This window comes from Capricornis sumatraensis, chromosome 20 (genome assembly GCF_032405125.1).
Source record: "Capricornis sumatraensis isolate serow.1 chromosome 20, serow.2, whole genome shotgun sequence".
NCBI classification, from domain to species: domain Eukaryota; kingdom Metazoa; phylum Chordata; class Mammalia; order Artiodactyla; family Bovidae; genus Capricornis; species Capricornis sumatraensis.
In genome coordinates this window covers 12,571,084-12,715,262 of record NC_091088.1, presented here as the reverse complement: position 1 = coordinate 12,715,262, position 144,179 = coordinate 12,571,084, and positions in this window count along the sequence as shown.

Here is a 144,179-nt window from a genome sequence, read left to right as displayed (position 1 = left end):
TTTGTGCCCCTGTCATCTAGTAGGTGGAGACCAGGGATGCCATGCTAAACACCCAGTGATGCACAGCACGGCCTTCCCATCCCCAGCAAAAAATTATCCAGCCTGAGTGTCAACAACGCCAAGGTTAACAAACCCTGTTTCTGCCTTTCTAAATGGTACACAGAAGCAAGTATCACTTGCAGTGACTAGAAACTCTGCAAAAACCAAACAAGACTGAAGATTCTCTCTAGAAGCTGCTGCTTGCCACGGCTAAGAATCTTGGGATCTCTCTTTTTGTTGAAAAAGTGATTAGCAAACTGTTAGAGGGAAGGTAAAGGCTAGCACCCTACAGAGACTTTCTCCTTGATATAATCAGAGGATTCTAAGAAACTTAAATTGGAATGGAACCTCCTCATGTATTTCTAAGTTATTTATACCACGTCTGTGTACCTGTCAAATCATGCCACAGTCCCCTGGCACATCGGCTGTCTTGGGAAATGTGAGCTAGTGGGCAAACTGTGCTTCTCCAGCTCATCACCTGTTTTGTAGGTGAAGTTTTACTGGAGTATAGTCACATTCATTCGGAGAAGGCAATGGCACCCCACTCCAGTACTCTTGCCTGGAAAATCCCATGGACGGAGGAGCCTGGAAGGCTGCAGTCCCTGGGGTCACTAAGAGTTGGACACGACTGAGCGTCTTTACTTTCACTTTTCACTTTCATGCATTGGAGAAGGAAATGGCAACCTACTCCAGTGTTCTTGCCTGGAGAATCCCGGGGACGGGGGAGCCTGGTGGGCTGCCGTCTCTGGCGTTGAACAGAGTCAGACAGGACTGAAGCGACTTAGCAGCAGCAGCAGCAGTCACACTCATTCATTTATGTATTGTGTATGGCTGCTTTTGTGCTACGAAAAAGGATGGCTTAATGGCTGGGGAGGCATTTGGCCTTCAAAGCCTAAAATATTTCCTCTCGGACCATTGACAGGAAAACCTTGCGGCCCTGCCTAGAACTATGCTTGATTCATAGTAGGCGCTCAGTAAATACTTGCCTCATCAGTCAAGCCCAGGGAGACACCATCTGGGGCTAAAATCCTCTTTCTCCATTTCTCTTTCCTCCCTTTCCAACAGCATTTCCCTTCATTATCTGTTAGTTTGTTTATTTCTTTTTGCATTTCCATGTTACTCATCACAAACGACAGCTCCATTCTTTAGAACAAACACTTTGTAGCTGAAACCGCGAGCTGCTCCATTGTAGGGCTCAGAGATATAAATGGGTCTTCCTCGGAGGCGATGGTGATGGATCACCGCTTCTAGGAGTCTGAGCCCTTCCATTCTCCTTGTAGCTGTTGGCATTCACCGCACTCTCTCAGCTCCAGCGCTAAGGGATATATAATAGACACGGGAAGACCTATAAAAGTAACATCTGAAACTGCCGCAGAGCTGAGTATTGATTTATTCATTACTATAAATTTTTTGTCATTACTATGCAATTGCTCTATCTCAGGAAGAATTGATAGATGTGGTTGGAAGCTGCAACCCACTGTGCAAAAACTTTTCCCCCCTTCTATAATTTCCCGTAACTCTTCTAAAGAATCATTATTCCTTATTACATGGCTCTGGCATGCCACCTATTTAGATAAATGTGTGAACAAGTGTGCAGTAAATATTCATAGTGGGCCATGTGTCAACGATATATGTCACTAATTAGATAATTTAGTGGTTCAAATAAATAAATAAGAAAATAGAAGCACACCCAGGAAAATAGTGAAATAAAACACAGACTCCTTGTAGGAATCTGGGAAAAAAGGACACCTTTTGGGGCTATAGTATCATCTTCTGTGCTGGAGGCCAGTCAAAAGGCCACAGAAGGATTGAATGAGTCTCTTTACACATGGGAGAAAGCCAGACCCACAAGGGCATAATCTGGTTGGGTCTTGTCAGCAAGTCACATACTCGTTACCTAGACTTGTCCACCCTGGAAGGTCTCAGGGGGTTCAGTGGCCCTTTGTCTCTTCCATCCTGTTTGTTCTGTTGAGTCTGCTACTAATGATTCCATTAATACAAAGAGAACTAGTCTCAGAGTCTGAAGATGATGAGTTCAAGTCTGACTCTAATGGGAAGTGGGTAAGTTCCTTATTCAACTCAGGCCTCAGTGTTCTTATCTGTAGAATGGGGATACTTATAATTTTTATGATAATAACAATGATGGTGATGCACAAATGAGGTAATGGATGTGAAAGCCCTTTGCAGAGTTCAGAGTTTCAAACAGACCTCAAAACAGGTTTTGTTTTAAGTAAATTATCTCAAAGAAAGTGGAGCAGGCAGGACGAGCAGCTATTCAGGGACTCAGGAAACGAGCTACTGCTTATTGGGGCCTCTTTGTATCAGGCATTGAACTAGACTCCTTCTATGGGTTATCAACTAAAATCCAATTCTGTAAAGTAATGGATGTTTTTCACATTTTGCAGATGGGAAAACTGAGGATGAGGGACATTCCACGTACTTTGCCCAGGACCACAGACCTGGTAAGTGATCCCTGACGCAAGTCTGTATCTCTCCGTCTTTCTCCCCATGTCCTCTACACTGCTACTAATGACATGCTGAAGACCTACAAGACCTCTTAGAACTAACACCCAAAAAAGATGTCCTTTTCATTATAGGGGACTGGAATGGAAAAGTAGGAAGTCAAGAAACCCCTGGAGTAACAGGCAAATTTGGCCTTGGAATACGGAATGAAGCAGGGCAAAGACTAATAGAGTTTTGCCGAGAAAATGCACTGGTCATAGCAAACACCCTCTTCCAGCAACACAAGAGAAGACCCTACACATGGACATCACCAGATGGTCAACACCGAAATCAGATTGATTATATTGTTTGCAGCCAAAGATGGAGAAGCTCTATACAATCAACAAAAACAAAACCAGGAGCTGACTGTGGCTCAGATCAGGAACACTTTATTGCCAAATTCAGACTTAAATTGAAGACAGTAGGGAAAACCACTTGACCATTTAGGTATGACCTAAAACAAATCCCTTATGATTATACAGTGGAAGTGAGAAATAGATTTAAGGGATTAGATCTGATAGATAGAGTGCCTGATGAACTATGGATGGAGGTTCATGCCATTGTACAGGAGACAGGGATCAAGACCATCCCCATGGAAAAGAAATGCAAAAAAGCAAAATGGCTATCTGAGGAGGCCTTACAAATAGAGGTGAAAAGCAGAGGAGAAAAGGAAAGATATAAGCATCTGAATGCAGAGTTCCAAAGAATAGCAAGAAGAGATAAGAAAGCCTTCCTCAGTGATCAGTGCGAAGAAATAGAGGCAAACAACAGAATGGGAAAGACTAGAGACCTCTTCAAGAAAATTAGAGATACCAAGGGAACATTTCATGCAAAGATGGGCTCGATAATGAACAGTAATGGTATGGACCTAACAGAAGCAGAAGATATTAAGAAGAGGTGGCAAGAATACACAGAAGAACTGTACAAAAAAGATCCTCATGACCCAGATAATCACGATGGTGTGATCACTCACCTAGAGCCAGACATCCTGGAATGTGAAGTCGAGTGGGCCTTAGAAAGCATCACTATGAACAAAGCTAGTGGAGGTGATAGAATTCCAGTTGAGCTATTTCAAATCTTGAAAGATGATACTGTGAAAGGGCTGCACTCAATATGCCAGCAGTGGCCACAGGAGTGGAAAAGGTCAGTCTTCATTCCAATCCCAAAGAAAGGCAATGCCAAAGAATGCTCAAACTACCACACAATTGCAGTCATCTCACACGCTAGTAAAGTAATGCTTAAAATTCTCCAAGCCAGGCTTCAGTAATACATGAACCGTGAACTTCCAGATGTTCAAGCTGGTTTTAGAAAAGGCAGAGGAACCAGAGATCAAATTCCCAACATCCACTGGATCATCGAAAAAGCAAGAGAGTTCCAGAAAAACATCTATTTCTGCTTTCTTGACTATGCCAAAGCCTTTGACTGTGTGGATAACAATAAACTGTGGAAAATTCTGAAAGAGATGGGAATACCAGACCACCTGACCTGCATCTTGAGAAACCTATATGCAGGTCAGGAAGCAACAGTTAGAACTGGACATGGAACAACAGACTGCTTCCAAATAGGAAAAGGAGTATGTCAAGGCTGTATATTGTCACCCTGCTTATTTAACTTATATGCAGAGTACATCATGAGAAATGCTGGACTGGAAGAAACACAAGCTGGATTCAAGATTGCCAGGAGAAATATCAATAACCTCAGATATGCAGATGACACCACCCTTATGGCAGGAAGTGAAGAGGAACTAAAAAGCCTCTTGATGAAAGTGAAAGAGGAGAGTGAAAAAGTTGGCTTAAAGCTCAACATTCAGAAAAATGAAGATCATGGCATCTGGTCCCATCACTTCATGGGAAATAGATGGGGAAAGAGTGGAAACAGTGTCAGACTTTATTTTTTTGGGCTCCAAAATCACTGCAGATGGTGACTGCAGCCATGAAATTAAAAGACGCTTACTCCTTGGAAGAAAAGTTATGACCAACCTAGATAGCATATTCAAAAGCAGAGATGTCACTTTGCCAACAAAGGTCCATCTAGTCAAGGCTATGGTTTTCCCAGTGGTCATGTATGGATGTGAGAGTTGGACTATAAAGAAAGCTGAGCACCAAAGAATTGCTGCTTTTGAACTGTGGTGTTGGAGAAGACTCTTGAGAGTCCCTTGGACTGCAAGGAGATCCAACCAGTCCATTCTGAAGGAGATCAGCCCTGGGATTTCTTTGCAGGGAATGAAGCTGAAGCTGAAACTCCAGTACTTTGGCCACCTCATGTGAAGAGTTGACTCATTGGAAAAGACTCTGATGCTGGGAGGGATCGGGGGCAGGAGGAGAAGGGGACGACAGAGGATGAGATGGCTGGATGGCAGCACTGACTCGATGGATGTGAGTCTGAGTGATCTCCGGGAGTTGGTGATGGACAGGGAGGCCTGGCGTGCTGCGATTCGTGGGGCTGCAAAGAGTCAGACACGACTGAGCGACTGAACTGAACTGAATGACATGCTGTGTTGCCTCCAGGTTCAAATTTAAATGACTTATTTTTTTTTAGAAATCAAAGACAAGGCTCTAATCTATGTTGTTCAGATAGCATGACTGTCTTGACCAAACTCAAAGAGTGATCTTCCCCAGCTGAACATTTGTGTACTGCTATACAAATGCAGTTACCCCAAACAGTCAGTTTGATTAAGGGCTTCTATGGAGACCTCATGAGGTGGTGTTAAACAAAAGTAATTGCATCTACTGAATTCTGCAGTCTGGCTGACTAGCTTCTAACCCATGAATCTAGCCTCAGCCCTTTCTAGTGGGGTGTTAGAATCTGAGGGAGAAGGAGTCACTCCATGAAACAGCTACAGCCAAGTCTTGCAGACATGTCTGAACTAGTCATGGCCTTGTCTGGGCATAGTAATTACTTACATGTAGATAGGATGAATCTTGCACACTGCCATTAAGCAATCACACAGAAAGTGAACGTACTCATCTCAGCCCTAGGGCTGGCCAGATTATCTGATCAAGGGGCCACCTTTCTGGTCTGGGTTTTTCTAGTCATAACTGAGAACACTCATTCATTTAGCAAATATTTAATTTGCACTTGCTGTGTGTTAGCAGCTGTGGAAGAGACTGGGAATGCAAGGATGAATTTAACTTATGTGATTATACCTACTCATGAAACGCTGGTTAAGAGCCCCTGCTGTAATTGTTGAACAATAAAAATGTAGGCGAATGGATGGGTAAGTGGAAGTGTCTTAATCATCTTGGCATTTTAAAGCTTCCTTCTGACCCTCAAGAAGGTTCTGAACCGGTTATTAATATGACTCTGACTGACTGTAGTACCGGAAGCGGTCTCCAATTCCAGACTCTTGTCTCTTGTTGACTTTCTGTCTTGGAGCCAAGTCCTTCCTAACTGTTATTTTGGTTGCATTGTATGCATGGAATGGAATCAGGGTTCATCTCTACTTGACTTTTTGAACCTCCTTGGGATCCACCCAAGGGCGCCCACAGGGATGGAATTCTACAAGTTGGATAAATGAATAAATGGGAGACTGGTGAGTGGATAGGGGAACAGGAATCATATTGCTCATCCTTGTTCTTCTAACATCAAAATCATACCTGATATATAATAGGTTATTATAGGTTTAAAATATTATAGGTTTATAATGAGAAGGGGGCTTCCCTGCTGGCTCAGAGGGTAAAGTGTTTGCCTGCAATGTGAGAAACCTGGGTTCTATCCCCAGGTCGGGAAGATCCCCTGGAGAAGGAGATGAGAGGGTGGTTAGGTGATTGAATAAACAAGCACTTGGGTGACTGAGGACGTGATGCATGGAGGGAGGCACCTATGCCTGGATAAATGGTTACCTTACTGGATTGGTTATTGGGTCAATGGGTGCATAAATGGAGGAACTGATACATAGTTGAGTGATTAAAACAGGGAGTATGGGTGGATGCCTGCATCAGTAAATGAGTGGGCGAGGGATGAAGAGCTGAATGGATGAGTGACTATATGGACGTGTAGTTGCCCGGATGCAACTCGGGAGGATCAGGGAGTAAGTGTGAATGAAAACATGGATGGTGGGATGAATGCCTGGATTACAGCATTAAAGCCTGTTGGGTGCTGAGAGAGGACAGGGTGATACTTAAACTCTGTCCTGATTATGGCCAAAGTAAACAATCCGCCTGGTTTAGGGGAATGAGGATGCTGGCTTTGGGAGGATTAAGGGCATCACACACAAGGGCATGGAAAGTCTGACTGGCTGGGCAGAAGAGTGATAATGACTCGTGGTTTCCAAGCACTGTTTATAAAACAACCAAAGAGGCAATGAGTGTGTTTCTTGGGTTCCTTGAGGCCACAGTGAGGAGGGAGGTAACCTCAGCAGGGACAGCCTCATGTGAAAGGCTGGCCAGCACAGAGTGCATGACCGCCAGCCTGGAGGCTGCAGGCCCGCCGTGGCCACATGGCCTCCTTGTTACCTGCCTGCCTTTTTCTTTCTCGCTTCCTTTCTCTTTCTCCTTCCTCTTTCTCCCTCCCTCCCTCCTTCTTTCCTTTCTTCCTTTCCTGTTTCTTTGCTTTCTCATTACCAGACATGGATGACGAAGGGCCAGGAAGAGCCTTTTGGAAACTGCCCCATGCTTTGCCTTGAAGTGTGGAACTTCACCCAGGAGGCCCATCTAGACTTCTGGTTGAGCCAGCTGGACGCTTTCCCTGCTCAGGGTGATTTACCTCATTTGTGTTCAGATTGACTGAGAGGAACTGTGCTGCAGGAGGGTGAGGAAAGAGCTTGGAGCCAAACAGAAATTATTGTCTAGTGACCTTGGAGAGTTTTCTAAACTCTCTGCCTCTGCTTTATCTGATAAACACAATGGAGAAAGAGCGTAAAACTAAAAACACTTGCCTCATATGATTATTATATAAAAGGGATAATATGAAAAAACAGTACTTGATTGACACATTCTAGGTTAGGGTTATAAAAGTTATCAATTCTTTTTTGTTGTTAATTGCTTGATCTCTTTTCTATAGTTAGGGCACACCTGCCCCCTATGGGACCTGGGTATAGGTGGGCTCACTCATCTGATCTCTTGAAGACTTACAGAAAACAGTCTGGCAGCTTCTCAAAAAGTTAAACATGGAATTACCATATGATTCAGCAATTCACGCTTAGGTATATCCCCCAAAAGAGCTGGAAGCCAGGACTCAAGCAGAAACTTTTACACCAGTGTTTTATAGCAGTGTTGTTCACACTAGCAAAGAGGTGGAAATAGCACAAATGTCCGTGAACGGATGAATGAATAAACAGAACATGGCCTATCCAGATGATGGAATATTACTCAGCCTTAAAAAGTCGCGGGATTCTGGGTGAGCTCCCTGTGTCCCACAGCAAATTCCCGCTGGCTCTCTATTTTACATATGGAAGCGAGTGTGCCCCCCTGCAGCTCCCTCAGGCGCGCCACCCTCTCCTTCCCACACTGTGCGCCCAGGTCTGTTCCCTAAGAGGGAGGCGACGTGAATACGTGAGGCTGATCGATGCTAATGTATGGCAGAAACCAGTACAATGTTATAAAGCAATTATCCTCCAATGAAATTTTTTTTAAGTAGTGAAATTCTGATAACACTATACAACATAGTTGAACCTTGGAAATAGTAGCCTAAATGAAGTCAGCCAGGCGCCAAAGGACGATTACTGGTGATGCACTTATATGTGGTGAACTGGTAGACAGAAAGTAGACTAGAGGTTCCCCAGGACTAGAGGTTCCCCGGGGAGGGAGGAGTTACCGTCAGGGGTGCCCAAGCTCTGTCTGGGATCATGAAACGTTTTGGCAATGGATAGTGGTGTGGGCTGCACACATTGTGAGTGCAAGTATACAACTGTATACTTAAAAATCATGAAAATGGCCGATTTTGTTGTGTATATTTTAATCTAATTAAAAATCACCCCCCACCCCCACCCAAGAAAATCCTAAAAAAAGAAAGCAACAACCATACCTGTGCCCGTGAGCTACAAAGGTGAAGACTCTGGTGCACCTCCATTCATGGGTCAGAGACCCAGCTAAGGTGGATAATCTCAAAATATAGTTAAGCTGTTCTAGCACAGGTTGGCTTTCCAGGATGGTAGGCAGGGGTGACCAGCCTTAGTGGTCCTTCTTCTCATGTTCCTATAGGCACTGCTGTCTTATCTTTCATCTCACTGGCTTCAATGAGATAATTAATTATTAGCTGTCCCTCGGACCACCAAGCCTATCAAGGGCAGGATCCTGCCAGGTCCCAAGATGGAGACGTGTTCCAGTTATGTTCCAAGCTTTGCCTCGCACAGCACTTGCGTGTTGTGTAGTAACTGCTTGTGCAGTGTCTCTCCCCCGTAGACATCACCGTCTGTAAGGAAAGTTGGCGTGTCGACTCGGTCACTGTTGAATGCCAGTAGCACACACATAGGAGAGACTCCAGATAAAATGTTTAAGAAAATGAATGCTAAACTTGGTCTTATTTTAAAAGAAAGTCCAGAGAGAGGTTTTGTTCACCATTCAATCCCCAGCTGCTAACACGATCTCTGGAAGGAGAGGATTTAGTTGGGGTTCTTTGATTGTAAGCAACGGAAGCCAACTCTGATGATCTGAAGCATAAAATGTGAGATGTGTTGAAAGACACTGGGCCGGTCACAGATTACCGGGAAGAGATGGACCACCAAGACTTGGAAAGGCCAGTGGCCTCGAATTTATAACCAGGCTCTTTAGCACAGACACTGGAAATGATTTAGCTGCCTTTGCTTTTGGGCTGAGTGAGTGTGCTCAAGGCTTACATTTCTGGAAGTGAAAGAATGGCTTCACTAAGGTCTTAGCAGAAGGAGAATGGGCTCTGGACAGACACGGTGGGAGGCACAACCCGTGGCCAGGAGACTGCCGAGGAAAGAGAGTGCAAAGACCAAACTGGGAAATGTCCCGTCCAGTGACGATGGAAGGGGTCATGTTAGGACTCTCCTCACCCCCGCCCCCCGCCATCATCTCTGAGAAGCCTTGAAGACCGCCTTACCCCATCACCCTTCCTGTTCCCAGATACTTAGGAGCTTTGAAAAAGTGCCTGCGTCAGGCTGAGGAGGCCACAGTTGAACGAAGCAAGACTTTTCTGGCCCAAACATAGAATGGCATACGTGGAAACCCGAGCCCTGCTGGAATCCTGTTGCAATATGCGAAGAGCCAGAGCCTCAATTACGGGTACTCTGAGGGCAGAATTTCAGACTTTGCTCTGGCTTTTGTCAGCTTAAGACTCTTAAGGTAGTTTACACAGAGATTTGTATGTCTGAATTTTTCCCTGGCAGGTTCTCATTATAACCTAGATAACACAAACCCCAAATATTTGTGGTTGGCAACAATGAGGAATGTTCGAGTTGTCTGACATCTTCTAACCATGCAGATCACCTCCCAGGATCAGCAGTCAGCCCTGAAACAAAGAGGCAGAAGGATGGTGGGAAATTTTTCCAGGGTTTGTGCAGAGTCTGAGTTTAAACTCCTCTAACACCTTTGATCTCTCTCTCTCTCATCTAAGCCACACATACACACACACACACACACACACACACACACACACACACACCCCATACACCCCAAACCTTTTTGCCCTCCAAGGGGTTCTCTCAGAGCTAAGAAAGGACAATGTTGCTGTCCAATCACCTAACCTCACATCGCTAACTAATGGCTTCCAACACTACCGAAGAGGGACGGGCCATTTCAGTTTGCTTTTTGCATTTTCTTTCCTTGGCAGTCTCCAGGCCATGGGTTATACCCTTTGCTTCCACAGCAAGCTGGTTTCAGATCTTCCTGAGTCGAGCAGAGCCACCAGACCACGTTGGTAAACAGAAGACTGTTTACATAAAAAATATAGATTTCCTTTAAGCACTTGGCTTAAGCCTTTAGTCAGTCGTATTTATGTTATTATTGTTTATGTTCCCAGAAGTCAGCAGGAGGATGGCCTTGCTGCAGTTTATGCGGTTTCATGATTCACACTTGATGAGGCAGCTATCTTGCAGGGCGGGGATGAGGCGGGGGTTGGGGCAGAGTCAGGGAAGCACAGAGAAGATCAGAACAAGCTCACTTGTGGGATCCATGGCCTTAACGTGATGGTCCAGCCAAGGGCCCGGGGATTTCTGAGTCGGTCTTTCAAATTCCCAGACGTGTTTATCAGTGTTGAGTTTCAAAACGGGCCCACCCAGAATACAGCTCTGTTTGCACCTGATGTTTCCTCTTGGCTGCATTTCGGGGGATTCTCCCTGATTTCCAAGCTCCTTCCCCAGCTGTCAGCCCGACCATGTGCTCGGCTCCTCCACTGTCTCCTGCGTCCTGTAAGCACCCGGCAGTGACCTGCGGGGCCAGCCTGCAGGTGGCCGCTGGCTGAGCGCCTTCTCCGCACAAGAACTGCCCATCCTGCCGTGTCTCTGGACTTCGGTGGGGGCGGGTATGGGCGCCTGATCCCCAGGGCCATAGGTGTGCCAGCATGGAAACTTGGTGGGTCATCCCCATGAGCTTTCACCCATGGCATGTCCAGCTCAGGGCCGCCTTAACGAGTTCAGAGCCAGATTTCCAAGACGGATGAGCCCTAGTAAGAAAGAGGGCACACTTTCTTTTACGGGCTTTGAACCAAGTGGACAAGAACCTGCATTTTGGAGACATTCAGATCTTTTTTGTTTGCTTGATTCTTTGTTGTTTCGTTTGTTTTTAAGACCTCACTCTGCTTCTTGTTAGCCCTGTGGCTTTGGGGAAATTTCTTAACCTCTTTGTGCCTTGATTTCCTCGTCTGTAATTGAGAGGGACTCCGTACCTCATAGGCTTCTGAGAGGATTAGATGAGATGATGAGTGGAAAGCACTTGGCATAGCTAGTGGTGAAGAGTAAACTCATAATGCCTAGTAGCAAGAGAGAAAAAGTATTTTTATTACTTAAGGCAGCTAGCAGGAAAACAGAGAGAACAGAGAGGCTTCTGAATATAGGGGGAGAATAAGCCAGGAGGAATTTCCTGGGCCATGTTGCCCATGGAGGCATGTGTGTGTGTGTGTGTGTGTGTGGGTGGGTGTGTGGGTGTGTGGGTGTTGTTTATTGCTTTTGTGCGAGATTCTGGGAATATTTCAAGGAACTTCAAATTGCCAACTCTCCTAGGAGCGGTTTGAGAACCAGAATGCTTAGGGTATATGTCCAATTATGGATGCCTTGTCCTCTCAGAACCATCCTTTAATCAGTTCTTCTGGGTCTCACATGCCCTAGACCCTTGATATTTTGACTTGGAAGCTTCCTCTGATTAAATCTCTGGTCAGATGTGGCCACTAGATTTGAATTCGTGTTTGGGGGCAAAGTCTATTATCAAAGTTGGCTAACTATAACCACCAGATCTCTCCTCTGAAGCTAAACCATTTGTTCCATGATTCCTTTCTTACAAATATTTGTTGAGTACCTACTAAGCACCAGGCTTCATACTTAGTGCTGAGGATGTTACAGTGAGTAAAACACACAAAACTTTATCATCATGAACATAGATTCTAGTAAGGGAGACAATTATAAATGATCATAAAAAGAAATACAGAGTCTAGCTTGTTGTCAGCGCTATGAGGAAAAGTATTTGTTTCTATGAGAACATGTGGGAAGGCACCTCAGCATCTGGGGTGAGGGTTGTCAGGAAGGTTTCTCTGTGGGAAGAATGTTTGAGTTGGAAAATGAGAAGGAATTAGCAAGGTTAAATGGGCCGGAGGGAGACTGAGAAGAGCCCAAGGGTGTTCCGGCTGCCTCCTGCTGTGTGAGAAATCACCCCGAGATGGCAGTGGCTTCTCACAGCATGTCATGGTCGCCTCCCGCAGTGCTGTGGTTGGCTGGGCTCAGCTGGGCGGAAGTTTGCTCGGGTCGCACCCGGGTGTTGCCTGGGACTGGACTGGACATCCGAGGCAGCTGCTCAGGTAAGTGGCAACTGATGGTGGCTGTGGGTTAGAAGCTCACCTAGGCTTGTTGACTAGAGTATCTCCATGCGGTCTCTGGGCTTCCCAGAGCATGGTGTCTGGGATCAGAGGGGGAGCATCCCGTGAGAGGTATCTGAGGGGTCTAGGTAGAACCTGCAAGACTCTGTATGACCTGGCCTCAGTAATTCCAGAATGCTACTCCTCTATCATTCTGAGGCAGTTCAAGAGAGTTGCCAAAGCCAGTCCAAACTCACGGACAAAAGGGGATCAGATTATACTTCCTGGTGGCAGGAAGGCATCAACATACAGGGAGGAAGGAACTCCCTGGAGCCGTCTTGGGAACAAGTTCTCACATGTGGCTTTTGCCCTTGCTGTTTGTTCTCTCTGAAACGATCCTTCCCAAATATCCACATGATCTGCCTTGTTTATATCTCAGTTCAAAATATCTCCTCATTTGAAAATAGCTGCTTTTGAAAAAGGGCTTCACTGACCTTTGTATCCAGTCACTTTCTCTACCATGACCCTGTTTAATTATTTTCATAGTACTTATATGGCAAAATTATACCTTCGTTGGGTCATTTGCTTCAGTCTTCTCACAGTGAGCCTTATCCTCATATACCCATGAAGCATAAGCTCCATGAGGTCACAGTTGCCAGAGTGTCCCCTGCCAAAGTGCCTGACACTTTGCTCTATTAAGTGAAGGATGAGGACCCAAAGCAAAAAGAAACGACCCATTCAGAGATTCTGAGGCAGAAAGGAAGCACGTGATCCAAGGCAACAGATAAAGCCACACACGTTGGCACACAGCGGCGAACAAGCTGCCACTTGTCAAGGGGCTCAGAGCAGGTCTTGCTTGTCCACATCCAGACTGATTCAGTCCTAACCCTGGCCATGATTTCTGAAATGCAAAAAGGTGTACTTGCTTTCTGATATGTAAGCACTCCCGTGTGAATGTATCTGTGTGGCCAAAATTATTTATTCCATGGATACTTGGAACCCACTGAATTTGGGCTGTTTCTTACTCTTTCCAGATAAAACCAAAAGAACAAAACAAAAACCAGACAACTGAGTGACAGCCTGCCTATGTTTTGAAAAGTTTTGTCCTTTTCCAGGTAGATACCAGGACTTTGTTTCGGTTGTTTCTTGCAACATGTCTATGAGGCTCATGTTTTAAACCCCTCATTTTAGTGCAAAAGATGACCCTAAGAACCCAGGAAATTTGCTCGAGGTGCTCCAGCCTGATCCTGGTAGAAGCCGGGTTCAAACAGAGGTCTGCTTTATGTCAGAGCCCTGCAAAGTTTTGGGTAATGGCCCAAGATGGAAGGAGAAAGAAATCAGGGAGATGAATGTCTAAACCAAACCCCAGAATGATATATCTCCCTGTGGCATTGAATTAACTTGCTGAGCCCCGTGAGGAGTGGCCAGCTCTGATTATAAGGCAAGGATCTGATCCCTGCCTCAGTTATGACTGAAAGACCACTAGTTAGGAATCATGGAAAGGTCCAGATGAAGGTCTGGGATGAGCAGAAGGCTGCTGGCTGCCAGAGACGGAGGCAGAGGCCATTAGAAGTGACGGCACTTCAGTCAAACCCAAACCAAAGCCACCAGAACATCATGCAGACAGCCAGGGCGAGGGGAGGGGAAGTGTGCTTGGGAAGCATGTTGGCGATCCATCTGCTGTGCACAGGCATCCCTCTTGGTGAACAGAAGTGGACATGTAAGTCACACTGGAGGGCTTCCAGCTGGTTGTCACTTACTCTCCAGCTCCAGGGCCCTCCCTACTAAACCTGTCGGAACCATGGTCATTTCCATAATCTTGTGTGCTCGAATAGCCTCTCATTTGATATCTCAGTCCGTTCTTGAGCTATTTTTCTCTTTATTTTTGCTCCATATAGGGAAAACTTAAATACATTTTTAAAAAAGGAGACGGCTATAAAAACTTTCCTTAAGCCAGACCATCTGTGTTGGTGGAAACTTTAGCCTTTTGTCTGGGAAAGGAAATTTCTTTTTCTTCTTTTCTCCTGTTCTTTGGGAAATCCATGGAATGGAAAAAAAAAATACCTGCAAAGGAGAAAAAAAATTTCAAAGGAGTTCTGGAAACAAGAGAAATTAAGATACCTAATGAACATTTCAACTCAAATATAAAGGGGGATACATTGAAGAATTCATATTGGGCTTGGAGACTCACTTCTTACATAGGTCGTGTGTGGCTAAAGCCAAGATCAACTTCTCAGAATAAATTATAGGTAAATTTGGAAATTGAGAAGAAAAGAGAAAAGTGGTGAGTGGGATGAGAGGGGAGAATGGATTCAGCTAATGCTGCCCATCATCGAAACTGGTCTTCTTGGCCTCCGTCTTTTACTGCGATGCCCTTCGAGGTAAGTGTGACCTCAGCTGAACCCCCACCTGACAGATGATACTCAGAGCCTTTAACCCCAATTCCTGCCGGCCCCAGATCCTCCTCTGGCTCTTTCTTGTTCCCATCTTTGGCACTAAGGCTCACTCTGAATGAATCTACTAAGAATGGACTGCTGAGGTAACAAGAACCTCCCCACGCATGGGCCCGACGAGTCAACAGCTGACGAAAGTCCAGTGGCTGCTCTCAGCGGTGACACTTTTGAACTCAGGCATGGATGGGGATTGAAGTGTCTTATTTTCTCACATCTGTTTAAAGCAAGCTATGGGTGGGCTTCTCAGGTATGCTAGTGGTGAGAAACCCGCCTTCAAATGTGGAAGACTTAAGAGGCACAGGTTCAATCCCCGGGTCAGGAAGATCCCCTGGCGGAGGGCATGGGAACACACTCCAGTATTCTTTCCTGGAGAACCCCATGGACAGAGGAGCCTGGCGGGTTATGGCCCACAGGGTCACAAAAAGTGGGAAATGACTGAAGCAACTTGGCATGTGACTTGGCACGGACGCATGGGCAAGGTGCAGTGATATGATGCCTGTTTTATAGAAGAGAAAATTGAGACTCAGGTGTCTAAGGCCACCCGGTCCTTAAGTGGAAATGTGATTCTAGTCAAGGCCTCTCTGACTTCAGGGACTGAGTCCGTCAGTCACTTAAAATTGACCATAATGAACATCTAGCTGGAGGGAAGATATAACTTCACTCATTCATTCATCCATTCACTGTGTACTTATTTGAGAATTGCCCGCGAGGCTCACCAGCTGACTTCCAGGCCCCAGGCTGCAGAAATAACAGAATGATAACAGAAAATAAAAATAATAACAAATAACAAATAATAACCTGTACCCTCGTGGAACTCGTGGTCCACCTGAGTCTGCCACTCAAACAGTGGTCCACAGATCTTCATCCCTGAGTGCTTTTTAGAAATGTGAGGTCTCAGACCTCACCCCAGAGTCCATAATTAGAATGTTCTTTTTTAAGCCTGTCTGCAGGCCATTTGAGAATTCTAAAATTTGAGAAGATGAATAAAACCTAACAGCAAGGCAGCTGGAGCGGTAGAAAATGGAAAGTGGCCATCCAGGCAGTGGGAAGGCTGTGGGCAAAGCATGAGCCGTCTGAACACGGTCAGGAAAAGTGGGTGATAAACCAGAGCAGGACAAGAGGAGCAGGGGGAGAACTATCTGAATCCAGGCCAGACAGCTTGGGTATGTGGGCACGCCTGCCTCTCACTGGCTGCCAGACCTCATCCAGCCTCAGTTTCCTCAACTGTAAAATGGGGATAATAATCTGTTTCACAAAGTTGTAGCAAAGAATGTGCCAGTCTCTGTAAAGTGTGTCGTGGAGAACTTGGCATATGGAAAGTCCTAGGTGTATTGCTTATTGTTGTCATTATTATTCCTGTAAACTGGCTGCTCTGAGGACTTCCTAGGTGGGGCACCCTGCCCCCTCGAGGACTCTGCAGCCGAGTAAAAGATGAAACAAGCACGTTAGCTGTACTGTTGAGACTGAAGGCAAACACCCAGGGTACTTTCTAAACTGTGCTCAGAAAGGAGCCCAAGCATTACCTCCTCTTAAAACATTCCATGTATTTATTTTTACATTTTTATCAGTGTTAACAACGTCACATCTAATTACATAATTAACTATAGGTAATGTCAGGAAAGAGAAGAGCCGGTGTTTACTGCACGTCTATTACGTGCACACATGTACTGTGTAAAGCCCTTTGTGTACTCATTCACTCAGTCATGTCCGACTCTTTGAGACCCCACGGACTGTTACCACTCAGGCTCCTCTGTCCATGGAGTTCTCCAGGCAAGAATCCTGGAATGGGTTGCTATTTCCTACTTCAGGGGATCTTCCAACCCAGGGATCAAATCTGCATCTCTTGCACTTTCTGCATTGGCAGACAGGTTCTTTAGCACTAGCATCACCTGGGAAGCCCACCTCAATTTAATTCTCTCAAATCTCTATGAATAATCTTACCTCCAGTTTCACAAATGGGGAAATTGAGACTTGGCAGATAGACAGGAAATCCATCTGTTGATGTTGTCATATGGTGGAGGCACAGGCAGGGTGCTACAGGGGCAAACATAGCAGAGGGCTGTCAAAAGCACAGCCCCTCCCCAACTTCTCTCCACCCGCATCCCAGCTGCCTGTCACCTCCTGTGCACAGTTTTCTCTCTGTAGTAAACCAGGTTCTAAAGATGTCCCCTGCGAAAGATTCTCACCCCTGATCATTTACTAAAATGCTAATGTAGGAACTGCTGTGAAGAGGTTTTGCAGATATAATTAGAGTCCCAAGTCACCTTAACATAGGGAGATTATCCACTTGGGCCTGACCCCATCAGATGAGCCCTTTGAAAGCAGAGAGTTTTCTCTGGCTATCGGCAGAAGGGGAACCAAAAAGGTTTAAAGCACCAGGAGGACTTGGCATGCCGTAACAGGCTTTGAAGATGAAAGAGGCCACGTGATGAAGATCCTGAGAGGCTTCCAGAAGCTGAGAGTGGTCCTTCTAACGGCCAGGAAGGAAGCTACCCCTTAGTCCTGCCACAGAGAAGAACTGAATTCCGCCAATAAACTGAGCGAATTTGGAAGGAGACTCCTCCCCTAAACCTCAGCGCCCCACTGGCTGACTCTCGCCTTGTGCAACACTAAGCAGGAACTCCATTGAGCCCACCTGGACGTCTCGCCAGTGGACACTGCCAGGTGCTAAGGTGTCATTTTAAGTGGCTGAATTTGGGGGCGTTTGTGACAGCCACCGCAGATGAGCGCAGCCCCCATCCATGAGCACATCTCAGAAGACCACACCGTTGGGTTTCCACTCCGCAGCTCTTTCGGCTGCGAAGTCAGAGGCCATTGTCCCACTTTCCTCTCAAACAAGTAAACGTAAAAGTGATCGAAGCATGTTTCTTGAAAGAAAGACTGGGTGTGGGTATAGGTTTTTCTTCTTTTGACATCATGCTTCCCTGGCTCAAAGTTCAAATTCTTCCCTTAGTAGTTGTCTGACCTTGAGTTTTTTGATCAGTCTCTCCAGGCCTCACTGTTTCATCCATAGCACTGGGACTCATAGAGTTGTTAGGAGGATTAAGTGATTTAATGCTCATAAAGTGTTTGATTCACTGCCTAGCACACAGTGATCACTGGATAAGTGTTATCTGTACATGGGATCTTTACCTGGGTGGGTTAATGAATGAATACATCCACGAAGAAGGAGATAAGGCCATTAACATCATCACCATTAATACAGCTCTCAAGTTTTGCAATCCAGGCCATGTTTTGTACTAGGTCAGATCAACACATATTCCCGGATCTGTAAACCTGATGGATGAGTCTCACAACAGATCCTGGAATACAGAGCCAGATCCTAAAAGAAAGATAGACAGCCCAATTGGAGACCCGGAGAGCCACAGGGCTCATCTGGGATGCCTCTGCAGGTGCTGGAACCACTAACCCTTCAGTCATCCAAACTGCTACCCCTGGGAGTAGGCTACCCACAAAGGGTTCACTGAGTCACAAGACTGTCCCATTCCTTCAAACTGGTTGAGCCAGCAACTCCAGGTGGACAAAGCCAGATATAACTCCAGCCTCGTTCCCGGCATCTATTCATTTCAAGCCTCTCCAAGGAGCCAAAGGTAGAAATCTACAAACATGTTTCTGTTCTAACCGTGTATCACCCCATCTTTTAAATTTTTCTAAAGGACAGGTAATCTAGACCAACATTGGTATGGCCTGTCGTGTTGTTTTAAAATCTACTGTGCTTTGTCAAAGAAACATACATCGTAAGAGAAAGCAGTTTGTTACCGGAAGAAAAAACAAATATTTCAGGTCAACCCCCAGCCCAGCATACAACGGTAACTGGATTTTGTTAGAGCTGGGTATAAGCTGACATCCTAAAATAAGCCACGTAGGGAAAGAGGGAGGGTTTCCTCCACGCCCAGACAATGACTAGCATCTCTCTTGCAGTTTCCCCCCAACCAGCTCTTATTTGCAGAGGCCCTCATGCAGGTACTGTTGTAGCCACGCGTTCCGGGAAACAAACTCACTCAGAAGGATGATGCAGATAGTGGAGTGCAGTTTATTACACCGGCGGCCCAAGGCAGAGTCTTCTCTTAGCCAAGGACCCCGGCCAGTTTTTGTGAAAACCTTATATACCCTAAGTGTATGTGCCCAAACCCACCTCCCCAAATTCTCTGAAACTAGTCTGAACAGAGGAAAAGAAAGATACAATCAAAGTTAACCTGTGACTCATATGCCTTAAACCCATGATTCGTATGCCTTAAGTCTAGCTAAGTTAACAGTGGGCAATTATCAATAGGCCTGTGGTCATACCCCAATAAGCAGAATAGAATTTATGATTCTATTTGATTACGCAGATAATTAGTGTATTCTTTAGGTGATGGAAAGTCTAGATACGAGCCCTGGAGCTCTTCCATCCGGGGGTGGGGTGGGGTGGGGGGTCTGGTTTTCCAGTTGGTTTGTCGTTTCCATAAATACTGGGCATATAGCTCAAAGTCCACAGTCTGGCCCAAGATGGAGTCCTGCTTTCAGGATGGAGCCTGTTCTGTCTGTTTCCTCCTTCAATATCTCTTTCTACCTTTCTTCCCCTATGTCCCTATTCTCTAGCGTTGGCAAGTTAGGAAAGATCGTGGCACACTGTGGAGGAGGAAGCTGGAATACTTGTAAATAACCAGCGGATGCAAAGATCCAATTCAGCTGAAGGGAAAAGGAAGAATGCAGGGTGTGCGTGGTCCCTGCATGGGTGTGCATTCAGGGTCTGGAGCACAGAGGAGGGCACAAAAGCAAAGAGGGCTGGTCAGAACAATGGGCTGTCACAAATGCCACGTTATGTAACTGGGCTATTTGAATTCACAATTGTGAAGGGCACAATTGTAGGAGAAGGCCTGTCCCCCTGGCCCCATGGTGGGAGGGAAGCAGGCTCCTGTGCCTCCACCCAGGTGCCTCGGGAGCCAGCTCTGACCCTGCCTGTTAAGCCAGCGGCCACCACTCAGGACCGAAGGGCAGGGCTACTCCTGACAGCTCGGAGGTGCCCGGTCACTGTGAAGTAGTGCCTTTGGATGCTGGCAACAGAAAAAGGCAATAAGCCCATCATACACCTTTCCCCAGGCAGCAGTGGGCCATTTGGAATGACCTGATTCTTTCCATTCAGTGTACGCTCCTTGAGCTCAAATGGTGTTCTCTAGAGAGTGCCGTTCCACAGCAGGGTCAAGGTGTATGGACATGGATTTGCAGAAGTTCATAGCATCACAGGGAGGCCACGGAATCTTCTTGGGAGAGCTGAGCTTTGAATACAGCTTGGCCGTGGCCAAGGTAAAGACATCCAGGGTCACTTTGAAGGCTGCTTTCCATTTTGGTGACTCGTGTGTAGCACCTGATGAAATGGGCAGGAGTTGTGAAAAGACTCCCAGGTTCTCAGCCAGTGCCCTTGTCTGCAAGCCCTGAGCTGCGGTGGTGCCCAAGAATGCCAGGGGCACCTTTCCCCGGCCTCGTTCCTGAGTGTCCAGCTCCTCCAGCCCTCAGACCCCGCTGGTTTACATGCTGTCTTTCCTGGGCTCTCGTAACTCCGTGTGTTTAGTTCCTGCATGCTCTTCTCTCACCCCACCCGCCTGGTCAGCCTGCAGCCCTGCCTTCTTCACTGGAGTGCGCCCTGCATGAGGGCTGAGGCTGGGTCCTTCCACTTCTTTATCTCTCATGTTCAGCTCCAAGGTGGCTTTATAAGAGGTTTTCGTTTTTTTCCTGGATGCTGAGTGGCTGTAAAGAGCTTTAGACTCAGTAAGCGCACTTGCAGATACAGGCTGAGCCCTTTCTTCCTTGTACTCGTGGCTGTGTTGCTGCTGTGCATGTGAGCTGGGTGTGCAGAGTGCTGGCTCTGACTCTTCAGCAATTCTACCTGTCCGGGCAGTTTGTCAGTCTGGTGGAGCTGATTCTTGGTTCCTACTGGAGAGCTTTCCAGGCAGGAAGGGGGAACAATAACTCAGAGATCCGCTCACTCCCTGGGGTCTTCAGATGGAAACGGGGACGGTGCTGATGGTGCTGCTGATGTTGGTGACCGTCGATCACTTGGATGGGTGTTTCTGGGTGCTTAAGACCTGTCCACTTCTTTTCTTGCTCACATCACAGAAGATAAACAGAGGATGGGTATGATTATTCTTTTTTCTTTCTTTGGAAAAAAACACTATTGAGGTATGATTCACGTGTAAAAAACTGTATGTATTTAACATGTACAACTCAGCGTGTTTGGGGAAGAGTGGGCTTCCCTGGAGGCCCAGTGGGTAAAGCGTCTGCCTGCTACGTGGGAGACCTGGGTTTGATCCCCGGGTCGGGAAGTTCCCCTGGAGAAAGAAATGGCAACCCACTCCAGTACTCTTGCCTGGAAAACTCCGTGGATGGAGGAGCCTGGTAAGCTACAGTCCATGGGATTGCAAACAGTGTACCCGTGGACCCATTGCCACCATCAAGGCCAAAGACATACCCATCACTTCCCAAAATTCCCTTCCACTTTCTTCATTAGAGTTACTGGTATGTTATTATTATTATTGAATGAATTCCTAACATATTCTACCCTCCTCGAAAATGTTGACTACAATTGAGTATTGCCAGCTACAAGCATTATGCTGTATAGCAGATCTCCAGAACATTGATCTTGCATAAAACTTACATAATGCCCCTCCCTCAAGCTCCTGGCAACACCATTCTACTCTCTGCTTCTACAAGTCTGACTGCCAAAGTCACACACGTGAGGGAAGCAAACACTGGCGTGGAGCAGCCCCATTCCAGGGGTCCACACACTTCTCATCACTGCTGCAACAAGTCTGTGAGCACACGCACCCTTCTATTCATGTGCAAACGTGTGCAGCTACTTGCAGAACTGGGTGTGTTACGTATGCTTGCGTGCACGTGAGTAGGCATGTTCCAGGGTGCATGTGATTTTGTCTGTTCACAATGGCAGGTCTGTCTACATGTGCAACATGTGTGTATGTGTCTCTCTCAACTTGGAAAAGCATCAGAGTCCAAATAGGGCCATTATTAATACAATGAAAGTCTCCCCTGGTGTGGGTGCCCCACTCCTGGTTCCCCATCCTTGTCCACTCTGAATCAAGGAGACATTAGGCAGAGTCTGCCTTGGGGAGGGTGTTCATCCTCACCTCACCCCAAGCAGTGCTGCAGAGAGAGTTATAGATTTGGAGGAGGTAAACTTCCACCAGTGAAGACTCGCTTTTCAATGGGAAATTTACATTTCAATGCACCCTGTCATTTTTAATCTCAGGCACTTGGCACCATCACCTCCCAGGAGCAGACTATTTGTAGGGCTTACTTCCAGCCCTGCAACACCCAGGCTGCAGGAGCCCATGGCGGACTCCAGGGCCCAGAGGCATGTATGGGTGTGGATGGAGCAGCCTGGGGATGTATGCAAATTTCACTGTCAGGGGTGACTCAGATGCAGGCCGAGGATAGTGCCAAGGGGCATTTTGTGTTGCCAGGCCATGGGCTGTGTCCCCGGAGACAGGAATCCTCCTGGTAGGAGGTCGGAGTGCTGAGTGCCTTGTTCAGTTCCATTAAAGGTGAGAATGCATTGAAGGCAGCTGACAAGGTGAAGTTGCTGTTTGTCTCATAAAGACGAACAGTTGACAGTTCAAAGAGAGAAGCGGGCTTCCTCGAAGTTGCCATCGCTGCTCCCAATTCAGGGCACAGAAACCTGGCTGGGCTTATTTTTCCTGCATTGTCAGAAAGTGAGCTGCTCACTCCCAGGGTTTATTTTGTTTTGTTTTATTTCACATTATTTTATTTTGTTCAGATTTTCAAGTTAGCAGTTGCTGGCCACGCCCTCATGGAGCCTAGTAAATAGGTACACGTTAGATCTTTGTTTCTGCCCCCTGTAACTGCTCATCTTGTCTGAGTCTGCATAAAATCTTCCTACATTTTCAAAAGTCCCTATGTGAATTAAAAGCTCACAGCCTTTCTTACAGCATCAAGCAATCTGAAAGGAGTTTTCTAACGTTTGCTGTGGGTCTAGAGTGTGAAAAGCCTTTTTGTTTTACACAGAAAGACACTGAACTCAAGGTCTGGCAACATGCCCGAGGCCACTCAGTAAGTAGCCTTAGGAGAGCCAAGAACCTCAAAGTGACAGGCAGAAATATCCAGTAAAAGTTTCAACTTGTAAACTTTGGCAGACCACTGGGTGATGTGAAATGAACCATCCATCATGGAAGATCATTTCAGAGAGTAGAGAGTCAGGAACAAGACTTGAGTCTTTATAAGTCTATCGGGTAAATGTCAGGTACGGAAAATAGTAAAGGCATAGAACAGTTGCTGATTTCTGAAATTCCGAAATAGTGCTTTTTCATTATATATTTAAATCTGGAGGCATGGTGGCCAGAAGGTGTGAAGAAGGGATTAAAAAAAATTATATTTACATCACACAGATGTAACCCAGATTTCCTTCTAGTCTTTTTTCTGCTTGTGTGAGAATAGCGATAATACTGGAGTTGGAGGAGGGCTGAGGCCTCAGTGGTCTGTGGGACAGTGGAATGTGTTTCGGTTTGAAGCCACCCAGTTGCTGGTACCTTGTTACAGTAGCCCAGGAAACTTAATGCAGTAGGATTCTTGTTTCTGTCCCTGTGTGAGCACTGGACACCATTTTTGTTGGCTGGTTTTTTTGAAAAGGCAATGGCACCCCACTCCAGTACTCTTGCCTGGAAAATCCCATGGACAGAGGAGCCTGGTGGGCTGCAGTCCATGGGGTCTCGAAGAGTCGGACTGAGCGACCTCCCTTTCCCTTGTTTGCCTTGACTCTTGATAGAAAGACCGCAGGTCATAAGATGCAAACATTTGGAACCTGTGAGATGAGAGAATTCCTAGGGCTCAACAAAGTGCACGAAGAGCTCCCAGAACAGAGACTCTTGTGGGAGCTAACCTGCTCCTCTTCCTGGCTAAGGTGATGACAACGTCCTTGGGAGAAGCCTTCAAAGTCTCTGTCGCAATTTCTCTTTCTCCACTGCCGTGATCTTGGAGGCAACTGCTCTATGCGCACAGAGACAAGATGGAGCAGAGCCGTCCACTTCCCGCCAGACTTGGTGCGCCTGAGAAAGAAATTTTATTTGTGTCCTGCTGGATTTGGGGCTTTATTTGTAACTTAGAAAATCCTACCCTACATTCTGTTACCCCACCAGGGGTTGTTCCTGAAAGGTTGAATATTCAGGGAGGTGAGAATACAGCATGGTTGGTCCTGGTGGCACAGACTTTTAAAAGAAGTCCACACTCTGAGACCCATCTCCTCCTCCCAACTGTAATCTTGCAGCTTGAAGAAAATGTCTTTAAACGAAGTGCAGTAATTATGGGCTTGGGCTCCAGAGTAAGAAATCCTGGGTGGGAATGTACACTAGCTATATGACCCTGGGCAAGGCCCCTATGTCTCAGAACCTCAGTTTGCTTGTGTGTATCATAAGATGGTTGCAAGCATCTCTTGTTGAGAGGTTTCAAGCAAATGAGCTGTGTGCAAATGAGCTATGTGGTGCTGATTGATAGCCTCCATCCACTGACAAATCATTAAGCATGGTGCCTGGCACTGCATCAGTTTGACTGTCTGTGTGTGCACACTCAGACATGTCCGACTCTTTGCCACCTCATAGACTGTAGCCCACCAGGCTCCTCTGTCCATGGGATTCTCCAGGCAAGAATACTGGAGTGGGTTGCCATTTTCTACTCCAGAGGATCTTCCCGACCCAGGGATTAAACTGGTGTCTTTTAGCCTCCTGCATTGGCAGGTGGGTTCTTTACTACTAACACCACCCAGGAAGGCCATTGTTTGATTAGCGTGCCTTTATTTTATCAGGAAGGCTGCTGTCTTTGGTGATCAGGATGAGTTCTCTCGCTGGTGGTTCATAAATTTGTATATCTTAGCACGAGTGTATATGTGCAGACCTATGAACTTCCTTCACAGTCAGGTCTCTCTCTCTCTCTCTTAAATTTTTATTTTATATTGAAGTATAGTTGATTAGGGCTTCCCAAGTGGCATAGTGGTGAAGAATCTGCCTGCCAATGCAGGAGACACAAGAAACGCGGGTTCTATCCTGGGTCAGGAGGATCCCCTGGAAAATGTGAGGATCCCCTCACATTTTGTCCTGAAAATCTGATGCAGAGTCCAGCCTGTTAACTGCATGGAATCACAGATTAGAGGTGGGTAAGAGAGAAGGTGTCTCTTTGGGTGGGGATTTTAAAAGACCAACTTCCTGAGTCACAGTCTCTGCAACAAAGCAACCTCCTCATGCAGCCAAATGGACCCTCCCACATTTCTAAATGTGCTACGATGCCCCAGCCTTTGAAAATGCCATCTCCTCGTGGACCCTTTCCCCCCAGAACAACTCCTACTTTTCTTTCAGGAGTTTCATAGTTTTTGTTTGTTTTGCGTTCATGGCTAACAATCCTCTCTGGAATGGTTCTTTTCAGAGGGTAATCTGAAGGTCGGTAGACCCGGCATCTCCTGCACTAGAGGGTGTGACCCCATAGGGCTGGTACCGATACATCACATTCATCTCGGTACCCTGGGGTCTAGATTCAGGAACACTGTCTGGCCCGTAGCAGGCACGCGACTTAAAGAAATGAACAAATGGTGAATCAATAGGGAGTTTGGTCCTTCTGAGTTAAGCCTAGGGATTTCACGAACCGAGGAATCCCTGTGCCAGCCCTCCAACTGTGTTACAAATAAAAACACCAGTGTGATGCGTCCAGCCATTTGCTGTCGCCGCTGGTTCATCGCGTCATGGGAGAGTCACTTCAGCTTGGCGCCTGAGCCCCGGCTGACAGAGGCATGTCATCATCTGCTCCATTAAGAGGATCCCCCCTCCCCCAGTAATTACAGGGTAAATGACTGGTTAAATCCGAAGCCCTCACAGTATATCTCCCGACATGTAGTTCATATTCCTTGGGCGGGTTATCGCACTTTGGAGTGGTACATATTTTATAGAGAACGGAGAGCTCTCCAATTAATAGTAATTGTGATCGAAGCGGTAATGCTCGTCTCCAGCCTCATTCCGCAAGAGGAGACTGGAAGGCCCACCTTAATTGCCACAAAGAGCTATGTCTATCCGTGGCAGTATATAAATAATAAATTAGAGGAAGGGAAAGCGCTGCAATTCTTATGGTCTTCGAGGAGGTACGGATATTTATGTAGTGCTGATTGCTAAAAAATCCTCTCCAAGTAATTATTAGTAAAAGCAGAATGTCTACATTTGTAAGGGAATTTTAATTAAGGGGAAGGTGACTCTCATTATGGGGAAGAAGTAGCATGTGGGGATTAAAATGCAGGTCCTGGACGGCAGCGCTGGGCTCTGATTGGCCCTCCCTGCTGCCACTTGGACAAAGGTAGGAAACTCAGCTCCCCTGGGTTTAATTCCCCTAGTTTTTAAATCAAGGGAAATAAAGCAGTTATAAGTGCCCGAGTTCCACTGGATAAAAAGTCCCACGGTTGAAGGCTTCTGATCTCCCGGCAGGGATGGGGCATGCAGCCTCTCTTCTGAGCCTCCATTTCTTCCTCTGTGACATGCGAATATCACCATTCGCACAGTGACTTTAGATGGAACACATGAGACCCAGTACCGGGAGGACATGGGGCCATTTCCTGTATAACACAGGCATTAAGCAACATTGTAAGAACAGCTTCTATTGGCTCAGTTGCCTATAGGAAATGCAATGTAAATATTTTGGCTCTCATGATTCAAAAATTAGGAGGGCATTTCATGGTTCTTGACCCCCCAAGCTGCTCACCATCTACAATAGAATGAAGTTCTCCCAATTCCTGGTCACTCTTCATTTCCCCAGTGAGTATAGTGGTTCTTAAACTTTATTTGTTTTTGGTAGGAGCTAATATAGGTCATGCCTATAGTACAGGCCATTTTTCCTCTATAAAAAATTGCCCATATTTTGCAGAATTCCAGATATCTCATGAAGCCCTGTGTTGGCCATCCATGTACCTTCAGTTGAGGACCCTTGGCCCACAGGGCTGGGCTGTGGAGATTGACAGAACTGAGTGCAGGAAGTGGAGAAGCAAATGACCCCGGGGGAGGAGCGGGTCCCTCTTGCCCTGCAGGAAAATAGGGTAATTTCAGACTGAGTCCAGCCCCTTCTGCACACACCAAAGAGGAAGCACTTATATTCTAGAGATGCATTCTTTGACAGATAGGCGAGGATTCTCATTCAGCCTGTGGGAAACACCGTTTAGCTTTGTCTCCGAACCGTCTCAACTACATGTGGACACAGACGGTCAAGAAATAAAAACATTTAAAGGGTCTGACCCTTAAAAGGGAGGAACAAATTCAAACGGAAGAGGTAATGTACAAGGAAATAGACTTAACAGGAAATAGACAAGTTTAAATTTATCTAATATCTCTTGACTGATTCAGAGGGACAACATAATATTAATACAAAGACAACTCTGTTGTTAAAGATTTGAGTTCCCTGAAATACAATTTGCAGTTAGTTAAAGGACTGACTGGCAGAAACTGTACGTTTCAGGCCAGATAAATACACTAGAACAGGGGTTGGAAAACTTCTTCTTAAAGGACTGGAAAGTAAGTATATACTGTTCTTTGGACCACAAAATCCCCATCACAAAGATTCAGTTTTGCCACCATATTTTGAAAGCAGCCACAGACAACAGATGAATGAAGGAGTGTGGCTGTTTTCCAACAAAATTTCACTTGTGAACACTGAAAGTAGAGTTTCATGTAATTTTCATGTCACAAAATATTCTTCTCTTTATTTTTTATAACCACTTGAGAACCTTAAAGCCATTATTAGCTCATGAGTTGTACAAAAATGTGTGATGGGCTGGTTGCCCGTAGGCCATAGCGTGTTGACCTCCAACACAGAAAATGAGGCTGAGTGATTTTTTAAAATCAATTGGAAATGGACAGCGGGGCAGGAATTAGAAACAAGAAAAGAAAAGTAGAAGATAAATTCAGCTAACTTTTTTTCTCACTGAAGTTAAAAATGTGTACCACTCTATTTTTAAAATTCTTTCATTCCTTCATTCATTCACACTACCCTGAATACCTGGAAAATGAAGAGAGACATTAACATTTGATCAATCAGTGTTAACATGTTCATAAACATGTTATCTGTGTGCCGGACCTTCCTGCAGGGTGAGCGTGATCTCAGCTTTCAAGGTAAGGCATCTGATATGGAACAGGGAAAGCTGGTCCAGTGAGCAGGGCTGCCAGCTGAGTCCAGGGGTGTCCGCTTCCAAAGCCCATTCACCTGCTACTTCACCATGTGAGGGTTTTAATGATTCTTGACCTGCTTTTGGGCCCAACACTTCATATTCTGAATGCCACTTATTGTCTCATTATAGTTGCAAAAGTCAGCAGTTAAGAGGGAGTTTCAATCCTGCCGAGCTGGTATATGGCAGAACCAGGAGGCATCATTAAGAACCTAAACTTACCCACCAACAAACCCACCAACCTTAGAAAGTTGGTACCTTAATGACGCAGATAGTTTTTCATTGCATAGAATGTAAGTCGCGAGGCTGTACAGAGGTGAGGGGCCCTTCTGTGAAAGTGGCGGCAGCCTGCAGGCTTGGGCAGCTCCTGTTTGCCAGCAACTGTGATGACAGCATCGCGTGCGCATGGTGGCAAACACTTCTTCAGTCCCAGTTTTGCAGAAAGGAGACCAAGGCACAGAGAGCCTGAGTAACTTGGGCTCTGGAATTACTTGTAGGTGCTCATGACCTTGTTCATCATCACATCTCTCCTTTAGAATGTACTTTTCACGCTGAAAGCGTTTTCCTCTGACTTGCCGTTATATTCCTAGAATTTCGAACAGTGCTGCATGTATCGATACTTCAAAAATATTTGTGAAATAACGGAATGAGGAAAGAAATGAATGAATGAGTAGAGGAGTGAGTGAATTTACCCGCTGTGACACAGTGAATAGGTCCCAGAGCAGCGGTGGATGAATGTCCATATCTCATTAACAACCTTCAGCTCCTGCAAAGAAACGTTAACAGGCGTGTGAAGAATTACTGACCATCAGAAATGAAGAGGATGGTGATCATCTCTGGATTTATAATAAGCTCTGTGAAAATAGTATGATTTATGAAAACCCAGTATCCACCTTCATGGCCATATCTGAGCTCCAAAGCCAAGTATCGTGCCCACGATTAGACAGAGCAGTGGTGTTTTCTAAACCACATCATGTTTTCTTAATGTGTTTTAAGCAAAGCGACTCATCTAGGAAGCACTTCATAAATATTTGCTGTTAGGATTAGTACAGGGTATGAGAGGTGGTTTGTTGGTATGGCCAAGCGGGAAGACTTAGGGAAAGTGGCTGCAGATGGTTGTGTCTGAGCTGGGCATTCAGGAAGGAGCGCAGGGAGGAAACAGGAAGGCAGGAGCGGGGCAGTGCGGAAGCGCTGGTGATTCGAGCTGGCGGGCGGGTATACCAACAAGCACATGGAAGCAGCCAGGGAGTGTTCTAGTTTCTGAGACTTCGTCAGTCTATTCTTGTCAACAAGGGGGTATACCTACAGCATTTCTGTTGAACTTGTGCTGGAGCCAGAGGGGCCTGGAGACCTACAGAGCAGGCTGATGAAGTGCTCCTGGGAGATGGCCTGGTGGTTACACAGGAAAGGGCAGTGATTTGGAAGCACTGAGATCGGAGGCCCCGGCAGGCACCGAAGCACCACTGCAGCGGAGATCCGCTGGGAGCCCCTGGGGTCCTGCCGGGCGCGGGGCTTCCTGCGGGCCGTCCACCCGCTCATGCGGTGGCTCACAGGCTGTGGTATGTGGAGGGGGCCTGGGGCCTGGCAGCTTTGGGCTGGTGTCTCCTCTAGGGGGGTTTCACCACCTCGATTAGACCTCTTGGACAGTGGTGTGCACACACACACACACACACACACACACATTCATACAGTTGCTCTACACACTTTCGCATGCTCCTGCCTACTCACACACGCATACACACTCACATACACGACAGTCCCCAGAATACTCTTACCCACGTTCATATACTCACGCACACACAGACTCAAGTAAACAGAGCCACACAGGCACACACTACACACACAAAACTCAGAGAGACACAAACACTCAGTATACACACTCTCACATGACACTCTTCCTCGCCCACACACCCTCATGCATATACACATTCACACATATACACTTTCACATGTGCACAAGCTCACAATCCACACACACATATGACGCTCACAATGACATATACACACATGCATGCACACACACACAATGTGCCCACACACTCGTACGCACGAATACTCACATGTGTACCTGCTCACACGCACAGAGACAGACGTGCACAATCACACATGCACTTACCCGTGTACCTGCTCACCCAGATGGACTCACACACGCTTGGACACACGTTCTCCTGAACACGGTGTCAGTCTCAAGCCTCAGAATCCACTGTACAGTCCCAGAGGGAACTTGTAAGCCGTGTGCCTTGTACACGACCCATGTCTCTCAGGAAGATGCCTGCTCGCATGAGTTAGTCCGACTCCGCCAGGCTAACTGCCAGGTTCAGGTTGCCTCCCCTGCTAGAAAATTCTCGAAGAACCAGATTAGACAAATTCAGGGCAAATCTAGCTAGGATCAGGGGGAAGGGCCCTCTCTCTGCTCAATAACGTGGCCATTTGTGCAGCCGCCATTATTCACCCGCCTTTGCATTATTCAGAAATCCATACGTTGTGTTTGCCTTTTGTGTCCTGTGTCCAACAAGCCTCGCTTTGTCACCATCACAAAGGCCAATCAACTCTGTGTGGCAAATAAGTTTCAGGGACTTCTGGGCATGATGACTAATTGTAACGCAGTCTATACCCTCGAGACCATAGCTGATATGAGAAGACAATGGCAGAGAGGGAGCCATTGAGATGAGAGAGTCCCCTGGCTCCCCCCGCCCAGGGGCCGAGATGGGCAACAAGGCTGCTATTGATGACGGCCACCCCAGCTCAGACCCTTGCCGAGGGGGCGTGGGTGGCATGACCACATCGCTCGGCTCAAATGCTGCTTTTGTTTGCCCGGCAGTGAAAACTGGCACGTTAGAATTAGTTCTGTTTAGATTGCTCAGAAACTCAGTGAAGAAAATTTCTGAAAAAGAGAGAGAGAGGCCTTCCCAGCCCCTTCCCTGGCCCCAGGCGTGAACCCCGGCGGCTCCTCGGCCACAGGACCACGAAGTTGAGCTCAGCTATAATGGATGTTAGAGAGACATGGAGGAGGAAGCTGAGGGGTGCCCATCTACCTTCCTCTCACTGAAACTATCCCTTCCACCTGGCTCCTCTCCGCCCTGTCACTGGGGCACCTGCCCTCCTGTGATGACGGTGGCATCATCTCTGCCCAAGTCTCCGATGCTTAGTTCCTGGAGGAGAGTGGTCCTTCCTCCAGAGGCAAATAGCACTTGTTTACTCATTCGACAGGTGTTCCCACATGCCTTCTGAATGCCAGGTACCCTAGGAAGAGGGCTGGGAGAGGCTGGCACAATCCTCACCCATATTCTCACTCTCTCTTCTTTTGAAAAATAATAGCCTTGATTTATTATTTTCTGATTTAAAAATGATTTCCATTTTGAAAAAAAAAATTGAGTAGCCATTAAAATGGCTTTTTCTTTCTGTCACAAAATGTCACTGAACAACTAACTTTGGCATACAGTGTTCAGCCAGACATGAACAGGAACAACCTGGACCACCAGAAATTCTGAAAGCAAATCAATAATGTTGGGTTTTATTCATTCTGATGCTACTTCTGATTAAAGTGGGCCCCTGACAAAATAACTATTAGGACACTGCATATAATTTGCTGTTTTAGTTTTCTGCCCATTGTTACTCATTAGATTCACTCCTCTCATTCATGGTGTGGAGACTGGAAGAGACCTCAGCTTCTTATCCTAGCCTACTTTCCGGCTGAAGGTCACGAAAGTTTTTATAAAAGGCAGTGGCTGCTACATCTGTAACTTACTTACAGGAAAGCAAGTTTGTAACGGAGAAGTCTCCCCAACAAAACACCAAGACATTATCAAAACTCTACGTTTACATCCATTTTAAACAAACACCTTTAACAGCATTATTAATTGTTAAGCTGTGATTTTTTTTCTTTTTTACATTTTTAAGATCAGCCTAAATTGTCCCTCCTAAAGGACGTAATCTCCCTGCCCTGTTGGAGTGGACGCCTGGTTAGAAGAGGAAGAAGGCCCCTGCGGACAGAGGGCGACAGGTGTTGAGAGAGAGAGCGGGCGTGGGGACCAGGTGGGAGGAAGGACAGGGATGGGCGGTCCTCACAGAGCCCCGGAGGCCGCCTAGTAGACGTGACTATGAACTGGACCCCAGGGCTGAGAAGCAGCCTGTGCAGAGAAGTCTCTGGGGGGCACGTTAGGAGGTGAGGAGGCTCTAGGCCTGGCTGTGCAAGGCGTGCGGAGGAGGTGGCCCGGCTGCAGCCTGCTGGTCTGGGGGTGGGAGGAGGAGCTGAGCTGAGGGGGTGTGGCCAACTCGGGGGAGGGGCAGACTCCCCCTCCGCAGGCTGATCGCTGATCCATAGCAGTCCCTAGGTCGGAATCCCACTTCCTTCATCCCCTATTTCCCATCTGCGCGCCCTGTGGATGAGTCGCTTAAACTCCCCGGGCTTTATTTCACTTGTTTCTGAAACGGGTAAGCAATGGTTCCCTTCGGACAGCGTTGATGACATCGTCCATAGACTAGCACAGTGGCTGGCTTCTGTTCAACATCAAGCCCAGACTGTGTCATCTAACGGTCGGAGCTACGACTATTATTGTTAATAGTAAATGTGGTGATGATGTCGTCTGGATCAAATACTCCTCTCAAGCCAGGCAAAATACAGTCTAGAGCAGAAATCCACCGGGTTGGGGAGGCCTTTCTAAGTCCTCAGTGTTTGCCAACCTCAGTCTCTAGTGCAGGGTATAAGGAGATGTCAAAAGATTAAGGGAGGTCACAGACTAACAAGAGAAGTAGGTTACAATGTCCAAAAAAATTCAATAAAATGTGTTACCGGATGCTGGGGAACGCTGAGGGAGGCACCGAGCCAGTCGGAAAGGGAACAGACTTGCTCGGATGAGAGGCTTGGATGGCATCACTGACTCTATGGGCATGAGTCTGTGCAAGCTCCGGGAGATGGTGACAGGGAAGCCTGGTGTGCTGCAGTGCAGGCGATCGCAAGGACACGACTGAGCAGCTGAACAACGGCAGTGCTCACTGGAGCAGGTGACAGTTGCCAGAACAGGAGCGTCTAGTGGGAACGAATCTGGCCGAGAAGAGGGGAAACCAGGTGGGCTCCAGGCCCTGCCCGTCCAAAGGGAGGAAGACTCGGGTGCCCTTGGCGTTCCCGTGAACTCCCTGGCAGAATGGTCAGCTAGGATATAAAGCGTGGAGATAGAGGAGATGAGGGCATGAGGCGGGGGTGGGGCTAACTGGGAAGCCCCTCTGCAAAGCCAGAAGGCAGAGGAGAGAGGTTCTGAAGGCAGTGTCAGTCGCCCTCGTCCGGCCCAGAGTTTGGTTATAACCGAATAAACTTCCCTCTTTGCTTAAGCTGTTGTCGCCCACTAGGCTCCTCCGTCCATGGGATTCTCCAGGCAAGAGTACTGGAGTGGGTTGCCATGCCCTTCTCCAGAGGATCTTCCCGATCCAGGGATCAAACCTTGGTCTCCCACATTGCAGGCAGATTCTTTACGGTCTGAGCCACCAGGGAAGTTGTGGTATTAAGAGTCTGAAACTGGATTTTTCTCATTCCCACCTACGTGATCCTTACACAATGGCAGGATAAGTGGAAGGCTTTTCAGAGCAGAGCAATAGGCGCCCTCAACTCCGCTGTGACCCACTCAGGGCCACGGAGCCCTTGACTAGTGCTCCGAGGAGTCATCAGCCACCAGGTAAATCCAATTTTCAAAAATTAATTACACAGAATAACCTGTCAAATCGACGGGCATGGTGTTTGATTCTCTCTCTCTCTGGCATTTAAAAATTAGATCACGTAACTCTCTCCCAGCTTACTTCAATTTGTAACTGGCCTCCAGGGTCTCAGATCTTGCCCACTTAGCAACCTCCCCATGCCCTCTGCATCCCCCATTTGGCCAAATGAATTGAATCATGTGCAGAGCAAACCAGGCCCCTCTCCCTCTCCCAAGTGAGCTCAGGAGAAAGTGCAAATGGCTTCTTGTGGATTATGAGGCTCGCGATAATCTGTGCCTTCCTCCTCTCCAGTCTCGTCTTTCATAAGGCTCTCCGGCCTCCATTCCCCAGGCCCACTCAGTCACTGAAATCGCTTCCAGCTTCTAGAATGTGCTCTGCTGTCCTATCCAGACCCTTGAACGCTGTTAACCATGAACTGGAAATTTTCCTCGGATGCTTGAAAAACCATATCCTTCCCATGCTATGCGGCGAAGACGCCAGATGACTTGTGTTCTCTTCTGGGGGTCACAGCTAGCCTAAACACCCCCAGCTTCCTGAGCAGTTTGGTGGGCTGTGTGCTGGGCTTCTAGCCGGTGAAGGGAGTGGCCAGCGTCAGCAACAAGCAGCAGGCGGAATGCAGGTCCTGTCATTGTCATCGTCTGCTCCAGCGAGGCGGCAGAGTCAGCAAATAGGAAATCGGAGAAAATCTCAGCCGACCACCTGTGCTATGATGGGGGCTTCCCCACCGACTCAGTGGGTCAAGAGGCCGCTTGCAGTGCAGGAGACACAGGAGACGTGTGTTTGATTCCTGGATCAAGAAGATCCCCTGGAGGAGGAAGTGGCAACCCACTTCAGTATTCTCGCCTGGGAAATCCCATGGACAGAGGCGCCTGACAGGCTACAGTCCAAAGGGTCATAAAGAGTCGGACGCAATTGAGCAACTAAGCACACAAAGGGAACGCAGCGTAGTGGATTCCAGGTCAGGGGGTGTCAGAGATCAGGGGAAGCCTGTAGCTGGGGTGGCCGGAGAAACCTCAGCAAGACTACAACAAGAGAAGGAAGCGTGATGGGAGGTCAGTGCCAGTCAGGGGTGAGCAAAGCACATTCACAGTAGGGCGAGTTAAGGACCCTGAGTTTTATTTTGATTGCAGCCGGACATCACTGGAGTAGTGTCTTGGGAAATCGGATCTGATTTAAACTTTTCAGAGACTCTGGAAACAGTAGGGAGGGGTTGATAGAAGAAGCTACTGTGGGAGGGACTCGAGGAGAGAGGATGGGAGCTTAAACCAGAATAAGAAGGGGAAGACGTTAAAAAAAATTGGATTCCAGATGTGTTCTGGACATAGAACCATCATGGGGGGTGGTAAAAGGAAAAATAGGAATTAAGAGTGACTTCTGTGATTTGGGGTCTGGCCACAGAGTGGACATAGAAAAAATTGCCAGAAAAATGATTTGGAGTTGGGGAATTAAGAGTTCTGTTTTGGACACATCCTGTTAGAAGTTCTTAGTAAATCTCCAAGTGAAGAAGTCAGGGGTGACCTTGGTTGACTCCTGTGGGACTCAAAGTAGAAGACTGAGCTGGAGATATAAGTGAGAGAAGTGTCAGTGTTTATAGATGGTATTTGAAAGCTGCAGTGTTTTCAGAAGTGACAGGTCAGCTGTGTCAAACGCAGTTGAGTCATTGAATAAAAGGAATTCAGATAACCTGAATAATGTCTGCTTAGGTGCATATGGAAAGAGTGGAGGGTGAGGAAGTGGATATGAGATGGATATGAGATGGATATGAGATGGATATGAGATGGCTCTGGAGGAGTTTTAAGCTTAAAAGGGATGAAGAAATTAGACTTCAGCTGAAGCGCACTGTGGAAGGTCTTTTTTTTTTTTTTTTGTATTTAAGATGGGCCATACATGAACGGATGAATGGGTCAATTTTGATGCTTAGGAGAAGCCCAGAGCCGATTGCTTGGTGCTGCATACACCCTGCAAACAGTACTCTGGCCTCGTGGGCGCCACACAGTGCATTGTTTGGCATTGGCTTATCAAAGACACAGTTCGTTTCTCAAAAGCCTTCACGGAAAAACAGCCATAAATTTTCCTTTCAGGACTGGGGCTATTTCCAGGTGTTTCCTGGATGATCCAGGTGGGTCTGTGAAAGTACTTCCCAGGGAGGCCTGGTACTTTCCTTGCCCAGCAGGCTAGGTTCTGAGAAATCCTGTTGCAGTTATCAGACATACAATTTGTATTGTGTCTGCAAATAGGTAGGAATCCACAAAGAGAGCTTTCAGTAGAAAAACCAGACTTGATGTCAGTATTCTTTCCAACAGCCTGCCTTAATTTTTTCCCCATAATTTTTTTTCTCCTTCCTTAAAAAAGAAAAAAAAAAAGAGGAAAAGAAATTTGAGGGAGAAAAATGTGCAAATGAAAAAAGCCTCTCTGTTTTTCCAATTAGCCCAAAGCAAGCAACATCAAATCAAGACCCCTCTACTGCAATCTATTATTTCGGTGTGCATTTCACTCCCCGGCACCTGAATAATGTTCTTTGAAGGCTGCTTCATCAATAAAGCACTCTGGTGAAGTTTTGCAGGCCTAGAATAATGAATAACAATTAGAGGCATTTAAAAAGTAATATTTTTTCCTGCAATTTGGAAATTGATTTATGAATTTGGGGATCTTCCAACTTCATCAAATAAATGGTTTCTTCAATCGAGTTCTTTTGCCAGCTGAGAAAAGCCCCCTGAAGGCTGGCAAGCTTGTGGAACTTTCTTGCCAGTTTATTGATTTTGATAGAAAAGAAACTTGTGACATTTAACAAAACTTGACTATGTCCATGAAGAAAAACCAGAGTCATTTTCACCTAGGTAATTACTACATGGAAACCATTACTCAAGCAGTTTGGATTTCTCATCGCTTGATCCCAGTTTTCTCAAGAGAATTTGTCTAAGGAGCTTCAGAATGTTTCGTAAATATGTCTCAAAAATTTGTGAAAGAAGATAGAGTCTATTCTGTCATCACTAGAAAGCAGTTGATGACTGACAGATAGGTAATGTATGATAGGTAGGTAGGTGTATCAATAGATAATAGATGGATAGGTGATACCACATTGAGAGAAAGCACCACGCCTCTAGACCTGTGACTCTTGCTTTCTGGCTTCGCTGAGCCTTTGCTCCTGTGGGCAGGTTCTCTCGAGTTGCGGTGTGTGGGCTCGTTGTGGGGGCTTCCCTTGTTGCAGAGCACACGCTCTGGGTGTGCAGAGCCTAGTGGCTGCACGCGGCCTCAGCAGCTGTGGCACCATTGTCCTGTGGCACGTGGCATCTTCCCAGACCAGGGGTCAAACCGAGACCCCTGCATTGGCAGGTGCATTGTCAACCACTGGGTCACCAGGGAAGTCCCTGGATCTATGATTCTTGGCCTAAGAGAGAAAACTGACTTTGTCTCAAAGCTCTCCTCCTCCCTTTCCGTGCTTTTCACACCAGCAGCAAGCTACTTCCTTCCACGGTCCACCTTTCTTGAACATCGTCATGGCTCATGGCTGCATCACGTGCCCTCCTACAAAGTGAAAGACATTAAGAAGAATTAGAGATGCGTCCAGACTGGGCTTCTCATAGCTTTTCCTCCTCTGTCTGCTTAGACTTTCTTGATTCATTTTGACAAACTTGAATCATTTCATCACTATACAACTCCCATGATCCGTTAACTTAGAAGGATAGTTCAATCAACAAACCTTTACTGAGCTTTCACAGTGCTCCAAGAACTGACATGTGCTTTAAGGATACAGAAATAGACCTAAAAGGATTCTCAATCTAGACTCTAGAGCAACAGAGAGAAAATGAAATAACTGCAGTAATAGAAAAATAAATGTCTGCCTCTTTCCCTCTCATGACAACAGAGAATAGGTCCACTTGTAATAAAAACACAGAACTTTTTTTTGGTACTTTGGTCTAGAGGTTGCCTCCCTGATATCATCCCCACATCATCCTTCTGAATTGACTTGACTCTATCAAATCAATGATGTTAAACCACAGAGTCCACCAACATCTCAAGTGTGTTATGGAGCATAGCAGCTGCCAAGCAGCAAGTTGCAAGTCTGGGCTGACCCCTTGTACTTCGGTGGGTTGAGCTCTCTATAGCCTCTGTCCCTACTGGGCTCTGTGCGCCAAGGGAGGCCACAGGATTGATCTTTGTGCCATGGTCAAGCTTCTCACTAAAACAGTATTCAAGTGCTGAGGACTGTTTTATCACTGAGAGGCAAAATATTTTAACAACCAGAAGTCCATCCTGTTCTTTGGAATTCTCTACTTCTGGGTTCCTTGCCTAGGTTATTCTTACAGAAGCACTATCTCAATTTTCAAGCTCCTGTTGAAGATTTCAGGTCTTTATTTTTACTTCCAGCCTCAATCTGCTTTATGACCTGGATATTGGGACACAGGCTCCCAACAACTCCTCTTGGATCATCTACAAGCGTTTGGAATGAACAAAGCTGAGGAAGCCACTTGTCTGACATCCAGCAGCTGGAGACCTGGGTCCCAGCTCTAGGCTGGGTGTTTACAACTGGGTGTGTGCAGTTGGGAAGTACCTGCATTGCTGATTTAATTAGTGCAGGGCGAGGCTGCCTGTGTGTTCCTTTACATGTTTCCTAGGTGATTTGAATACTGTGGATCTCAACCTTGTCTGTTTCAAATATCCCAGTGTGCAACCTGCGCCCCACTTTAATTAAATTGGAAACCCTGGGAGTGGAACCCAAGCACCAATATTTTTGAAAGCTCCCAAATGATTTCTCTGAGCAGTCCAAATGGAAACCAGTGCCCCAGCCCTGCTGGTTATTAGCCGTGTAATCTTAGTCAATAGCTTAACCTGACTAAGCCTCAGTCTACTAATCTGTTAATTGAGGATAATTATCATGCCTGTTTCAGAGAGTGTTATAAAGATTATGTGACATGATTTATGGAAAGAACTTCACAGTGTTTAGCACATAATAAATACTCGATAAATAAAACTATCACCATCTTAGTCAGCTCGGGCTGTCATAACAAAATACTGTGGACTGGATGGCTGAAACCACAGAATCCTATTTTCCCACAGTCCTGGAGGCTGGCAGTGCAAGATCCAGATTAGATTCTGGAGAGGGCTCTCTTCCTGGCTTACAGACGGGCTCCTTGCTGTGTCCTCACATGGCAGAGCGCTCTCTCTCCCTTCCTTGTCCTCCGAGGCCACAGTCCCATCAAATTAAGACCCTACCTTTAGGACCTCATTTAACTTTGTCTCCCAAAGACCTCAGCTCCAGATAAGTCACACTGGGGGTTGAGGCTTCAACATATGAGCTTTGAAAGGGGATACCGTTCAGTCCATAGCAATCAAATTATCTATTTCCAAAACTTTACCGCTTGGGTGACTAAACGTCCAGATTTGCCCAGTGTGTTCCTGGTTTCAGTGCTTAAAATCCTTTATCCCAGGAAACCTCTGTTGCCCTGTACCCCATATCTAAGACAGAATCCATTGCTAGCCTGGAATTTTCTCTTGAATCTACCTTCTATCTCTGATCGATCATCAAATCTAAGCAATTCTAACTTTAAAAAGTATGGGTTAGTTTTGCCTCCATATTCCCACTTTACTCCTACCTCCATTGGTTCTGCCCTCGTTATCTCCCACCCAGAGCGCTGCAGGACCCCTCCCCGCCCTTCACTCTAAACCAAACCCAGGCACAAGTCAGAATCCCCTGAGGTCTTGTGAAAGCAGAGATCACTGTCTCTCTTTTCTTCCCTGAGGTCTGATTGGGTCTGGAGCACTGAGAATTTGCACGTCTAACAGGTGATGCTGCTGCTTTTGGTTCCCCAACTTTTGGGTCCTGAACTGAGAGGCTGGGTGCTCTCCGCTCTGCCCATCCCCAGCCATTGGAGAGATGGAGCCCGCTGGAGGTTCCAGAAGCGTGCGGGTCAGGCAGCAGCAGCGTGCCCATCCAGGGCCCCTTTGTGGGTTGCAGAATTCCATGTCAGCAGGAAAGCCCTGGCACCAAACGAGCCTATTATCAAGTGACCTGCTCAGCTGTGAACTCTCTTTATCCCATCCTCATTCCTGTTCCCAACAGTTACTCCTCACTTAAAATGCTGAGTCAGCTGCTCTTCACAAATGATTTAGGTTGGGACACCCCTGACTTGTGAATTGGACCGTGTCGTCATTCACCATGCTCAAGACCTCAAGATGACCCAGACTCCTCACCAGCTCAAGGTAGAGTGGATGTCTCTGAACAACTGGGAAATTGCTTCTCCTGAACAATCTTCATCAGGTCTAAATATATTTATTAATATATTCATTCAGTCAGGATAAATTGTACATTCTCTGTACCCATTCATCCATCTTTTCTTTCATTTATTCAGGATTTGCTGTGCCTGCTATGTACCAGGATCAGCCATGTAGCAGTAATGAGATCATTCAGAGATTCTTCCAAATCCCATGATGTTTAGAGTCTAGGGAAATAAGTTCCTTGATGTCTGAAACTTAAGCAGAAACTCAACTTCCCTGATTCTGGTATTCTCTCTTATGTAAAAAGCAAAACTTTCCCCCCTCTGCTGTTTGGCCTCAGCATAAACAATCTGATCAACCCCTAAAGTTTCTACCAGCTGCCATGTTCTTAAGATATGGATACACATACTCCCCACCTGCATGTATCTTCCATGTCTTATTAAGCACCACTTCTTTGGTGAACCTTCCATCAGCTTATTGTATTAGATATTATTGTTACTTAATAAATTGTCTCTAACCTTCTCAGCTTAAAATAGCACATATATCTCGAGGTTTCTCTGAAAGAAGAATCTGGGTGCAGCTTCACGGTGTCTCACGTGGCTGTAGTCAAGGTGTCAGTTGAGGGTCTGTAGTCTAATCTGAAGACGCGGCTGGAAGAGGATTCATTCGAAACATCCTTGCTAGGTGTTGGCAGCATTCAGTGCCTCAGGGGCCATTGGACTGGAGACCTCAGCTCTCCTCTGAGTGGTGAGTGCTAGCTGTGCCCTGTTGCCTGTCCTGTGGTCTCTCCCACATGGCAGCTTGCTTCACCAAGAAGGCAGTAGAGAGAGTCAGCTAGCAAGATGGAAGTCAGAACTTTTCTAATGAAATCTCAGGGATGACATCCCATCACCTCCGGTCTATTTCCTTCGTTTGAAACCGATCAGTAAGCCCAGTCCACATTCAAGGCCGAGAAGTGTGACTCCAAGGAGGCGGGGCTCCCAGTAGGAAGCCTGCCTGCCTCGTGCACAGCCGCTCCTTCCCTTGCGTGCTCCTGTAGCACCCGTCCTCGACAGCGCTGGGCCCTGTGTGGCCGTGAGCCTCGTGCCCAGTCGTGTCCAACTCTTTGCAGCCCCTTGGACTGTAGCCTACCAGGTTCCTCTGTCCATGGAATTTTCCAGGCAAGACTACTGGAGTGGGTTGCCGTTTCCTCTTCCAGGGGATCTTCCCCAGCCAGGGATTGAAACTTTATCTTCTGTATCTCCTCCATTGCAGGCAGATTCTTTACCTGCTGAGCCACTGAGAAAGCCCTGTGTTTTATAAGTCAATAGGACTAGGTGTTATACGTCAACCAGACTAAGTCATGATGTTTGGGCAAACACAAATCCAAGTGTCCCTGTGTGGGTTTATTTTCTATGAGATCGATATTTAAATCAGTAATAATTTAATAAAATAATTAACATAGGTGACCTTAATGCAATCAGTTGAAGACCTGAAGAAATCAAAGACTGAGGTCCCTCAAGAAAGAGAGATTCTTGCTTTCAGATGACTTTTGTATTCAAGCTGCAACAGCAACTCTTTCCTGGGTCTCCAGAGTATCAGCCTGCTCTGTAGATTTTGTACTTGTCAGCCCCACAATCTCAAGAGCTGAGCTCTTAAAGTAAATCTCAATCTTTCTCTCTCTCCCCCAAGATAGGTAGATAGATAGATCGATCGATCTACACACACACATACACACACATACCATAAACACAACCCTACTGATTTTGTTCCTCTGGAGTAGCATGACTAATGAAGCCTCTAACCGTACTGAATCAGCTGTTTCTTTATATAATAATTGTTTTCCCCACACACCTCAACGTTCCTTGAGCCTCTTTCTGTGTCTGTCTTGTTTCCTACCATATTTCCTGTGGCCACAGTGGACTTGAGGCTAAAAATGTAGTCAATGAATGTAGAATTCACATTATACATGTGTAGTCTTCAAGGTACAGAAGGCAATGGCAACCCACTCCAGTGCTCTTGCCTGGGAAATCCCATGGACGGTGAAGCCTGGTGGGATGCAGTCCACGGGGTTGCGAAGAGTCAGACACGACTGAGTGACTTCACTTTCACTTTTCACTTTCATGCACTGGAGAAGGAAATGGCAAGCCACTCCAGTGTTCTTGCCTGGAGAATCCCAGGGACAGGAGCCTGGTGGGCAGCCATCTCTGGGGTCGCACAGAGTCGGACACGACTGATGCGACTTCGCAGCAGCAGCAGTCTACAAGGTTCACTAAATCTTTGAAGTCTTAAGTGGCATTCATTTTGCACCAGTTAATTCCACTGGAAGTCACACTGTATTTTAGCCATGTATATACAGGTGTCCTTAGAGCCTTTTCAAATTCTAGGAGACAGGGAGTGAGCCTGCCTAGCCCCAGAAAGTTGCCTGTTGTGGGGCCCTACATGGGAAACCTTAAAAAAGAAGGGCTAGCTTTGCGGTTTAGAACTAAGATGGTGCCTGGCGGAAGAGATGAGGGCGCGGCCTAAGTTGTTTGTTAAAACTTTTGATTGGCTCTCTTGATTTCCGTGCACGTGGACAGTGTGTGCTCACCATAGACTCCTGTTACAATGAAGCGTATGACGACTTGACCTTTAACGTGATTGGTCCAACCCTCGCAAAACCCTCGCTTGTCTATATAAACCAAGAGTTTGTGGCAGTGGAGTGGAACTGCTTCCACGGAGCCCTGTTGTGTCTGATTGTCTCTTGCTCTCCGAGGGGCTGGGTTGGCGGACAGCAGGCTCACCTCTCCTCGGGACCCCTCGGCTTTGCTGAGGGAAGTTCCACTGCCTCTCTGTTTCTGCGGAGCGCCCCCCGCAGCCTGTCGCCTCCGGGGAAAGCTGATACAAGTGAAAAGACGTATCTGTTATATTAGATAGTAACCCATTTCATCACTTCTTTGAAAACCCAAGGCTTGAGAGTAGATTCTCCTTGTAGTAACCGGCCTGGAAGCTTATTTCCAAAAGAGGAATATGAAGGTCGGCTATAGTTAACTTGGGGTGGAGCTTGGCAAGCGCTAGCTGATTGGCATGCAGGCTCCTGCGCTGTCCCGAGGAATCGGCAGACTGCAGGCTGCCAGGCGCTGCAGCCATAGCTCAGGACGGGCCTGGAGAATGCCACCGTCCAGGAGACGACTCTGTCTCAGCTGTCACTCCCTCGGAACCTGCTCCCCGACGAGGGCTCTTGCAGCATGGCGGGGCCAGAGACGGGAGTCCGAACACCAGACCCACCTGTTAATATCTGCACTGTCCTGTCACCGTGGCAGGCGTGCGATTTGCAGTGCTCAGGCCCACTGCGGGTTTTAAGGTGTGAAGCTGCGCGGCTGGGACGCAGAGTGACCTGTAAGGCAGGATGATTAGTGGCTTACTTAGTGCGATAACATCAACTTGAGAGCACTTCCTAGGATCCATTCCCACTGATAACGTATCAGTGCGGGTATTGATTGGAGACGTATCTGTACCATCTGTGGTTCTGGAAATGAATGGTTGGGCCTGTGTTTCCTCCAGAGTGAAATGCTAAGCGTTACTGAGCGGCTGGGTAGGAAGCCTGTGCTGATAACGTGTGTACCCCAGCCAGTACTGCAGTGTGGGACTGCTGGCCAAAAATGTGCAGGGAAAGCTCATCCCAGAATCAGAAAAGCTGCTCTCTTAGCCCAGAGCTCCATACTGTTCCCACAGTGGTGAGATTTCAAGGAAGAGTCCAAGGCCCACACCTTCAGCACAAAAAGGGCCTAAAATGTGAACTCTTAGCCATGTGTATTTGGCCAAAAATCTGTTTATGGCCTGAGGACGTTTCTGGGACAGTTGTGGAAGCAGGAGGCCTCTGCCTGGAACCTTCTGTAAAGACAGCGTCAGTGCCCCAGCAAACCGTCTGTGAGCTGAGTACACGGGGGCCTTAGAACAGCTGGGTGGGTGCCCCGAGGATGAGGCGAAGAGAATGGAGACTCACAAGTAATTATGATGCTCGACAAAGGTCCTGGCTGTTCAGACAGTTACAGCCGGGCTGCATGGAGCCCCGTGAGCCCAGTGTGGACAGGACATGCTTTAGATACCTTAAACCACAAATTGGGATTTCTGATACACGGTCAAAGTAGTGAGAGGTGGGGCAAGGTAAATACAAATCTTAACACTAATATGCTAAGAATGCATATGAATCATTGGGAACTTACATCAGGGTCAGGGTTTGTGCTAACGACATCACGCATGTAGCGTGTGTCCACCCTGGCACTGTGCCGATCAAGTATTAGTTCCTCTCCCCAGTTTAATAAGCTAACCCAGTCTTGAGATGCTTGAGAAAAATGTTAGGATTAAACACGTACTACGTGGTAAACTCCAGAGAAGGCAATGGCACCCCACTCCAGTACTCTTGCCTGGAAGATCCTATGGACAGAGGAGCCTGGAAGGCTGCAGTCCATGGGGTTGCTGAGGGTCGGACATGACTGAGTGGCTTCACTTTCACTTTTCACTTTCATGCATTGGAGAAGGAAATGGCAACCCAGTCCAGTGTTCTTGCCTGGAGAATCCCAGGGACAGGGGAGCCTGGTGGGCTGCCATCTATGGGGTCGCACAGAGTCGGACATGACTGAAGCGACTTAGCAGCAGCACGTGGTAAACTTGGGATGGAATTCAGATTATTTCATAATAGGGTTCAAGCTCTATCACACCATCGAGCTATATAATGTTCTGGAGATGGGCAGCATTTTGTTTGTTGAGCTTCAACAGAAGTTCTTAGACATCATTTCTGTTAGAGCCTTACTCACTTTTTGTTTGAATATTCTAGGAATAGGAAGCTCAGTAATTCCTAGTAATTGAGCTCAGTAATTGAGCCAAGGTAAGGCAGCCATGAAATTAAAAGACGCTTACTCCTTGGAAGAAAAGTTATGACCAACCTAGATAGCATATTCGAAAGCAGAGACATTACTTTGCTGACTAAGGTCCGTCTAGTCAAGGCTATGGTTTTTCCTGTGGTCATGTATGGATGTGAGAGTTGGACTGTGAAGAAGGCTGAGCGCTGAAGAATTGATGCTTTTGAACTGTGGTGTTGGAGAAGACTCGACAGTCCCTTGGAGTGCTAGGAGATCCAACCAGTCCATTCTAAAGGAGATCAGCCCTGGGATTTCTTTGGAAGAAATGATGCTAAAGCTGAAACTCCAGTACTTTGGCCACCTCATGCGAAGAGTTGACTCATTGGAAAAGACTCTGATGCTGGGAGGGATTGGGGGCAGGAGGAGAAGGGGACGACAGAGGATGAGATGGCTGGATGGCATCACAGACTCGATGGACGTGAATCTGAGTGAACTCCGGGAGTTGGTGATGGACAGGGAGGCCTGGCGTGCTGCGATTCATGGGGTCGCAAAGAGTTGGACATGACTGAGCAACTGAACTGAACTGAACTGAACTGAAGGCTCAATTTACTGGGGAATGGAAGAAAATATTTTAAGTTCTTCTCCATGTTAATTTATATATATATATATATAATTTACATTTTCTTCTCACTTCTTTCCATCCTGTAGTTTCCATCAGGAATCTACGATGCTTTTTTAAAAATGCACATATGCATCCCTTTAGGAACTCAGATGTCTGTTTTGTGAAAAATTGTCCTGAAGGGATTCTGAAGCATAACCCTACTTAAGAACTTCTTTACACCAGTGGGTTGGCAAGCTATGATCAGCAAGCAAAATCTGGCTTCTTTTTCCTCTTTTTTTTTTTTTTTGTTGTTGTTGAATCTGTTTTTGTAAATAAAACTTTATTGGTCCATAGCCATGCCTGCTCACTGATGTCTTATCTATGGCTTTAAAGGTATGATGGGCAGAACTGAGCAGTCCTGACAGAGAGTGACTGGCCCACAGAAACAAAAATATCTATTTGGTCCTTTCCAGAACAAGCTTGATGCCCTTTGTTATGAAACATGAGTACCCATTAAAAAAAAAGTCACCAGGAGAAATTGTTAAAAATGTTCAGTGAGCTGGGAAAAGAGATTTCAATGGCTTTGGCATAGCAGGTACGAGACGCACAGGCAGGAAAAAGCCTGGTACATTGATGAGACCGAAAGGCGTTCTGCGTTTCTGGAGCGAAGAGAGCAAGGGGAGGGCGGAGGCCACGTCACACAGGATCTGGGAGGCTTTGGGAGATGTCTGGACTGTTTCCCATGTATTAGAACAGATGATGGGCTTAAAGCAAGGGAAGTAATGTGAACCCAGTTATATTTTAAAAGGATTACACCAGCTGCGTGAAGTAGGGAGACTAGACTGGGGAGGGGCAGGAAAGGACACAGGATGACCAGTGCAGACCTCTGTCACCCAGTTGAATAACAATGGTGACTCGGACTAGGCTGTCCCAAGCCGTATATCCTGATGAGAAGTTCAACTGCATTTGATGGAAAGAATGGCACACCGTGAACTCTGGGCAGCAAAGAAATCTTCATAGGAGGCATTGAGAGGTAGCTTAAAAGATGGCAGGAGACCCAAGAAAAGTCAAGTGGTCTCTCTCCACATTCTATTATAATTTAGGAAATGGTCTTTAAAAAAAACCATGGGGAATGGGCAATAATTCTTGGTAAAAATTCCTGAATTGATATTTCCTTTTCTTGCAAAATAACCACCATCGTATCAGAGTTACACTTGTACACAGTTCAGCATTTTTTTTTCCTCCAACAACCTTGAGTTTTTCTTTAGGAGTCTGCCATGTTGACTGTTTCATATTAATCCATCTCCAATAACAATTACAGATGGAATGTTTGCTTTGCTTGATAACATTTATAGTTCTGGTTGGCTAATATTTGTTATTCTTTTTTTTTTTTTAAGCCCTGTTATTAGGAAACGCTTGCAGCGTTGAACTTTTGAGCATTTCATTTGATTCTGAAGCACGTTACGCTTAGTACTGTGGACCACAGGTGCTTACGTGTGACCAATGTACGTACATACACACATGCAGGAAAAGAGAGTCTTTTCTGACAAAAGTAATAGGAGGACTAGTCTCCATTCAACACCAGCAAATACATTTTGTAACTGTGGTCACTGAACCTCTTGGGGGTTAGCTCTTTGTCTTGTGACATGGGGACATTCATGACCAAAGGGTTGAGTATGCCAGTGAGACTTACTTTGCTGTTCTCTCTTCTTCCCCACTGTCTGGGATCAGCTACCACCTCTGATGGTTTGATCCCATATTCTAAACAGATGGCCAGGTAAGGGTACACGAAGGTCTTGTGCCAAGGACATGTCATCCATGACATAGTCTGAGCCCCATGAGTGATCAGTTTCAAGGGAGGCAAGAGATACCATGCAGGATACTTTACTGATCAATAAAACTGGGGGGTGGGGAGTAAAGTCTCTATTCATGGCAGAGCACCCGAAGAGTAATCCGTACACGGAGAAGGAACAGTGACAGGGTGGGGACGAGAGCTGAGGCTGTTCGCTGACCTGGCTGGGCTCTGGGGAGGGGGCACTCCCTGTTGAGCAGACCCCTGCATTGAAATGGGTGGAGGCCACTCAGAGCCCCTCTTGGCAGCCATGGTGAGAAAGGAAAAGAAGGTTGAGGAAGGCCACGCTGGAAGGTACTCATTCCCTATGAGAAAATGGTGACTGGAAATAGCTCTTGTCCTGGCCAAAGGACACACCAGAAGACTCTGGCGAATTGTCATAGCTATGGCCAGGAAACATCTGGCTCCGTCAGGAAGCGGATGGGATTTGGACATAGGCGCATCTGTGGTGATAGTAGGGTGGGATCCAAGAATAGAAGAAATTTCAACTTTGGGGAGAAGAGGTATAATTGAAAAAGTAAGAAGAGAAAAATATCTAATAACCCATGTTCTTCTCCATGCCCCCCGCCCCCCTCAATTCTTAACAAAGTCTTATTTTTTAATCTTAGTTGGATAGGGTTTACATCGGGTATGTTAAGAACGCTGATTTAAAAGACTCAGGAGAACACATTTCCAGAGAGAAAGATTCAAGATAGAAGCCAACCAAAGTCTTTTTGGAAGAGATATCTCAAATTCAGTTTTTCTGCAAAACTATTATCAGGGCCCGCTTGGGAAATGGTAGATTAGATGCCTAATTAACACATGGCCCTGTGGTTATACTCGATGGCTACTCTCCAGTAGGAAAGCAAACATCTTCCAAATATTTTAAAGATTGCTGAGTCAGATAAGACTTTAAAAAAGGGATTAAACAACTCAGAGTCAGAGAAGCAAAATGGAAATTAACGATGAGGCGATTTGGATGCTTTCAAGTGCAGAGGAAGCAGCAAGATATCAAGGAGGCATTGGGGGCAATTTAATAAGTCAGGAGCCAGAAGCCCCAATCTGGGGAGGTTTGCACCTCCCACTAATTTGATTCACCCCTGACTGCGCATCTCGCTATCTTACTCCACCCTCACCCACCCCCAAAACCCCCCACCTGCATTAGTGTTAGACCTCAGGGCTAAGGAATGGAGTAGGAAAGAAATAAAGTGAAGAAAGAGTCCGAGAAGTCAATAAAAGGAAGGCTTCACAGGTAGTAACAGCAGCATCTTGGAAGCTTACATCTTTTGTAAGTTTCAGTTGTGAATTTTGCTCAAGCTTGGGGGCAGAATGGTCCAAAACAACAACTATTACATGGAAACAACCCCAGGCTGCTAGTAGAGACATGGGAGAGAACTTCATGGGAATGAAGCTGACCCAACGGGACTCTGCCATTGGAGGTAAAAAGGAGAGAAAGTTGAGACAGGAACCTTTTCAAATCTGAACTCGGGATCCAGTGAGGACAGGTTCTAGCACTTTCCTGGAAGCTAGCATGTCTCTGGATCAGTATCTCCCAGAGTTGGACCTGGGTGTTTTGTTTTGGAGGTGATGGACCGTGTCATAGGTGAAAGTAAAATCCAGCCAGGACTGAGAACTCCTTTTTAAGTCATAAAGTCCTTGGTGAGAGGGCCTCTCTGGTTTTAATCTGAATCCTGCTAACTCAATTTAGTGCTCAGTAACTACTGGTTGACCTGAGTACCCCCTGTAGAGCCTTGCACATAGCCCAGCAGAAACTTTACTGTGGCCATCTATGGGAGGGACGCAAAGGGACAGGCCCTGTCCTCACCTTCTGCAGGCCTTTCATCAACTGGAGATGACACACCCGCCTGGGGAGACTCTCCTGAGACAGCAGACTTAGCTTGGGTCAGATAGCAACAGTTCTCTTAGCCCTTTTCTTTCTCAGTGTCCCTCAGTTTGGGGTCTGCTGAAAAAAGCCAAAGTGACTCCTGGTGCAGAATCAGCTTGATTTGTGTGGGAAAAGCCAAACGTAGGGGCCTCGGGCGAGGTCCACATCGTCACATCAGACCCATCTGTCCCTCTTCACCAAGGCTGCATCCTGTGGGTACCACGGCCCGGGGCCTGGGAGGATGCTCGGGGGGCCGGGTGCCAAAGAGGCCAATAATTCTGTCAAGGGGTGGAGGAGATACAATGGGGCCCAAGGGCCCGGAGCCAGCAGCAGGCCTCGCTCGGCACAGGGGCAGCCCGCTGTCTGCGCCAGCCCGGCTGGTTCTCCTGCTTCTCCCCACCAAGCCGCGGGGTCTCTCATGTCCCTGGGTTTCGTCAGTCTGTTCTTTGTTTTGTGAAGTGGACACAGGAAGACTGGGTGCTCCGGGAACGGTTTGCACTGACCGGTCTGTCTGGGCATTAACATCTGAGCCAGCCCTGCCGGTTGGCACACATCCAATCAGGGCTCTCTGGGAGGCAGGGTGGCGAGTGGTGAAGCCCTCAGGCTTTGAAATCGGGCTGACCCGGTCACCACTTCCGTCCCTCCCCTGCTGGGTGGAGGGTCTAGGCGTGCCCGGTCCTGACCAGCTCCGGGAGCTGGTGCCAGGACACATCTCCCTGCTCTGAAGTTGAGCCCCATGTCCCTGGGCTCTCCTTCCTCCTAAGGAGGCACTGAGGTTTCACACAAGCTTTGACTCCTGCCTCCTGCCCTTCCTTGCTTGCTGAGTGACCTTAGGGGAAAAAAATCCCTTCATCTCTAGAGTCTCAGTTTCCTCAAAGGGAACTAATATTACCTGTTGGCGGATTAAACTAGATACAGTTAGTGAAGCATCTAGCAGGGTTTCTTTCCCAAGGTGAGCGTTTAGTACACGCTAGCTATCATCCTTTTTCTCTTAGCCGGGGCCTCCTTACAGCCAGTATACACACACCTTGATCGCTTTGTTCAGGGCTTTGATCGGAAACTACTTTTTTTTGACTAAGGTCTTCCAGGATCGGTTATAAAGCACTGAATTTCACCCTCGCCCCTGCATTACCCCCATTCTTCTGGCTTATTTTCCTCTACTTTTCACAATCTCTGACTACTCTTTCGATTTATCTGTGTATCTGTTTATGCATTTTGGCCATCTGATGCAAAGAGCTGACTCACTGGAAAAGACCCTGATGCTGGGAAAGATTAAAGGCAGGAGGAGAAGGGGACGACAGAGGACGAGACGGTTGGATGGCATCACCGACTCAATGGACATGGGCTTGAGCAAGCTCTGAGAGACAGTGAAGGACAAGATGCCTTGGGGTCGCAAAGAGTCAGACATGACTGAGTGACTGAACAACGATCTATCTATGCATATATCCATCCACCTATCCATCCATCCATCAGTCCATCCATCCATCTTACTGTCTAGCCATTCTTCCATCCATCATCCATCTAGCTGGCTAGCTAGTTATATCTATCTTGTCTGTATCCTCCTTCTAAAATATAAGAGCAAACATGTCAGGCATTTTCATCTATTTTTTTAAACTGCTGTAGCCACAGAATCTAGCTAGGTGCCTGGCACTTAGCAGAGACGCAATAAATATTGATAGCTTAATGAATATTACTATTGTTGTTATTATTCTTTAGGCTGGCACTCTGTGATAGCGTCAGAAGACTTAGCTCACAGTCACTGATCTGAAAGCTAGCTGTGATAAGAATGAGGTACCATCGGATCCACCTTCTGGGTGGAAGCACACAGGCACTCATTCTTCCAGCTGCTGGGAGTATTATTGCTTTGAGAGGTGCCCTGGGCCTTGTTAAAAGTCATGACTTTTTCCTAAAGGCAGCTCATATCAAATGACTTATAGACGCACTTGTATAAAGGGCTGACCCACTTGCCCTGGTTCAGGACAAGTCTCAAGGGCAGTCCCAGATCGCTGAGAGGCTGGCTGAAGCCTCCCTTACGACTGCATGCCAGCCCAGCTTCTCCCTCTGCACAGCCTTGAGTGTGTTCCCTCCCATGCAAGTGTTGATCCTGAGAGTTTTCCCCCAGTTAAGTTTCTGCTTTTGAAAATCTTCCTCTCAGAATCTGCTCCCCACTGACCTGAGACGGTAACCTGTTATTAACGATTTATGAAAACTTAGATTCTTTGTGTGTGCAAATGCCCAAAATTCACGTTACACAGAGGATCATATGCTCATCATAGGCTTTCTCAACCGCAATGCTTCTTTCCGGCGTAATACATGTGATGCCCTAAGACTTGTTTTACCTGAGATGAGATTATTTTGTTCACCCAGTGAATAGAGGCTGTGCGCCCAGCACCATGCTAGGCTCGCTAACTGGAGAAGTTAGATCTGTTTCTAGGTGTTCCGCCACGGTCCACCTTTTTCTGTGACTGGAGGGTTATATTCCATTCTCTTCATAATACTGGAAGTGGCACTCATTAGCTGTGATCCCAGGATGGGGCATAATCGTCTATTCCATTTGGCTCCCTGGACCACCTTGTTCAGCTCAGCTCAGGAGCGTGACTCTGTCTAAATGCAGACACATATGCCATCAAATCTAAAAATAAGTTGGGTTATTCTAGGCATCTTTTTCTTCTTCTCTTTGTTTGTCTAATGTATCCTTGAGATTTGTCCAAGTTCATTCATTCAGGTCTCCTGCATTCTTCTGTGAGACTCAATAGTAAAGCTGCCTAGTTTTTATTATTATTTATAACCTACACATAGTAATAATAAATAATTTATTTTATGAATAATAAATAAATAATAATTTAATTATTTAACAAATATGTATCAAGTGCTTCTAAAGCCAATGTACCTTTTGAACTCCAAAGAAGACCAATGGCATCTATAGTACCCATTTAAACATACTATAGTACAGCCCTAAATAAAATATTTTCCTTCCCTACTGCCTTGGTTCCTAGAAGAAATGCTTCTCTAAAGACATCAATAACCACTCGGTGTTCAGAAATTCCCATTCATCTCAGTAGACTCCTTTGCTGTCTGTCCAGTGGGTAAGGTCTTCTTTCTTTGTGTTACCGTGAACTCTTGGTGATAGTGGTCTTCCGCAGTGGCTCAGAGGTAAAGAATCTGCCTGCAATGCAAAAGACCCAGGAGATGCAGGTTCAGTCCCTGGGTCAGGAGGATCCCCTGGAGGAGGGCATGGCAACCCACTCCAGTATCGTTGCTTGGAGAATCCCATGGACAGAGGAGCCTGGCAGGCAAAGAGTCAGACACGACTGAAGTGACTGAGCTTGCACGCACGCTTGATCCTATTATAACCATTGGAAAGGGCTTAGCAGTCTAGGTCCTCATTCCCCCAGTTCCACTCCTACCATTGTCCTCTGCGCACATGCCTGCTTGGAACAGCTTCGTGCCGACTGATGCTCCCACCTTCCCAAGTGGTAATAGGTAAGCTTATTTGGTAGAGACAATAAGATAGGAAGAATGGAGATTCAGAGTCAAGCTTTTGAAATCTGTGTTTGAAATCTCCTCTTGTGTTGACTAGACATGCTGCCTTGGGCAAAATATTCAATACAAACATCATATGAGCTTTGTTTGGCTTCTCCTGATTTGCAGCATGAGTCTCAGGGCCAGAATTAGGGCCCTGAGGATTAGGGTGAGGCAAATGAGGCATTTGCTGCAGGTGCAAAACTTAAGGGGGCATTAAAAAAAAAAACTGTGATCAATGTAAATAACATGTAAATGCAATATTTAATGAAATTTAAAGGTAACACAAAAAAAATCCATGATGAAAAAAATATAAAAATTTAAATAAAGACAGGACCTGACAGGACCAGGATTAGGATAAGGCAGGAGAGCCTGAGTTATGCAAATATAAGGTGCCTCCTTAAATTTTGACCCTGAAGCTAATACTTCTCTCAGTCATTCCAACACAGGGCCCTAACTGGCCTAATACCATTCCTTGATAGACCTATTATGAAAGGACATCTTGATAATCAAGGGAAAGAATCTTACACAGCATCTCATACCCACTGAAGACTCTTCTCCCCGATTCTCCTCATCTTCGACCCCCCCCCACATCTGCCTCCCCCAGATGATGCAAGGTGGGTTGAGCCCTCCACTCACTGAGGACTTAACAGTGCTGTGTTCAACTTATCAACCCACCTAAGCCCCAGAACATTCCTCCAGCCAACAGTCAGATGCCTCTAAGTGCTTTTCTTGCATATGGATCTCTCTCCTTCTCTCTTAATACAATGCTGGCAGTCAATTTATTTACTCTCTGCAACAAAACCGCTGCAGTCCTAGGCTGGGACTGTCTCTGGCTCCACGAGACTTACCCAGACATTGTCTAGATCTATGACTTGAAACCCTTCCCATCAGCCTCCCTCCCTTGCACCAGCCGAGGCATCCTGCACACTCATCACCTCCAATCCCATGCCAGGTTCTTGCTTTATGCGCACAATTTCAGATCCATTGCCCATTTGGGCAAGAAGCCTAATACAAGCTCTTAAGTATCCTCTTGGCACCGCTTCCCTACCTGGTGCTGTTTCCAACCTTCTCCGCCCCCACTGCATTCTCCAGACCCCCTGACATAAAAGATGAGGGTTTTCTAAGCTTTCAACAGTCTGGTAGTCTTTTTGTGTTCCTTTATCATCACACAGCACTCCCAGACCCACCGATTCCTTCCTGCAGCCTCTGACCTTCCAATGTGTGCTGATCTCAACGTGGGGCATAAGGCAGCCACACCATCTTCTTAAGAAGCTTATCTAACCATGTCAATCCCACCTTATAATGCTCCAGAGCTTTCCTTTGCTGGACAAGAGAGAGTCGGTTAGAGTATACCAAAATCCCAGTGCCTTAACCCAGCGGCGGTTCACTTATTGCTCATGCAAAGCCCACTGTGGGTCTAAGCAACTGTTGAGGATAACTTTCCTCCAGTGTTTGTGGCCATGCCTTCCAACCGAGAGCTCCTTGGATTTTTAAGGAGGAGAGGGAGAGAGGGGATTCAAGCCCACCTGCTGTTAATTTTACCTTAGGAATGACAGCTCTCACGTCTGCCCGTAGGCTACTGCCCAGAGCTGGTCACAGGGCTGCCCTTTGAGGCGGACGCAGAAACGAGTGTGACTGGTTAGAATGAGTGACTGCCACTTTCTTTGCCACACTCTCCATCATCAGAATCAAAACAAAATTCCCCTGGCTTTCATCTGGTTATCTCCCTACTGACTTATCTCTCACCAGTTTCTACCTTCTGTTGTGAAATGCTGGTAATTCCCTAGGTACATCATGAGCTAGCATGCATCTATGCCTTCGCCAGGATCTTCCTTCTCAACGGATGCCGAGTCCCTCCTCGTCCACTTGACAACCTCCTATGATTCTTTAAAGTCCCAGTCTCTCAGAGGGCTCTCTTCTAGGGGTGATGGACTTTAACGACATGAAGCAGATCTTATTTTCATGCAGGGACTCCACTGCTATTCCTCATATCCCACAGGTGGGGTTGGAGCCCAAAGTCTTCCCCATCATTAGTTTTAAGCCATACTTCACAGTGACCTTAATAAAAATTTAAAGACCATATAACATACATTATCCTGTAGGTGTGTTAATTAGTCTTATATATGACATCATCTCTGCTCCTGGGATTTTTTATGGCTGTCATATATCTCAAAGGAAAGACTTAGCCATTCTCAACATAACTACATAAAATTCTGTTTCGTTTGCCAGGCATGACAAAGGAAATATATCTTCTGAAGCATCACTATGTATTTTGAATAGCACAATAATTAGAGAACAATATTTGGAGAATATTATCTCTCTCAAATAAATATATAAACTTTCAATTATTAATTTTCATAATTAAAACTGATATGTCATCATTTTTGATGATGCTCTAGTGGGTCATTTTAAAACATTTTTAATATTTTGAAGAATCGCTAAAATCTATGTGTAAGTACAACGTCAAACATACCTATAATGTTGTCAGTTTTTGCCTTTAACTCACCATGCCAGTCCTCTGAAAAAGCCTGCCAGTCTTCCTGACGTTCATTTGGTGTATAGATTTAAGAGATATAGCTGAATCTTTCCAGCTTCTCTTAGCATCTAGCAGTTTATGACAGCAGCCCTTACTCTTCAAACCTGGACTGAATTGTCTTGAAAGGAAGGCAATACAGTGGATTGGAAATTTAGAATATTTTTTGAAAAATCACTCAAGCATTATTTCCAATAGTCTGAGTAGTGCCTTTAGAAATGTGTGCATTTAACAACCATAGATTAAGTGTGTACTATGTCCAAAAAATAGGGTCAAGTAAAATTAAAAATATATCATATTTTTCATCTGGTTCATATCAGTTTGATTGGTTTTTCTGTTTCCATTGTAAATTCCTCAAGGCAAGGAAAGAACTGTCTCTATCCTGTTGGTGTGAACCTTCTTGTAGCACCTTGAGTGTATTAGACGTCATGATTTCCCGAAGGCATGCAGATAATTTAACCAACAGAATAAACGTAGTTCTTCTACTTTCCATTGAGAATTTTAACATATGGTCTTCATTATCCCAAGAGGTGATACAAACAGAATGCATAATTATATTTAAAAGAGTTTGGAGGAATGTATGGAAGTCAGAGAATGTCATATATTACCCTTAGGGGTCACAGAAGTGATAGGGAGGACGGGTCGGTGGTGTCTTTGTTTGAATTCCTACTAAGCTGCAAGTTCCTTGATGGCAAAGAACCTGACAATTGGCATGAGTTTATTGATCTTGAAAATATTTATGGAGTGCCCACTATGTGTCCAACACTGACCTAAGTAAATAAATTCTTAATTACCATTTCTACTTCCTATAATTTATTCAAAGGAGTTAGAGTTATTTTTCTAGCGATGCTGACTACCTTGGCACGCTTTCATCTTCTCCTACCTGTGCCGTCAGTGGCACAAGACAGCAAGGAGCTAGCGGCCTGGGGTGGGGATTCTGATCCTGATCCTGATTCTGCCCAGGAATCACAAATCAGGCCGGCAGCCCCAACAGTAAATGACCCTTACAAGTAGCACCCTGTTTCAACCCATCAGATCCCCCATCCATAAATATTATCTGGAGTACATCTCTAGCAAATAGACACTGTTGACTGACCCAGTGAAAACGTGTGAGCAGGTGTCAGGGTGACCTCATGTCTCCATGACAACCCCATCCAGTATGTAAGACTTGTTCATAATATAATGCCTTTGTGGTAAGATAAAGAGGCATACGAAGGTGTTTGGTTTTTTTTTTTTTTTTTTTAGAGTACAGGCAGCCAATGGGTACAGAATGCTAGAAAGGGGGCTTGTTAAAATTGGTTTTGAAGTTCTAAAGAAATACACTTATCTAGGCCATGCAACTATTGCTGGGGGTGAGATTTTAGTGTACTTCTGTTGACTGGGAGTGGGGGGTGGGAGGGGTGGGAATGCCAAGCAGTGGAAACAAAGTGTTAGAATTTGCTAATGAATTAAACCCTATCAGTTAATGGAAGAAAAGGTTTAGATTTGAGGACTAGTAAAGAAGCCCCAAAAGGTAAAAGCCCACCGTAATTAGTTTGAACAGTTTTTGTTGTTTGCGTTTTAGGTATCAGATCAATAAAGCAACATTAATAATTAAAGATCAGGATAAATATACCAATTCCAGATTAGAGCTTTGAGCTTTAAATTGCTTGTGCCAAAGGCTTTTTTTTTTTTTAATAGACTCTAATCTTTCCAGATGTACTGAAGGGCTATAATGTGACTTCTTAAGCTGTGGATTTGGTGAAAAATATGAGGTTCTTCTAGATGAGGGCTGTGGAAAGGTCCCAGAGCAGGCCTCCGGGGTCAGGGTGGGAGGCCAGGGGGGTCTGTGGCAGGAAGGGACATTTAAAAGAATGTCTCATTTAAAAAAGCTGTTTCTCTCCTTTGCTCTCCTTCAGATTCAGCTTAGCGGCTTGTAAAACAATGGGGAGAAATAGAACTTTCTGTTCATGAGCGGCTAGCTGGAATTCTGTCTTGAGAAGTCAAAGATTAGAAAAGGAAGAAGGAAAGACCTGATTAAGAATTGCCTAGAAAGCGCTTCTAGGGTTTAGATTCCTCAGGGTATTGGATGGACACAGGTGATGCAATGGAAAGGCAAATCCGACCAAGGACGGGTTATGACCCGCCAGGAGGGAATGAGGAAGTGGTGCTTGACTTTAGGATAGGGTGATGACGTTCCTCAAGGCTGGGTAATGGAGAATCGGAGACTGAAGGTGCTTTTCACAAGTCGTCTTCATCCAAGGAGTTGTGTACGGGTGTCATTCACCCAGCAGCCGTGTCCCGGGAGGGAAAGACGGCAGTCACTCCGTGAAGTCGGGTCGCTCAGGAACAGGCTCTGTCATGAAGAGCCAGCCCCGTCTGAATCCACATTTCCTGTGAAGCCTTCCGGATGGACTTCCTGAGGCGCTCTTCCCAGCGGGAAGGAAGTTGACTCTGTCCACACTGGCCTGGCCTCAGGCCAGGAACATCTCACACTTAGCAATAAAGGACACACCAACACCCAGCGCTGCTTCATGTCCTGCCCATTCTTTCTGGCTCTCATCCTAGTGTTTAGTTCTCCCATTGCCCAGCTGTGCTTTTTTTTTTTTTAATAAACTAAGTTTCAAATTTAAATTTTATTTTTTAAAGATATTCATTGCTATTGATGTGGAGTTGATTTACAATGTTAGTTTCAGGTGTATAACACAGGGATTTGATACTTTTATAGATCACACTCTGCTGAACGTCATGACAAGATGATGACTGTATTTCTCTGTGCTGTACAAGGTGTCCTTGTTGTTTATGTATTTTACACGTTATAGTTTGTATCTCTTAGTCTCATACCCCAAGATTACCCTTCCCCCTTTCCCTCTCCCCACCGGCAACAATCAGTTTGGTTCTGTCTGGTTATACACATTCATTTTAAAAAATTTTTTAGATTCCACATGTAAGTGATAACATGGAGTATTTGTGTTTGTCTGACTTATTTCACTAAGCATGATACCCTCTGGATGCATCCATGGTGTTGTAATGGTAGGATTTCATTCTTTTTATGGCAGGGTAATATTCCATTACATATATACAGATATGTATACATATGTATGTATGGATAGATAGATAGATGCCACGTCTTCTTTATCCATCTATCTGTTGATGGACACTTAGGTCGGCTGTTGTAAATAACCCTGCTGTCAGCACTGGGGTGCATGTTATCTTTTTGAATTAGTGTTTTTGTTCTCTTCAGATATATACAGCCAGCAGAGGAATTTCTGGATCCTATGGTAGTTCTATTTTTACTTTTTAAGAACCTCCATATGACTTTCCATAGTGGCTGCACCAGTTTACATTCGAACCATCAGTGTAGGAGGGTTCCTGTTATCCCACATGCACACCAACACTCGTTATTTGTAAACTTTCTGGTAATAGCCATTATGACAGGTGTGAGGTGATACCTTTTGTGGTTTTGATTACATTTCTCTGATGATTAGTGATGCTGAGCATTTTTTTCGTGTGCCTGTTGTCTTCTATTTTATATATATATATATATTCTTTGGGAAAAAAATGCCTCTTCACATCTTCTGCCCATATCTTAATTGGGTGATTTGTTTGATACTGAGTTATATGAGCTGTTTGTACATTTGGGGCATTAACCCCTTTTTAGTCATATCATTTGTAAATATTTCCTCTGACTCAGTTGGTTTTCTTGTAATTTTGTTGATGGCTTTCTTTGCTGTGTGAAAGTTTTTAAGTTTAACTAGGTCCTATTTGTTTAATTTCGCCTTTGTTTCTTTTGATTTAGGAGACAGATCTGAAGAGCTGTCAGTGGTTTGTGTCAGGGAGCGCTCCCCACGTGCTGTCTGGTGCCCTGTTTCCCATGCCCGCTGCGCTGTTCACGTCTTAGTCACTCAGAGATTTCTCTGCAAGCCCAGAGCCTTTATTTCCCTCTTTCTCCTCTTTCATCCCCTCTAAGTTAACGGTCCACAATTTTGCTATGATGTCTGTACTCTTGGTTTTTTCTCATTATGAACTCCACTAAATTTGACCACTGCTAGGAACATTGTTGTGGTTTTCTTATATGGATTAATGGAATCTCCAAGTTGAAAATAATTTGGAGATCGTGTGCACCTGTGTTTCCTAAAGACCATTTAATCACAAGTTTCTTACCTGTCTCCAGCATCTTGTAAAAATGTTCTGTTTTTCTATAGGGAGTGATACATACTAATATCCCCTCTTGGAGACAGAGTGCTTCAGATTTTGGTGACATGTTTTACTTAGTTTAATTTAATGTTTCCCAAACTTCCTTGACCAACAAATCATCTTTTTTATTTTTCTCTATAAGAATAAAATATCATATGAATATGATATGAAATCATATGAACATGGGGGATATCATATGAAAGGGGGGCTTGTTGACTTAACCTAACCCCTTCATTCTTTCTACAGCATTCCTGGTGGATCATTGTCCATTGCCATTTTGATGTCTCAGGTCATGCAGAGGTCACTACGTCTCACTCAAGACAGGATAATTCCATTGCCAAAAATAACCCCTAGCATCCTTTCACCAATGTTGCCACCTTCGATTTTAATTGTGTTGCCTACTGTAGATACAGTTTCAGGATAGTGCTTATGTCTTTCTTCACCCTTTAGCTCCTTCAATTGTTCTCTTTCATATCATGTCCTATCTTCCCCTTTCTGAGTGTGATCCCCTCTTTTTCCTGAAACCCATTTAGGAACGTCTTTCTACACATTCTCCAGCATGTTGAAACGCTCCTGAAAATGTAAAAGGCAGGCAGAGTTCTTGATCAATGCCTATTTCTGGAATTTCCCGAGTTCAAACACAGGGATTTGTTCATTTCAGTCACATTTTCAGATCTTGGGAGATTAATTTCAACCGTATTCATTGGTCAGCAAAGGGAGCTTTTCTTCCTGTATATGTCACACACTCTAATTTTTCTTGCAGAGAAATCCAAGCCCATCTTTTAAAAAAATATATGTTTCAGACTGCTAGTAGGTCTAATTAAATTACAGTATCATCTACCCTACATACCTGGTTCAATAATTGGTTTAATAATACATCATGTTTATTTTCCCCTCCAACTTTTATACAATTTGCTGTTAGGAAAATCATCTATTACTACTCTTTTTTTACTGCATAGGAGGAACCCACCTTCCCCTTATAAAAATCTCTCACGTAAGAGTTCATTCTAGGAGCGTCTACATTTATAAACAGATTCCCACTCCACAGGTCTTTAATTCACCCATACAGTTCCCCCTCTTTGCTCAGTCTTATTTTTCGGAACTGAACCGACCCTGAGATTTTCAGTTCTGAAAGTATCATGCGTTACACCCTGCTTGTGATAATTACACTGACATATTGGTTAAATGTTATCATGGGCAAGAAACACTTGGCTGAGTGTTTGACATATGCTGTTTTATTTTCTCGTGATAACAACTCCAAAAGGAAAATATCAGTTCCCTCATTCGAAAGATAAGAAAAATGAGGATTATCAGGCTATGTAAACTTGTACATAAAGTGAAAGTGAAGAAAGTGAAAGTGAAAGTCACTCAGTCATGTCCGACGCTTTGCAACCCCATGGACTGTCTAGTCCATGGAATTCTCCAGGCCAGAATACTGGAGGGGGTAGCGTTTCCCTTCTCCAGGGGATCTTCCCAACCCAGGGATCGAACCCAGGTTTCCCACCTTGCAGGCAGATTCTTTACCAGCTGAGCCACAAGGGAAGCCCGTGGTCCCCCTTATACATAAGCCTAGAGTTGGACTGAAACAGCCCAACTCTAATTGTAGAATTGTAGTGAAAGATCTAGCTTGCTCAACTGTAATTTCCTTTGGAGACTTCATTCCTGTCTGCAATGAACTCTCCCCTCCCTCCCTCCCCTCTTCTCCCTCTCCTTCATCGTTTTTTCCTGCTTCCCTCTCTTGATCCCGTCCTCCAGCCACCCCTTCTTTCATTAATCCCTCCTCTCCCTACCCTCTTCTTTTCTTTTTCACTTTTTCTTTTGTAATACTACTAATTTTATTCAAGCTTTCCCTCCCCTTTCCCTTTCTCCTCTTTAAACTATACATGTGCCTTTTCCCACAAGGCTGAAAGGGACTCAGCATTTCCTACAATGCTGAAAGGGACTCAGAAATAGCTGTGCTAACCTACTCTCACCCCAGGTTCTTAACCTGCTCACTGTCTTCCTAGAAACAGTTTGACAGACCACAAATATTTACTATTTTCCAGGCACAGGAGGCACAAAAAACTGAAACACGGCTGCTATGTATTGAGCTGTGCTATGTGCCTAGTTCTGTGCCAGCCACTTTCCAAGCCTTTCTTCATGTCATGTTTTATTTTCAGTAACAGTCCACCTAGATAAAGTGTTTTCTTCCCACTTAACAAAGAAAGCAAGCCGTGGTCATAGGCTCCATATCCACATTTAGTAAATGGTAGAGCTGGGACTCTGACCCAGGCTCCATGTTCCAAATACCCATTCTGCAAACCAGTGCACCACTGTGGATCCCACAGAACTGTGCGATATCAAGAGGTGTTATGCATAATTTGGGAACATTCTGGGTTAAATAAAATTCAGTTAGAGCGCACTGGTGGTAAGTGGCAGTTCGCAATTCAAGCCAGGAACCTTGTCTCCACCCTGGTTTTCATCCTATAATACTATACTACCTCTTCTGCGGTTTCCGGGGGAAAACTTGAAAATATATTTGAGCTTAAAAATATACCATGTGTAAGACTGTGTAAAACCCAAAGGCATTAATAAGAATGCATACTTATGCCAAATGACATTGCAAATGTAAATGTCATGTGTCCATATTTTTTCTAAGGATAATTCATACCCAAACGGCGGGTACATGCTTCAGCGGTGACGGCAGCAGAACAATTCTTTACAACCAATTGCTGCCTTTTTTAGTAATTAACATGCTCCATATAGATTGAAAGGTCATTTCTTATCCTCTTTCTCTAACAGTCTTTAATATTTACCAAATAGCGTTGCATTGTTGGAAATGTCACAGGCTCTGGAGCACAGGGGTGATTCTGCACAGTGATTCACGATGACTTAGTTCATTAAGAAAATTACAACTCATTTGTTTGGTCACTATATCTCTTCTGCTCTCAAAGAATTCTCTTTGATTAAAAAAGTGAATTATGTTGACTTGTTTCTGTAGTGTAGGTGGCTTTAATTAAAATAAAAAGATAATGTGTCTTAGCCTTAAGTATTTCCTTTTCAACGACCATTAGAAGTTTCAGTAGAGGAATTGTGATGGCAAATGCAAGGCAATTCAGCAATGAATTCACTTTCCTTTTTTCCAACCACTGGAATCTCATTACATGACCTCTCCCTTAAATCTGTTTGTCTAACCTGGGAGCTGGGAGCCATCTGAGAAACCCACCTCTCTTTCTTCCCCACCATTAACTCACCATAGTTTAAATCGGTCCCTTCTTTCCACTTTCATGACTACTGCTGTAGCCCATGTCACTGCCACCAGCTTCAGTGTCTCAATTCATCCCCCTTCCTCCAAACCCCTCCTTCTTCCTGGTCTACACGGTAATCAGAGAAGTGTTTTACACTATCTATGGTAAAAAAAAACAAAAACAAAAAAACCTAGATATTTGTTCTCCAGTTCATCATGGACCACCATTCTTGTAAAACAGTAAAAAAAAAAAAAAAAAAAATTAAAATGTGCTTAGATGTTGCAGCAGTCAAAAACACTAAAAGTTTCTTAATGCTTATGTTCTATTTCTGCCCATATTTTATTGTGGTCTGATAACAAATTTCTGCAGTCTGACAGTGATCTGAGGTTCACATTTTGAATGTCACTGAACTAAAGAGATTTAAAAAAACATACGTGTCAGATCACACACACACCTCCCTATTTCTGATTTCTTTTAAAAATTCAAACTAAAAGAGTTAACGTCACCTACATGGCTCAGGCAGTTAGGCCCTTGTGCTTCCTCCCAATATGTCCTCCAGGCTTGCCATTCTCAGTCACACTGACTTTCTTTCAAATCCTCAAAACGCCAAGTCTCCACACTGAGGACACATACTCCTTTCTGCCTGAAATGCTTTCCCCTCTCTGCTCAATCTGGCTGTCTCTTATGTTCCTGATGTTCCTCAGGTCTCATCTTAAATATTTCTTATGCAGAAGGATGCTACCTCTTCCTACTACCATTACGATTGCTTTAAATATCTGATACTCCTTCTATTGAAAGGTGGGATCTATATCTACCCCCTTGAACATGGGCAGGCTCTGTGACCGCTTATCCTATAGAATATGATAGAAGAGATACTATGTCAGTTTCCAAGCTCATCTAACATGAACCACTCACACTAGATGTCTCTTGGATTGGATGGTAGAAGAACACATTCACCTTGTAAAAAGTCTGACTGCCCAGAAACCTCCTTGCTATGGGAAGCCCACGCTAGCCATACAGAAAAGCTTTGTTTAAAGACAGATGCCCATTCACACATCAGGAAGAAGAGTGAAGAAGCCTTTGGTCGACTCTAATCTCAGCCGACCCCTTCCTGTATCCATAGAAGGGATCCCAGGTGAGAACGTATCAGCTGAATTTGTCCACCCTAGATCCAGAATAGATAATAATGTACTATTATTGTTATTAAACACCAAGTTTGGCTTGTTATGTAACAACAGACAGATGGAGGAGTTTCCCTACTGTGTTATTTGTTGGTATCTTGTTAGCTTTTCATTCATGGAATATACATGGTGAACACTGATATGAGTTTGTCTTGGTTTAGACTTCCCTCGGAAATAGAACCTGAAGGAATGATTTCATTGCAGGTGGTTCTAGGTCAAATAAAAAGAGAATATTCCCTGGATGAAGTATCTCTTTCTTTTCTTCTGCCCAATAAAATTGTCAGTACAAAACAGTCATGGTACTCAAGAGCAGTTTGCAGTTGCATTTTCCTTGTTTTTGACCTTATCCTGGGGAGATGATCGCAGGAGGCCAGATGAGCAGAACAATGATGGGTCTTCTGGGGTCCACTGAGTTTCCATCCTGCTGGAGACCCTCTAGAGACTGTTGGAACTTGGCTCACAACTGTCCTGCTGCCAGTAGGAGGGTTGCAAGAAAGCTGGGAGATGGATCAGCCAACTCTCATCATCCTTGGTTAAGAGTTGCTTTTAGAATATTAATTCTCTGACACATTGGCCTGTAAGTGAGGGATTCAGCAAATGCCTGAAGCTGGAGAATGGCCTCAGGATGAGAGATGCAGGATGTGTATTCAGAAAGCTCTGCAGAGGCCCCTGCAGTGGAAGGGGGGATGGGCAGGAGGCAGGGCTATTTCATCCCCTGCTGTGCAGGCAGGGCCTGGTGCCTACAGGGGATGCAACGGCCATTTATTGAATAAGTAAAGGAGTGGTAAAGGCGTTTCATTTTAGAAAGATTGTAGCAATAATCTATACTCTAGACAGGTCAGATTTTGCTGTTGACCTTGGCGAGCCCACTCCTCTCTCTGGGCCTTCTTCCTCTGCATTTGTGATAAAGGGTTTGGGAGTCATCATTTCATGAGCCCTTCCAGCTACAGTACCCTATGACTCATGACTAGAATATATGTAGCCTCATTAGGCCAAGAGCTCATATTCCAAGTTGAAGAAATGAGTTTGTTTTTTTTTTTTTCCCCCTAGAAGTGGAGTAAATATTTAAACAAGAAAGTGTAACTAATGGAATAATGAGAATTGCATTGTGATCTTCTGTCCCTCTAAAATGGAAGGTTAATTATTGCATAAATCGGGCTACATATACACAAAAGAATTATTTAACAGCCATTAAAAACCAAGTTTATGAGGGCTGATTTATAATATAGAAATGTAAGCGTATATGTATAAAGCATGTGTGTATGTGTGTGTGTCTGTGTGTGTGTGTGTGTGTGTGTGTGTGTGTGTGTGAAGATATATCTGGACAAAAAAAGGAAGATCTGAGTTATTTTTTTAGGTTGGTGGGATAATGTGTGATTTTTATTTTCAGATTTAAACTTATTTATACCTTCCAAATTGTGAGAGAAAGGTATGCATTATTTTTATGATCAGAATTTATATAACAAATGTGCATGTAACTGTGTTTAAATGGTACCAAAAAAGGGGAAGGAAATGTAGTCAGGGAAGTATTAGAGGGCCCTCTGACATGCCTCACTCACTCAGGGGAAGACTGAAGCACTGGCCTCGTGTAAACCTTGAAGTTACTTATACATGATGAAGAGTCTGCATATAATATAATTTCTAGTTGTACATTCAGGCATTTTCATGAGACCTATATCTCTGTTAAACTCTTATGTCCTCAGTCTCTATCTATATAATGGGTCTGCCTATATAAAATTCGCACGATCATTGTAAAGATTAAAGAATTTTAATAATAAAAATATGAGTACATTTAGGACAATTAAGGTTTCATGAATGGTAATGAGAAGAAGAAAATAGAAAACTATTATTAATGGCAGAATACTTTACAGAGCTTTCCTGGTGGCTCAGACAATAAAGAATCTGCCTGCTATACAGGAATCCCAGGTTTGATCCCTGGGTAGGGAAGATCCCCTGGAGAAGGGAATGGCTACTTTAAAGAGGGGATTAAGTTAAAAATGAGACTGTTAGGGCAGCCTGAGCTGACTAATACAGATAACATTAACTGATTGATCAATTCTTACCATCAACACGTATATAGGCCAATACGTATACAGATGTACAGGGACAAGACACAGTAGAGTGTGTCTTTGGATGCTGTTACTAAATACAATACATGGAGTGGCTTAAACAGCAGACTTTTCTTCTTCATAGTTCTGAGGCTGTTGGTCCAAGATCAAGGTTTTGGCACCTTCAGTTACTGGTGAGGGCTCTCTTCCTGGCTCCCAGACAGCCTCCTTCTCACTGTATGCTCACATAGCTTTTCTCACTTCCTGTTTTTATAAGACTAATCCCATTGCTAAAGACCCACCCTCACGACCTCATCCAAACCTAATTACTTCCTGAGTCCCCACCCCCAAATACCACCAGTTTGGGGTTTGGGGCTTCAACGTATGCATTTTGGGCAAACACATTCCATCTATGACCAGACACTAGGGATGGATCATGAAAAAGCCAGAGGAGGTTAGATTTTTATTCTCCCTGAAAAGCAGTATGGGCTCAGAGCAAAATGGGAGTGGCTGCACGTGAGTGCGTTTGCTTAGTTCCCACTTCACCCCAGACCCTGTCTGGATTGTTCCCTACTGCCCTGGAAAGACCAAACAGAGGCAGGAAATCCACTTCTAACATCAGAGCAATGAGTTTAGGTTAGAAAATATTTTCAGAGATGACCATGCAAATCTCATATGCTTTTCCTACCGTACACTGCTGACATGTTCCAACTAGAATTGGGGTCTCTATTTCTTCCCCTGGAGTCTCAGAGAGCCTACATGTGAAACTTCATGATTTCCGCTAGTAGGGAAGCAAAAGAGAAGATGGCGTTCACCTGGGATTCTCTCTTGGGACGTGCCCCTTGGGCGCCCTGAGCACATACAGGCCAGCTCCCCTGAACTCTCTGTGCTGGGCAGTCTGCAGAGAGAGACGGAACAGAGGCCCACGGAGATGCTCAGGGAGCCCCTGCCGCCCCCGCCCCGCTCTGGTTGAGTCTCCCCAGCCCAGCACCAGCTATGAGAGTGAATCAGCCTCTGAGATGGTCCCAGTCCAGATCAGCACTCACCACAGCTGCACGGGAGACCCCAGCGAGACTGCCTTGCCTCTCCTGAATCCCTGACCCCTAGAATCCATGGGAGGAGGAAATCCATAATATTGTAGTTTTAAGCCAGTAAGTTTTGGCGTGGTGCCTTCCGCAGCGATAGGTAAATGATCAGCGTTAGACAATGGGGAAGGTGTAACCTGACATATCACTGAGCCACCTCTAATTCCAAGTCTCTGCTTGCGTCATCATCATTCATTTATTACAACCAACAGAATACAGCCGAAGGTCTCTCCGCAGGCAGGCAGGGTTCAGGGAGGAAGCCAGGGTCTCCGATAATACCGCTGCCCTCTCACCTCTGATTGACTTATGTATGTGTACTGTGCCTTTCACTTCATTTCGCCCTGTGTAAACACATTTCTCTAACCTCACTATTAGCAATGACCAAGTAGAAATTAATCAGTGGAACGAGAGCCAGCTCTTCCACTGATGACTGTGAACGTGGACGTGGGACGAGGCCCCACTGAAGCACACAGCTGCGTGACGCCTTTACATGTTTCCTCTGCTATCCTTTCCCACCACTAATTCACAAGTACAGACATACAATCTATTAAGACAGTGCAGAAACCTTTCTAAAGGAGGTGAACATAGATAGTTGTTTGCTGCTTAAAATTTACTGGAACTTGAAAAAATGTTCCTCCTTAGGACCCTGGCTTCTTTTCGGACTGATTGCCAAATCCCCTGAGTAGTTTGGCACAATGTGGGAATTAATAGATTGTCTCACTAATTCTCCATTTTCATCTATAACAACAGTTTCAGTAATTGAGAATATAGAATATTGTACTGATTTTGCCTAAAGAGAAAAATCTAAGACAAATATCATAATATGACCAAGTGTCTAGAACATACCTATTTGTTTGTGCATTTCTCGAAGTAGGTGATGTGTGTGTGTGTGTGTGTGTGTGTGTGTGTGTCTCCTACCATATGGCAAGCATTGTTCCAGCCACTGGAGATCCTATGGTGAAAAAAAAAAAAAAAAAAACACGAGGCCAGGCACATGTGGTTCTCATCCTCATGAAATTTAGTCTAGCTGAAAATATAAACATTAACTGGATAAAAAATATCATAGTTGTTTTCTTGAGGCTACAGAACAGCCAGAAGTTTCTTGTATGACTGGTTGAAGAATACATTAGAACAACCATGCTTAGAAAACCCATCAGCATCACCTACTAAAGCCAGACACTCTTGGGATATACCCTGCTAACATGTGTGCACATGTGCACCAAGAAGAGTATATGAGGCTGTTCCTAGCAGCACCATTTGCCATAGCTCCAAAACTCAAGGGACATACAGATGTCCAGCAACTGTTGTTATTGCCCTTCAGTCACTAAGTCATATCCGACATTTTTTGACCCCAAGGACTGCAGCATGCCACACTCCTCTGTCCTCCACTATTTCCCAGAGTTTGCTCAAAATCATGTCCATTGAGTTGGTGATGCTATCTAACCATCTCATCCTCTGCTGTCCCTGTCTCCTGTTGCCTGAATCCTTTCCCAGCATCGCAGTCTCTTCTAATGAGTCCACTCTTTGCATCAGGTGGCCAAAGTATTGGAACTTCAGCATCCGTCCTTCCAATGGACATTCATTGGTTGTTATCCTTTAGGACTGACTGGTTTGATCTCTTTGCTGTCCAAGGGACTCTCGAGAGTCTTCTCCAGCACCACAACTTGAAAGCATCAGCTGTTCTGTGCTCAGCCTTCTTTTGGAGTAGGAAACGGCAACCATTCAATACTGAATAAAATTCAGTATTCTTGCCTGGAGAATCCCATGGACAGAGGAGCCTGGTGGGCTACAGTCCATGGGGTCACAGAGAGTCGGACACTGCCAATGCAACTAAGCAGCAGCAGCAGGTTTCTTTACGGTCCAGCTCTCACATCCATACGTGACCACTGGAAAAACCATACCTTTGACTAGATGGACCTTTGTTGGAAAAATAATGTCTCTGCTTTTTAATACACTGTCTAGGTTTAATGCACTGTCTTGCTCCTTCCAAGGAGCAAGTGTCTTTCAATTTCATGGATGCAGTGACTATCTGCAGTGATTTTGGAGCCCAAGAAGATTAAGTCTGTCACTATTTCCATTGTTTCCCCATCTATTTGCCATGAAGTGATGGGACTGGATGCCATGATTGTTGAGTTTTAAGATAGCTTTTACACTCTCCTCTTTCACCCTCATCAAGAGGCTCTTGAGTTCCTCTTCCCCTTATGACATTAGAGTGGTATCATCTGCATAGCTGAGGTAGAATGCAACAGTAGAAAGCATTAAAATTATGGTACCTGCATATAACTGAATGCCATACAGCAATGAAAAAAATTACCTGCAAGCTATGCAGAACCATATGATGAATCTAACCAATATAACAGTGAGTAAAAACTCCTTCTGTATCGTTCTTGTTTATATGAAGTAGAAAACTGAAAAGCTAATCTTTCCTGCTAGAAATAAGAATAATGGTTCTCCTTGGTGAGGAAGTGACTGGAAATGGGCTCAGTGAGAGGCGGAGGGGGACAGGGCCTTCTTGATGCTATTCATGTTCTGATTTTTTATCTAGGGGTTATAACATGCATGGACTCATTTTTCTGTATGTATGTGATATAGTGTTGAAGAAAACTAGAACGATCAATGATTCCCTATCGTCGGCAAGGATAATCCTAAGGCCTCGAGAAGGAAGTATCAAACACTTCATGATCAAATTCTAGTTTACCCTCACAGCCCCTCTTCCTTCCCCTCCCTGCCAGCAGTTACCCAGCTGAACCAGCCCCCCTTTCTCAAGTGCAGCGTGATATCGTCTGCTTTCTCTGCTCTACAAGTGGGTTTTTCTTGCCTGGAATTCTCCGTTTCTCTCCCCCACCTGTAGTGTCCCTTCTCAGTGCATGCCCGGGCTCAGCTGCAGTATTAAGTTGAGCAGGAAATCAATCCAAATTGCTCTCTCCACTCCAGTATTCCACCTCAGGTGTGGTTCAGTTCCCGTGTGACATTTCTTATTTGGTTGTATTCAGAATAATCTATTTACATGTGTGATCACTCACCTCTCAGCCCCTACAAACCCTAGACTAGGGTGACTTTAGAGCAGCAACCTCGTTTGGCCCTTCACTGACTCCCAGAAGCCTGTGGAGTAACTGGTGCCCCATGTGTGCTCATAGACGCGTGAATGACAGATGCCTGAGTGGGTCCTGGAATGGAACGGATGTGAGACCTGTGCCCAGCTCTGCTTCCAGATAAAGGCAGGAACCTGGCGACCTGTCATCGGTAGAAAGAGCAACCCTATCACTGGTTATAGAGTCAGCCCTACCGGAGCCTTGCAGAGGAATGGTGTCACCAGGTGGAATAATGATTGGGGTAGGTTGGAGTTTTGAAAAAAGAAATCTTTGAGCACACGAAAAAATGAAAGGCTTTTAAGTAAATGAGTGTTAAAAGCACTTTTCTGTGCAGTATAAAAATACAATTATCTCCCTCTTGGCTGTTAAATTCATGTCATTCATTCACTCATTCACAGCTCTTTGTTGAGCAGTGACTATATTCCAGGTTCTGTACTAGGTGCTGGAGCTCACAGGTCGTCTCAGTCACTGCCTATAAAGGGAGGGAAAACCTGCAAACCTACTAAAATCCAACTTGATTATTGAGAAACAGGAAATGTACCCATTTCACCTACTTTTGGTGTCTTTGGTATCATGATTTTGTTTATGTGAAACATTTCTAAATAGTTTCCAAATCTCTGCCAAATTTCTTCCCTTATGTATTCCATCAAATTTGTAAGCTGCTAATTCAAATAACCAAGAAAAAAAGAAAAGAGATTTTAGTTAAAAATTACTCTCCACCCAAGAAGACAAAACATTTTGATTCTCTCCGGAAAAGGCTTTTAGCTTGCTACTGGGAAATGTTGCGAACGTTGAGATTCTTGGTTCTCATTCTCTCTGCTAGGGTGATAAACAGGGAATCAGGAGGGAAGTGCTGCGGTGATAAAATGCAGTCTGTTTTGTAACTTTAGTGTCTGTTAGTGTCAAAAGTTCCTCTGCCACTTTGGGGACCTATTTTCTTTGAGCGTTTAAATATCCTAGAAACCAGAATTCACCGAACAAACTCTCGTTTACTTGCTTTTCCACTTTCCTAAGTGTTAATCACAACCATTTTGGTTGACAATGGTCCCAGGGAGAATTGGCAGCTTCCTCCTGTGCGCGCTTGCCTTGCATACATCACTGTACACGCGCCTCTGTCTCCACACGACTGTGCGTGACGTTCACCTCCTTGCCTTGAGTCAGCCGGTGTGCAGCCACCTGTCCTTCCTGACTATGAACTTGCGGAGTGCAGAGAGGATGCCCGTTCATCTTTGCATCCCTGCCTGCTCATTCACTAACTAGCACGTTTTGCAGATTTTACGTTTACGAAATTAACAAATGAATGAGTGTCTTGTCTTTGGCTATTTTCCCAATTATTTTTCTAAATATATATATATGCCGTAACTAGTCTGTGTCATGCTTTCCCTCGATTTTGCCCCAACTGAATTCTTTGATTCTAAATGGACTTGGAGGTGTTTTGAAGCATTGGGTTGATAAAACATCCACACAGATTCTGGATGTTGATGCCGTAATTGTATGAGGAAAGACACACTAACAAAAGTGGACACGGCCTCCCCCCCCCACCCCCAAACAGAGAGCAAGAGGATGCCACCCCCTGGGAGCCCCACCACCCGCTCAAGGCGGAAGTCTGTCTTTGAAAACTGGTGTGACTCTTGGATGATCAGCTGTCAGTTTTTTCTCACATTTATTCTGAATGAGCACAATCCATCCATCAGTGCTTAAAGAGTTTTCCAACAGTACATTGACCTTGAATGCAGCACATTGATTTTCAGTAACGCGCCGCAAATAGGGTCGTTACCGAGTCACCCAACAGTGGATGTGATTGGGAACAGATTTCTGAAATTCCAATAGGGTGCCACCTGCCCTGGATGATGGATCAGCCTACTGTAAACCATCAATCCTTGCCAGGGTCTTGAAAAGGGTGACACCTGTATGAAATTTATCATTATGTACACCACCGGGCCAAGCTTAAGACCGTAAGTGAGCTTTGCCACGATGATGGGGCCTCTAGGGGAAATGGCCTGTTTTGTTTGCAGCTGCGTTATTTACTGAAATGCCTTCCTAAGAAGGAACCACTGGGATGGTGACAAAGATGTAAGCACTATGGGGAATTACATCTGCAGCAAAGATTGAGCGACAGATAAAAAGCCTGTGTCTTAAGCTGTTGGAGGTTAACGCCCGATCAATTAAGGTGATTGTTTCTTAGATTGCACTGGACAAATGTACACACACAAAGGGGACATTAGCACAGCCAGAAGAGAAGAACAAAGAGAAATTAACGGGCGCTAAACTCCAAATCAAACTGGAAAATGATTTCATGTTCTTTTGAAATGCTAAATTATCTTAATGAAGAGTTTTCTTCCAAAATGCAACTCCTATATCCCCCCCGCCATCCTTGTTTTAACTTCAGTGTAAGAAACCTTAACATAAAAATAAAAGGTTTTATCAAGAACTGGATAATTGTAGGGGCCATACTAATTTTACAGAAATACAGATTTTGGAATCTATGCTTGTTTTTTTGAGAAGTGATAGTGTGTTTTATTACTCTAAGTAAGGCTGGTTGTTATTTATTATCTGCTGTGTGTAGCTACCAACCCAGGTACACCACAGGCATTACACTAACTTCCCAATAGCCTCCCGATGTAGATTTGATCTTCTCCCCAGTTTACAGATGAGGAAACAGAGGCCTTGAGGAAATTGTTCAGGGTTAAACAGTTAATAGCAGAACTAAGACTGGAGGTCTGGTTTTCTTTCTGACTTCAACCTGCACATCCTCTCCATAGCAGCCTGCTGTCACTCATACAACATGAGAAATTAAGTCACGGGCATTCAAATATATCACCCTGTTGTGATCCTGCCCATCTTAAGAGCAGCAAGTGGGGGCAGATTGCATCCTGACTCTTCATTCAGGGTTAACAGACGTTGCTGGGTGTAGGTTGCAAAGGTGCTCCTTTGGGAGTTGCTAAGCTCCCCTAATTATCCCCTCCCTAATTATAAGCTGCTTGGGAGAGGGCAAGTGTTCGGAGGGTCTGAATATTATAATTGATGCTTGTTAAGCCACCCGTCACGTCTCCCTGGTTCAGATGCACTGGGTGGACTTGACTCCCCCCTAGACCCAGGGGCTGAGAGCCAGCCAGGCAAGCCGGCAGTGATGACAGGTGAGGGCTGCCACAGGCCGAAACTCAGCCCAGGCCCCACAGAAAGGTTTGGAAAATGCTCACCTCGCTCGTTTGGATAATTAGGTCCTGCGCTGGAGGGGGATTCAGCGTCTGCAGCCGGAGTGAGCTTGGGGAGACTCTACTTGTCCCTGGGTGTCTTCTCTGCCTGGCTTATTTTCTGAAGTAGGCGCAGAAGTCTGCTTCCAAAACATAGCATCCTTCCTTCATTCATTCATTCACCTCAGTCCTCTCCTCCTTTCCACAATCGAGTTTGGGTCTCCAGAGTGCCCCGTGTGCCTCTGGGATATGAGGTTCTGTACAAGTGATGTCTTCTTTGTCTTTTTATCTTGAGCATTTAGTATTGAGTTTTGTGTATATAGACGACCCTTGATTCATGTTCACTGGAAGACAGAGAAAGTCACAGAGAAAACCACCATGGTCTAGAAATTTGCCTGCTCCCATGCTTCTGCCTCGGGCTTCCCTGGTGGCATGGTGGTAAAAGAATCTGCTTGCCAATGCAGGAGACGCAGGAGACCTGGGTTCGATCCCTGGGTCAGGAAGATCCCCTGGAGGAGGAAATGGCAACCTGCTCCAGCATTCTTGCCTGGGAAATTCCATGGACAGAGGAGTCTGGAGAGATATAGTTCATGGGGTCACAAAGAGTTGCCACGATTGAGTAACTGAGCATGCATGCTTCTACCTCAGAGACATATGCGAGACCACATGTCATCATCAAGGGCACGCGTACCGCTTCTCTGTGATGGTGACGTGAAGACACGGAGGACGTTCCTGGGTTTCCAGGCTCGTGTGGAGCACAGTGCAGCTGCCAAAATGGTTCATCTCTGTGCCTCGCATACAGTAGGAATTAAACAAGTATCCATTGAAAAGCAAGATTGTTTGTCAAATAAATGGATGAATAAACATCTATTGAATGCATAACTATCTGAGAGTGAATGGATACTGTAAATAACTAAATATTTGCTGAATGAACAGACAACAGCCCTTCGGTGAATGGTGTGACTTGGCTGAGTGAAGTTTCCCACAGCGCTAAGAATTCAAGCTGAAATCACAGAAGACGACTTTGAATCTCAACTCGTCAGTGCACTGTGTTCAAAGTGGCCGGAGAGCTAAACTCCCCAGCTACACAGTTGATGGAACGGCCTGCACAGAAATCTGTCCTCAAAATTCCTGAAACTTCCTGACAATTCTAGTTTCTGTGTCTAAAGATAAACCTCCTACTCATTTTTGTGATTCATTTTCTCATGTTTGAACGATGAGAAAAATGGTATCCTGGGTGGCGGGCATATTGTGTGTGTGTTCAAGGAATGAATAGGACCTCATAAACTCCTATTCCGGGAGCTATCAGTATTCACCAAGGAAACCAAGCACGTGACAAATGTGATTAGAAACGACTGTCGAATAATGACAAATAAGTTCTAATCAAAACAGACACAATCCTAACAATTACTTGAAATGCAGATATTTATCAAACAGAGTGAGATTAAAAATGACCATATTGCATTAAAGAAATCGAACTGATGGAATTTTAAACATGCAGCTTGGCCCTTTCCCTCTGCTCACGCCTTCCTCCTCACCAGGCTCCTTGCAGCGAAATGGGGTGGGAGTGAATTCAAACAAAGAGTGCTCTAATGTGCACTGAAGTATTCACATTTTTGACCAGTGTTATCTAAAGCGTTTAACACTGCAGAAAAATGAGACCACAGTATTGAGGAGAGCGGGGCAGATGACAGCCTCTCACCCCCCGATTGTGAGACACAATGGAGAGACCCACAGACAGCTGGGCAAGCTCTGCGTGGGTGAGATGTGCCACCCGGGCCCTTGGAAACACGCCCAAGGGGCGCGCGTTACTAAGGAAAATGTCCGGATAGATCGATCGACGCAAACAGAACTAACCAGACATTGATGATTAGCAACCCTTTCTCTTTCTCCCCCTACCAATTTATTGATTATCTATCTTCATATTAGGGATGTTAGAGAAATTCTGTGACTCTAGCCACAAGAATATTCAATAAAAAAGAAATTCACCAATTATTTACCTTCCTGTACAAGCAGTGATCATATTTTAAAATATTGTCACTAATAATAATAAGAAGAAGCAGGATATGTATTCTTTTATTTTAATTGCCACTATGAGGTCTAACTTAATAATATGAAAAAAAAAATCTTAAAAAGCCCTAAGATAATTAAATGGAATTGCTATCACATACCATGTAGTGAATTATGTCTACATACCTGGTCCTTAGCTGAATACTTTCTGGATCCTGAAGGTTAAATAAATTAGGGACTTCCTTTAAAAAAAATGTTAAAAATATAAATTAAGTATGAACAAAAGTATTTAGAATGAAAAGATTATAAATCACAGATTACAATACATTTTAAAATACTACCATAAACTTCCAGATGTTCAAGCTAGTTTTAGAAAAGGCAGAGGAACCAGAGATCAAATTGCCCACATCCGCTGGATCATGGGAAAAGCAAGAGAGTTCCAGAAAAACATCTCTTTCTGCTTTATTGACTATGCCAAAGCCTTTGACTGTGTGGATCACCACAAACTGTGGAAAATTCTGAAAGAGATGGGAATACCAGACCACCTGACCTGCCTCTTGAGAAATCTGTATGCAGGTCAGGAAGCAACCGTTAGAACTGGACATGGAACAACAGACTGGTTCCAAATAGGGAAAGGAGTTCGTCAAGGCTGTATATTGTCACCCTGCTTATTTAACTTATATGTAGAGTACATCATGAGAAATGCTGGGCTGGATGAAGCACAAGCTGGAATCAAGAATTCCAGGAGAAATATCAATAACCTCAGATATGCAGATGACACCACCCTTATGGCAGAAAGTGAAGGGGAACTAAAAAGCCTCTTGATGAAAGTGAAAGTGGAGAGTGAAAAAGTTGGCTTAAAGCTCAACATTCAGAAAACTAAGATCATGGAATCTGGTCCCATCAGTTGATGGCAAATAGATGGGGAAACAGTGGAAACAGTGTCAGACTTTATTTTTTTGGGCTCCAAAATCACTGCAGATGGTGACTGCAGCCATGAAATCAAAAGAGGCTTACTCCTTGGAAGGAAAGTTATGAGCAACCTAGAGAGCATATTAAAAAGCAGAGATGTTACTTTGCAACAAAAGTCCATCTAGGCAAGGCTATGGTTTTTCCAGTAGTTATGTATAGATGTGAGAGTCGGATTATAAAGAAAGCTGCTGCTGCTGCTGCTAAGTTGCTTCAGTTGTGTCCAACTCTGTGCGACCCCATAGATGGCAGCCCACCAGGCTCCCCTATCCCTGGGATTCTCCGAGCAAGAACATTGGAGTGGGTTGCCATTTCCTTCTCCAATGCATGAAAGTGAAAAGTGAAAGTGAAGTCATTCAGTCGTGTCTGACTCTTGGCGACCCCATGGATTGCAGCCTACCAGGCTCCTCCATCCATGGGATTTTCCAGGCAAGAGTACTGAGCACCGTAGAATTGATGCTTTTGAACTGTGGTGTTGGAGAAGAGAGAGTCCCTTGGACTGCAAGGAGATCCAACCAGTCCATCCTAAAGGAGATCAGTCCTGAGTGTTCATTGGAAGGACTGATGCTGAAGCTGCAACTCGAATACTTTGGCCACCTCATTGGGAAAGACCCTGATGCTGGGAAAAATTGAAGGTGGGAGGAGAAGGGGATGACAGAGGATGATTTGGATGGCATCACCGACTCAATGGACATGAGTCTGAGTAAACCCCAGGAGTTGGTGATGGACAGAGAGGCCTGGTGTGCTGCATTTCATGGGGTCGCAAAGAGTCAGACATGACTGAGCAACTGAACCGAACTGAACTGAAAATACTACAAACATTCATTATTCCCAAGGTCTTGGAAGGGGCCTGTGCAAGAGAAAGGCCTTGAGACTTAGGCATCGTTAGCTTCAACAGGTACTTGTGACACTACGTGGGATCATGTTATCTAATCCATTTCACAGTCCTACATAAGACATGTAACAGTTTTTGTCATGCTAGAGGTTAGGAGCCTATGACCCAAAAAGTTTAAGTCTCTGAACCAAGGACAGAGTCAGGATTTGAAATGGGCTCTGAGACCAAGGGTAATGCTCCTCATCTGTGTATAATACTGCCTCCGCCTAAGTCTGTGTCTCTGTGACCCCTCTAGTTGAAAGACAAAAAGTACATCCCAGTGATTCTAGGAATTTCAGGATTTGGGTACATGGCGGTCAGTATCATGACAGATTTCATACCCAATTAAGAGAATGAGCATAAGGAAGAAAGGAAAGGTCAGAAGAGCTAAAGAAAGAAGGGAGAGGGTAAGGGAGGGAGGAAGACAGTCAGGCCAGCCCCCTTCTTTGATTATTAGCCTGTGTCAGGTAACAGTGTCCTAAAGTAGTCTCGTGATCACCTGTTCTTTTCTTCTCAATACGTCTTGACCCATTATAACTAAGTGTTCCTGACCCCACATTTCAGTCCAGCTGTTGGGGCAACCCATGGACTCCATATGGCCACATCCACGGAACATCTCCACTCCCCATCTCACTTGACCTACACCTGTAATTCACTGTTGATTCTTTCTTTCTTCGTCACTTGACCCCAGAAGTCCTCTCTTAGGCCCTCCTCCTACTTCACTAGTCATTCAGCCTCAGCATCCTTTGCTGGATTTTTCTAGCCTCGATCATCTCCAAGCATCAGAATTACCCAGGGCTCAGTTATCAGTTCAGTTCAGTCATCAGACCTCATTTATTCTCCATCTACCCCTCCTCCCCGGGTGATGGTTCTGTGGCTGGGAGGGTCTCTAGCTCGAGCATTTAGCCTGAGTCTCCAATCCTCAGTCTCAAATTCAACTACATTTTCAGCATCCTGAGGTATCTAACTAAACGTCAGACACACAATACCTTCCCAAAAAAAGCCAAGGTCACCCATCCAAACCTGCTCCTTCCTTATTCTCCTTCATTTCAAGAAATGATCATTTTATTTTCCAATTGTTCAGGCTAGGAAATTCTTCAATTCCTTTTTTTCCCCACATCCATATTCAACCCATCAACAGATTATGTTATTTCTTCCTCCCCATCTCAATAGAATATAAGCTTCTTGTCAGCAGGGGTTTACTTTGTTCAGCTTCCCTCTAGTGCTTTGAGTGGTGCGTACCACAGAAGTTTTTAGTCGTAGTGGCTGCATGGAAGCTGAAAGAAGGTGTACTCCCCTAGGCGGAGCACCCCAACAGCTGTGCTTGGCCTGGTTTCTTCTAGTACAACAGGATAGTGTTTGCTTTTACCCTCCTTAAAACAGTGGATTATTATTTATTGTGTTTTTATTGCTAAATGATGTGTTTTCCATGTGAGATAAGACTCATGAGAATAGCGTGGGTGCCTTTTTGCTCACAGTTTTGCTCCCGGATCTGCGTGGAGAGCCTGACGCATATCCAGTATAGTCCTTCATTCACTCACAGTGAGTTTGTCGAGTATCTATTTTGTCTGTAGCTCTCTGAAAAGCATGTAACTCAGAGATAAGAATTTATTTTCCTAAGAAGATGTTTTACTCTGTCAACAGAGAGCCAGAGACAAAAAGTTGCATATACATTAATGAAAGTGTGTGAAACACTGCATTTATAGCCAAATAATTTAGGAGAGAGATACACACACGTCCCATAGGACCAGTGAAATCAGAAAGTTTCACTTAGGGCATGGCATAGGATGTAGGCCTCGAGGCATAAGGATCTGGATCACACGAGTTCCTCAGGAGAACGGTGGGAAAGGGAGAATAGGTGAAAGCCGTTCAGGGAAATACAGTGGTGCGCAGAGGCTAGGAATCACGCCGGCTGTGGCAGTTTGGTGCGGCAGGAGCCAGAGTGAGTGACAGGCATTGGCAGGAAGCTGGAGATTAGTTTTCAAAGTGGCCCAGGTAGACGCTCATGAGAATTCCAGCATCTTCTCAACAGTCCCTCTCCAAAGCAAGTCATTCATTAGTCATTAGCTACCGCCCTCCCAAGCTTCAGTCACAGCACAAGGCACCAGGGATCCTCAGAGCCTCAGTGCCAAACACATTGCTGTACGTTTTAAGGCCTTCGCGTCTTTTCCAACGATGATGAGAAGAAAGTTCTAACTTTTCCCTTGGACAGCAAGGTATGGTCTGGCCTGGCTAGCTCTTTAATCTCATCTTTTACCATTTTCCTGATGCTCAGATCCCTAGATTTTCTCAGCTCCTGAGACTTGTCCACCTCCTTCCAGCATGAAGGCTTTGCCCACGCTGGGAAAGAGCTTCGACTGGCTCCCCTGCAGACGGCAGAGGTCATCCCAAGTCTTGAATCCTGAGAGCACTTTCCAGATCTCTGACCGGCCCCACCCGCTTCTTGTCCTTCTTTGATCCTCATTTGTTTCCTTCCTAGCTTTTGCCAGAGTTTATGAGTACCTTGTTTTTCTGTTTTCGCCATTTCTGGACTAGAAAGTAAACATCGTGATATGAAGGATAGTTTCGGGGTGACGAAAACTCTTGTTCAGCATGAGAGCCTTGTCATGAGTTGTCTTTACTACTTACTTACTGAAGAGATGATGGTTTAACTGAATGTATAAATGGGTAAATCCACCAGTAATTTTGCCTCTCAGGTGCAGAATAAAGTGTCACAGAATTAGGGATGGACAGTGATGGCCTTTTTTTTTTTTTCATAGATGAACAGGATATGCCTGTTCAACTGCAGGGGGCAGGAGTCAAGGGGCAAAGACTCTGGCAACAAGGATTTTGAGTGAATGAAAGATGGATTATTACCCACCACCTTTGATCCATGTGTCTGTGTGACCCCAGCCCATGGTTCTCTTGCTGGTCGTCCAAGTGGCAGTGTAATCCTACCTGGAAATGTCATTGCATAGATTATCTCAGGTGTGGAACTGCTCACTCAGGAGATGTGGGGAGGATGGCTGAGGCCAAGGTCAGCAGACAAGCTGCCTGGCTAGCTGGCTGCTTTGTGTGAGCTTCCTGTTTACCCTGAAGGTCTGTGTCCAGCCATTGTCCTTCCCCACTGGGAGGACTTCCATCTCCCTGCAGAAGAACACGGAAAAGGGGGAAAGTCAAAAACACATTGTGCAAGCTTTGATGGCTGGAAGCAGCATGGAGACTTAGAAGGAGCACAGGTCTTGGGGAATCAGAGAGAAATGGCATGAGTTTTAGCCCTGCTGTTCATCAAGGCAGGGCCTTGAGATTTTCCTTTATCTTTCAGCTTCCATTTTCTCATCCATCAGAGGAGAACAATAGAAACACTACAGAACCTTTATATGCTTAAATGAAAAATACATGTGAAGTGTTTAGCACAATGCTTGGTACCTAGTAAGCATGATAGCTTCTAGAAGTAGTAGCAGGAGGCGGTTCAGTTCAGTTGCTCAGTTGTGTCCAACTTTTTGCGACCCCATGGACTGCAGCACACCAGGCCTCCATGTCCTGAGCAAACTCCCATAGCTTGCTCAAACTTATGTCCATTGAGTTGGTGAAGCCGTCTAACCAACTCATCCTCTGTTGTCCCCTTCTCCTCCCACCTTCAATCTTCCCCAGCATCTGGGTCTTTTCCAATGAGTCAGTTCTTCCCATCAGGTGGCTGAAGTATTGGAGCTTCAGCTTCAGCATGAGTCCTTCCAGTGAACACCCAGGACTGATCTCCTTTAGGATTGGTTGATAGCAGGTTGGTGGTGGTAGTTGTGTTGACAGAGGAGGAGGAGAAGTTCTAACTGGATGGTGGTAGACGTCGTAATATTAGGAGTGGTGAGAGGAGGAGGAACTATTACAGGGTGGTGCAGATGGTAGTTATTTTAGCAGGCGTGGGCATGCTTGCATGCCCAGTTGCTCAGTAATGTCTGAATTTTTTCAACCCCATGGACTGTAGTCCATCAGGCTCCTCTGTCCATGGGGTTTCCCAGGCAAAAATACTGGAGCAGTTTGCTATTTCCTCCTCCAGAGGATCTTCCCAACCCAGGGATCAAACCCAAGTTTCCTGCATTGCAGGCAGCTTCTTCACCATCTGAGCCACCAGACCTGCCCCATTTACCCAGGTACAAAAAGGAGAGATCATCCTCATATGATCAATGAGGAAACAAAGGTTTTCAGTTCAGTTCAGTTCAGTTGCTTAGTTGTGTCCAACTCTTTGCGACCCCATGAATTGCAGCACGCCAGGCCTCCCTGTCCATCACCAACTCCTGGATTTCACCCAGATTCACGTCCATAGAGTCTGTGATGCCATCCAGCCATCTCATCTTCGGTCATCCCCTTCTCCTCCTGCCCCCAATCCCTCCCAGCATCAGAGTCTCTGCCAATGAGTCAACTCTTTGCAGGAGGTGGCCAAAGTACTGGAGTTTCAGCTTCAGCATCATTCCTTCCAAAAAAATCCCATGGCTGATCTCCTTCAGAATGGACTGGTTGGATCTCCTTGCATCCAAGGGACTGTCAAGAGTCTTCTCCAACACCACAGTTCAAAAGCATCAATTCTTCAGTGCTCAGCTTTCTTCACGGTCCAACTCTCACATCCATACATGACCACAGGAAAAACCATAACCTTGACTAGACAGACTTTTGTTGGCAAAGTGATGTCTCTGCTTTTGAATATGCTATCTAGGTTGGTCATAACTTTTCTTCCAAGGAGTAAGTGTCTTTTAATTTCATGGCTGCAATCACCATGTGCAGTGATTTTGGGAGCCCAAAAAAATAAAGTCTGACACTGTTTCCCCATCTATTTCCCATGAAGTGATTGGACCAGATGCCATGATCTTAGTTTTCTGAATGTTGAGCTTTAAGCCAGCTTTTTCACTCTATGCAAAAACTCGATCAAGGTCACACAGCCGGGACCAGCAGAGCTGGAATGGCGATCCAGGCGTGTCCATCTCACCGGGGACTGTCAAGCCCTCCAGCCATCACATCTCTCACCTCTCCCTCTTCTGAAGGCTGTGCTGGGTTTCTGAGCACAGAAGTCTCTTACTAACTCATGGGCAGTCCTTTGTTCTCTGCTAGACTGTAAACTCCTCAAGAGGAACCAGAGGACTTTCTTTGGGTCAAATATGGTGCCCATTAATAAATAAATAAATAAATAAAAAGTAAAACACTTTGTCACTCAACTATCTTGCACATACCAGGCTTACTACGAAGTCATTTGTACAAATAACTAGAGGGAAATGGAGCCAGTGTTTGGACACATTTTTTGCTAGAATGAAAACATACAGAGGGAAAATAGAGGTGCGTTCAGATTCAGTTCCACCTCATCTCATCTGAGAAACGAGACTAGCAAATTACATTGCCTCCCAGAGCCTCAGTTTCCACCTCCCTAAAACAGCTAAATTTCTCTCTCCACATTCAGGTAGTAGGAAATAACTTCAGTCTAAGGTAAACCTTAGACTTAGGGAAAACCGCTAGACCATTCAGGTATGACCTAAATCACATCCCTTATGATTATACAGTGGAAGTGAGAAATAGATTTAAGGGCCTAGATCTGATAGATAGAGTGCCAGATGAACTATGGAATGCAGTTTGTGACATTGTATAGGAGACAGGGATAAAGACCATCCCCATGGAAAAGAAATGCAAAAAGCAAAATGGCTGTCTAGGGAGGCCTTACAAATAGCTGTGAAAAGAAGAGAGACAAAAAGCAAAGGAGAAAAGGAAAGATATAAGCATCTGAATGCAGAGTTCCAGAGAATAGCAAAGAGAGATAAGAAAGGCTTCTTCAGTGATCAATGTAAAGAAATAGAGGAAAAGAACAGAATGGGAAAGACTAGAGATCTCTTCAAGAAAATTAGAGATACCAAGGGAACATTTCATGCAAAGATGAGCACAATAAAGGTGAGAAATGGTCTGGACCCAACAGAAGCAGAAGATATTAAGAAGAGGTGGCAAGAATACACAGAAGAACTATACGAAAAAGATCTTCATGATCCAGATAATCATGATGGTGTGATCACTCATCTAGAGCCAGACATCCTGGAATGTGAAGTCAAGGGGGCCTTAGAAAGCATCACTATGAACAAAGCTAGTGGAGGTGATGGAATTCCAGTTGAGCTATTTCAAATCCTGAAAGATGATGCTGTGAAAGGGCTGCACTCAATATGCCAGCAAATTTGGAAAACTCAGCAGCGGCCACAAGACTGGAAAAGGTCAGTTTTCATTATAATCCCAAAGAAAGGCAATGCCAAAGAATGCTCAAACTACCTCACAATTGCACTCATCTCACATGCTAGTAAAGTAATGCTCAAAATTCTCCAAGCCAGGCTTCAGCAGTATGTGAACCGTGAACTTCCAGATGTTCAAGCTGGTTTTAGAAAAGGCAGAGGAACCAGAGATCAAATTGCCAACATCTGCTGGATCATGGAAAAAGCAAGAGAGTTCCAGAAAAACATCTATTTCTGCTTTATTGACTATGTCAAAGCCTTTGACTGTGTGGATCACCACAAACTGTGGAAAATTCTGAAAGAGATGGGAATACCAGACCACCTTACCTGCCTCTTGAGAAATCTGTATGCAGGTCAGGAAGCAACAGTTAGAACTGGACATGGAACAACAGACTGGTTCCAAATAGGAAAAGAAGTACGTCAAGGCTGTATATTGTCACCCTGCTTATTTAACTTATATGCAGAGTACATCATCAGAAACGCTGGGCTGGAAGAAACACAAGCTGGAATCAAGATTGCCAGGAGAAATATCAACAACCTCAGATATGCAGATGACACCACCCTTATGGCAGAAAGTGAAGAGGAACTAAAAAGCCTCTTGATGAAAGTGAGAGAGGAGAGTGAAAAAGTTGGCTTAAAGCTCAACATTCAGAAAACAAAGACCATGGCATCTGGTCCCATCACTTCATGGGAAATAGATGGGGAAACAGTGGAAATAGTGTCAGACTTTATTTTTTTGGGCTCCAAAAATCACTGCACATGGTGACTGCAGCCATGAAATTAAAAGACGCTTACTCCTTGGAAGAAAATTTATGACCAACCTAGATAGCATATTCAAAAGCAGAGACATCACTTTGCCAACAAAGGTCCGTCTATTCAAGACTATGGTTTTCCCAGTGGTCATGTATGGATGTGAGAGTTGGACTGTGAAGAAGGCTGAGCACTGAAGAATTTATGCTTTTGAACTGTGGTGTTGGAGAAGACTCTTGAGAGTCCCTTGGACTGCAAGGAGATCCAACCAGTCCATTCTGAAGGAGATCAGCCATGGGATTTCTTTGGAAGCAATGATCTGAAGCTGAAACTCCAGTACTCTGGCCACCTCATGCGAAGAGTTGACTCATTGGAGGAGACCCTGATGCTGGGAGGGATTGGGGGCAGGAGGAGAAGGGGACGACAGAGGATGAGATGGCTGGATGGCATCATGGACTCGATGGACCTGAGTCTGGGTGAACTCCAGGAGTTGGTGATGGATAGGGAGGCCTGGCGTGCTGCATTTCATGGGATCGCAAAGAGTTGGACACAACTGAGCGACTGAACTGAACTGAACTGAAAGGCAAACCTGGGAGCCTGGCAGATGATAAATGTCAGCGATGTCTCTGGTGGCTCAGATGGTCAAGAATATGCCTGCGATGCAGGAGACCTGGGTTCGATCCCTGAGTTGGGAAGATCTCCTGCAACCCACTCCAGTATTCTTGTTTGGAGAATTCTGTGGACAGAAGGGCCCAGCAGGCTAGTCACAAATGAGTCAGACACAGCTAAGCAACAAACACACACACAGGCAGTGAAGTTGCTGGAGCTCTGGTTGAGCTGTGTACTAGCTGTGTGAGCTCTGGCAGGCTCTTGAACACTGCCTCAGTTTCCTCAGCTATTGGGATGACGATACAGGACCTCAGAGGCGGAGACCTCTCTGAATGAATTTCATGCTTGTGGTGGGAGGGGGTGTCTGAGACACAATTAGTGCTTAATAACTTTTAGGAATTAGTGGCAATGATTGTCCATATTATGTAAGATGGTGTTAAAATAAATATGAGATAGGACAATATGATATACAAAAGAGGATATTTGAGGTGGAAAAGAAGGCTGAGTGCTGAAGAACTGAAGCTTTCAAATCATGGTCCTGGAGAAGACTCTTGAGAGTCCCTTGGACTGCAAGGAGATCAAACAAGTCCACCCTAAAGGAAATCAACCCTGAATATTCATTGGATGTTAAAGCCGAAGCACCAATCCTGTGGCCACCTGATGTGAAGAGCTGACTCTTTGGAAGAGATCCTGATGCTGGGAAAGACTGAAGGCAAAAAGGAGAAGGAGGCTTCAGAGGATGAGATGGTTACAATATCCCTGATTGAATGGACATAAACTTGAGCAAACTCCAGAAGACGGTGAAGGACAGAGGAGCCTGGCCTGCTGCAATCCATGGGGTAAGCAAAGAACCAAACAGGACTTAGCAACTGAACAACAACAACTTGAAGCAGAGGCTGTTTTTCTGGAAGGTCAGGGGGTACCAAGATTCCAGGAGTAAACATAAACTGAATAAGCACAGCGGTGAATAGAGGGGAGCGTGTGCTTTTGCAGTGCGCTGGGGACAAATATATCGTCAACGCTGTCTGTCCACCTCAGAAAGCTGGAAGGAGAGGGTGAGGAAGAAGCTGAAGGCCGCTCTTCTGATGCGTCTGGGGTGACCAACCCCACATTCTGACACTGGCAGGTTCTCACATTTGTATTCCACTTCCTCTCCACATATTTTACTCTGCACACTGTGTAGTGATTTGTCACTTTTTTAGGGTAAGATTATGTCTCTGAGTAAGCTGATTAGTGTTAGACTGATTGTTTTAAAATAACTCGAGCGGCATCTGAATTTATTTACATACATGATATTGCCTTCTATAAACACAGCTGTATGCAGAAAGAAAATTCAACGGTATTTTAGGAAGTTAAGCCAACAGTTTAGCTGTAATAAAGGCAGCCTTCTCGTTCTGGTTTCTCTTTATTTGTTTCTTTCTGGATTAAGTTTTTCCATGAGGGTTGGGCCTGAGCACTTCTGCCCAGAGGGGCCTTGGCTACCGAGGCAGTTTGGGCTCTGGTGGCTGTGGGGGACATAACTCACCAGCAGGGAATGAGCATGTTTGAAGACTTGACTCTGCAGAGGAAAATGAGTTGATGGGTAGGCCTGGCACAGAGGGCTGCAGTGCCAACGTGGAAAGCGTCATGAGCCATCGGAAGTTTCCAACTTCTGTGTAGGGAAAGGCTTTTTGGATCTTGTTGATTCCATGTGAGTTTACTAAATACCATTCTGTGGGACCAGGCTCTGTGTTAGCTCTGGAGATGTTGGAATAAACAAATAAGATACAGATCCTACCCTCGGGAACCTCAAGGTCCACTGACAGAGTCAGGCAATCCGTAAGAACATATGAAAATGACTACAGCGGCTGTAGATACAGCCGAGTGCGGGAACACTTAAGGGGAGAGAGGCACTTAGCTTGGGTGTGGGAAGGAGAATAAGTGGAAAGGGAAGACTTCTTTGATGATGTGGTGTTTAATCTGAGAACTAAAGGGTAAAAATGAATCGGCTAATTGAAGAGGCAAGGAAAGAGCATCACCAGAAAGAGGAAGGAGTCTGGCGTGTCCAAAGGAGCAGAAGGGGCCTGGGTGACTGTCCAGGGGGAGAGTGAGCTGAGGCTACAGATGAGCATTGTCAGAAGTCAGACCCGACAGACTCGTGTGGGCCATGCTATGGATTTTCACTTTATCCTCCAAACAATGGGAATCCATCAATGGGTTTCAGCCACAGCGTGACAGGGACAGATTTGTGTTTCGAAAAGATCACTTGGGCTGCCAGGGGAGGATGGATTTGTCAGAGACCCAGCAATGCATGTGGTCTATCAGTCAACTGGCTCCTGCAGAGATACAGGTGAGAGGGGAGGGTCATTAAGACTAAGGAAGAGAGAAATAAATAGTCAGATTGAGATAGAGGTTGGGAGTATAATCAATGGGGTTCATGTTTGACTGGATGCGAGAAAAGAGAAATGTCAAGTCCAATTACTTCCTTTTTCCTTTTTTTGGCCTGAGCAACAGTATAGTTAATGCTGCCATTAAGGAGATGGAATAGACAGAAGAGGAGCAGCTTGGTGTGCAAAAAAGCAAGAAGAGCTTGCTTTGACCATATGAAATTTAAGATGACTGCAGACTTCTAGCAGGAACTAGTGAGAAGACATAAGAGGGGTTGGTCTGACTGTCTGAGGAAGGACTTGGGCTAGAAATTTCATTTGGAGATAAAAGTATGCAAAACCATACTAGTAGCTGAGATTACGTGGGGAAAAGCAAGGAGGGAAAAGAGAGGTTTATGAAGATTGAGCTGCTTGCAAACATCTCTGTCCATTTCAAGGCACTGTAGGCAGTTAGAAGTTTTGTCTGGGGGAGCAGATGTCTGAAATAAGTTTTGTGTATTGTAGGGCATGACCCCGGAGAAGGCAATGGCACCCCACTCCAGTACTCTTGCCTGGAAAAATCCCATGGACGGAGGAACCTGGTAGGCTGCAGTCCATGGGGTGGCTAGGAGTTGGACATGACTGAGTGACTTCATTTTCACTTTTCACTTTCATGCATTGGAGAAGGAAATGGCAACCCACTCCAGTGTTCTTGCCTGGAGAATCCCAGGGACGGGGGAGCCTGGTGGGCTGCCATCTATGGGGTCGCACAGAGTCGGACACAACTGAAGCGACTTAGCAGCAGTAGCAGCAGCAGGGCATGACCAGAAAGTAAGCTGTGCACACAACACAGGCCACCAATTCAGAGAAGAGGGTTAACAACGTCTGTCCCCCGAAGTATCATGACACAGGAAAATGCAGCGTTAAACCTGCAAAGCGTTCATGTCAGCGCTCCAACGTGGCCCACTTTTGAAATCCAGTGCAGAAGGGGTGTATGAAGCACTGAAGCTTGATCACTTTTTCTTGGAATTTTGAGTGTAATACTTCATTCTTTTGATTATTTAAGCTCTTGTTATATTTTAACCCATGGCCACAAAGTCTTCTGGGTAGAGTGGAAACTTTCTTTAGTGTCCAAGGAAGGGGAAAGAAAAGCAAGAAGGAAAAAGCTGGTGGGAGGATCATTTTCCTCCATAAATGCCTCCATGTACAAGTTATCCTGGTGGAATTGCTAACACATTTCAAGAGGCGGTTTGGTGGAAGCCAGAATGCGCCTGAATTCCAGCTGTCACTCAGTAGCTATGTTACCTAGAGTGAGTCCCTTAATCTCTTTGTGTCTCCCTGGTTTCATCTGTGGAACACAGAAAATGATAGTACTTACTTCAAAGGCTGATGTAAAGATTATGTGAGTTGATATAAAGGTTTGATTAGAAATATTTCTGACTCATATAAATATCTCCTAAGTGTTAGTATCACTTTATACAGATGGTAGGAGCCTACAACCGAGAGGTGAAAACCTTGATTGTTCTCTGTAATCCATCATTGATTAATTCTGTGGCTTGGGCACATACCTGAGACCATGTCATCTGAGGGAAAAAAAGGATTTATTTTATCCAAAGCCCTAATGCTTTTTTGTTGTTGGTGTTAATGGTACAATAAAATTGAAGTTCTGAAATTTGGGTGGAAAACTTTTTATGTGCAAAAAATGTTTATCACATCATTTGTGATGGAGAAATACGGTAAGCAACTTAAATTTCCAATAACTAGGAAACGATTAAATAAAATTTGGCCCATAAAGTTGATGAAATATTAAATGATTAATGTTACATTATGTATATGGAGTTACTATATGCATACATGTATGTTATATATTCAAAAATATTTTTGCTAGAAAATTCACAATTGGGTATGGAAAAGAGACAGTAATTGCACATTTTCTACAAAGCATGTGTGCACGCTCACTTCAGTCATGTCCAACTCACCCCACCAGGCTTCTCTGTCCATGGAAATTTCCAGAAAAGAGTACTGGAGTGAGTTGCCATTTCCTGCTCCAGGAGATCTTCTCAATCCAGGGATCAAACACATGTGTCTTACGTGACCTGCGTTGGGAGGTGGATTCTTTGGCACTGAGCCCCTTGGGAAGCCCTTTCTGCAATGATTAAATGTTATTAGATAGCGGACTTATTTTCCATCTTTATATGTTTCTGTGTCAAATATAGCTACTATTTTATAACCAGCTATATTGAAATTAAATTTACACAAAATAAAATTTACCACTTTGGGGACTATAATTGATGAACTCTGATAAATGTACCCCAGTCATGTAAAACCATTTCTACAATCAAGATACGGGACATTTTCATCCCTCAAAGCTCCCTTAGACGCATTTGCAGTCATTTCCCCCCTCCTATCCCTAAAAACCACAGGTTTACTTTTCATGACTTTAATTTTTCTGTATCTATGAAAGTGAAAGTCGCTCAGTCACGTCTGACTCTTTGCAACCCCATGGACCATAGCCTGCCAGGCTCCCCTGTCTATGTATCTATAATTTTATATAAATAGTATACCACCATAGGGCATCCCTGGTGGCTCAGCAGTAAAGAATCCACCTGCCAATACAAGAGACTCAGTTTCAATCCCTGAGTCAGGAAGATCCCCTGGAAAACAGAATGGCAACAAATTCTAGTATTCTTGCCTGAGAAATCCCACAGATAGAGGAGCCTGGCAGGGCTAAAATCCATGGAGTGGCATAAAGGTCAGACTTGACTTAGCAACTAAAGCACAACAACAGTCCTACCATCTGTAGACTTTGAGCCTCACCACCTTCACTTAGCATGCTCTGGAGATCCAGCCACACTATTGAATGTATCAGGAATTTGATCCTTCTTTTTTGCATGGATATATCAAGATCTAATCTATCTGTTCACTGATAGACAATCATTTAGGTTGTTTTTATTAGGGGTTAAGTAAAGCTGGATCACTGTAATACCATCTTTGTATAAACACAAATTTTCATTTAATGTTGGTAAACACCAAATGGCAAACCACTCCAGTACTCTTGCCTGAAGAATCCCCTGACAGAGGAGCCTGGTGGGCTATAGTCCAAGGGGTCGCAAAGAGTCGGACATGACTGAGCAACTCCACTTTCTTTCACTTTCTTTCTTTCTTTGGTAAACACCTAGGAGTGGGATTCTCAGATTGTAGGGTGTATATTTCACTTTACTAAAAACTGCCAAATGGTTTTCCAAAGCAGCTGTACCATTCCACATACCTAACAGCAATGACTGAGCATTCCAGTTGCTCCACCAAGAACTGGTAGTATCTGAGTTTTAAATGTCAGCCATTCTAGAGGATGTATACTTGTACTTTTCTGGTTTTGACTGTGTGGATCACAATAAACTGAGGAAAATTCTGAAAGAAATGGGAATACCAGACCACCTGACCTGCCTCTTGAGAAACCTATATGCAGGTCAGGAAGCAACAGTTAGAACTGGACATGGAAAAACAGACTGGTTCCAAATAGGGAAAGGAGTTCGTCAAGGCTGAATACTGTCACCCTGCTTATTTAACTTATATGCAGAGTACATCATGAGAAATGCTGGGCTGGAAGAAGCACAAGCTGGAGTCAAGATTGCCGGGAGAAATATCAATAACCTCAGATATGCAGATGACACTACCCTTATGGCAGAAAGTGAAGGGGAACTAAAAAGCCTCTTGATGAAAGTGAAAGAGGAGAGTGAAAAAGTTGGCTTAAAGTTCAACATTCAGAAAACGAAGATCATGGCATCCGGTCCCATCACTTCATGAGAAATAGATGGGGAAACAGTGGAAACAGTGTCAGACTTTATTTTGGGGGGCTCCAAAATCACTGTAGATGGTGACTGCAGCCGTGAAATTAAAAGACACTTACTCCTTGGAAGAAAAGTTATGACCAACCTAGATAGCATATCAAAAAGCAGAGATATTACTTTGCCAACAAAGGTTCGTCTTGTCGAGGCTACGGTTTTTCCAGTGGTCATGTATGGATGTGAGAGTTGGACTGTGAAGAAGGCTGAGTTGCGAAGAATTGATGCTTTTGAACTGTGGTGTTGGAGAAGACTCTTGAGAGTCCCTTGGACTGCAGGGAGATCCATCCAGTCCATTCTGAAGGAGATCAGCCCTGGGTGTTCACTGGAAGGAATGATGCTGAAGCTGAAACTCCAGTACTTTGGCAACCTCACGAGAAGAGTTGACTCATTGGAAAAGACCCTGATGCTGGGAGGGATTGGGGGCAGGAGGAGAAGGGGATGACAGAGGATGAGATGGCTGGATGGCATCACCGACCTGATGGACATGCGTCTGAGTGAACTCTGGGAGTTGGTGATGGACAGGGAGGCCTGGCGTGCTGCGATTCATGGGGTCGCAAAGAGTCAGACACGACTGAGCGACTGAATTGAACTGAGCAACAAATTATGTGGAGCATATTTATTATTTGTGTCTCTCTTCTTCAGAGAAGTGCCTGTTAAAATATTTGCCAGTTTTTGAATAGAGCCTGTTATCTTCTTATTGTTATTCGGCAAGACTTATTTTGATACTCTGATTGCAACTGTTTAATCAGATATTCATTTTACAGATGTTTTCTCTCAGTCTTATAGTTCCCCTAAACAGCAAAAATTTGATAAAGCTCCATCTATCACTATCTTTCTTGTATACTTCATGATTTTGGTATTCTTCCCTATAAATTCAACTTTATAAAAGAGATATAAGGGCATACAGGTGATCTATTTCTTGAAGAAATTTGGTTGTTTGTGTCTTTCAAGAGGCTTGCTTACTTTGTCTGTTATCAAATGTGTTGAAACGAAGCTGTTCCTAATATTCCTTTATTGCCATTTTGAGGTCTGCAGCATCTTCTGTGATCTCTTTTTCTGATACTTGATATTTTTCATTTGTGTCCTCTCCCTTTCTTTCTCCCTCCCTCTTTCCTCCTCTGTGTCTGGCTTCTCGTGTGTGCTTGTGCGCACATGTGTGTAAGTGTGTGCACGTTCAGTCTGTCTAAAAGTTTACTGATTGTATACATCTTTCCAAAGAACCTGCTTTTTGTTTCATTGATTTTCCCACTTGTTGTTCTGTTTTCATTGATGACTGTTCTTTATGTTTCCCCTGCTTCAGCTTCCTTTCTTTGAATTTGCCTTTCTTCTAATTTATCAAAGTAGAAACTAAGATCACTGACTTAAGACCTTTTTCTAGTGTAAATAATAATGATATAATTTTCCCTCTAAGTGCTGCTGAAGCTGCATCTCACAGATTTTGATATCCTGCATTTTCATTTATTTCAAAATTTTATCTGATTTCTCTTATACTTTCTTCTTCAGTTACTAAATTAAACAGCTTTTAGTTTCATTTTCAAATGTCTGGGAATTTTCACATATTCTTCTTTTATTGATTGCTAATTTAATTCCATTATGCTCAAAGAATATGTTTTATATGATTTTAACAGTGTTAAATTAACTGAATCCTGTTTTATGGCCCAGAATATCATTTATCTTCGTGAATATCCAATGTGCATTTAAAAAGAACGTGTATTAGGCTGTTAATGGGTATTCTCTAAATGTCAAGTAGGTCAAATTGGTTGATAGTGTTGTTTGAGTCGTCTACATCCTTACTGATTTTCTGTCAACATGTTCTGTCATTTACTGAGGGAAGAGCCCAGAAGCCTCCAAATGTAATTGTAGGCTTATCAATAACTCATTTCAGGTCTATCATATTTTGCTTCAAATCATTTGAAGCTCTCTATTAGGATTCTTATGTCCTCTTGGTGATTTGACTCCTCAATTGTAAGAAATATCTTCTTTATCCTTGTTAATATTTCTTTTTCTCAAGTCTACTTTTTCTGATGTTAATATAATCTCTCCAGCATTGTTTTGACTGGTGTTTGCTTTGTATATATTTTGCCATCTTTTTACTTTAAACTATCTGTTTTTATATTTAGAATTGGTTTCTTAGAGAAGCATTTAATTGAGTGTGATGGCTAATTTTATATGTCAACTTGACTAGATTACAGTACCAGTTGTTTGGTCAAACACCAGTCTAGATGTTGCTTTTAGATGAGACTAACATTTAAATCAGTAGACTTCGATTGAAGCTGATTAACCTACCTAATGTGGGTGAGACTCATCCAGTCAGTTGAAGGACTTAGGTGACTAAGGTCCCCCAAGGAAGAATTCTGCTTCCAGATTGCCTTCAGGCTCAGGAGTCCAAAATCATTTCTTCCTTCCAGCTATTGGCCTGCCCTGAGCATTTTGGACTTGCCAGCTCCACAACTATGTGAACGAATTCCTTAAAGTAAATCTCTCATGGTGCTAGTTCTGTTTCACTAAAGAACTCTGACTAATGCATTGCGCTTTGCTTTTTTATACAATGTGATGATTTCTGACTTTAATTGAAGAGTTTGGACCATTTACATTTAATGTAATTATTGATATGGTTGAGTTTTCTATCATCTTGCTATTAGTTTTATAGTTAATCCTTCTGTCCATTCTATATTTTTCCCTCTTTTCCTGTTATCTTTTGAAACAAATGAATATTTAAAAATTTTATTTTATTTCCTTTATGGCTTATTGTTCCATCTCTTTGTCTCTCTTTAGATAGAAATCTGTACTTATTCTTTAGTCCAGTGTGAGATCGATCTTTCTGTCTATCTATCTATCTATGTAAATGTTTGCAGCCTACCTTCAAATATTATACCACTTCAGGTATAGCAGAAGACCCTTAGAATAATATAAATCTACTTCTTTTTTCCTAACTTTTATGATATTTGTGAAATATATTTTACTTGTATCTTGTTGTTTTCAGTCACTCAGTCATGTCCAACTCTTTGCGACCCCATGGACTGCAGCACTCCAGGCTTCCCTGTCCTTCACTATCTCCTGGACCTTGCTCAAACTCATGTCCATTGAGTCAGTGATGCCATCCAACCATCTCATCCTCTGTTGTCCTCTTCTCTTCCTGCCTTCAATCTTTCCCAGCATCAGGGTCTTTTCAAATGAGTCAGCTCTTCACATCAGGTGTCCAAAGTATTGGGGCTTCAGCATCAGTACTTCCAGTGAATATTCAGGACTGATTTCCTTTAGGATGGACTGGTTTGATCTCTTGGAGTCCAAGGGACTCTCAAGAGTCTTCTCCAACACCACAGTTCAAAAGCATCAATTCTTCGGCACTCAGTCTTCTTCATGGTCCAACTCTCACATCCATACATGACCACTGGAAACACCATAGCTTTGAATATATGGATCTTTGTTGGCAAAGCAATGTCTCTGATTTTTAACATACTGTCCAGATTGGTCATAGCTTTTCTCCCAAAGAGCAAGCGTCTTTTAATTTCATGGCTGCAGTCACCATCTGCAGTGATTTTGGAGATCAATAATAGTCTGTCACTGTTTCTATTGTTTCCCCATCTATTTGCCGTGAAGGAAGTCACCATTATCGCCGTTTACTTTCATAAATCTGCTAAATCCCACAATAAGTCGTTGTTATTTTGCTTTAAGTAGTAAATTACTTTTGAAAGAGTTTTTATAATGAGAGGGAAAACTTATGTTTACCATTTCCAGCACTCTTCATTAATTTACTTAAATCCAAATTACCTCCTACCATTTTATTTTGTGTAATTTTCACTAAGGAGTCTTCTGTTATTTTAATCTTTGTTCTTCTGGACATGATTTGCAGTATTTCTCTGGATGCTTTTAAAATTTTCTTTTTATTTCTGTGTTTCAGCAATTTGACTTTGATGAAACTCGGTGTGGTTTTCTTTGGGTTTATTCTGCTGTGGTTTTTTGAACTTCTTAGATATGTGGGCCTATAGTTTTCGTCAAGTTTGTAAAATTTTAAAACATTATTTTATGAAACATTTTTCTGTCTCCTCTGCCTCCTTCTTGAAATCCAGTTACTTATATGTTAGAATGCTTTATATTTTACCAGGCGTTACTGATCCTGCTCATTTTGCTTTAATTTTCCTTGCTTTCTGTTGCTATATATGCAAGGTAGTTAATTTTTGATTCTGCAGAGTCTAATCTGTTAATCTCATTTGATATATCTTTCATTTCAAATGTTGTATATTTCATGTCTATACGTTCCACTTGGGTCTTCTAAAAATATATTTCATTTCTCTATCCATCATGCTTATATTTTCCTTTACCTGCTTGAACATATGGGATATGTTTATAATTGTCTTATAGTGACTGTTGTTTCTGGTTCTGATTCTACTGATTGATTTTTCTCCTGGTATTTGGTCATATTTTCCTGCTTTTTTGTATGTCTGAAAATGTTGGACTTAATGTAGGACATTTTTAGTATATTGTTGATTGCAGATTTTGTTGTAGTTGTGGCTCCCAGTTATTTAGAATTAGTTGGATCCTTTTGAGGCTTGCTTTTAAGCTTTGTTATGCTGTCAGAATTTTATTTGGCCCAATTTAAGAAAACAGCCTTCCGAAGATTCTACGTAATGCCCCGTGTTTAGTTGAGTTTTTTGTCTATGGCTGGTGGGAAGACAACTGGTTTCATTCTGCCCAAGCTCTGGGGACTTTTCCGTCTACCGCTCTCACAGGTAATGCCCTCTCACTCAGGAGCCAGTTCATACTCAGCCAGAAAGTCAAGGGCACCCCTGCAGACCCCCAAGCCCTTCTCTTGCACCTCTCTTGCCATCTTACTTGCCCCACAGATCTCTGTTGCCTTGGCTTTTCTGAACTCTGGCTTCTGTCTCATAAAACAGAAATATGGACTTATTTTTTATTCCAGTGTCTTTCTGGCAACTAACAATTTAATTATAAATTATAGACATTCTACAGTGTAGGGATACATGTTTTAATAGTGAAAATCAGGATATATGTGCTTCTGTGCATTATTGTTATAATGCCAGCTATACTAAAACATAGTATGAAATGATATCATGAGTCTTAATTGTGGCTGGCTTTAGATGCTAGGACTACACAGCATATTTTTGGTCTTCTTCTTTTTTTTTTTTCTTTTAACTTTTGTGTTTTCCTAACATTGATGGCTCAGTGGTAAAGAATCTGCCTGCCAATGCAGGAGACACAGGTTCAGTCCCTGGGTTGTGAAGATGCCCTGGAGAATGAAACAGTAACCCATTCCAGTATTCTTGCCCGGGAAATCTTATGGACAGAGGAGCCTGGTGGGCTACAGTCCAACTGGACATGACTTAGTGACTAAACAAGAATGACAACATCTTATAATGGAAATTGAGAAATTGATTTTATGTTAGAAAAATAAACTTTATTTTAAAATTATTTTAAATATAATTATATGCTGAGAAGGCAGTTCTAGAATAGAAAACTCATCTACAAAAAAATTTTATGTACATGAATTTATATGCCTATGCCGATTATCTTTTTATGTGCCTGGTCTTGGACTTGGCAGTTTCCCCTTACACTTTACTTATTTCCAAAATATAATTGGGACTTATACTAAGCACAGATACAATAAAATAATAAAACCATCAAGATGGAGATACAAGTTCAAAATAAAGGAAAGGAAAGGAAATGAGTGGCAAGTACATGGGTTGAGTTGAGAATGGTGGGAGGGGCATGGAAACGAAGCAATTAAATTTTAGCAGAAAACCTAGACTCAGTGTAGCTTTGGAAATGGAACACAAAACTCATCTGTGAGCTTACTGGCAACCAAAACAAAGAGGGGGATTTGGAGCTCTCAGAGTTAACTAAAAGTCAATTCTCCTACAGATGCCTTTTTCAATTTGTATTTTCTAGTTCTGACTTATAAAAGATTTTCATGTAAATGAGATCAAAGAAACACTTAACAGATAGAAGTGTTGTGCTCACGTCTTTGAGGACAAAAGAAAATGCCAGGCATAGACACTTTCCTTAATGGAACGGGGATTGGAGAGGGTAGGGAAGACATATGTATAAACCTGGGATAGTTCAAGACTACAACAAGACAGTATGTGATTGATCTTAACTCAAAATCAAAAGCCTGCAAGATTCCAGTTAAAGGTTGACCTTTGATTCTTAATGGATGGGTGACGATGGCTAAGTGCAGGGGAAGGAAAAGGCATTGTAGGGGAAATGCACAACAGAAGAAAGCCAGGAGCGATGGTGTGTGTGTATGTGTGTGTGTGTGTGTGTGTGTGCATGTGTGCATGTGTGTGTTTCCTCAGTTGTGTCTGACTCTTTTGCAACCCCCATGGACTATAGCCTTCTGTCTGGAGAAGGCAATGGCACCCCACTCCAGTACTCTTGCCTGGAAAATCCCGTGGACGGAGGAGCCTTGTAGGCTGCAGTCCATGGGGTCGCAGAGTCAGACAACTGAGCGACTTCACTTTCACTTTTCACTTTCATGCATTGGAGAAGGAAATGGCAACCCACTCCAGTGTTCTTGCCTGGAGAATCCCAGGGACGGGGGAGCCTGGTGGGCTGCCGTCTATGGGGTCGTACAGAGTCGGACATGACTGAAGCGACTTAGCAGCTCTTCTGTCCGTGGGAGTTCCCAGGCAAGAATACTGGAGTAGGTTGCCATTTCCTTCTCCAGGGGATTGTCCTGACCCAGGGATCAAACCCGTGTCTCCTGCATTGGCATGGAGATTCTTTACCGCTGAGCCACCTAGGAAGTCCAGGAGGGAGGAGAGGGCATTGCAAATGGCCTGGGAAGGTGCTGAGTGTGACTGCTGGGCTCAGGAAGGATATAGAAATAAACAGACTGCCTCTCTAATGAGAGATTATTCCATTCAAGTGACACCAGCAGTCATGTGTGTCATGGTGGAGGAAGCATTGCCCATAGCACACAAGCTCTCGGTTTGAATCCTATCTTGGCTAAATCAAAGGGATTAAAGGAAAGAAATGCAATATCCAACACGCTGAGGTTCTAATAAGGCTAAATGAAGTTCCATATTTTGATAGATGTTATGCACCAAGTTCCATTGTATGTATTGATGTAATCTGTTCCATTTTAAAAGAATGAAATAATGCTATCTGCAGCAACGTGGATGGGTGGATGGACACAGAGATTATTGTCCAGAGTGAAGCAAGGCAGACAGAGAAAAATAATAGAATATGGTATCTTTTGTATGTGGAATCGGGGAAAAAAAAAAAAAAGATACAAATGAGCTTATTTACAAAACAGAACTATACCCAGAGACATGGAAAACAAACTTAGGTTACCAAAGAGGAAGGTGTTCAGTTCAGCTCAGTCGCTCAGTCGTGTCCAACTCTTTGCGACCCCATGAATCTAGGGATAAATTAGCAGTCTGAGATAAACATAAACACAGTACTATATGTAAAATAGACAACCAACAAGTTTTGTTGAAAGGGCTAGGAAGACAGCAGAATAGAGGGAATTTTTATCAACAGTCTGGCTTTAATTTGAACCTGAGTTTGAGACTCTACAGGCAGAAGATTGAGGGTCTGAAACTCTCATCTTGCTGGGGTGTGTGTGGTGTTGTTTCTTTTGTGTCGAGTCCTCTGGATAAAGAAGCACGCTGCTCTGGGATTGAGTAAGAGAAACCATAAACTGCTTTCAACAGCCATGACCAGTATTGACCCTCGTATTAGCCAGGGTCCAGTCAGGAAAACACAAACCACACTGTTTCAGCTGCAATATTCAATCAAACACCTCGGTTACACAGGCACTGGAAAACTTCAAAGGCAAAAATGAAAACACCGAGGCCACACAGCAATAATCCCTGTGGGGAGTGGCTGCCACACCTGGGGCGGGGGAGCGAAGGGTAGGTATCAGGACCCAGGAGCTCAGAAGGCAAGGGCCTGGTGGACCAGGGACCCAGACCCCCCAGGGGCAGCTGACTCCCGGCTCTGGTTCCAGGGAGGGACCCGGGGAGCTGGGACTTGAATGCCTGGGCAAGTGTTGTTGCCTGTTGGTGCTCAGGTCTCTAAGAACACACAGTGAGCCCACTTCTGGGAGTTCGCAAGATGCTGGAGGTCAGAGTCAACCAATAGGGGCAGTAGGGAGGAAAGACCATTGCCAAGGTGAAGGGAGGCTGAGGCCAGCAAGTCAAGAAGGTAGAGGGTTCCTTCTCCTGCCATCGCCCTGCGGGCTGCCTCCAGTGCCACCGTGGCGGCAGATCCTAAAGCCGCAGGCCAAAGGGGTGCAGAGCGCCAGCCCTGGCTGCACAGAGCAGGGTGGAGAACCGGCTGGTGTGAAAGAGACAGAGCTTCGTAACCAGGCTCCTTTCTGGGCTCTCACACAGGCCCGCCAGGACGGAGGTGCTCTCCGGCTGCATGAAAACAAGAGGCAACAGGCTTTTTCTCGAGGAACGGCTATACAGGCTGTGTGCTGAGATGAACACACGCGCGTTTCTTTCTTTCTCTCTCCTCCCATCGACCCAAGAGATGAGTGTTACTAGTTCCCTCTTACAAGTGGAGGATCTGAAGGCCAAAGAGTTTATGCAACTCTCGAAGGGTCACAAAGCAAGTTGGTGGAAGGGATAAAAAGCAAACTGAAAACTCAGTGACTCCAACACAATTTCCTTTTCACTCACACGAACCTGACTTAAACACCTACCACGCAATGACATCTTCCCGCTAACGAGTGCGTTCCATGAGGTCAGGGCTGCCTGAGACCAGCCTGAAGGTGCATTCATTTCAGTAACTGGCACCCGATACACAGATCTTCTCTAAATAATCGTTGAATAAACAAATGAACATGTTTAAGTCCCTTTAACCTTCTTTCGGTGTAACAGGAAAAGCCCACATAGAAAATTTGAAACCCAAACATAGCCAAATGATAGGTAATTCATGTGTCTATCCAAAATCTATTTTAGCGCCCCTCCAAAGAAAGCAAATGCTTCTGAAGCCCAGAGGAGAACACATGACACTAAATGCCCCTCTTTCCTGCTTCTGAGGGACGGCGTGTAGTTTTAAAATGAGGCAAATGTGAATACATGTGCGATCCTTGAATTAACTCTCTCATTAAGCGCAGGTCCCTTTCTGCCCCTCCCCCGGCCCCTCCCCATCCCGGGCGCAGCCTATCATTAGCGGCTATCTGGAATCGACAGGAGAGTAATTTGAACTCTGGTTCCCAAGGGCCTATTCTTTTACTTCCTGCTGTAGGAATACGGGGCGTATTGATTAGATATCAGACTGTAATGGGCTTCCAATCTCTCTGCCTTAAGATATATGATGGAGATGACAGGAAACAGATACCCTGTTACTACTTGTAAATAGTCTGGTTGAACAAAATGGTTGGTAACCATTTCGGTGCCGGTGGCTCTTAGCACCGGAAGAAGCCCCTCTAGCACTCTTTCCACGGGAAAGTGGAAATACCTAGACCATCCTTGTGGTACCAGAGCCACTGTTGTTCCAAGGTTGTCCTCAGCTCTGGAAACTCTGTAGGAAGGAAGACCTCCCTTCAGAGTGAACACTTGGGAGTTGTCCTGATTGAGTGGGTAGCCATTACCTTCTCCAGGGGATCTTCCCTGACCCAGGAATCGAGGCCGGGTTTCTCCTGCATTGCAGGCAGCTTCTTTCCCAATGAGCCCTAGGGAAGCCCGCTCAGACGCAAACCTAATAGCATCTCTAGCCAGCCTGCCCCCATGTGACAGCTGTGAGGAAGGAGAGCTGGAGGCTGAGCAGGGCCAGGGCAGAGCTTCTCCCCCTGTGAGAAAGACCTGAAGCCAGTCACTTCGTGAGGCCTCAGTCTCCTCATCTGTAAAGTGGGAAACATTCCCATTCCCAACCCTGCTGCAAAGATCGAGTACAACGGTGCCTCCAGAGGCGCTAAGACAGCGCCTGGCGCCCGCTTCGTTCTCCTTCCTTCCCGCACCCCTGCCTGCCCCTGGAAATGGAAGCTTCCCTGATGCTGGAATCACGACTATCCCTCGGGTTGGGGAAGAGGCGGCCACGCCCAGCCCATCTCCTCGAGTGGCACATGCCAGACCCGCAAAGAGCACACAGTGGGGCCATGTGTAGGCAAATGGAGCGAAAGTCCCAAACCGGGCTGGGCTTTGTCAATGCTGGAGTAAATCCTGGTTCGACAGTGCCAGCGGCAGCCTGGGCGCTGATAACTGTCTGTTTGAAGTTGACCTCGGTGTGCTTTGTGGGTTTTGCCTGCTTCCTGCACTAGGCCGGTAATGTTCCAATTTTCAGGACCCTGACTCACCGCCTGCTAGCTGCAGAGGTAGGTTCGGAGCTGAGGGCTGACATCTTCCTCCTCCGGCTGCACAGCACGCACCAGGGAGAAGCATCGCGCTGCCCTCCCCGCCCTGGGCTTGATTTTCCCCAGAAGAGGGTACCTTCTACTGGATCATCCGTTTCCTCCCCTTTTCTTATCACAGCAAAGATGACTCACACAAATTGAATGCTGGTTCCAGGACGATTCCAAAGGATGACTGTAAATTTTTAAGGGGGAATGCAATGTGAGCTTATACATTTTTAATTATGCCAGGCCTGCCGCTCATACTCATTTATTACTAGTGGTATCAGCCACTTATCAGGCCGCTTCTCTAATCTTTGCCCTGCAAACAGACATGACCTCTGGTCAAGTAAGATTAATGAAGAATTAAAAATGGCTACCTGCTGGGGTCTGATGGAAAAAGAGGGAACAAAACGCCAAGAATCCCAGTGAATCCTGGATTCTACACCAGCCTTTCTGGGCTTCTGCTTCTGTGGGTAAAGACGAACTCCATTGGACCAAACCTCCTCTCTGCTAGCATTTCCCCGTTTCTCCTTCCTCCCCTGCCCCCATCAGGCAGGAGATCAATAAAATCAGCCTTGAGAGAGGAAGGAACCGATCTTGAGGCTGGTATCAGATGCCATATCTCCGCAGCCCGTGGAGGAGGGCCAGTGAGCAGTGAGTGACCTGCCTGCATGTTCCAGAAACACTGAATTCATATTATTGGCTTAATCAGCATTGTCCCTCCTAGAGGTTGCTCTTAATCAGCCCGGGAGATGATTAGAGAAAAGAGCTGTGACTGTTACCTTCAATACAGAGGCTTCTGGCCAAGAAAGAAGCAGAGAACTACAAAACGATGGGTGCCGTCGACCCAACGCTCAGCTTAGCCCAGGCCCTGTGCTTAGTTCCTGAGGTGCAGTGTCTCCTTTCAGCCTTGTATCCACTCTGTGAAGACAGTCTGATTAGTCCCGTTCTGCAGATGAGGATAACTGAGACTTGAGTTGGGAAGCTTGTCCTCATTTGCACCACTGGCCCTTCACACACAGATGTCTGCCTGACCTGTCCCCGGCACCCCAAATCCCAAAGTGAAGGCTGACTCTGAGTCCCCATCATGTCATGCTACCCGCTCTCCAGCAGCAGGATAAAGGAGGAGGTACAAAGAGGTCGTTTAATCCAGACGCTCATTTTTCAGATAAGGAGGCATAGTTCAGAGATGGAAAGTGACTTCTCCAAGGTCACACGGCAGAGCCATGGCTCCTGATTCTGCACCGTCAGTGCCAGGCTCTTGGCAAAGGTAAAACACACTTGTCTGCTATGCCTGCATCACTCCCTTAGACATTAGCAGGAAATATACAATGCCTCGATGGTGTGAAACTATAAGGGTCAGAAAAATGGGAAGGCAGAAGCTTGACATAATACAAGTGATGTTCACAGGTCATTTTATTTCTTCAACAAACTTTTATTCAGCATCTATACATATAAAGGGCTTCCCTTGTGGCTCAGCGGTAAAGAATTCACCTGCAGAAGTGGTTCAATCCCTGGGTCAGGAAGATCCCTGGAAGAGAGCATGGCTACCCACTCCGGTATTCTTGCCTGGAAAATCCCATGGACAGAGGAGCCTGGAGGGCGTCAGTCCATAGGGTCACAGTCAGACCTGACTTGGTGACTAAACGACAAATACCTGTGAAGCACAATTCAGGTGTTGAGGCTTTGACAATGAAAACCAGGTATATACTAAAATTTGCTCGTGTGTTTGCTTTGTGTGTTTCTTTCTTTCAAGCAGTTATAGTAGGGATGAATCTGAGCTTATAAGTAAAATGAGATAAACAGAATTTTTAGTTAATAAAAACTGCAACTACCTATAGCCATGCCTGACAAATTAAGGTATCAAAACATACATTTGCTTGAGAATTTATCTTGCTCACCCAATATGCTTTTTACAGTATTGAAGTAATCAAGTTTTTTTGAATTCACTAGTTGTGAAAGTAAATAAAAAGCAAACTAAAGTAGAAGCACTTCTAAATTGGGTGTTATTACCTAGGAGTAAAATGCTGAGTATTTTAGAAAGAAAGAATAATGACACGACCCTTTGCTGAGGACTTACCCCAGACTGGAGATTCCACAGACATTACCTCATCCAATCCTCTGGAAACTCTTGCAGGGTACTATTATCTCCATTTTACAGGTGGAAAAGAGCAACAGTCTCACGAAGACCAGACAGCAAAGAAATACTCAAATTCATTGCAGAGCTGATATGTTAGGTAAGATACCCACCCCGCTTACTTACAAGAGGATTGTTAGGGTTATATAATAATGATACCATTTCAGTGATAAAACAATAATCATATGTTGAGCATTTGCAATGTCTCAAGTATCCTGCTAAGCACATTTCAGACATTCTCCTATTTGGTCCTCTCAAGCCCAGGAGGGAAGTACTCCTATTATTGGCTCCATTTTACGGAAAGGAAAACTAAGGCACAGAGAGGGTAGGTAACCTGTCCAGGGTCACACAGCTAGTATATGATAGAGCCATGAATGGAATCCAGGAAGTACAGCTCTAGCCCCACACTCTTAACCATTGTGCTAATTATTTGTCTTTGCAGTAATAAAAAATACAGGGCGGCATGGATAAGTGTAGTGACCCTGAAATTTGGTTTTATGGGATAGATCAAAAGATTCCAGAAGGGTGGAAGAGGGAAAAAAGCTAAACATCAGAGAACAATGAAATCAAGAATACTATAAATATCATATCGCAATTATCACTTATTCCATCAATGCAAATATGGTTTAAACGGGAAGCAGTTGCTTCAGGTTGCATTTTCACTTAGGAACTGGATGAAATGTTATCCTCCCACACATATTGTGCTATGCATTTCCTTCTTTAAGGCAGAGCACGCAGAGCGGTCCATGCTGAAAGCACTAGTTTTCAGAGAGTTGTGGACTTTTGATTTTCCCTGATGAACTTGTTACCCAGTAAGGCCATTCCTAGGGGTGAAGGACCCTTGCTCGTTACAATAAACTTGCCTAGCTTTCTGGTGTGCATGCAGTCAGGCAGCTGTGTCCGACTCTTTGCAACCCTTTGAACTGTAGCCCACCAAGAAACCAGGTCTACCTGTTCAGTGGGGGAAGACTCTGCCTGCAGTGCAGGAGACACAGGTGACGCGGGTTCAATCCCCGGGTCGGGAACACCCCCTGGAGGAGGAAATGGCAGCCCACTCCCGTATTCTTGTCTGGGAAATCCCATGGATAGAGGAGCCTGTTGGGCTACATGGGTTCCAAAGAGTCGGACACGACTGAGCAACTGAACACGCAGGCGTGGGATTAGCGAAGTTCCTTCCGCCGACACTGGGCATGCTTTCTTCACACTGGGAACTGCTGACTGACTTCCCCCATCAGTCTTCCTTCATAGTTTCCCAGTGGCTTCTAGAAGGCTCTGAATGCCCCGCCCCACTGTTCATACTTCAGGGCACGGGAATGTTTGGTTGTAGGGATATGGGGCCTTTCCCTTTGCTACTCTGTTCGTCTGACTCGTAAATAATCCTCCAGGTCACCCTTAGCTAACACGAGCATCTTGTCTTCATAACAAGCAGTTCATACAAATACCATTCCTAGCCCACGGGTGAGGGTCATCCAATAAGTACAAGGTCAGAAAAGGGCTGACAGTGACTAAACTCCTATCTGCTGCCAGGTGCTGTACATACATTATCTCATTTAACTGTCATAAAAACCCTGAGAAATTGGTGTTACTTCCTCCATTTTGTAGATGAGGAAACTGAGTCCTCTGATTTACCAAAGGTTGTAAAATGGGCTTAAATTAATTGTTACAGCTGGCATGCATTACTTTCCTGCTATACACCAGAAATCACCTCTGCTGCCCTCCAAACGACAGTTCATTCGGTTCCACAATAACCCTGAGAGGAAAGCAAAATTGTTGTCCTTGTTTCATAGCTGAAAATACTGAAGTGCAGAGATGTCAAGCAACTTTTCCAAAGTCACATAGCTGGGAAGCAGTTTGAAGCCAGGAAGTATGATTTCTGAGCCTGCGCTCTTCAGACAAAATAAACAGCTACCAACTCTCCCAAGAAATCAGAGAATGAGGTTCTGAGACCGCTGTTTTAGATATGAACGTAAGGGAATAGCTCTGGGCAGTTACTAGTCATGAGGCATTTAGAGTCAGACAGTAGCAACTGGAGGCCTGGTTCTGCTGCTTCCAGCAATATGGTCTTGAGCTCAATCACACCTACCTTCCAGGCAAAGCTGCCAGGAACAGGAGAGAGAACTTAGGAGATGGAAAAACGCAGCTGTAACTGAGGGCCGGGTATTGGTAGAACCATAGAAAAGCTATGAAGGATCCTGCTTTTATTTATTTATTTTTTTAAGGAAGAAAATTTATTGGTTCACGTAACTGAAAGTTCAAGATGGTTTTGTTAAACATGGCTTGGATGAAGAATTCAAATTACATCATCAAGATTGGGATTCTCCCTGAAATGCTGGCTATTTCCTCTGTCACTGGCTTCATTCTCAAGCTTCACAAATCAGCAGCCTGCAGCTCTAGGCTCACGCTATCCTCACTACCAGTGAACACTGTGTCCATTCCTAAACCAGCCACTGTTGCCCAGAGAAAAAGATACACAGATTGTCCTGGTCTGAATCAGAACCCCATACCAGAAGTTCAGCCTATTAATAACACATGAATAGCACAAGAAGGTGATTCCACTTTGGAAAATGGGAGCATGGCTATCAGAGGAAGGCTCGGGACGTCCTGGGTAATGGAAACAGCAGACGTGCAACTTATCCCTGTTCTTCTGTTCATGTCCCTAAGCACTCCTCTTGTTCAGTTCAGTTGCTCAGTCGTGTCCTACTCTTTGCGACCCCATGAACCGCAATATGCCAGGTCTCCCTGTCCATCACCCAGTCCCAGAGTCCACCCAGACCTGTGTGCACTGAGTTAGTGATGCCATCCAACCATCTCATCCTCTGTCGTCCCCTTCTCCTCCTGCCCTCAATCTTTCCCAGCATCAGGGACTTTTCCAATGAGTTAGCTCTTCACATCAGGTGGCCAAAGGATTGGAGTTTCAGCTTCAACATCAGTCCTTCCAGTGAACACCCAGGACTGGTCTCCTTTAGGATGGACTGGTTGGATCTCCTTGTAGTCCAAGGGACTCTCAAGGGTCTTCTCCAACACCACAGTTCAAAAGCATCAATTCTTTGGTGCTTAACTTTCTTTATAGTCCAACTTTCACATCCATACATGACCACTGGAAAAACCATAGCCTTGACTAGATGGACCTTTGTTGGCAAAGTAATGTCTCTGCTTTTCAATATGCTGTCTAGGTTGCTCATAACTTTCCTTCCAAGGGAGTAAGCATCTTTTAATTTCATGGCTGCAATCACCATCCACAGTGATTTTGGAGCCCAGAAAAGTAAAGTCAGCCACTGTTTCCCCATCTATTTGCCATGAAGTGATGGGACTGGATGCCATGATCTTAGGTTTCCGAATGTTGAGCTTTAAGCCAACTTTTTCACTCTCCTCTTTCACTTTCATCAAGAGGCTTTTTAGTTCCTCTTCACTTTCTGCCATAAGGGTGGTTGTCATCTGCATATTTGAGGTGATTGATATTTCTCCCAGAAATCTTGATTCCAGCTTGTGCTCCTTCCAGCCCAGCGTTGCTCATGATGTACTCCTGTGAAGCAGAGATCACCCTGAGTGGTGACCTAGGTGACATCCATACATGTACTGCCAGGTGATGGGTTGCGTCAGCTAGCTTCTGGTGGACGCTTTGGCTTCATCGGGCTTCAGTCAGTCCCTCAAAGGAGTGAGGGAGCCTCCATGACTGAGGGTTTGAGCAGTGATTTCTTTTTCTAAATTAGTTGTAGGAGAAGGATGAGAAGAAACTGGCTCTTCTTTTCTCTTGAAAATAGCATAAATCCTTGAATGGGATCACATGCTTTCTCCTCTCCTAAAGATCGCATTTCGGTTTTACCACTAAGATTATTTCTGATGGAATGAGGCCTAACAGTTCTAATTAGACTTCTCTTCTTGATGTTCGGGTCTTTGCTACAAAAAAATGGCCACTGGGCCTCATATCACTTAGAACACATTAGATTACAAACAGCAGAGTACTCTAACCCTGTCAGTTCCGTCTATGACGGTAGACCTGGTTCACAGGCTGTGATCAGAGACTCAAGAACATCACCGTCTACTTTACTTTCACCTGGCAGGACCTGCTGGTTGGAAGATGGTGGTCCAAAGTCCAGGAGTTCCTTGATTTTTTTTTTTTTTCCCATAAAATATGCTGGTGATATTCCTTCACATTTTTGGGTTGCTTTTAAACGTTCCTGGATTTCTTGAGCACACGCAGAAACAGGAGGTTGCTTTTGAAGCTCTCTTGGAATATGAAACAAACAAACAAAACTCTCCCCGAAGCCCCCAACGTTGGCCCAAATTGCGTCATGCACATTGCCAACCAGTAACTGCAGCAGGGAATGGAACTATGCTAAGTTATTTAGGTTGGAATTTTGCTAATTTGCTTACACTGGAACCACATTCTATAGTAGACAGCTAGGCGAGGGATGTGACGCTAAGCAGCAGGGTGGTTGTTTACCCAGCTAAGGGGGAGCAGATACAGGGGAGGCTACAGAATCTAGCACAGACACAGAGTGCGGCAGATGACAACGTCATGAATACCTTTACCCTCGAGCTACAACTGCCTTCTTCCGCTGGACAGCTCTATTTGTAATAACGTATAGTGATCGCATATCTGCAACTGAGTCTGTCTTCTTGTTTCCATGCAAATCTGGCCTCCAGAGGCTCCTTCTTGCCTTCCTGGTGTAGGCCGCATTTTCCAGTGTTACTCTGGCTGTGTCTTCTTTCCTCACGTTTTTTCTGCTGGGGCCTTACTGGTCTTTATTGCATTCACTGAACCCAAAGAGTCAAACCCTGGCTGATGTTGGAGAAAACCTCACTTTGATATCCGGAAAGAAATTGAGGTTTAATTATTTTGTCATCTTTCTACTCCGTTTGGGGTTCTTCAGGCCAAGTTCAGTACTAGCGCCAAGACTGCGGCCGTGGGACAGAACCTAGCTGGGCGGTCTCTAAAACGAAGGGACTGGCTTGATCCATTACAAGAACTCTTCTTGGCTGCGATCCGGTAGTTCTGATTGGAAATCGGATAAGAAGAGACGACTGCAAATGTGGAAGGTTGAGTGAGTGGAGTGTTTGGGAACCTGAACCCCACGTTGCTTTGTGTGGTTTGAGGGAGGTCTTGCCTCTTCTGCATTCCGCCCACCAACGAATTTGACCACCCATACCTACTCCAAGAGCCCGCCAAAGTGGCTGGTCTCTTCCCCACGCACTCATCTTCCGCGGCGAGCCCTGCGCAGCCTACTGGGGCCGGAGCCTCCGGGCCAAGCCAAGTCCGTCGTCCGGCGTCCAGCGCGGCTTGCTCCGGAAAGCCTTTCAGGATTCTTGTGGCCTCATGCTAGGTGGCCTCGGCAGCGGATCCAGATGCGCCCGCTGTTGCGTCTCCCGCCGCTCGGCTTCGGGAAGAGAGGCCAGAGCAGGACCGGCAGGGGGAGGCACCACGGCGGCTGCCGCCCATCTCCCGAGGGCCCGGCCAGGCTTCCTCGAGGATCCTGCTTTTAAAGACCAATCAGCTCCTCGGTAGAGGACCACAGCTTCATGGACAGGGTCTCCACTTTTAATTCCTCACCAAAGCCCCTACTTTGAAACACAAAAAAAACAAAACAAAACCAAAAGAGCCTTACCAACAATCCAGGAAATGAGCTATAGAGTCTTTGTTCACTGGATTTGCTTTTTAAAAATGAAGATAGCGCAGAAATGTGTAAAATGGAAGAGAAAGTCTCCACCTGTTTAGCAGGAGAGATTTTCAAGGCAGACGTACTGTCCTTACTGTACTGCACTCGGCTGTCTCAGGAGCATATCATGGACATTCTCTCATGTCAGGACTCGTGGGGCTCCTTTCTTTTGCAGCTACAGCAATCCTATTATGTGGCGGTTTCATCACTTATTTTTTAATTCCTCTATTGATAGACATATAGTATGTTTCCTGCTAGTTGTAGGTATTACAGCTGAAAAAAGCACTTATATTTACCTCCGTATTTTTGTACAGTTGCTTTTTATCAATTGCTTCCAATGAAATAAAGCACATATCTTTCATCTGACTTATAGGGAAAATTGAGCAATTTTGTTAGGTGCATAATTTTCACAGATGGGGAAAGATTCTCTGCTTTTCTCCCCTCTGCCCCGATTGACACCCCGCACCCCGCACCCCAGAACTCTGTCTTTATGAAGCAGGACCACCAAGGCAATAGCCAGATCATTAGCTTTGTCTTTAGAACCGGCTCTTTTGACTAGGTCTACTGTCTTACTCACAGTAGAAACTGACTTATGACCAAATTTTTTTTTTTTTTTAAACTTTCTGAGTCATGGACTCTCTCTTGCCATGGGGATCATAGTGGAAAGTCTACGGCAACCCCTGTGCGATTTGGGTCTCATAACCACATTTTCTAGTGAGTGAAACTTATCGGACAAAGATATCCCCTTCGTCATCTCCTGAAAAACCAAAGGGATGCTCAGAAAATAGTCTTTATCTCTTCACTAAAACCCAGCGTGGACGCTAGTTGCTTCTAATATCCCACAGATTTGTTTCTATTTCCCTTCCTCTTTTAAGAATGACTGGAACGTTGATTTCAGTCCCCAAGCCTGGATCATTAGACTGCAAAGCTCTTCTTATGGTGAACTCAATGTGAGAGTGAATGTCTTAAATCAATTCTGCTACTTCTGGTTTCAAGCCCCAACTTGTCAGATTGCTTGTGACTCTTGGGGGTGGTTTGGCACCTGTGTAAATTGGGCTCTGTGCTCTGGAAGCCACCTGGCATTAACATGAAGACTACATGGAAACTAATATAATATTTATGTCAAATGGACTTCAAGTAAAAAACAGAATCACTTACTTCCTAGAAAACGCTATCTATGTGTGTGTATGTGCCCATGCCTACATAAACGTGGATATGTATTTGGATTCACACTATTGTTTATTTTTTGATTCCTTCCCCACCTTAGCAGCCAGCCTCACGCTAGCTGGGAACTGATGATTCTTTTTGGAAAACTAAGCAAATCTTTCAAAACAGTTTTCAAGTCTTGTAACAGCACGTTTGTGCTGCTACAGCTAAGGACCTGTCAGGCCTCCAGCGTGCACCTTGATTTCAGCTCAGCAAAATGGAGCAAAATATCCATTTTTTGCATGAAATTGCCTGTGTTCTGCATGGGAGTCTATACTTCTTCAGCACCCTCTGCACTTAGCAGGCTGCAGTTGGTTTTTCCTTGAGTTACGAAATTGAGTGCAGAGGAAGTGGTGTTTTCTTGCTTGACACTGGAAAAGCCATCCCCGGGGAAACAGAATTCAAAGTGAGAACCATGAATTCTTACTTAGAATGTTTTTCTCTCGAAAAATTTCCTTGAGAGAGCCTACAGTTGGTGGGGGTACAATCAAATGTTTATGCTCAGCCAATACTCTTGAAAGTCTAAATTGCTGAGAACCCTGACGGTATGAACTTATTTCATGCAAACAAATAAGCCAGCAAAAAGCATGACTATCAAAGAGGCCCCTTCTTTGCAATGGAATAGTATCAAGAGCCTCCAAACCCTTAATTTCACTTATTGGGATCAATCCTGAGGAAATAAGCCTTTATCTACATTTCCAAGCACATGTAAGGAAATTGTCATCAAAACATTGTTGAAAAGGGTGGGAAAAATTGGAAGGAAAAAAAAATCTATTCATGGGAAATTAGCTAGATAAATATGGCCCATCCAATAAATGGAACATTTTGCAGCTATTAACCAGAGCTTACAAAAGGAGTTGACAAAAATGTCATGGCAAACTTTTTAATGTAAGTTTTATTGAAGTGTTGTGGACACACAGACAATAGCATAAACCTTAAGTGCACAGTTCAATGAGCACACAGATACAACCGGTTTTGTTGTGGTTCTGTCACTGTCCTGTCGGCTCTTTGCAACCCCAGACTGTAGCATGCCAGGCTTTTCTGTCCTTCGCTGTCTCCTGGAGTCTGCTCATATTCATGTCCATCAGGGATATGATACGCCTGGTACCTGGATGCAAAAAACATTCCTGGCACCTCAAAGCCTGCCTTGTGCCCTCATTCTGGTCATTGCTTCCTCCCAGGGTAACCCCTTCTAACACTTTAGATCAGTTCTGACTGGTTTTGAACTTGGTTCATGCGATCATACCTTGTATATTCGTTTGTCCCTGGCTTCTTCCACTTGAATGTTTTGTGAGACTCATGCCAGAGGTCACGCAGAGTTGCAGTTTCCTTATCTCCTTTCCACTGTGTTAATATACTACAATTACCTATCCACTCCACTGTGGGTAAGCATCTGGGTGGTTTCCAGTTTTATCCACTGTGTGGAGTGTGGCCATGATTCTTGTGTGGGCTCCTACTGGTGATCATATGCACACAGGTCTAGGGGTCTGTACCTAGAAGTAGAATTGCTGAGTCATCGGCTCTATATGCTGAGTCACTGGATCATGGGCTTTCCTGGTGCCTCAAAGGGTAAAGCATCTGCTTGCAATGGGAGATCCGGGTTCAATCCCTGAGTTGGGAAGATCCCCTGGAAAAGGAAATGGCAACCCACTCCAGTACTCTTGCCTGGAAAATTCCATGGACAGAGGAGCCTGGTAAGCTACAGTCCATGGAAATTGCAAAGAGCTGAACATGACTGAGCAATTTTACTTGGCTCTCCATATATTCCAGCCCAGTGTTTCTCATGATGCACTCTGTGTATAAGTTAAATAAGCAGGGTGACAATATACAGCCTATTTGGAACCAGTCTGTTGTTCCATGTTCAGTTCTAACTGTTGCCTCCTGACCTGCATACAGGTTTCTCAAGAGGCAGGTCAGGTGGTCTGGTATTCCCATCTCTTTCAGAATTTTCCACAGTTTATTGTGATCCACACAGTCAAAGGCTTTGGCATAGTCAATAAAGTAGAAATAGATGTTTTTCTGGAACTCTCTTGCTTTTTCGATGATCCAGCGGATGTTGGCAATTTGATCGCTGGTTCCCTCTGCCTTTTCTAAAACCAGCTTGAACGTCTGGAAGTTCACGGTTCACGTATTGCTGAAACACTGGGCTGGAAGAAGCACAAGTTGGAATCAAGATTGCCGTGAGAAATATCAATAATCTCAGATATGCAGATGACACCACCCTTATGGCAGAAAGTGAAGAGGAACTAAAAAGCCTCTTGATGAAAGTGAAAGAGCAGAGTGAAAAAGTTGGCTTAAAGCTCAACATTCAGAAAACAAAGATCATGGCATCTGGTCCAATCACTTCATGGGAAATAGATGGGGAAACAGTGAAAACAGTGTCAGACTTTATTTTTGTGGGCTCCAAAATCACTGCAGATGGTGACTGCAGCCTTGAAATTAAAAGACGCTTACTCCTTGGAAGAAAAGTTATGACCAACCTAGATAGCATATTCAAAAGCAGAGACATTACTTTGCCAACCAAGGTCTGTCTAGTCAAGGCTATGGTTTTTCCAGTGGTCATGTATGGATGTGAGAGTTGGACTGTGAAGAAGGCTGAGTTGCAAAGAATTGATGCTTTTGAACTGTGGTGTTGGAGAAGACTCTTGAGAGTCCCTTGGACTGCAAGGAGATCCAACCAGTCCATTCTAAAGGAGATCACCCCTGATATTTCTTTGGAGGGAATGATGCTAAAGCTGAAACTCCAGTACTTTGGCCACCTCATGCGAAGAGTTGACTCATTGGAAAAGACTCTGATGCTAAGAGGGATTGGGGGCAGGAAGAGAAGGGAACGACAGAGGATGAGATGGCTGGATGGTATCACTGACTTGATGGACGTGAGCCTGAGTGAACTCCAGGAGTTGGTGATGGACAGGGAGGCCTGGCATGCTGTGATTCATGGGGTCGCAAAGAGTCGGACATGACTGAGTGACTGAACTGAACTGAACTGAACTCTATATATTCAATTTTAGCAAAGACCACCAAACAGTTTTGCATAGGACCGCACTAATTTTGTTTCTTCCAAGCAGCATATGAAAGCTCCAGTTTCTCCAAACAGTCACCAGTTTAGTGTTATGTGCCAATTTTTTTAAATTTGGAAAACATGCAGCCAAATTAAAAGTACAATATAATCACAGCTTTTTAAAATATATAAATATATAAGCATAAAAAGACCTGGAAGGAGATAATCCAATCTGTTAAGAGTCAGTAACTTTGTGCAGAGGATGGGGTTTTCTTTCAAATATTACTATCATTTTTCCCTAACATTTTCTTATTCTTTGTAATGAAGAAGTACTTACTACAGGTAGACCTCAGAGATATAGCAGGTTCATTGTCAGACCACCACAGTCAAGTTGACTCACACAAAGTCAGTTTCCCAATGCATTGCATGTAAAACATGTTTAAATGTATAGAACAAGAAATATAGCCAATATTTTGAAATAAAGCTGTATGGAGTACCATTTATTAAAATATCAGATCACTATTTTACTACTGAAACATGTTAACATAATATTGTAAGTCGACTATACTTTCACTTAAAAACTTTTAAAAAGTTATGATAATACTGTAATCTATTAAGTGTGCAGTAGCTTTATGACTAAAACAAACAATGGACATACTTGAAAATCCTTTATTGCTAAAAAATGCTAGCCATCATCCAAGCCTTCTGTGAGTGAATCATAATCTTTCTCTACTAATAGCATCAAAAGATCACTGATCACAGATCGTCATAACAAATATAATGATAGTGAAAAAGCTTGAAATATGAGAATTACCAAAACGTGACATAGAGACAGTTAGTGGGTAAATGCTGTTGGAAAAATGGTGCCAACACAGACCCAGGAATTCACTTTTGTGAACGCAAGTAGAAACTTAAGACACTTGTTCAATCCACGCTTTTCTTGATGCCAAGCCATCCCATTTCTGTTGCCTTTCAGAAGACGAGAAAATCAGAGAATATGCCCAGAAATCAGATGCTAAGAAAACCAGCCTCTCCTCTTCCCTGCCGATACTTTCATCATAACCACAATGAAAAGTTCACAACAGCCGTCACAAAAGCTTAAATTCAAGGAATAATCAATTATGACTCCATTTAGCAAGAGAAATCATAAAGGGAATAGATCCACATGCTTTTGAAACGTGAGTCAGAGAGGAAGTGAAAAGGCCAATGTGTTTTTAAGAAACTTCGGAAAGAGGGGTACATAGGAAGCACGCTCTTGCCAGAAAGAAAAAGCCCATTGAAAGTCTCTGCCTCCTGCAGGTGTCTCCTTCAAAACCACATCTGACATGGGTCTAATTTCCCTGCTCGATAGCATCATCATCAAACAGCCACACATCACAAGCAGCATGTTCATCATTTTAGCATTCCTTCCAAGATTGAGTCTGCATTATGGATTGTGAAAGCATAGATCCTGTTGCTTGGGAGGGGCACAGAGGTCTATCAATGTTCCAGAAAATGAATTTTTAATACCATTTGAAAGACAGATTACAGATACTCAGAGGTTTTAACCCTCTATGACCATTTTCAGACCCAAAACAAATAAGTTTCCTTAGGCAGCTATCAGCTCTCCTTAATGATGGAAACAGAGAGAAGCGCACAGAGGTCCTTCAGCAAAGGAGCAGGTGTTTAGCTCAGGGCACTGGTCCTATGGCCAGACGACAGCAGTTTCCTCCCCAAGCCTCTGCTCGACATCAAGAATCACAGAATGTACCATATTTGTCAAAGCGGATGTGGAATTAAATCTGGCTATTGCCTCCTCCTAGCCATTTAATTTTGGCCAAGTTACTTACTATTTTTCTGAGCCTTGACCATTTGGGCGATGGTAATACCATTTCCGAGTTATAGGGAATATTAAATTGAAATAATATAGATAAAGCACCAGATACATGGTCACAATTGTTTTAATTGAGGTAGTAATATTCATAATGGTGTCTGGCCTTCATCCCAGGATGAAGAGTTTGCTAGTGGTAGCACAGGGGGTAAGAATTTTCAAGGACAGGGGATCCATTCTTTCACTAACCTGTTAGATGACCACTTTTCCGTCTCCAAAGGCCTCTGTGAAAACGCTATCAAAATGATGATGTTCCGGGCAGCCATAGGGTGCAAAGAACAGAGGAGGGCGGTGGGTCTACCAGCAGCTTGAGCATTATAGTCAAAATAACCGCTTACAGTCATTAATGCAACCAATACCAACTGTATCCCAATTTACATCAAGCTATATGGTAAGCACTGTCCATGCGTTACCTCGTTCAGTCCTCATGGCAGACTTGGGAGATTGGTACCACTAATATTATTTCTGTTTCGGTACAAGGTTTTCTAACTTCAACACTGTGGACATTCAGGGCCAGATGATTCTTTGCTAGAGAGCTGTCTTGTGCATTGTAGGGTGTTCAGCAGTATGCCTGGCCTTGACCTACTAGATGACAGTAGCACGCCCCCGCCCCAGCCAACTGAAACAACCAACGATGGCCTCAGGGTGGCCAGGGTCCCCTAGGCGGGCACAGCCACCCTGGGCTGAGAATCGCTGGGTGGGTCAAGGAATCCAATGAATTCAGTGAAGTCATAGAGACTTGCCCAGATCACCTGGGAAGCAAGGGTCAGAGCCAGGAGCAGGAATCAGGCGGCAAGTTTCCTAACCCTAAGCCTTAGATGCCAGAACTGCTCTCTGTCTCCTAGGCCCAGAGTATAGGTAAACAAAGCTCTGTGTCGGGGCGATTTGAGTGGCGGGAGGAGTCCTTGTGGCAAAGCCTCCGCTGTGCCGAGTGGCCAACTGGCCCCTGGCCACGTCTGAGGGGACCTTTCCCTGCGGAAGTTCTCCCTGCGTTGAGCATCACCACCGGTGCCCAGAAGCTGAAACCTGTTTCGGGGGAATGTCTCCATAGGCCAGTTTAAGAAAAAAAAAAGACATTTGGCCCCAAACCATTTTCTCCTCCTTATTAATATGATTTGGCAGTGGATGTCTTTTGGCTTAAAAAAAAAAAAGTCTACTTTCAGAGATAGAGACTTGCCTTTACTGAGCAATACAAATGACTAGCCAAGGTTCAAAACGGAAATTAAGTGAGAACATTTTGATGATGCTCAAATATGTGTCTGGTATCCCAAGGGGATGAATTTCACTTAAATAAGTGATCTCTGGAGTGATTTGTTAAAAACAATTCCTGTATTCCTGGAGTCCCATCTCCGTAGCCTAGCTGGGTCTATCACAGGCAAGTGGCAAAGCCCATCACCACACTGGCGTGCCTGCTGTAATAGTCAACTTGCTCACACGTGCCTCACAGCCACCGCTTGCACTCACGTTCATCCCAACTCCTATCTGGAGTGGCTCCTTAGACTCGTTACTCCTATCCTCATTTATACATATGTGGAAACTGAGGCTCAGGGAGGTTGAAGTCCAGCAGTCAACACCTGGCAGAGATTCAAGTCCTTTAATCCCCGAAGGTGCTAGGTGATGGGTGCCTGGTCGGGAGCAGGCTTTGGGAAAGGTGTGATCCAGCTTTGGAGGCCAATTTCGTCTGTTCTGCTTTGGCCTGTGACCATGTGGCCATGTGACCAGCGTCATAGCTGAGCCTCCAGAAGGGCCAGGAGCGATGCCCCAGCTAACAACACTCAAGTGGTGGGTTAGGCAGCCCCAGCCTGGATGTACCCAGGGCTATATGTGGATGTGTGGATCTGTCTGCAGTGCCCCACAGCCCAAGGCAGTGCCAACACACACATGTGCGTGTGGGTGCACACAAAGGGTGAGAACATAAGAACATGGGGACACAGACTTCTCACAGGTTAACATATAGTCAAAGCGGGGGCAGAGGGACGGGCCCCAGGCAGGTCCCCAGTGGGCTCTACTTGTAGGCAGGTCCCCAGTGGGCTCTACTTGTTTCTAACCACTGCCCTAATCTGCCTTCAGCCCCACCTCCTCACCGCCTCTCCTCCGTCACTCGGTGGGCTTTTCTTAGGATAATTTCTTCCTGCACGACCTCTAGCTCAGAGCTTCTCCCCATCCTTTACTGCCTCCAACTCTTCTGGTCCATAGTGAATGAGACCCTGCTCCAGACACCATGGAACAGGAGAGCCAGGAGGTCAGAGGCTGAGAGCATGTCACACCGCCCCCCTGGGCCCTTGGCATGCAGAAAGGGAGGGGAGAGAAAAACCAGAGGCTGAACCACATCACCAAGGCTGACACACGATGCCTGCCACTCACAGACCCCATGACCGTGCGCGAGTCAGTTACACTGTGGTGGAACAAGGGTTCCTCAAAGACGGCCACCTCCCAAACCCCAGAACCTGTGAATATGTGACCTTAACCGGCAAGAGGGGACCCGGATTGCAGACTGAGTTGAGAAAGGTTGCTAACCAGCTGACCTTAAAGTAATGAGTTTATTCTGGATTATCTAGGTGGGCGTTGTGTTATCACGAAAGTCCTTAAAACTGCAGGTGAGGCAGAAAAGGAATCAGTAACAAAGCGATGCCAAATGAGAAACACTGGACCTTCTGGGGCAGGATTTGAAGAGGGAAGGAGCCAACGTCAAGAAACGCAGGTGGCCTCTGGAAGCCAGAGCGATCAAGCACGTGGATTCTTGCCTAGAGCCTCCAGAGAGGGGCGTGCCCTGCCGACACCTTAATTATAGGCCCCGTGAGGACCCACGCTGGACGTAACATAATACCCTTGTGTTACTTCAAACCACTAAGTTCACGGTAATTTACTACAGTGGCATTAGATGCGAATGCAGTCTGAGGCTTGATTTCACCACCTTTAAAATGGGGGCAGTACCGAAGGGTACAGACCCTGCAGTGATGAGCAAATGCGTCAGTGCATGTGACGCTCACGGAGGACCACCCGGCTAAAAGGGCAACTTTCAGTGCTCATCCGGTGTGCAGTGGCCATTGAGCAAGTGAACAGATGAACAAAATGAATGAATGAATAAATGTGCTGGAGGCAAGAAGCAAGAAAGGGGGGTCCAGGGTGTGTGCAAGGCAGGATCAAAGTATTGGCAAATTTAAGGTTGAGTGTGTAAACAGTTAGGTCCTTGCCCTTTACCATTCTCTGCAGAAGCTTCAAGAATATGGCACCCAGGCCCTTCCTGGACTTTGACCCCGACTGTCTCTGTTAATCTGTTTCTGGTGCGGTCGGTCAGCATCCCCCGTGCTACCACACCAATCCCCTCCAGGAACTGACGGATGCAGGCCTCCCCCGGATCTCTCGGCCAAGGAACAGCAGTAATAAGAGTAATAATAATAAGGGCTTCCGAGGTGGGGCAGTGGTAAAGAATCCGCCTGCCAGTGCAGGGGACACAGGTTCGATCCTGGGTCAGGGAGATCCCCTGGAGGAGGAAAGAGCTACCCACTCCAGTTTTCTTGCCTGTGAAAGCCCATAGACAGAGGAGCCTGGTGGGCCACAGTCCTCGGTGTCACAAAGAGTCAGACACGACTGAACACACACAAAATAAGAAGAAGAATACAAGGATTAAAATCAACGATGACACTGTGAGAATAGCGGATGGTGGTATTTCACATCAGGTCGGTCACAGCATGAAGTGATAGAGCAGCCTCCAAGCTACTCCCTCAAAATCCTGTGCTTTCCACCCTCCGCTTTTGCCTGTGGCATACAATCCACGCTGACGAAACCTTGTTTCTATCGAGATTTTTTTTCCCTTCCTTTTCCCCCTTGTTTCACAGTTCTCCTGTCCCAGGCCATTAGCCATCTAACCTATAACAGAACAGCCTGCTCTGTCTTCACTCCCCAGCATTTTCTAAATATTCGCATTCCTCAGATGCCAGCTCCTTCCTTATTTTCTCAATTCTGTGTTTGTTTACCCTCAAAAGCTCCTTTGTAGCTGCCCACATGGATCTGGGAAAATGTGGAGGCCAGCCGTCTTCCTTGGGCGGCCCAGGGCCCACCAAGAGACCCGTGTTTCCATTCCTCCACCTCAGGGGCACTTTTCTGAGAACAGAACTGATGGTGAGTTCCCTGTGGACCCAGCAGCTGACCCAGCCCTTCAAACACAAATGGCCCTCCAAGGAGGAGTGCGGTTCCCTGTAATCTCAGGTGGATTTTTAAACCCCTGGTTCCTCATTTTGCAAGTAGGAGCCCCATGTTTCAGCCTGATCCGCATTACACAGACCTCAGCGCCCAGGGTATTTAAAAACCAGGGCACTCTGACTGTGAACTATGCCCTCGAAGGAGGCAGCCCTTGCCCACAGATTTTAAGGTCATGAGAAAACCAGTGACCTCCCCAGGACCTCCACCTTGCCCTCCACCTGGGCGGGGGACTGCCCCCTGCAGAGGGCCAGCTGGGAGAGCACTGGAAAACAGTGAGCCGTGGGCCCGGTGCACCTGCCAAGTCCACCCTGGAAAAGGATTAGGCGGAATGATGTTTCTTTGGTCAACAAAAAGCAATTCTTGTCTCCAGTATGGGCTACAGCAGGCCTTGCGGTCCTGGGGTTGGAGTCTAGAATCATTTCTTGTTTGGAGAGAGAGTCATTTCCTTGCTTCACACTCTATTGCCTCCCCGATGCTTTTAGGAAAAGCTCCAGCTGCCCTTCAGAACCTTCTGGAACCCTGCTTCTACCTGCCCCTCTGCTGCAGGCACTTCTGGCCCACAGTCGCCTTTCAGCTGTCCCGCACTGTTCGTGAATCCCGGCGGCTCTCCCTGCTTTCCAGACTTCGGTGCCCCTGGGACAGCTCCTGTCCCCACTTGGGTCATTGTTAATCACCCTTCAAACCTCAGCACAGTGGTCATTTCCCCAGCTCCATTTGAGGTCTGTCCTAACTGATTGATTGATAGGTAGGGCATAGAAGATTCCAGCATTTTGCACCTGCCAACTCATTTACTCTTTACCACCACCCCATGAAGCAGCTAAGACTATAAACCCATTTTACAGTTTGGGAAACCGAGTCCAGAGAGCTTAAGTAACCATCCATGGTCGCAAAGCTGACAAGAGGCAGAGCTGGGACAAGCAGCCCAGTTCTCATGTTAGGCTGGGCTCTGTACTCAGTGAGATCTGGATTTTCACAGCTGTGTAACCTTGAACTGCTTACTTAACTGACTATGAACTTTACTTATCTCATCTAAAAAAAATGGGATTACAAAGAGAATCTATGAAAAGGTAATAATGGTCAGGATAGAGTAAAACATAACGTGTCTTAGACACCTTCCATGGAGTAAACACTCAGGCAGGACCTGGTGACTGCAATGCTTCCCTCGCATCCCTGATGGCACCAGACTGAGTCGTGGCCTGAGCCCCCATACAGGGCAGGAACCTCAGGTGGTGCCTAATTCAGAGCTCAGCAGATCTTTGGAATTTAGTAACAGAAGAGTGAATGATTGCATCTAGTCTCACACACTTATCACACCAGGCCCATCATGAGCACTCAATTAATATTAATCATAATTATCGCCATCATAAATTAATAATAATTGTTATCCCTGTTTTCTGAGATGGTGTAACATAACTGCAGCTCCAGCGACAGGACTTCCACTTTATCATCCGTAGTGAGTGAAGGACAGTCACGGTCTCCTAGCTGATTCAGAAGAAATGCTGCAAACTCGGCAGCTGTACCCTCTGAAGGTGGAGAGCAGGAGTCCGAATCTTATCACCCGATGAACTGAGATCCCCGTGGTGGTTCAAAACAGGCGACCAGGGGACAGTGGAAAAGTCAAATGAGGTCGAATCCAAAACAGCCCAATCATTTACCCGCAATGGGAATCACTGACCACAGGGCTGGGGTCAATATTAGGGCAAGTTACATATCAATGTGGGGTCATTAGTTTCTGTTCTTCCCAGTTCCGGGAGAGCAGATTGGCCCTGGGCCAACGCAGGGGAGGGGGCAGCCGGCAGGGTGGACTCTAACCGTGAAAAACAAGATGCTAGGAGGTTTTATGTTCCTAGAGCTTAAAGGTCAAACCAAGCTGTGGTTACAGTGTCCATATGCTTTCTGGATATGCCATCCATGGGGATGAAGGATAGCCAGCTTGCGGGAAGGAGTCGGGAGGCCGAGCCCTCTGATGCTGGCTGGGACAGAAGTGCTGCTCTGGGTTGTCCAGGAGAGCTCTGGGAAAACGGCAAACGGCGTGTCGAGGGGCCGAGCCGGGGCTAGGGGATTAAGGAGGAATATTGTCCTTGTTGTTAACTGTCATAGTTTACTCCTTCATGGAACCCATCTTGGGGACTGTGCTGGGAGACTTCACGCATGCTTCACTTAGCGCTCACCAACGCCTCAGAGGCAGGGCGAGGGGGACTATTCCCATAATTACACAAATAAGCTCTGTGGGCCATGAACCCGCCTGCCATGCAGGAGACCCCAGTTTGATTCCTGGGTTGGGAAGAGCCCCTGGAGAAGGGATAGGCTATCCAGTCCAGTATTCTTGAGCTTCCCTTGTGGCTCAGCTGGTAAAGAATCCGCCTGCAATGCAGGAGACCTGGGTTTGATCCCTGAGTTGGGAAGATCCCCTGGAGAAGGGAAAGGCTACCCACTCCAGTATTCTGGCCTGGAGAATTCCACAGTCCGTGGGGTCGCAAAGAGTCAGACACGATTGAGTGACTTTCATTTCACACAAATAAGGAAGCTGGGAAGTTCTAGACTGCCCAAGCTGATCATCAAACAAGTGGCAGGGAAGGGATTTCCAGCTCAATGCCATATGCCTCCAAACAGCCATTCGATGGATGTGGGGAGCTGCTCACACCAAAGCCATCCCCTCCTTTGTCTTCACTTAGAGGACCCTGATTCCATCATAGAGCAACTACGCGCTCCCCATACCCCGGGAGATGCTTGCTCTCCGAGAATCCCCTGCAGCTGGGATAGGCAAGGACAGGGCCACAGGGGACGCCGCCAGGAGGGGCTTGTCCTTCTAGGCACGAGCTCACTGTACCGGAAGGAGGGGGACAGGCTCATCTCTCCCTTCTCCTCCTGCCTCACGTGGGTTCTTGAGCCTGGAAAGAAGGAGGCCTTCTTCTTTTTATAGTTTTCTCCCCCAGTTTTATTGAGGTTCAATTGACAAAAAGTATATATATAAGGTGTACACTTTAGGGATTTAACAAATGTATGCATTGCCAAATGATCCCCACGACCAACCTAACACAGACACATCTACACATAGGTACCCGTGTGTATGTGTGTGCGTAAAACATATAAGATCTATTCTTAAATTTCAAGTATTTTCAAATACAGAATGCCGTGTTATTAACTAGATATGACTATGTTATAGCGCCAGATTATGTTAGAGCCCCATAACTTACCTTGTAACTGAAAATTTGTACATTGGATTCTAAACACACACACACACAATGGGATATTATTCAGCCATAAAAAGAAGCACACCTTGTCATTTGCAACAACATGAATGAACCTGGAGGACATCGTGCTATGTGTGTGCTAAGTCGGTTCAGTTGTGTCCGACTTTGCGACTCTATGGACCATAGCTGTCAGGCTCCTCTGTCCATGGAGATTCTCCAGGCAAGAATACTGGAGTGGTTTGCCATTATGTGAACTAAAAAAGCCAGACAGAGAAAGGCAAATACTGCGAGATCTCACTTGTATGTGGAATCTGAAAAGGAGGCGGAAGCTGCCTTATGCACAGAAGGCTTCTTGTGCTCGTGAGGGAAACAGAGAACATCTCAGCGACCTCAGAACTGGGGTCATTTTCTAGCTGAAGCTACACCTACGGCCCCCGGGCCTTCTCGTCAGTATAACAAGCAAAGTGGGCAGCCACACACTTCCTGGCCAGGGCTCCCGAGTCCCCCAGCAGGAGCTGATGTGCCCCAGGGCCACGTCTCCATCACTGCCTTCAGGGAAGAGATGGAATAAGACAGAAAATGAACGGAAAATGGACAGAAGGTGCCCCACTTGAACAACTGGCACCTGGGCCCAATGACACACACACTCCTCAAGCCTTGCTCTGCCCCACCCTCACTCTCCTGGGGCTGGGGACCCGGTCCTGCCCTGCCCCCTGGCCGCAGTGGCCAGCTGAAACCTCTAATTGCCCTTATCATGTACTAATTAGCATTTAATAAGCAGCAGCCCGGCAACCCAAACTGGAACAATGAAGCGACCGTGTCCCCACTTCAAAGATGAAGAAACTCAGATCAAGATGCTAACAGTGGTGATAATGAAGGATCGCACACACCTCCCTGGGAGCGAATGCTGCAGTGAACCCGGAGCTGCCCAGCCTGGGGTCCGGTGGCAGGCCAGCTCAAGGCTTTGTGATCAGCCACCTCCGAGGCCCCGGACGTTGGCAGAATTAACATAGGCACGGTTCCTTTCAACAGGAGCCAAGTGGCAAGTATCTAGATGGATGCTGTAAGGCGGCCCCAACACTCCTCTCTGCCAGGTGTGAGTTCTCGGGGTTGGGAAACTGCAAAGCGCTGGGTGGGGGTCCCCTGTGGCCTTGCCGTGGGGCGCCGGACTCAGGCAGGTGGTAAGTGGGCCATCATTGTCGCACAGAACTGCCCACGCTTGGGGACATTCCCATGGAGACCGGCTTTCTCACCTGCATGTTTTAGGCCTCCCCACCTTCGTCCTCACCACTAACTCTGTCCTTCCTCTTCCGAGAAGCCTTCCCAGACTGCTTTCTCTACTCCACCAGCTCCAAACAGCCCATCATATCTTATGGAAATGGCCTGTTATATGTACTGTGCAGTCCACAAGGATAGGTACACACTGGCTTGTATACATTGTACATACACAATACATTCTCCTAATGTAAATTCAGTAAATTTCGGGGGGGAGGGCATTAATTTGAAGAACTTACTCATGCCACATTTTCTTATTTTTACCCTTTACTTTCATTCTCCTCCCCATTGATTATACACAGAGTGGGGGTTAATTTTTCCTGTTTGCCAGTTTAAAAAAAGGCAAAATATAAGCATCTCTTCCTTTAAAGCCTGGTTCCCTTTCCCATGTGAGAAAGTCAATGATTAATAACTAGGTTGTTGGACTTTCAGACACTGTGTTGTCTCATCATTATTTTTCTGCAGGTCAGCACCTATTCACCACACTGTCTGCTCTGGGCTAGTAGAAAAATGCCAGAGAAAAATATAAAAACAAATTTCATACACCAGTTCAGCTCTTCTGATCCTTAGGACTTGGGCTGGAGCGCAGACTTCAAAAATCTGCAGCAGCCCTGCCGTAGTTAGAGGCGGTTCTGCAAAATGACCCAGAGACCACTTCCCCGAGTCCGAGCTCAGATCTCAAGTCAGGGAAGGGCAGAAGTGTGCGCACTGAGATGTCTGGGGATGCTGGCTGGAGGCAGGCAGTCTTGTGGACAGGATAAAGGATGCTTCTTGGGGTTGGACGCTAGAGACCTCTGCTTCGTTTACCCATCACTGGGGACAACGTTGGCAAGAGTCCTGCCTGTAGGGATCTTTTAGTTTGGTTCGGGAAACAGGTAATTTAAACCCACAAGCTTTACACAATTTGGAATATGCAGAAGAGAAACAGAAAGGGCTCAGGGATATTGAACCCCGCCAGGGACAAGGCAGTGAGCTGCAGGTACCCCAACTCTGCCCGTCCCTTTGCCCTGGACAGGGTAGAATTTTCCCATGACCAGGCCAAAAAAGGGATCCCACAGTCTGTTCACACTGTGCATTTCAGATAGAGAAAACTGCTAGGACAAATGTCGGAAGGGTCAATAACACGGTAAAGGCTGATTATCAGCCATTTAATCTGTAGTAAAGGTTTTACAAGCAATGTTAGTTTCTTTAAGGAAAAATATGAAGCCACCGCTTTGTTATATGCACTAACTGTGCATTTATACACACACACACACACACACACACATATACACCCCCCTCTGTGCCAAGTTAAATGTGTATACCAGATGGCAGTTTATTTCTAAATGCCACATGAAGATAAGATTCGACATGCATGCGTGTGTGTATAGAAAATTCTGTCACCCTGGTGGATCTTAGATATGCACACATTGAGAAACATACCAGAGATTTACTAAGAAGAGCCTGATTTTTGTTAATACTCACCCTAATCCCACAAGGGCGGTGTTGTTACCTCATGTGTTGTGGGGATTAGGTCAGATCGTACATGAGAAGCTCACTGCCTGATACATACTATACTTTCTGTAAATAATAGCTGGTAATATAATTATTACTTGTGGGCATGCTTCTCCCTTTTATCTCCCTCCCTCTTGGTGGCCGTGTGAACTGGGGCCAGTTCTTTCTGTTTCGCTAAGTTTCAGGCCCCTCATCTGTAAAATGGCTAGATTAGTTCAGCGGATTCAAAGCATTTCTCATTTTGGCTGAAGAGTCTTGCGTCCAAACAAAACTATATGTGAGGCTGATTCAAAGTGGAGTTTTTCTGGCTGTTTCGCGTAAACTCTTAAATCTTTTTTTTGTTTGTTTGTTTTTTGAAGTCTCAGACGGTTTTACTTCACATCTCACAGCCTTAGTTCCTTCTGAGAAATGGAGCTGTTGATGCAACTGACCTGATGGGGTGGTGGCCACGAGGAACTGAAACAGTGCATGTCAAGTGTCTGAGGTCTTACGAAGTGCCCACGTCCACCTTGATTTTACCCTACCCCTCCCATCTCTCCTGTTTGGGGAGGCCTAGCTCCCAGCCGCTGCTGTGACCCCAGATTCTTCTCCGAGGGAACAGGTCCTTGGAACCACCCCAGGGCCACTAGAGGGATGCCCTCAGTTATTCTCTCTGCCTGGGGTGGGGCAAGGGTCCTGACTGATAGCCGGGCCCCCAGCAGGCAGAGGGAAAGCACATGCTCAGAAGTATTCAGAGCTCCTGTTGGATGGAGCGTCAGGCTCCGAGAAGCCTACGGATCAATGAGCTTCACAGTACTCCCCATCTGTTCCTACCTGAGATCACTCCCACTGTGCAATCACAAGATGGGGGTGCTTTCAGGGGAGTCAGCCAGGGCGGAGGAGACAGAAGCTCTCAAGGTTCTTCTTACCAGCATTTTTAGAACCTGAGAGTCGGGGGGTGGGGGGTGTGCTTTTTCCTGCTCCAGAAGCTCAATTTATTGAGCTGAGTCAAATTACTGTACATCCTGACAGAAGCCTCACTGCCATTGATCAGTCCTGAAGCCCTCCTCCGTGTTGCACCGCCGTTTCAAGAAAGAGCATGTTCTCAGAAATAAGTGTGATCTGGGAACGACCCCTGGGCAGCATCCTGCCCAGTGGAGAGAGAGGCATTCAGGGAGGCTGACAATCGACGGGCCGGAGACACACCTGGGTGCCGAGGGTGGCTCCCCCTGGCCGTTCTTGCTGCGGCACACCAGGCTCAGTGAGCCAGGCTGGGGCTTCAGCATGCCAGAGGACAAGAAAGGAAGGGGTGAGGCAGAGCTTGGTCACGCTCTTCTGATTTTAAAATGGAGAATATTAACTTTCTAGCACCAGTTTGGATTTTGTAAATATTCTGCAGGCTTAGGCCATTGTTTGATGTATGTCGAATATTGCACTTAATGACGTTTAATGGTGGGTGTGTAGTACATGTGTATATGTGTGTGTTTGTGTGTATTTGTGTATATCCAAATTTATGTACACAAAAAACTTGTACATAAGTGTTCATAGCGGAGCAGTATTCACAACAGCCAAGAGATAGAAACAATCCAAATATCCATCAGGGAAAGAATAAGCAAAATCAAATTAAACCAAATCAAAATAAAAAGAGCCTACATCTTTTTGCGTGCACGCCTACCCCTTCACTCTAGAGCTGACTCTTTGCCACCCCATGGACTGTAGTCCGCCAGGCTCCTCTGTCCATGGAGTTTTCCAGGCAAGAGTACTAGAGTGAGTTGCCATTTCCCACTCCAGGGGATCTTCCCGTCCCAGGGGTTGAACTGCGTCTCCTGTGTGTCCTGCATTGGCAGACGGATTCTTTCCTGCTGCACCACGTGGGAAGCCGCCTACGTCCTCTTAGTGGGAACAAATGAACAGACTTCAGTGTAAGGGCAGTTAATTGCACACCAAAAAGTGAAAATGAACAAAAGACAGAAAAAGAGTATCAGAACAATCTAGAACGTCTCTGTTCTAGAGAATCCAATAATTTGCAAGCAGATTACTTGTTTGGCCCACTAGGTCGTTGGTTGACATAAGTAGTTAATTCCTGGGAAGGGTTATGTGTGTGTTCTTTATTAACTGACATTTTCCTTTAACAAGGAACATAAGGACCAGGAAAAAAATGTCATTATCCGAGAGTAATGGGTTTTCTTTCGAGAAGCCCATGTGTTTAACGAGGATAGCATCTTTCATCCTGCAGCATTCCAAAGGTATTTAGAAACTTTATGGGGCTTGAAATGGAGCCACCTCTGGCACGAAACCTGGGAACACCTCTCGCCATTTGAGGACAGGATGTGCGGAATGCCAACCGAAACTACCCAGAGCACATAATTACTAGTTGGAATTATCAATTACCGACTGGAACCGGTCCAGGCCCCAGGCTCAACTCTTGTGACAAACATCAGGGGTTATTTAAAGACCACACATGATTTGACATCTTTGCTCTGGCCTCGACACCCTCTCAGACCCCAGAGGAGAGAGTATATTAAATAGATTAAGCCTCCCCCAGTGGCTGACTCATGAGAGAGGGGCCTCAGGATCAGGCACAGTCACTGGATTCCGTGACTTCCTGATCTTGGTTGCAAGCGGTGAGCTCTGAAGAGCCAAGGGCTCTAAGTGCTGTCGCTGTGGTTCAGTTGCTCAGTGGCGTCTGACTCTTTGTGACCCCATGGCCTGCAGCACGCTAGAGTTCCCCATCCTTCACTGTCTCCTGGAGTTTGCTCAAATTCACGTCCATTGAGTCGGTGATGCCATCCAACCATCTTATCTTCTGTTACCCCCTTCTTCTCCTGCTCTCAACCTTTCCCGGCATCAGAGTCTATCCCAATGAGTTGGCTCTTCACATCAGGTGCCAAAATACCGGAGCTAAGTGCTAAGTGCAGGGTCTTTTATCTGCTCTGGTCCAGGATGCCAGCACATAACAGGCAGGTGCCCAGAATTATCTAGAAGTATCTTCATGCAGACAGATGTAGGGAGGCTGAAGGGTGACTTTAACAACTTGAGTTACGAAGTGTAAGCACGGGTGTGGAACTCAAACTTGTGGCCCACGTGTGAACATGCTCCTGAGTGTAGTCAGAAATCCCCATGGCTTGGAGATGCATTTGCGGATTCATACCTGGCTGTGCAGATGTGGCTTTGGGTTGGTTGGTTTTTCAGTTTGATTTGTTTATTCAGTAACAATAAGCTATTGCCAGACAGCAGCCCAAGACTCAGTCCTCTGCAGTATCCAGTCAGTGAACAGATAGAGCAACCAGTCAGGCAGCTACGGCGCCGTGTGATGAAAGTGCAAAGCAGGTAGTTCCAAGTGAGTTGCCCCGTGTGAACATCTCTGGTCTCCTGTGCTCACATAAGGATGCATAACTCCGCATTACAGTGTGCTTGGGAAATAGCAGAAGTTTGCCAAATGGCGGCAAGCTGGGGACACTGGGACACTTTATGGTGAAGCGAGGGTCATCAGTGGACCCTTGGGGAAGTGCCCTTGGTGACGGGAGGTGCGGGGTGACACCAAGGCTTGAACCGCAAAGCCTGCGGCCACAGTAACTGCACTCTGTCCCCCTCCAGCTGAACCAGCGTGACTGTGGGTCTCATGTCAGGACAGAGGAAGGGGCGTGTTTGTTCCTGGAAGTCAGGCTGTGCTATGTAAAGGGCTGGGATGTTGTGTATGTATGCGTGTGTGTGTATTTCCTTGTCTGGTTCTCAAATGCCATTTTGGATCTCAAAGATCGTTATAAATCCACCACAGCTGTGGGAATATAAGGTTTTTGTGGCCCATCACTGCTAGCTTGCTGTGCCTCTTTCTGGTTTTTTATTAAGTGGGTCATGGGGGAAAGAGGAAAGAAGGGAAGCGAAGCACACTTATTTTTATGCCACCTGCTCTCAGGCTCTAAACCGAGCAGTGTCTGTTGTCTCCTTTTGCCCTGAAAACCTTCCCAAGGAGGGGTCAGGTGCCCAGCGGCAGTGGAAGAGGCCAGGCTGGGCCCAGCCACTCACGTTCAGCTTCTTTTCTCCTCATAACCTGGATTTCTGGTCATGATGTCTGAAGTTCAGAGCCTTTCTCACCTGGAGCTCTTAAACTGGACACAAAACACTGAAAGTGATTGAAGTGGCTTTTTCTCCACTCTCCCCAAATGATAAGTAACCAGAACATCTCTGGGGCATCCCAGGTGGCGCTGGCACCAGCAGTGAATGAACCCGCCTGCCAGTGCCGGAGACATTACAGACACAGGTTCGATCCCTGGGTCAGGAAGATCCCCTGGAGAATGAAGCAGCAGCCCACTCCACTATTCCGGCCTGGACAGTCCTGTGGACAGAGGAGCCTGGCAGGCTACAGTCCATAGGGCTGCTACCGTCCATGGGGTCACAAAGAGTCAGACATGACTTAGCAACTGAGCACGCATGCACAGAACATCTCCAGATGCAGAGAAGCCCATTCAATACCCAGATCCATCCTAGAGGCAGAGAAGTCCATTCATCACACACAGTGCATGGCTTAGAACCTAATTCTCTTGCAAAATCCAAACTTCCAGAGGCTTCTAGAGTGAAGTTCTCATGCAATGCTTGAGACAAACCCGTCTCCTTCTGAAAAGCCTTCTGTGACTCATGGACTTCCCGTGGCTATGTCCTGTGGGTGTCCTCCTGATGCTACATTTTCAGAGGTCCCTTCCTAAAATAGAGGTCCTTGTTCCCATCAGTCTCTGCATCCTAGTTCTTTCCTTCCCTGTGGTTGTTAAAAACATTTGAAATCTTCAACTGTTTACTTGCTTATCATCAGCCTCCTCTTCTGAGTAGGTGAACTCCATGAGAGGTTTAATCTTCCTTGTTCACGTCTGAATCATCATCGGCGTTTAAATCGCAGCGCAAGGTATGTTCTCAGTAAATACTGGTGGGGCTGATGAATTATTGATTCAGATCAAGACTTACCAAGTCCCAGTAAAATACTTGAATATACAGAATTAAGTGGTTTTCTATGCCATGTGTGTGCATGCACGCACACACACACATCCCAGAAACATCTGTTTCTTGATTTTTTTTCGCTCCTTTTTGTGGACTTCCTAAACTTAGCACACCCTTCCCAAAAGGCAGGGTCATAAATATTAAGCCTGGTTTATCTCTGACCGCTAAGACCATGTTAGCCTGAAGCTGCCCATGTGGTCTTGCGGGAAGGGTGGCTGGCTGTCTCCTGGACGGACGGCAGGATGCCCACAGGTGGGCGGGAAGGGATGAAGGAGCAGGCGATGGAATAGGAGACAGACACCCCTCGTTCATGGCACGGAAAAAGTGATGGGAGAATCTCCTGATATTGATCACATCCACTTGGCTAATAAAATTGACAAGCGTTTGTCAGAGTGGCTCTGTGGCTCCGGCAGGAGAAGTGAAGGAGAGGATTCGGGAGGGGCGTGCAGGGGCAGCTCTGGAGGGAGCGGATGTGGGACAGAGAGGTTTTCTAGGGTGCCGGGGCCTGCCCAGACATGCGGCTCCCCGCACCAGGCCCAGGCACGCGCCTGAGCAGCCCACCTGTGATGAAATTGGACCTTGCTGAGCCCTGAGGAGCCAGAGCTGCCCCACAGGCCTAGCACCACGGGGCAGTCTGATTTCACGTTCATTCGTCAGGCAGTGGTGTTCAGACTTCAGTTAGTGCTAACGTGAGTGTGCCGACAACCTCCACTTGCGAATGCCTAAAAAATTAACAATGTCTATAGGGCGTATGTTTCTATTCACACACAACACATCTGTATCTAAATATCTCCTCTAGCAATAGCTAATTTTAGAAATAGAACTATAATACAATGTTGCGTTAGTTTCAGGTGTACAGCAAGGTGATTTAGTTACACATACGGAGAAAGCAATGGCACCCCACTCCAGTACTCTTGCCTGGAAACTCCCATGGACGGAGGAGCCTGGTAGGCTGCAGTCCACAGGGTCGCTGAGAGTTGGACACGACTCAGTGACTTCACTTTCACTTTTCACTCTCATGCATTGGAGAAGGAAATGGCAACCCACTCCAGTGTTCTTGCCCGGAGACTCCCAGGGATGGAGGAGCCTGGTGGGCTGCCGTCTATGGGGTCGCACAGAGTCGGACACGACTGAAGCAACTTAGCAGCAGCAGCAGCATATATATATATATGTATGTATATTCTTTTTCAGACTCTTTTCCATTATAGGCTATCACACGGAATTGCATATACTTTCCTGTGTTATACAGCAGCAAAATATATTTTATGTATAGCAGTGTGTGTATAGCAATCCTAAATCCCTAGTCTGTCCCTCCCTTTCTTTCCTCACTTGGTCACGCTCATGTATTCCATCGTATTTATATACTGTATGTGTGTCTGTGTGCTCAGTCGTGTCTGACCCTTTGTGACCCTCTGGATTGTAGCCTGTCAGCTCCTCTGTCCTTGGAATGCACCAGGCAAGAATACCAGAGTGGGTTGCCATTTCCTACTCCAGGGGATCTTCCTGACCCAGGGATCCAACCTGCGTCTCTTGCTTCTCCTGCATTTCAGGCAGATTCTCTACCACTGCACCCACCACCTGGGAAGCCCTCTCCTTTTAATAAGATCAATCAATTATTTTAATGGAGAGAAATTAAATGGAATCGGGTTTATTCGTCTTTTAGCACTGCTGTATTTTTAGTCTCTAACAATGATATGAAAAGCAAATAAAACCATGAATAGAAGGGAAGTTGGAAAGGGGCAAGCATGTAGGAAATTATGAGCATTCAACTGAGAGTAAGACAAAGAATGAGAATATTTTAACCCTGAACAATTGCTCCAGTATTGAACATATATTAATTTGAATGCCTAAAAACAATATTTATCTGGAAAAATAATAAAGAAATGAGGCATGTGCGCAAGCTCAATCGCTTACTTGTGGCCCCATGGACTCCTCTGTCCATGAGACCATCCAACAAGGATATGAGAGTGGTTTGCCATTTCCTATTCCAAGGGCATGGTGGATATTAAAATGTTATTTTGAATATAAATGTATAATTTCAAATATGTTGAAAATATAATTGGATCAAGTAAAAATGTAACAAGTGACTGTGTTACAATTTTTTGATTATAAAAATACTATAAGAATATTAAAAATCATTTTAAGAAAAAAATACCACTGACTGGTGGTGGGATATTCAAGAAGCTTTTGATCCACATATAAGCAATATGTTAATATCAAATGATGAAGCTATTTGGAGCCACTTATGATTATAAAAATAAAAATGTATACAGGGAATCACAGTTAACTTAAAAATATTAAAAATTATAAAGAAGACACTATAAGCACATTACTCAAAGATGATCACGATGAAGCTTTCCTTCCAAACTGGGTTTCATGTATGTACATTGAGAGAGGCCCCAATGACGTAAATTCTGAACCACAGGATTTGCATATTTAGTATTCCAGCCCCCTCCATTTGCGCTATACAGTGGTAATTTTCAGTTCTTCTGATCCTTTAGTTTTCACGGCTGTCTATAACTTGACTGTATGGATGAGCTGAAATTTGATAGTGCCCTACTATCAGAATGTTGTTTTCAGATTTTTTTCTGTTTGTGTATATAGTGAAGCAATGAATGGGGTTTGTATACGCAGTTGGCTCTCATTACTCTCCATAGTAATGTTCTGTAAGGTCAGAACAAACACTGAATTTGCTGACAGCGAACCACTGCTCCTAGGGGAAGCACAGGGCTAGGTTCCGACCAACCTCCGGTCACAACATTTTCATCAACTGATCAACACATGACCTCGTTTGATGTGTTTCTGGTTAAAGACAAAGACACTTACTTACTATCTATAGTTGATTCATTAACAGTGAACTCATGCCCAACAGTACTATATCTCATGCCTGAATGAAGCTTACCTAACGCCTCTATTTTCTCCATTAGACATGTCACAGCGTGCTTGCTCTTAGGTACACTGCACAGAGCTTCAGCAGTGCAACTGGGGGCCCATTTAAACGGAAAAGTCACCAAGAAAAAGCACAAAAATGTGGAAGACACGGCACTACATAGACTATGAAAAGAACAATGCCTACAGTATGAGAAGTGAAACAAGGATGCCGTCTTGTTTGACCTCAGTTGGAATCACATGCGTCAGGCACCTTGACTGTTTTGCTTCTCTGCTGTCTACCCGTGAATGACTACAAAAACACTGCAAGTATTGATCTTGGAGCTACACATAAATTTCAGCAAAAAGGCAAATTCACAAATACAAAATCTGAATAGCAAGGATCAGTTCTACATCTCTGGGGCTACCACTGCGTACATCCTTGGGTTGGACACAAAATGAAGTCCAGCACTTGCTTTCTTTGAGAAAGCTGGAAAGGAAGCATTTAATGGCCATCCAGCCAGATAAAGATGGAGAAGGTCTGGTCTGGGGCATTGTATCTAGAAGAGTGGATGTTAGATTCGACCTTCCACCATGACGGTCTTCCAAGACCTTCTTAGCCCGCTCCCGTGGATTCCAGTCCCACGTGTGCTGCTGCTTACTCCAACGACTCAGTCTGCTTCTCACCATGCTGAGCCTTGCTTTTCCACCTATAGATGGGCTAATCTTAGAACATACCTCAGATGGTTGTTATAAGGAATGATTGAGATAAAGCAGGTGACAGGGTCCCTGGCAGGGAATTCAATAAAACTATGGCAACAAGGGAAGGGAAAACTTCAAGGCTAATTTTCTTTTGAGTAAAACGGAGAGGTTGGAAATTCAGTTCTCCTGATGGCTGGATTCTTGCCTGTTAGGAACGTCTCCATATTTTATCATTCAACACAGCCCAAGGGGATCTATAATTAAGATTTCTATTTCACAATCCAGGGAGCTTTCGACCACCTGAAAAAGGACAAGAATTCATAGTTACCACATAAGGATCAAAAGTTACCAAAAGGTTCCCATTCTGTCTCAAAGTCAGTCTCATTATCAGTTGGCTTCAAGATAAATGTGAGGTCGTAGATTGTTTTTTTCTCAGATCGCAAAGTCATATATTCTCTTTGTCCTCAGCAATGTGTTATCTAAAAAACCAACTGAAAACAGTATTGTGATCCAGTGAAAACATGGTTGGATTTTGAGTTGTACTGACCCACTTTGACTTCCTAGTCCTGTCTCTTACACAGTGTGACTGTTAGGCAATTAAATTATCCCTCTGAGATTTTCACTTTCCCTTCTGAAAAATAAGCATGATGACGCATCATTTGTGTTTTTGTTGTAGCTGTTTGAGCTACAGACCTAGCCTGGGTGCCTCACACTCCCTAGGCACTAAATAACCACAGTCATCGTACATTATCAGAAGTCACTCTTACTCTGATTATTACGAACATCCCTGTAGCTTTCTGTGCATCAATTCCCACTTCCGTTTGGCTTCCTCTTTTTCGATCTCCACCCCCTTCCCCCGCCCTGTAGAAAACGGGACTAACTGTAGAGTAAGACAGAATCTTTACTTGGAATCTGAACCTTCAGCAAGAAGTGAAATGTATCAGTGTGTGAGTTAAGGCTTTGCATTGACCTCCACTTCCTTGAAATCTATTTCAAAAATCCTGAGGGAAGCAAGACCTGATAGGATGACGGTGGAGGAATGACCTGGAGTGGTTATAAAATAAAGACTGTTCCAGGGCCAAGCTGGAATCTAACAGAAAGGAAGATAGAATTCCTCCCTGCTTTCTTTCCAAAGCCAAGGAAGCTGCTCAACATAACTGGTGCACTGGGATGACCCAGAGGGATGGTACGGGGAGGGAGGTGGGAGGGGGCTTCAGGATGGGGAACACGTGTACACCCGTGGCGGGTTTATGTTGATGTATGGCAAAACCAATATAATATTGTAAAGTAATTAGCCTCCAATTAAAATAAATAAATTTAAATTTAAAAAAAATCCCCATTGCAGGGGAGGGAGGTGGGAGGGAGGTTCAGGATGGGGAACACACGTACACCCATGGCTGATTCATGTCAATGTATGGCAAAAACCACTACAATATTGTAAAGTAATTAGCCTCCAATTAAAATTTTAAAAAATCCCCATTGCAAATTCTTATAACTTAATATAGTATTTCAAATACTCTGTTTAAAGCAAGGTTGAGAGGGGTTTTTTTTACCTTAAAGAGATGAGGTTTATTTTTTGCTAGTTAATAATTTAACAATTCCAAATGTGAGTTTGATAATTTAATGTTTTAAAAATAACATATTTATATATGTGTGTCCATGCACTTACATACTTACATGCGTGTATGTGTGTGTGCACATAGACACTTTTGCTCAGAGAAACATAAAGATTCATCTGAGGGAAGTTACCAAGTTGCCATTGGTTCTGGGGCTACTTGGAGGTGATGGAATTCCAGCTGAGCTGTTTCAAATCCTAAAAGATGATGCTGTGAAAGTGCTGCACTCAATATGCCAGCAAATTTGGAAAACTCAGCAGTGGCCACAGGACTGGAAGAGGTCAGTTTTCCTTCCAGTCCCAAAGAAAAGTTCAAAGGATGTTCAAAGTACTGCCCAATTACACTCATCTCACACACTATCAAAGTAATGCTCAAAATTCTCCAAGCTAGTCTTCAACAGTATGTGAACCGAGAACTTGCAGATGTTCAAACTGGATTTAGAAAAGGCAGAGGAACCAGAGATCAAGTTGCCAATCATAGAAAAAGCAAGAGAGTTCCAGAAAAACATCTACTTCTGTTTTATTGACTACGCCAAAGTCTTTGACTGTGTGGATCACAACAAACTGTAGAAAATTCTCCAAGAGATGGGATTACCAGACCACCTGACCTGCCTCCTAAGAAATCTGTGTGCAGGTCAAGAAGCAACAGTTAGAACTGGACATGGAACAATAGACTGGTTCCATCGGGAAAGGAGTACGTAAAGGCTGTATACTGTCACCCTGCTTATTTAACTTATATGCAGAGTACATCATGCGAAATGCCAGGCTGGATGAAGCATAAACTGGAATCAAGATTGCTGGGAGAAATATCAATAACCTCAGATATGCAGATTACACTACCCTTATGGCAGAAAGCAAAGAGGAACTTTGAACATCTTGATGAAGTGAAAGAAGAGAGTGAAAAACTGGCTTAAAACTCAACATTCAAAAAATGAAGATCATGGCATTTGGTCCCATCACTTCATGGCAAATAGACAGGGAAACAATGGAAACAGTGAGAGACTTTATTTTCTTGGGCTCTAAAATCAGTGCAGATGGTGACTGCAGCCATGAAATTATAAGACACTTGCTCCTTGGAAGAAAAGCTATGACCAACCCAGACAGCATATTAAAAAACAGAATCATTACTTTGCCAACAAAGGTCCGTCTAGTCAAAGCTACGGTTTTTCCAGTAGTCATGTATGGATGTGAGAATTGGAACATAAAGAAGGCTGAGCAACGAAGAATAGATGCCTTTGAACTGTGGTGTTGGAGAAGACTCTTGAGAGTCCTCTGGACTGCAAGGAGATCCAACCATTCCATCCTAAAGGAAATCAGTCCTGAATATTCATTGAAAGGACTGATGTTGAAGCTGAAACTCCAACACTTTGGCCACCTGATATGAAGAACTAACTCATTAGAAAAGACCCTGATGCTGGGAAAGATTGAAAGCAGGAGAAGAAGGGGACAACAGAGGATGAGATGGTTGGATGGCATCACTGATTCGATGGACGTGCCTCTGAGTGAACTCAGGGAGTTGGTGATGGACAGGGAGGCCTGGCGTGCTTTGGTCCATGGGGTCACAAAGAGTCAGATGTGACTGAGCGACTGAACTGAACTGGGGCTACTTGATGATAAAACGATTGGTTTATTTCTTTATGTGTGCAGGGTTTTTGTTGTTGTTGTTGTTGTTAAGAACAGAAGAATTGAATCATCTACAACTGATTCAGTTCTTACCATTGCATCTGGATTTACAGTTTTCTCAAGATAAGAAGTTAGAAAAGGGGAAAGGGGAGGGAAAGGCGGAAGTGGAGGTGGGAAAGAGAGGAGAGTTCTAGCATCTCTCTCCTGTGATCCGGTATCCACAGCAATCACTGTCACACTGGATTCTAATGCTCCATCCTCGCCATTGCTCACACGACCACCTTTCATGTGGGTTTTTATCTATACAAGGGCTGAGACGATGTTTTATAAATCCTTGTAACCCCAGCACCTAGGATAGTGTCTGTCATGCAAAAGACATTCAATACTTGTACACCAAGGGAACCACACCTCGTCTTACGCATCTCCTCTAGTAGGTATGGTGCTCTGCTCTGTTGAGATGTGAGTGCTACTGGCTTTATCTCCCCGTCTGTGGTCTCAGGGATGCCAGCCCATGGCTTGAGTGACACAGGCTCCTCAGTCGTCACCCTGCAGCACAGCCACCCAGGGGCCTGGACCAGAGACCGAGAGAACTGGCAACACGTAGCCTGGACAGCAGTGTGTTGCCAAGGCCCAGATGTGGTTTGCTCTGAGGCACACTTAGGGTGGAGGACCCCAGGCCAGGAGGGAGCTGGAATCCTGCTCTGAGTAAACAAGATGAGTGCAGGGCTCCTTTGAAGGGCTCTGCAGACAGTCAGACGGCAGGCATGAGCAAGCAGGTTTGGAACGGGGTCTTAGGGGATTACCCTGGCTCCGGGGGTCCTGGCAGGGGCCTGGGGGAGAGTCGGCGGTCAAGCCCTGGGCGGGGCGGGGGCCTGCGTCCGGGCTGAGGGGAACCAGATGGTTTAGCGGTGAGGGTCCCCACCTTGCACATAGGTGAATCCTGTCTGCACTGTTGAGGGAGGGTCTGTCTCAGGCCACTTGAGCCCTGGCGAGAGGCTCCAGGATGGAGTGGAGAAGGGCTGCCTTGCTGCTGGCTGGGGCACCCCAGGGTAGGGCTGGGTAGACAGGAAAGGAGGGGGTATTTTTTTAAGGCAAAGAGAAAAACAGAAGAAGGGAAAGAGTTTTGCAAGCTTAGAAAAGTGGAGGGTCTGGAGCAGCTGTGGACCGGGGAGCAAGGGATGAAGGAAAAGCCAGCTTCCGAGGATTGCTTATTAATTAGTTTCTCTCTGGTCTTCAGAAGACAAAAGGAAAGATCCCGTTTTCTTCCTTTTTAGTTTTTCTTGACTTTTGGACGAGGCTTCTTTGAAATGAGATTTCCTGAAATACCGTGCTGCATGGGACCCCAGCGTGTGTGTGTGTCTAAGTGTGTCTATGCGTGTGTGTGATTTTGTGCATATGTCTTTGTGTTTATCTGTGTGTCTGTGTCTAAGTGTGTCTGTACATGAGTGTGTCTGTTTTTGTATCTGTCTGTGTGTGTGTGTATTGATCTAGGCAGCAAATTCAGACTGGGCTCGGTCTGGCCCCGCACTGCCGAGATTCACACCACAACACTGGCCCTCCTACCCCTTCATAGAGTTGCTCACTCCTCCTGTGACTCGGTCTACTCATCAGGAAAATGGGGATCATCAGAGTCCCTGCCTCACGGGGTTGCTGCGAGGATTTACTAGGGACACGTAGTATTACCCGGCACACAGCAAGCACCCACCAGGGTACATATCAGGCATCAGCACGTGCCCACAGTCAGCAACTCTGTGGCACAGATGAGGGTCTTCCCCAGAACCCTCTCCGTTTAGGGACCAAGTCCCCTCTTTGCTGGGAGCTGAGGGGCTTTCTAGGACCCAAGACAGCTCGGTTTAAAATTGAGACAGTCCCAGGCCTACAGAAGCAAGCTGGCCACACTATGGATCATTGTCCATCCCGAGTCCCAATCCTATCAAGGTCTGTGCACAGCAGACTCTTGAGTGCCGTTGGTTCTCCCAGCCAAGAAATGGCCAGACTCTGGGGAGGATCACTTAACTCTTCCTGGGGCTCTCATTGTCCCAGTGTGTCTGGGCCAACCGTTGCCTCATGCCTTCCCAGAAACAAGCATGGTTAGGGTGGGGGGATAGTGGGCTGGGAAGGGAAGAGGGGCCAGGGACCTGAGGGGGTGGTGACTCAGCTCTGAGTCTGGGGGCTTTGTCACGACAGGCTCGGCTTTCCCAGGAACACTCCGCCCCATAGCGTGACTCAGGCTCAGGTTGGGTGAGGCACTCCCCCACTCAGAGCAGGGATCTCCTGACACTTCCCAGGATGGCCAGCCAAGCCCCCTGCCCCGGCCAGTCACCCCGATGGGGGCTCCATCACAAGAGCCTTTGCCCTTTCCCACGAGTCATGAGCAGAGGGACCGCCTTCCACTGCTGGGGGGACCGTCCCAATTTCGGTTATTTCCCAGCCAAAACTCTTCTAAGCAAAAGTGTGATTGGAAAGCTTCCAGGCTCAGCTCCCCGGGGGTAAAGAAATGATATCTGTAGAATGACTTTTATCACTGCTACCATTTGCCGTTATTCACCCATCGTTCCCCAAGGATGGGTATGCTAAGCTCTTTATATTCTTTATATCAACCATTGAAATAGTCCTGGGAGATATCTAGTATTAACCGCACCTACTATTTATATTATCAGTACATGATGGAGCTAAGAATTTGGGGAGTTCCACAGCACGGGCAAAGTTGCAAAGCTGTGCCTGGCAAATCCCGTTCTCTCTGTCCCTTCACACCCCCTCCCAAGCCCGGCCCCGTCAGCCCTACCCCGCTCGCAACATACACTTGACAGATCCCGTGTCCCAGGTTTTACCCAGAAAGAAATGTGGAGAGCTGAACAAGAAATGAGAGTCAGAGGCAATAGGGAAAGAAAGGAACCCAAAGGTACAAACAATGCTTTTAGAATTTTGTCCATGAACTTGTAGCCTTTTCCTCCTTGTTTCCCTCTTGGGCTTTTTTACTTTTTCCACGGTGATTTAGAGGCCATCTTCAGTTTAAACACCCACTTACCTCTTGACACCCTTAGGCTCACGAGTGCTGTGAAGGGTTCCTTGCAGGCTCCTTGGAGATGTCTGCCAAATGCCACTCAACCCTTCATCTCTTTGCAGCTCTGTTCATTTAGTGTTGTGACTGTATTTAGAATAACCCAATGCTTCTTCTTGATTAAAAAGAAATCTGAATAGTACTTTATTGCACATTTTAAAGGCTTCTGAGAGAGAAGATCTCAACATTTCTCATCATAAGGAAAAAAAAAAGATGTTTTGGTGACTGTGTGTGGTGACAAACATTAACTAGATTTATCATGGTGATTTTTTCACAGGGTATGCATGCTAAGTCACTTCAGTCGTGTTTGACTCTGTGCGACCCCATGGACTGTAGCCCACCAGGTTCCTCTATCCATGAGAGTCTCCTGGCAAGAATACTGGCGTGCGTTGCCTGCCCTCTTCCAGGGGATCTTCCTGACTGAGGAACTGAACCCACGTCTCTTGCATCTCCTGCCTTGGCAGGCAGGTTCTTTACCATTAGTGGCACCTGGGAAGCCCTATTCGCAATGTATACAAATGTCGATTATTATATTGTGTACCTGAAACTGACAAAATAGTCTGTGTCAATTATTCCTCAATTAAAAAAACAATCTGGTTGTGTTACTGTTTTGCAAAATATGCTCCATAAGGTCTGAGTTCCTTCTACTGCCTCCCTGGGCCCCCTTTCTCTTTCGGGTCTCTTTGCTCACTGTTTCTGGAACTTTCCAGCACAGTCTGGTGTTGTGCCTTTCCCTCTGGCAAGCCCATCCTCACTCGCCATCTCGCCCTCTTTCCCCATGACTCGATTGCCTGGTCACCTCCCTCAGACACCTTTCCCGAAGCCCCCAGACCCTGGCTGTAGCTGCCCCCACCTTGCAGGAGCTCACACCCAGCTCCCAGCCTGCACGTCTGCTGGGCCTGCCGAATAGGAAGGCAAATTAGAGTTCTCAGAGATCCTGGGGGGGGGGGGGGGGGGAAGAGATTCCTAGGGCCCTCCACCGCCCATTTGGATTCCATAAATCCAGACTGGCGGCCGAGGGTCTGTATTTTTAAACACAGGCTCTGAGAGATTCTGATGAGAGGATTCTTGGGCCATACTTTTAAGAAACTGCATGTTATTGGAATTATTTCTTTTCGTCTCCATTGGCTGCCGACCTGCACCTATCCAGCCCTCACATGTCAAGAGCTCTCAGGAAAAAGAAAAACCCCATGGGACCACTTCCATCCCCATGGTCCTAGTGTTCAGCCCAAGTACTGGGCTATAACAGACGCTTCATAAATGTGGTGACTAATCTGTGTGGTCATTCTGTCTGTAATTGCTTTTAAGCACCTACTGTGTATACAACTTTGTTCCAGGGAAACTGGGAAAAGCAACAACTCTTTCGGCATTTTCTGGACACTGTGTTATCAGACCTCAGGCTAAATAAGAGATAAGGAATACAGGAAAATGATGGCTCCTGCTTCTTTTTCTAACAAGGAGGTAACTGAAGGTCAGAGAGGTTGGGACTGGCTGTGAATGACAAGACCACTCGCCTGCAGAGTCCAGACTCAGGTTGGCCTGCTCCTTTTCTAACACCAAGATCTTGGTTGTCTCGCCCAGATTCGTCTCAGCCATGGTCTTGCTGCAATGATCACTCACCTGGCAGGCAACCTTACTCAGCAAAGGCAGCAGACCTGGGTCTGAGCCTCTCGGGAGCTGACCGATGGGTTACCTGGGAAACTCACCTGTGGCCTACCTGGGCACTGCAGCTCCGCTGAGCCAGCTAGGTGAGGGTGTCCTGGCACAACCCTGCTTCCTGAGAGGAGGCGTGTCGTCATCCTTCACGCTTTATTAAGAGGATTGCGAGCAGAAGAGGATGAAATGACTTCGTGTTGGCACAAAAAATCAGAGATTAACAGAAAACCTTGAAAATAGAGAAGCATCTGATTTGGGCTTTTCTATCAACAAGCCCAATAACCTAGAGGAAACTATTAACATACAAATAGACAGCCTTCCCATTAAAACAGCGGCCCACGGTTCTGGAAAAGACCTCTTCATGCAGAAAGCAATTATGACGGGAAATCGAGTCCAATTCAGGCCCATTTGCAGCAAGCTTGGAAAATCAAAATGTAACCACTCATAATCGTGTAGACAGCCTTGCTGTTGGGGGAGGGGTGGCCAGTGCTTTATTATTATTGCTATTATTATTTCACTTTGAAAGAATTCAACTTACTGACTTTCAACCTTGGCTCAGAGAGTGCTCAGGGCAGACATGTATGTTCGTATGCAGGAAAAAAAAATCAGCCCATGTATAAATAAATAGGTTTTTGGTCAGATTACTAGAGGTTAATAGGGTTGCTTAGCGAAGATGCCACTCAAGCAGAGAATTTCTAAATAAGGACATATCTGCATGGCATGTCTGGACCGTCAGAAAGTCCCATGCTTCAGCCCTAGACACCCCATCATTTTAACACTGCCAGCCCCTCAGAGGCACAGCTGAGTCTAGAGATGAGAGTTGAGACCTAGAGCAGTTGGGAAGCTCCAGGTGAGGACAAAGTCATTCTAGAAAACACAAATGTTCTCTTCCAAGTGATTGTGGGAAACGCAGCAGACAGGGATGGTAAAACGAGATAGCAGGCCTGCCACTCGGACACCCTCATGGGAAAGCACGCGAGGTTGGTGATGTCACCCAGAATGACCAGCCAGGAGCCCTGCTGTGCCGGCTTGTATCACAGGCTCTTCTTCCGTGACCGCACACTTTACTCTTGGTGACAGGGTGCATTTCTGCCCTCTGTGCTGGGTGTCCAGTCTACCACCTCTAATTACCTTTCAGAGGGAAAACCAGCTCTTGGCATGTGGCCGAAGCCCCGCCACAGGTGCAGGGCCTGCGTTTGTCTCTAGCAGGGTTTGATGCTCTTTCACCGCCTCCCTGTGCCCCAGATAAGCTGGCCGTGGGTAGACAGACCTCCCCACGCTCCAGGCGACGGCATAGGCCCTTCTCTGCCTGGTATGCTCTCTCTCCTACCTCCCCATCGCCTGCCTCCCCTGCAACATACCTAGTTAACCGCCAGGCTGTGTACACTCATCATCTGGTTCCTTGCCTTGAGCACTTGTCCACTTATCCACTTCCTCAAGGTAATTATTTGATACATGCCAGCGACCACCCAACCCAGACTAAGATTCATTTGATGGTAGAGCTCACATCACCAGAACCTGATCAAATGTCTGATCTAAGAATGAACTCAGCTTAGACCATCACGGAGTTGGGCTACTAAGACCCTTTCCAACATTTGGATGGATTAGTATGTGGCAGATTTGGACTATAAGACCCACGAACTTTCTGTCACCCTGTTTCCTCTCTGTAGCTACTTGACAACATACAGGCTTTTTCTTTTTCCCCTCACTGATAATTAACTTTGAATTAGATATTCAGGCACAAAAAGTGAATTTTGACCAGTCGAGGAATAGACAATGTGCTTAGCTTCTTTCTTAACGTTCATTCGTTTTTTGCTGCCCCAGGTCTTTGTGACTGTGCTTGGACTTTTCTCTAGTCATGGAAAGAGGAGGCACCTCTCTAGTTGCGTGGGCTTCTTATCTCAGTGGCTTCTCTTGTCTCAGGATCGAAAATGTTCCACAGCTCAGTCAACATGCCCTCCCAAGGGACTCTGGTTCACAAAGGCAGAGAGAAATTTTAATCAGTTAGTGGTAGACACTGGGAAGAAGAGGAAGAGAGGTCATATTTTTATTGATTTTCTACGTATGAGCTTGAGTCTTTAGTATTTGCAAGGGAGCATATTTTAGGTAAGATTGTGAGGAATCATCCTGCTCTTCAAGTTAGAAGAAATTTTCTTGTCCCCAGTCCCTGAACATCTAAGCTATCCCTTGTGTAAAACACTTAATAAAGATTGTCTCAAATAACTTTTAACTGTGCACTTGTATTAACCATCCTTCCTTCTCATGAATGACAAGTTCCTAATGGCAGAGGATGACTCTCTTGGTATTCTCCAAGAATCTGGAATTTAGAAAGAGTCCTATGCATGTTTGGATGGATATCAATGGATAGATGGATGAGTGAATAGATAGAAGTCACATTTAGCAAGAGCAGAGAACAACTGACTTGGCACAGGGAAAAGAATAAAATCATAAATTTATTTCAGCCGATCCCACCTTTGGTAGTTTTGAAAATGTGTTCAC